This window comes from Pristis pectinata, chromosome 43 (genome assembly GCF_009764475.1).
Source record: "Pristis pectinata isolate sPriPec2 chromosome 43, sPriPec2.1.pri, whole genome shotgun sequence".
Taxonomy (NCBI): Eukaryota; Metazoa; Chordata; class Chondrichthyes; order Rhinopristiformes; family Pristidae; genus Pristis; species Pristis pectinata.
The window spans coordinates 2,891,404-3,016,583 of NC_067446.1; the positions used below are offsets into that span (position 1 = coordinate 2,891,404).

Below are 125,180 nucleotides of genomic sequence, written 5' to 3' on the forward strand. Positions count from 1 at the left end.
GAAAACAGGGCTCGGCCTCAAGGTGGCTACTCTCATTCCTCAAGAATTGGGCAGGGCGTTCTAGCTCATCGAAATGCTGATGAGGCTGTACCTGGAATATTGTGTAGAGTTTTTGGTCACCCTGTTATTGGGAGGACGTCATCAAGCTGGAAGGAGCGCAAAGATGATTTACGAGAATGTTGCCAGGAATCGAGGGCTTGAGTTTATAGGGTCGGGCAGGCTAGGACTTTATTCAGAGTGTAGGAGAATGAGGAGTGACCTTATAGAGATGTATGGAATCACAAGGGGCATAGACAGGGTGAACGCGCACCGTCTCCTCTCCCCCTCCCCCCAAAGAAAAAGGGAAACAAAAACAAAGGGCGCAGGTTTAAGGTGAGAGGGGAAAGATTAAGACCTGAGTGGCAACTTAAGATAGGATGGACTCTGACCTCACGATCTACCTTGTTGTGAGCTTGCACCTTATTGCACTGCATTTTCTCTGTAGCTGTGACACTTTACTCTGTACTGTTATTGTACCTGTACTACATCAATGCACTCTGTACTAACCCAATGTAACTGCACTGTGTAATGAATCGACCTGTACGATCGGTATGCAAGACAAGTTTTTCACTGTACCTCAGTACAAGTGACAATAATAAACCAATACCTTTATTAGTCACATGTACATTGAAACACAGTGAAATGCATCTTTTGCGTGGAGTGTTCTGAGGGCAGCCTGCAAGTGTTGCCACACTTTGGCGCCAACATAGCATGCCCAGAACTTCCTAGCCTGTACGTCGTTGGAATGTGGGAGGAAACTGGAGCACCCGGAGGAAACCCACGCAGACACAGGGAGAACGTACAAAGTCCTCACAGACAGCGGCCAGAATTGAACCCAGGTCGCTGGCGCTGTGATAGTCTTCTTCACAGAGAGTAGTGCATATATGGAACGAGCTGCCAGAGGAAGTGGTTGAGACAGGTACAAGGACAATTGGACAGGTGCATGGATAGGAAAGGTTTAGCGGGACATGGGCCAAGTGGGACTGGCTTAGTTGGGCGCCTCGGTCAGCAATGGACAAGTTGGGCTGTTGGACCTGTTTTCGTGCTGTATGACTATCATACACCCAAGATTCAGCTGGGTGGGGCAGGCACAGTACTGTGGCAGTTAGTGGCCAGATTTGAACCTGTTTGAACCTGGGTCGCTGGCGGTGTAAAGCGTTACACTGTAAGGAGTTTGTATGTTTCCCCTCCCTGCCGCCCCCCCCCCCCCCCCCCGTGTGTCTGTTTGAGTTTCCTCCGGGTGCTCCGGTTTCCTCCCACATTCCAAAGACATACGGGTTAGGAAGTTGTGGGCGTGCTATGTTGGCACCAGAAGTGTGGCGACATTTGCGGGCTGCCCCCAGAATACTCGACACAAAAAGATGCATTTCACTGTGTTTCAATGTACGTGTGACTAATAAAGATATCTATCTATATGCAGGAAGGGCTCTTTAAACCACAACTTCGCCTAACAGCTCGTGGGAGCCAGAGGGGAGACGTCTGGGTGATCCTGTTGGGAGGATGACGAGAGTTTAGCGAGTTCAGCCAGATGTGTCCCACTCTGTAGCCTCAGCTTCTACTGGGCTGCGGGGGGGGGGGGGGGGGGGGGGGGGGGGGGGCACCACAACTCTGATGACCCAGGTTCGATCCAAACCCTGACCCTGTCTGTGTGGTGTTGGCGCGTTCTCCCCATGGGTTCCCCCCAACCCCTGCAGGTGCCCCGGTTTCTTCCCACGTCCCAAAGAGGGTTAACGGGACGCTGCAAGTTGCTTCTGGTGCGGGAGGAACGGTGGGATATCGACGGGTACGTGGCAGGGGAGAAGAGAGATCGGGACCGCTGGAGAGCCAGCCTCCCACGCCAGTGAGAAAGACCAAGATCTGGACGGGCACTCACAAACTTCAGTTTCTTGGCCATTTTGACCTGAGTGACGATTCCACCACGGATGTAGTCGGAGAATCCGGTGGTGTCGCAGATGCTGAACGTGTAGGGTCCTGCAGGGAGAGATGGGAAGAGGTGAAGTTACCCCAGAGGACTGAGAGCGTGCGCAGAGCGAGCTATGGGGGAAGGCACAACCTCGAGTCCAGTGTGTGCACCCCTCGCAGTGAATGCACCACATGGGCTGTGAAGTATCCTGCAGACGTGTTAGGGCAAGAGCTGGGAAGGAGTTGTCAAATCTGGGGGCAGGTTTGACTCCCCTGTGTGAAGTTAGAGGCAACGTGGCCGGGGAAAGTGGAATGTGATGGCACAAGGCACTTGACAACTAGCTCGACGCCTTGGCTCTGTCTTGGTCTTAATCCCAACGCCTGGACTAGTATCACAGTACAGTAAAACTCCCGATAACTCAGCAGCCTCACCACCCCTGGGACTGGCAGATCTTCCAGACCATTGGATTTAAACATCAGGCGCCGATAATCCGGCACCCGATGGTTGGGAAGTCCTGCATCTGGCTCGCTCGGTCAGGAGTGCGAGTGAGGGGTACCAGAGCCATGGAGCAGCTGAAGCCAGGGTTGGGGTCTGGAGCGACGGTGTTTCCTACTGCCGTTTAACCTCACCGGGAGCACTGGAAAACTTATTACGCTGCAGCATAATGTGCAAGTAAAATAAAATTACATTCGGATATTAATAGGAGTTTAATAGCGAGGCAGGTCACACCTCACAAACTTGATCGAGTTTTTTTTTGAGGTGAGGGTAAGGCAGTGGACGTTATCCACACGGACTTTAGTAAAGCATTTGATAAGGTCCCTCATGGTGGGTCGATTCAGCAGATAAAGATGCCTGGGATCCAGTGCGGGTTGCAAGTTTGGATTCGGAACTAGCTTGCCCACAGAAGACAGAAGAGGGGTGGGGGGGGGCTGTTATCCTGGCTGGAGGTCTGTGACCAGTGGTGTTCCGCAAGGATCGGTGCCAGGACCTCTTGTTTGTGATACCTGTCAATGATTCAGACGAAAATGTAAATGGGTGGATTAGCAAGTTTGCAGGTGACACCAAGATTGGAGGAGTTGTGGGCAGTGTGGAGAATACAGCGGGATACAAATCACTTATGAATATGGGCAGAGAAGTGGCAGATGGAGTTTAACCCAACTGTGAGGTGTTGCACTTTGGGAGGTCGAATGAAAGCAGGAAGTGTATAGTTAATGGTAGGCTCCTCAATAGCATTGAAGTACAGGGGGATCTTGGGTTCACTGAAAGTGGCTACACGTGGATAAGGTGGTAAAGAAGGGATACGGCATACTTGCATGTGGAGAGGCTACAGAGGGGGTTCACCAGGATGCTGCCTGGATTAGAGGGCATGAGCTACAAAACTGAACAAACTTGGGTTGTTCTCCCTGGGGAGACCTGATAGAGGCTTTTTTTTAAATTATGAGATGCGTAGATAGGGCAGACAGCAGAATCTCCTCCGCACCCCTCCCCACCCCCCCGAGCAGAAATTTTACCCACCAGAGGATATGTTTTTAAGTTGGGGGGGGAAGACATTGTTGTTTAAAGGCATCGTGAGGGGCAAATTTCTTTTTAATTAATGCCTGGAATGGGTTACCGGGGTAGAGGTGGAAGCAGGTAGTTTGGAGTTTAAGCGGCTTTTAGACAGACACGTGAATGTGCAGGGAACGGAGGGATACGGATGATACACAGGAGGAGGACATTTAGCATAAATTGGCATCAAGATCAGCACAACATCGTAGGCCGAATGGCCTGTCTAGTGCTGTACCGTTCTTTATTCTATGAATAATGTTCACTGCTGGGCATCAAATAGTTGGAATTTTATTGTAATAACCCAACACCATTTTAATTCACTTTTACCTTTTGAAAAATGTTATACAATACTCCATTTATCAGTAGGGGAAAGCAGTGGAAGCAGAGACCCCGACAACTCCAGAGGGTGGGAAATGGGGGCTGAGGGATCAGGATGTCCAAATGATCGGGACAGTGGATTATGACTTTTGTCGGTCCCTACGGTGCAGGGGTAGGAAGCCATCGGGCGGGCACTGACCTAGGACTTTGATCTCCACCGGGTCGCACTGGTTGAGCTGCTGCATGCCTTGGATCTCGGTGAAGGTGACGAAGTCGCCGGTCTCGAACCCGTGCCGGGCCTCGTCCAGGCAGGTCACCACGCCAGGGTTATCCTGAAACACAGGGCAGGGGCGTCAGTGAGGGAGGGGAAGGGAGGGCAGGGAGGGGAACTTACAGGCAGGAGGGCTCGGCGCCTACCTTGGTGATCATCGAGATCATGGCGCTCAGAGGCTGCTCTCCATTGGTGTCCAACACTATCATCTCCTCGCCGAAGTCACAGAACAGTTGCCTGGGGAGTCCAGACACAAGGGTTTGGGATTAGTAACGGAGCAACGGCTGGCTTATGCCACAGCTAGGCAGCGGACGGTCAGGTAGAGCCACACGTCGCACAGAGAAATCAGTCCTACAGCACATAAACAGGCCCTTTGGCCCACCATGTTCCCGCTGATCTGCCGTACTTAAGATCTTTATTAGTCACGGGTACATCGAAACACACAGTGAAATGCATCTTTTTGTGTAGAGTGTTCTGGGGGCAGCCCGCAAGTGTCGCCAACGTAGCACACCCGCAACTTCCTAACCCGTACGTCTTTGGAATGTGGGACAAAACCCACGCAGATACGGGGAGAGTACAAACTCCTCACAGACAACAGCCAGAATTGAACCCGGGTCGCTGGCTCTGTAATAGCGTTACGCTAACCGCTACACTACTGCGCCAGCCCAGAATAAGGACTTGAACCCTGGACCCTCAGATTAAAAATCTGCTGCTCTACCGACTTGCCCATATAAGTGTCTAAACACCTCTTAAACGTGGCGATCGTATCCAATTTACTCCAAGCAACAGCTCATCCTACTCCCAATTCAGCTACAGGATGCTTTGTGAAGGCAGCTAGCCAGGGAATGGGCCGCCTGCACGTGCTCCTGCTTCTGCGCACCCTCTCCGTCACGTCCCTCTCCACCGGCACGGTTTTCCAGTGCCCGGGAGTCCGGAAAATAAGCGAAGCCACTCCCGGTCTGCTCACTGCCCTGGGGGGATGGGGAACGATTCTAACACAGTGGGTTACCTCAGTACCCGTTCCCACAGTCTATGGGCCAGAGGGCGCAGGGTAACGAGGTGGTTCTTGGACCCACAGGCTCACTTTGCCACAGGAGTCAATGTGGTATTATGCATCAAAACAGGAGGTCCACTGCGATGCAAGGGGGGGTTAACAGGCAGAGGGATGGATACTAATAACAGGCAGTTCACAGGGACATCTACAAGAGGCGACGTCCATCATCAGGGACCCCCACCATCCAGGCCCTGCCCTCTTGTCTATGCCATCATCAGGCAGGAGGTACAGGAGCCCGAAGACCCCACACCTCAAGTTTCAACAACAGCTTCTTCCCCACTGCCGTCAGGTTCTTGAACCCACCTGAAAAACCCCAACGCTACCTCGGACTGTTTTCTCTCTCAATCTTACATAAGTGTCACTTATTTTGCACACATGCATGTTAATTTAAATTTGTTAACTTGTGTTTGTCCTCGTCTTGTGAAGTACTGAGCTGCTGCTGCAAAAAGCTCAGTTTCATGGCATTTATACCTGTATACATATGCCTACGACTTTGATAAACCAACTTTTATTCCCGAGAACTGTACACAAGTCGATCTCTCTGCAAGTCAGGAGTGTCCGTTTCCCACAGCGACTCATGTCATATAGCTCAACACTTGTGACAAGTTGTTAAACTAATTGTTAAAACTAATGGGATGTATACTGTCTCCAGCCGTTAATGAACACCTTGAAATATTTATGACCAGCTTGAAAAATGCTTTCAAAATGTAGGGGAAAAACTTGCTTAAGGTGGGATCTCCACAAGTTATTTGTAACCTGGGGAGACCCTGTACAGAAGTGGAAAAAAGGTGCGTTGGGGGAAAAGACGACGTAATTTACCCACGTGGATTTTAAATGAGTGTAGTCGATAAGGTTGGTGAGCTAAAAGCACAAAAGAGTACGTGGGACTGTAATGTAGTGGCAATAACAAAAAAGGGAATAAACCTGCAGAGAAGTGCAGGAACGAGAGAGTGGTTGCAGGATATGTTGTGGTAAAACTATCAAAACATTGGTCAGGCCACAGTTGGACTGATGCGTGCAGTTCTGGTCACCACACGAAAGGAAGGAAGTGATTGGGCTGGAGAGGGTGCAGAGCAGATTCACCAGGATGTTGCAAGTGATACAGGGCAAGACTGGATCTGTTTTCCCTGGAGCAGAGGAGGGCAAGGGGAGACCTGATAGGTTTGCTACTTTCTCCATAGCAGAGGTGCCTAAAACCAGAAGGCATAGGTTAACTGGTAGGAGGTTTAGAGGGGATCTGAGGGGGGAATCTGCCCCCCATTTGGAATCTAGAATGTACTGCCTGAGGGGGTGGTGGAGGCAGAGAATCTCGCAACATTGCAGCGTCCAAACAAGCACTTGAATGGCTGAGGCAGAGAAGGGGACAAACCAGGAGTATCGACGGGTTGGCGTGGACCATCATGGGTACGAGTCCCCACTTCTGCAGCGAACCGCTGGAGGAACTAAGCAGGTGGAGCAGCCTCGGCAGAGGACAGGAACGATGCCTCGGGTTGAGATCCCACGTCAGGACCGAGAGTGGGGAGGGAAGATAGCTGGTAATAACGAGGGGGGGGGGCAACAGTGAGACAAGGGGCCAGGAGGTGATAGGTTGACCGAGGAGGGGAGAAGAACGACGGGCAGATGGAGCCAGGTGGGAGGGGTAGAGTTGGAAGAGGTAGGGGGGAAGCAGACAGAGGGAGATGGGAGTCACGTGGGGGGCAGGACAAAGGTAGAGAGACGAGGCTGGAGGGTGATGAGCCAGGACACAAACACTACTGGAATCGGACAACTAAGGAAGGTGATAATGGGAACCGGTAAGGGAGAGGTGAAGGACAGATGGAGAGGGATTTAGTTTTACAGTCACACAGCATGAAACAGGCCCTTCAGCCCAACCAGTCCATGCCGACCAAGATTCCCATCTAAGCCGGTCCAATTTGCCGACGTTTGGCCCCTATACCACTAAACCTTTCCTATTCATGGACCCGTCCAAGTACCTTTTAAATGTTGTCAATGTACCTGCCTCACCCATTGCTTCATTCCACATACTGACCACCCTCTGGATGAAAAAGTTGCCCCTCAGGTTCCTCCTGAATCCCTCCCTTCACCTTAAACCTGTGCCCTCTAGTTCTTGATTCCCCAACCCTGGGAAAAAGACTGCATTCACCCTGTCTATGCCCTTCATTTTTACACCTCTATATGATCACCCCTCATTCTCCTACACTGCAATGAAAAATGTTCCAACGTGCCCAACCTCTCTCCTTAACTGAGTCCCTCAAGTCCCAGCAACATCCTCACAAATCTCCTCTGCACTCTTTCCAGCTTAATGGCATCTTTCCTACAGCAGGGTGACCAAAACTGAATATTCCAAATGCAGTCTCACCGACGTCCTGTACAACTGCAACATAACATCCCAACTCCTGCACTCAGTGCCCTGACTGATGAAGGCCAGCGTGCCAAACGCCTTCTTCACCACCCTGTCTACCTGCGACACCACTTTCAGGGAACCATGTACTTGTACTCCAAGCTCCCTCTGTTCTACAGCACTCCCCAGGGCCCTGCCATTCACTGTGGAAGTCCTACCCTGGTTTCACTTACCAAAATACAACACTTCTGGTGGGTGAAATGTATAGGTAGTAGTGGAAGACATGCCTGTGCCCTAAGACTCGAGGACAGGGTCCTACAGTTGGAACGTTAAACCATAGCTCCAGTTGTTCCCTCCAGGAGACACTAAAGGACCCCAGAGTGCGGTGAGTCCTCCTACTTGTGTCCGCCAACAGTAACAAACGTTCACCGGCCGTCGAGATCCGCGATTCGAGAAGGCCCGGCAGATGCAAGGACAGTGCATTGCGCGGGAGGTACTCCCTCCGAGCAGCCCTCGGGGACCCCGACCCCCCCCGCTCTCGCTCACCCGCAGAGACCCCTGGTGTCCGCCACGATGAACTTGATCCCTTTGCAATGGCAGAACTCCCCGATCCGCAGCTGCTCATCCAGGGTGGAGTTGGTGAGGACGACCACCTGCCAGGGAGGACAGACAAGGTGAAGGACCCGAAGCCGGAACACGGTTTCTCTCCCCATGGATGCCGACTGATCCGTGTTTTGTGGCACTTTTTTTTTTAAGGCTCAGATCTGCACGTTTTTTGGGACTTAATTATTACTTGCAATTGGTTTATTATTGACACACACACCAAGATACAGTGAAAATCTATTGTGTGCCATCCAGACAGATCCTTCCATACATGTGCAAAAGGACATAAGAGAATGCAGAATAGAGCGTCATAGTTACAGAGAAAGTGCTGTAGAGGAAGGCAAGTGCAAGGGCTACAACGAGGCAGATCGAGAGATCTAGAGTTCATTTTTAATTGGGCAAGAGGTCTGTCTGAGAGTCTGGTAACAGGATTGGAAGCTGTCCTTGAGCCTGTTCAAGCTCTTGCATAAGAAAGCCTATGGAATGTTAGCTTTCATAAGTTGTGGGATCGAGTTTAAGAGCCATGGAGATAATGATGCAGATCTACAAAACTCTGGTTAGACCACACTTGGAGTACTCTGTCCAGTTCTGGTCGCCTCATTATAGGAAGGATGTGGAAGCGTTGGAAAGGGTGTAGATTTACCAGGATGCTGCCTGGTTTAGAGAGCATGGACTAAGAGGAGAGACTAAGGGAGCTCGGGCTTTACTCTTTGGAGAGGAGGAGGATGAGAGGAGACATGATAGAGGTGTACAAAATATTAAGAGGAATAGATAGAGTGGACAGCCAGCACCTCTTTCCCAGGGCACCAATGCTCAATATAAGAGGGCATGGCTTTAAAGTAATGGGTGGGAAGTTCAAGGGAGATATCAGAGGGAGGTTTTTTACCCAGAGAGTGGTTGGGGCGTTCAATGCACTGCCTGGGGCAGTGGTGGAGGCAGGTACATTGGTCAAATTCAAGAGATTGTTAGATAAGCATATGGAGGAATTTAAAATAGGGGGATATGTGGGAGGAAGGGGTTAGATAGTCTTAGGCGAGGTTTAAAGGTCGGCACAACATTGTGGGCTGAAGGGCCTGTATTGTGCTGTATTGTTCTATTTATATCTATTTATATTTTCTGCCCAACGGGAGAGGGAAGAAGAGGGAATGACCGGGGTCTTTGATTAGTTGGCATATTCGAGGAGATGGATGGATTTCTAGATACTAAATGTCTCTGTATACAAGATACAGCCTCAGTGACCGGGGCTTCAACCCCCACCTGGTTCGACTGTGGATAACCAGAGGGTACGCACTCGTCAGGCTGACAAAAGAAGTGGCAAGGAAGAACTTTTATTGCGTGACAAGACGCGACCCAGAATGGGTGAAAACAGCAGCAGATATGGATTCAGTAGGAAGTCGTGAAAGGGAAGAGGAGCTGAACATTTGCAGGGCTGCAGAGCCTTTGAAAACAGCAGTAGCACCTGTACTTTTGAAAGAAGTGAGGGTGGGGGGAGTAGGGTTCCCTTTACAAATGCCCCCAAAGCACTCAGGGTCCTGGGTGACGAGCAAGCTGGGTGTTGACATCGCTCAAAGAGCAGCAGCAACTCCCGCCCCAGAAGGGAGATCGCTGATGCATTAGGTAATGGCGGAGGGGAAGCCAGGGAAGAAGAGGCACACCTCTTGCCACCGTGTGAGACTCGACAGACGCCTCTGGGTGCTGTCTGCTCGTGCGAGTGCAGGGCTTGCTCATTCTCCCCGTGACCACATGGGCTCCCCCACCCTCAAGGTGCTACAGCTTCCTTCCACGTCCCAAGGGGTCAATGGGTTAATTAATTGGCCAGTGGGGGATAGAATCTGGGGGAGGGGGTGTAGGGGCATGATAGGATGAGCATAAACGGGTGCTTCAGGGTCAGAGACACCACTCACACACAAGCAACAAACAAGGCGCTAGAGGAACTCAGCGGGCCGGGTGGCATCTGTGAAGTTAATGCGGGGTCTCGACCCAAAACATTGACCATCCCTTTCCCTCCACAGATGCTGCCTGACCCGCTGAGTTCCTTCAGCTTCTTATTTGGCTCTGGATTCCAGTATCCGCAGTCTCTCGTGCCTTCAACCCTCTCACATGTGCAGGAGGAGAGTAGAGCGCGGGACGTCCAGATGCCTGTACTTATCCGTCAATAATAATACAGTGCTCGTTGCTTTGCCGCTTGAGGGAGGCTTTTGCTGCTGCCTCTTATGAAAGTGACCCCATTTCACAGCGGGTCCTTCGAGGGACTAAAAGGAGAGCTATAAATGACAAGACTGGGATGGGAGGGGCAACACTTGCCCACCGCTTTGAAAGACCCGCCCCTTGGCCCCGTGACCCTGCAAGGCCATGTACCTGGAACTGCTCTAGGTAGGCGTCCGTCAGCTCCCCGGTGTAGGCCGTCACTGGCACGTAGGTGTTGAGCTCTGCCAGCTTGGGCTGGGAAACCTCAGCCCTGTTCTTCGAGAGGTCGGCCTCAGTCAGGTAGAACTGGGTGGGGTGGGGGGGTGGGGGAGAGAGAGAGAGAAAGGCAGGGGGCAAGAGAACAAGAGTTAGTCACAACGGCTGCAATTCAAAACAGCGACGGCTTCATCTAATGCGCCAAATCCTCCCCAGCATCTCAGATCGTACAACTGTACAGTGTAGGGACAGGACCTTCAACCCATCGCGTCTGTGATAAGATTTCTTTATTAGTCACAGGTACATCGAAACGCACAGTGAAATGCATCTTTTTGCATAGAGTGTTCTGGGGGGGGGGCGGGCAGCCCGCAAGTATCACCACACGTCTGGCACCAACATAGCATGCCCGCAACTTCCTAACCCATATGTCTTTGGATTGTGGGAGGAAACCGCAGCACCCGGAGGAAACCCACGCAGACACACAGGGAGAACGTACAAACTCCTTACAGACAGCGGCCAGATTTGAACCCGGGTTGCTGGCGCTGTAAAGTATTACGCTAACCGCGACACTACCGTGCCTGCCCTCCGACCATGATGCTGTTTTAAACTGCAGACCTGTCTGCATATGGTCTATATCCCTCCATTCTCTCATTGCCTCTTAAACATTGCCATTGTATCTGCTTCCACCACTTCCCCTGGCAGCCTGTTCCAGGCACCCACCACTCTCTGTTAAAAAGAATTAACTTGCCTCGTAAATCTCCTCTAAGCTTTTCCCCCTCTTACTGCAAAGCTACACCCTCTAGTATCAGACATTTCCACCCTGGGGAAAAAAGATTCTGACTGCCCCCCCCCCATAAATTTCTATCAAGTCACCCCTCAGTATACAACACTCCAGAGAAAACGATCAGAGTTTGTTCTAACTTCTCCTTGTCCACTGTGCTCAGTGATAGGATGCCCGAGGGGACAGAGAAAGATCCCACGGCCATTTGGAGGAAGAGCAAGGGCTGGCTGAGGTTACACTGGCGCCCTGGAACCCACCCCTTCATCGCCAACACTGGCCACTTCCACGACACAAGCAAACTGCTGGGGGAGGGGGAAACCCAGCGGGTCGAGCAGCATCTGTGGGAGGGAAAGGAATTGAATCAGGGTTTCGACTGGAAACGTTGACAATTCCTTTCCCTCCCCAAGGATGCTGCCCGACCCACGGAGCTCCCCCAGCAGCTTGTTTGTTGCTCCAGATTCCGGCATCTGCAGTCTCTTGCATCTCCTGGTCGCGTTCAAGGCCTGCCCGCAGAATCTTGCTGTGCATCCACCCCCCTCCCTCCCCCCGACTCGTGGATGGGACAGGCAGTATAGAAGTGCAAGCCCACTCTCTGGAACCATCACTCTCTCCTGGAAGGGCGCGTTTGTTAACGGTTTCTTCCAGCATGTGAACTTCTCACTGCTAGTGGCTCAGGGGTTCTCTGTGGTAGCTGGAACGTGGGGGGGGGGGGGGGGCTCTCACCTGGGAGGACAGGTCCACCCACTGCGCCACCCCCTGGTCATGGATGGTCACGGTCTTCACTCCCCCCAGGATCACATTCTTAGCGATCTCCAGGCCCAGGCCTCGCATGCCCGAGATCAGAATGTTGGCGTTCTGCATCCGCTTCATCGCCTCGTAGCCGAGGACGTACCTGCAAAGTGAGCACAGCCGTTAAGGGAATTCTGGAAAGGGGTGGGGGAGAGAGAGGGGTTTAAAGGTCTGCTAGGTAACACAAAGACCTTCAAGCATCCCTCCTTGAAGCTCCGCGAGGGAGCCAGGAAAGAGAGAGGGGCGGCTTAAGCGTCTGCTCGACAACATTAAGTGTCCCTCACCCTGTCGTCCCCTCCACGGAAGTTTGGCACAACCGGCTGGATACGACGGGATATTCACGTTCACTCTCTGTGGGGGTGGGAGGGTGTTTGAGTAACCCAGTGCAGAGTGGACCATCGTGAGGCTGTGCTGCACAGCAGGTAGAGCCGCTGCCTCGGAGCTCCAGTGAACTGGGTTCGATCCCCAGTTCCGGTGTCCTGGAACCCACCCCTTAATCTGCCAACACTGGTCACTATTTCGTCCCCTCCACTTTCCCCCGAACTACTTCCGGGTTCTATCCCCGCCCTGCCCACATGCGCCAGGGCAAAGGCTTAAATCAGATCGGGAAAAGTATCCAGTGAGGAACGTTTAAGGGGTGACGCAGTAGAGGACCCAGATTCGGTGAGAAGGTGCAAAAAGGGAACAGGAGGAGCTGTCGAGGGAACAAGTGCTGTGGGGCCTTTGGAAGCAGCAGCTGTACAGCTGAATGAAGTGACTGGGTCCTTCCCCAAAGAAGGCAGCGTCGAGGGTCAGGGACCCAAGTGACAGACGACAAACTGGGTGTTAACGTCGCTCCAACAGCAGCAGCTGCCTGCCCCAGAACAGATCGCTGATGCATTGAGTGTTGGGGGAGGGAGGGAAAGAGCAGTGCGTATCTTGACATCGGGGAGAGGTCCCATCGGCAAGCAATGCTTCAGGATGGTGGAGGGCAAATATTGGGTTTGCTATGGCACAGTTGAATAGCTGCCAGGATCCACACCAGTCCAGCATAGGATCGTGCGAGACCTCACTTACAGCTGCCGGGAGTACAGTCCCTCGTCAATCTCCGCATCATTTCCATTCTTCGCCATACCCTGAAAGTAAAGAGCTCAGCGTCAGCACGGGGTAAGACTTCCCTCAGAGCACGGGCGGGGCGAGTGAAGCTCCCTCTACACTGTCCCATCACACACTCCCGGGGTCAGACACAGAGTGAAGCTCCCTCCACACTGTCCCATCACACACTACCTGGGAGGTGATAACTAACAGTGCAAAGTCCCAGGACTTGTAGCTAAAGGCCACCAATACATAAAGTGCTGTTACTCTGTCTCCCAAACAGTGGTCCTCCTGAAGCAAACACTGCACTCTGCATACACCCACCCCCGCGCCAATCCTCCTCAAAGCTATAACGCAGTCCCATCTGACTAGACCCCAAGGACTTGTACCACGCACAAGAGAGACACCCCCTCCCCCACCACCGCACCCTTAGCTGAACCACAGGCACCCGGTCCTAGGAAGCGGTCGACCTACAACACAGCAAGGTGAGGAACCTCGGCTGCTACCATTTGCTTCCTGCTTACTGAGTAATGCATAATTTAGCAGCTGTAATGGTAGATGACTCATAATCCCAAATTGAGTCACTTACGCCAAATAAGGGCAAAGATTAAATAACCGGCCGGCTCCTGAGATTGCACTTTGCTTCCCTTCCTCCCAAAGGCGCCAAGTCACTCTGCAAGGAACAATGCCTCACAGAGAGGCCACCACATGCTTACGAGCAGCTCTCCTGGGAGGGGAGGCGATCGCCCGGTATATGTACTGGGGGCAGAGGTGAACTGGGACGAGAGGGAACTACTGCGTTCTTTGTGCTCAGGGAGAATTGGGGGGGGGGGTGGGACTCTAACTGCAGGGTGCCAAGATGGATGGTGAAATGGGAGGGGACGGCGGCTCTAGCTAAATTGCTTGCGCAAAGAGCTGGCATGGATTCAGATGGCCTTGATCCACAGTGCGCTGACTGCAGTCTCTTCCATCCCCAGCTGGAGAGGACTCACAGGTCTGAGGATCCGGGCTGGATCCCGACCCCTGGCGCTGCCTGTCCCCGCATGTGGGGAGTTTGCGCGTCCTCCCGGCAACCAGGTGGGCTTCTCCCCCTGCTGCCAACACCTCCCCCCCCGCCCCCGCCCCCCCCCCCCCCCCGTCCCGACGACATGCGGGTGCTGGTGGGTTAACCGGCCGCTGGGAATCGCCCCCTCGTGTGTGTGGGCGAGGGGCAGAATGGGGGGGGGGGGGGGGGAGTGGAGAAGAGAGTAGGCAAAAGTAGTGGCTGGGGGCTGCTCCTCTGAGATCTGGCATAGATTTGACGGGCTAAATGGCTTCCTGTACTATAAAGCATTCTGAACAATTGATCACCTGTGCTGTTGCAAAGAGTTAGGGAATCTGGCTGGCTCTCAGGATAAATGGATAGGACACTCAGAAGAATTTTCTTTGCTGAAAGGGTGCATCTTTGGAATTTCATATTAATATAGGAGGCCATTCAGCCCACTCAGTTAATGTTAGCATACAGTGACAATTCCATTCCCCCTGCTCTCTCCACAATCCCATCAACTTTCCCCATTCAGCAGCGCACCAGCGGCTGGGGGGGGGGGGAGGGGGGAGGGATTCAGAGACCAATGAACCCGCTGACTTGCACATCATCGGGACACGACCACCCACCTCCACCACCCCCTCCCCCCCCCCCACCAGCATCCCCGGGGGGAAGAAGGCTGGGGTGGATCCCAGAGCGCAGGAGCGACAAGACAGCAACCTTACTGCGCTGCGGATGCTGACTGGGTTCAAGGTGAGGGAGTGCACCCAGTCAAACAAAGCCCTGCCTCTATCATCCACCACCTATACACAGCAGAGCCCCCCGCCTGCAGCCCACCGCCCCCCCCCCCCCCACCCCCAACAACCTGCTTGGAGGTCCATGCCAACCTTCACCACCCCCACCCTCAAGCTAGGGACTACCAGCATCCAAACTCAGGCTGGTGAGGATCCCACGGACACACATCACTCGCGCACCCCCCCCCCCCCCCAACTGTCCCGGAAGGCACTCACGTTGGCAGGGGTTGCCGGCGATTCGGTCCGCAAGGAGTTGACAGAGGAGCAGTTGGAAGCGGCCTTCGGTTCTGCAGCAGACACGGACACACGGCGCTTCTTGGAAAGCGGAGAACTGGACATCTGTGTGGGGGAAGCAGACCGGGGGGGGGGGGGGGGGGGGGGGTGGGGGGGTGGTGAGTGGATGGAGGGCAGACAGCCAGAGTGGGTGGTCAGATCGCATGACCCACTAGTTTCAAATCAGCACACCACAGCCCTTGCTCCCAGTTAGTCCAGTTAACAGAAGTGCTATGGAATGAGTCCCTACTATTCAACGATAATCCACGATGCAACATAGAATCATAGAACAGTACAGCACAATACAGGCTCTTCAGCCCACAATGTTGTGCCGATCTTTAAACCTTGCCTAAGACTATCTAACCCCTTCCTCCCACATATCCCTCTATTTTAAATTCCTCCATATGCTTATCTAGTAATCTCTTGAATTTGACCAATGTACCCGCCTCCACCACCGCCCCAGGCAGTGCATTCCACGCCCCAACCACTCTCTGGGTAAAAAACCTTCCTTGAACTTCCCACCCATTACTTTAAAGCCATGCCCTCTTGTATTGAGCATTGGTGCCCTGGGAAAGAGGTGCTGGCTGTCCACTCTATCTATTCGTCTTAATATTTTGTACACCTCTATCATGTCTCCTCTCATCCTCCTTCTATCCAAAGAGTAAAGCCCTAGCTCCCTTAGTCTCACTACTGCATAGTCTCTAAACCAGGCAGCATCCTGGTAAATCATCCTCCACCTAAGCTATTTAAGAACACAAGAAAATACACTGAATGGAGAACACACCAACAGTACAGGGTACGGCCCAGGAGAGTACGGTAGAACAGAGAGACCTAGTGGAACAAGTACACGGTCCCCCAAAGGCAGCAACACCAGTAGACAGGGTGAAGAAGTTGTATGGCACGCTTGCCTCCATCAGTGGGGCACTGAGAACAGGAGTTGGGACATGACGCTACAGTTGGCGAGACCACACTTGGCAGCACATCACGGACACCAGCCTCCCCTCCTTGGACTCTGTCTTTACCTCCCGCTGTCTTGGTGAAGCAGCCAGCATAATCAAAGACCCCACCCACCAGGGACATTCTCCTCTTCCATCAGGTGGAAGATACAGGAGCCTGAGGGCATGTACCACCAGGCTCAAGGACAGCTTCTACCCCAGTGTGATAAGACTATTGATCGGTTCCCTTACATGATAAGATGGACTCTGACCTCACAAGCCACCTTGTTGTGACCTTGCACGTTATTGTACTGCACTTTCTCTGTAGCTGTGACACTTTACTCTGTACTGTTATTGTTTTTACCTGTAGTACATCAATGCACTCTGTACTAACTCAATGTAACTGCACTGTGTAATGAATTGACCTGTACGATTGGTATGCAAGACAAGTTTTTCCCACTGTACCTCGGTACAAGTGACAATAATAAACCAATACCATGCACTGCACTATAGGCAGGGTGTGATTAAGCTACATGGGGAGCAGAGAAAAGAGCTTGCCTAGAACAGTAGGCATCTAAGGTTGGGTCTGTTCTCCCTGGAGCGGAGCAAATGAGCGGGAGGTGACATGCTAAGAGGTTTATAAAATCACGAGGCATAGATCGGGTAGAGAGTCTGTTTCCCCCGTGGGGGAGGGGGTTCTGGCTAAAACCAGAAGGCATAGATTTCAGGTGAGAGGGAGGTTATCCAAGGGTATTTGGCATCTGGAATGAGCTGCCAGAGGTGGTGGTGGAGGCGGCAGGAACGGTAACAACATTTAAGAGGCATCCGAATGATGGAATTAATGCAGCCATGGGATTAGTATAGATCGGTATGATGGGCAGCAGATATGCAATGGGTTGGAGGGCCCGTTTCTATGCTGTACAAGTCAAAAAATGATAGTACCCACAAGCCTGCCCTGTTACCCACTATGATTGTGGCTGATCTGCCCCAAGGTTCCCCACTAGTCTCAATTCCCTGATCCTTCAAACATCTACTTCTTTTAAACACCCGCAATAGTCCAGCCTCCACAATGCTCTGGGGAAAAGATCTGAAATTCACCGTGCTCTGCAACAAGTTCCTACACACCTCAAGTTTTCGATGACCACCACCTCCCCCCCCACCACCACACCCCCCAGTCTTTTGTCAGCACTGCCCCTCGTTCGAGACTCTACCACGAGAGAAAACATCACATCTCGTCGTGCTCCCTCAAGGTCGTCTCTCATTCTTATAAAAACTCCGAAGAATACAGAGCCAGCTGTCTGCGATAGGACAACCGCCTCATACCAGGGATTACCCCGGTGGATTTCTTCTAGACTAGGATAGCAATACATTTTAAAAATAAGGAGATCAACTGTGCACAATACCCCCCGGTGAAGCCTCACCAACACTCCACAATTGTAACAATACTTCCCCATTTCTGAACTCCAACCCTCTTGCAACAGAGGCCAATACACCACCTGCCTTTGCTTGCCACACCTGTTTGCTACCTATGCATGATTCAGTGAAGACCAAGGAAGCTGAAGGAACCTCACAAGTGAATCACACGACAGCTTGGGCTTTAGAAGTCCAGTATCCCACAGCCAAGATCCTTACATAGGAAAGGGCAGCCAGGTGATGTACAAGCAGTCTCCGGGGCAGAATGCCGTCGTAATCTTTGGGTTAAGACGGGGTTCCGCCCCAGAGAACTGCTCATAACCCGGCCGGAAACGGACAAACGGCATGCCGGAGAGGATGACAGGAACGGCCTGACAGGAGAACGGGAAGGCACCGGAACAGCAGCCGCCAGCCGCCCTCACCGACTCAGCTCCTCAACCCAGCCCCTGGTCGCTGCAGCTCGGAGGGGGAAGGTGGGGAGTGGAGGCCCGTTCCCGCCCAGCAGAAGATGCCTGCAGCAGCCAGCAAATCTGCCCCCATCTCCCAAACTCTCATTCATTTGAACGGGACGTCCATAAGTCAGGTGCTCATAACACGGGGAGGCCCTGTTATGTTCAGTTCCGAGCACAAAATTTAGAGAAGGACGCAAAAGGATTTTGCTTATTTCTTACAACACAGCATTTGAGATCCATGACAGCTAACTCCCACTTTACTCCATGGGTTATTTCCTTCTAACTCATTTTCTCATAAGGCCACCACCACCACCCACCCCCTGGATTCTACCCCTCACCCACACACTGGGGGGCAGTTTACAGCAGCCGATTAACCCACTGACCTGCACGCCTTTGGGAATGTGGGAGCACCCGGAAGACACCCACGCGGTCACGGGGAGGACGCGCTAACTCCCAGCACGGAGGCAGATCAAGTTACCTCCTTCTGTGACACAAGAAGCCAAAGAGAGCGGCACAGCGAGCAGAGGTGCAGCCTCCCAGCTCCAGAGAACCGGGTTTGATCCCAACCTCCGGCGCTGTTGAAGCGCGGAGCTTGCACGCTCTCCCTGCGACCGCATGACATTCCCACCCCCCCGGCTCCCATGTCCCTGCGACGTGCGGGGTCGGTGGGTCCATCAGCCGCTGTAAGTTGCCCCCCAGTGTGTGTGGGTGAGGGGTAGATTTGGGGGGGGGGGGGGTGGGAGAACAGAAGAGAGAAGGAAACGGGATTAGTAGACACAGGTGGACGATTCTCCATGATTGAAGCTGACTGGAGAAACAACGGACTGCGGATGCTGGAATCTGGATGAAAAACACGATGATGCTGGAGGAACTCAGCAGGCCAGGCAGCATCCATGGAGAAAAGCAGGCAGTCAACGTTTCGGGTCAGGGACCCTTCAGGACTGAAGATAGGAAAAGGGCGAAGCCCGATATATAGAAGGGAAAAGCAGAGCAGTGACAGGTGGACAAAAGAGGGGAGGCGGGGTGGGCACAGGGTGGTGATAGGTAGATGCAGGTAAAAGATACTGATGGGCAGGTGCAGGGGGGAGGAGGGGAGAGCAGATCCACCTGAGGATGGGGCAAAGTTAAGGAGAGGAAAAAAGTAGAAAAAAAAAGGCTAGGAAAGGGAAGAGAAGGTCGGTGGGGGGGGGGGGGGGTGAGAATTACCTAAAGTGGGAGAGTTCAATTCAATGTTCATGCCGTCAGGCTGCAAGGTTCCAAGACCGAAAATGAGGTGCTGTTCCTCCAGTTTGCGCTTGGAATTCTCCTGGCAGTGGAGGAGGCCGAGGACTGACATGTCTGTGATAGTGTGGGAGAGGGAGTTGACTGGCAACGGGGAGACACAGGTGGCGGTTACGGACAGAACGCAGGCGTGCTGCCAGATGGTCACCTAGTCTGCGTTTGGTCTCGCCAATGAGACTGACTGGGTTGCTCTGTGGAGCCCATACAGGCCTAAATGAGCCAAAAGGCCTCCCTGCACTTGTCTAGACCAGGAGATACCAGGTGGAGAGGAAGAGAGAAGTGTTTAAACATATTAAAACAGGAAGAGGAATAAAATTAGGGAACAGTCCCAGTAACCAGACCCACCACTTGCGCTCAGTAACTCGTGATAGCCTCAGAGGGATCAAACGTTCAAAAGTACGAAGAGAGCGGGGAATAAGCTCTGGGGGCTCAACCTCGGGACGACCCGAAGCAGTTCAGAAGCGATAAAGTACACGCAGACTGAAGCTGGCTTTTGCAAAGTAAAAAGCAAACACCGCAGCCGGCTAAACTCAAAGCTGAACACAGCAGCCATTTTAGCAATACGGGCAACCCCCAGGTTACAAGCACCTGACTAATGGGACACCCCAGACAAGAACAAGCTCCCATAATATTAAAAGTCTAACATACATTAATTTCAATGAAAGGCAGAACTAGCTTCCCGTCTCTCTCTCTCTCTCTCTATTCATTACAGTGAAGGTATGGTTACCATAGTCACTTGTATTTTCTGACTTACGGACATCTGTAAAAACAGAACCCATTACCAAAAGACGACCCCTGCTGGTTTTGGGATAAATACCACCCTAAGGATTTGGGGCAGTCACACTGCCCTTCCACCGATGGCAATCTCCACCTCCAGCCAAAGGTCTTGGTTCAAAGTTCCCAGAGATTAAGGCACTACACTGCCCCAACAGCACTCCCTTCAGTGACACCACACTCCCACTCCTTCCCCACCAAAGACACGACCAGCACTAGGATCACCGGTGGTGCTGTTGTTAAGCTTGGAGAGGGTCCAGTTTGTCAGAAGACAGTGCTACTACTGCTGAGGCACCTCCAACTCCTCACCGAGTCACAGAAAGGTCTTGTCGCGTGCTCAACCGACAGGCAATACAGGCCTCTGGGCCGGGAAACTCAACCAGGTTCCCCACAGACACAAAAGAAAAATAAGCACCAATCAGAACACTGACAGATGCCGTCAGCTCAACCTATGGCTCCTCCACAGGCAGGCCTGAACCCGTCTGCACTGCAGTTCCATGACACAGCAGACTGCTGCCTGAGCCTCACTGCCCCGGACCTCTCAGCACCAGCCAGCTCACAGGAGAGGGCAGGGCAATCGATCCCAACCAGCTGAGCTTGCATCTGCTGAATGCCTTGCCCAGCTGCTACCTCTGTGCTCGATTAATCCAGCCTTCAGCCCACCGAGTTTGCAACAACCATCAGGTATATTTTATACTAACCCTACCCTAGCACATTTTATCCTCCCTGTTCCACCACTCACCCACACTCTAGGGGAAATTTATAGTGGCCAATTAACTCTGGCAACCCACACGTCGTCGGGGCGTGGGAGGACGCAGGAGCAACCAGGGAAAACCACGCGGTCACAGGGAGAACTCGCAAGTTCCGCACACGGAGCGCCGGAGGTCGGGGTTAAACCCTGCAAGGCAGCAGCTCTGCTACCGGCACCACTGGGCTGACCCGGTTTCAATTCGATGCCCTCTCATTCCTCGAGATCGCGGGAGTACACACCTAATCCATCTCTGTGCCTGCGGTACCACCGTCCCAAGCGTCAAGGGCAACAGTAAAAGGGCAATAAACACAAGCCCTGGCAGCGGCAACTGCAGCCCAGAAATAAATTCAAAGGACAAGCAGCAACTACCAACACTGCATGGCAAATCATTAACTCCACTTACTGCCAGCAATTGAGGTAGTTAAATACAGCTCCACTGCATAGCTACCAGGTGAGAACGATCTTCAAACGAAGCAATTGGAAACAAAAATGTTTTCTCTATGGTGGAACATCTCCCCAGAGAAATGGGTTCAAAAGCTGCTTTAATCCATTATAAAGCTAGTAATTTGCTATCCAAATGTTTGGAAATGCCCAAACATTCACATCAGGGTGATGTCCCCCCCCACCGCCACACTTACATCTGACCCACCAGGGCTCCCTTCAGACTGAATCATAGACCTACAGAGCACGGAAACAGGCCCTTCGGCCCCACTTGTCCATGCTGACCAAGTTTCCTAACCGAGCTAGTCCCATTTGCCCACATTTGGCCCACACCTCTCTGGACTTTTCCACATACCTGCCTTCCAGTTGTACCTGCCTCTACCACTTCCACTGGTAGCTCTTTCCACAGACCCACCACCCTCTGTGAAAAAGCTGCTCCTCAGGGACCCCTCCCCCACCCCACTTTAAAGCTCTCCCCTCTTACTTTCAACCTATGCCTTCTAGTTTTGGACTACACTGGGGGAAAGACTGTGGCCGTTCACCTTATTTATGTACCTAGTGAATTTATTAACCTCTCCAAGGTCACCTCTCATCCTCGAGCACTTCAGAGGAGAAAAACCCCAGCCAATCCAGCCTCTCCTTATAACCCAAGTTCTCCAGTCCTGGTAACATCCTCACAAACCTTATTTGCACCATTTCTACTTTAGTGACATCTTACTGTAGTACAATTAACTGTTTCGCTAGAAAAGTTACATTACTGCGTAGCATCTAGAAAAGTGAATTGAGGACATTAATAGGAGTAACAAACAATAGTCAGAAAAAGCTGCCTACCCGACACCAGAATCCCAAGAATGCCGGATAGTCGGGAGTTTTATTGTAATTAAAATAGGGAATCTTTGTGCCGAAGACATGGACAGAGAAACTACTGAAAAATCCATCTACTTCACTAACACCCAGCTGCTCCTAACCAGCTTATGTGCAACTCCAGACCCATCAATGTGGTCAACTCAGTCCGAGGGAACAAGGGATGGTTAATAAATGCTGGCATTCCCATCCCTATGAGTAATACAGCACAAAAGCAGGCCCTTCAGCCCAAAACATCCATGCTAACCCTTCTGACTATAGAACCACAGAACACTACAGCACAGAAAACAGGCCATTTGGCCCTTCTAGTCTGTGCCGAAGCTTTATTCTGCTAGTCCCATTAACCTGCACTCGGTCCATAACCCTCCAGACCTCTCCCGTCCATGTATCTATCCAATTTATTCTTAAAAGTTAAGAGTGAGCCCGCATTTACTGCGTCAGATGGCAGCCCGTTCCACATTCCCACCACTCTGAGTGAAGTTCCCACTAACGTTCCCCATAAACCTTTCCCCTTTCACCCTAAAGCAGAGTCCTCTCGTACTTATCTCTCCTAATCTCGGTGGAAAGAGCCTGCTTGCATTTGCTCTGTCTGTACCCCTCACAATTTTGTAAAGCTCTATCAAATCTCCCCTCATTCTTCTGCACTCCAAGGGATGAAGTTCTAACCTGTTCAATCTTTCCCTCTAACTCAACTCCTGAAGACCCTAATTTTTCTTCTTAAAGAATTCCACTTGCATACTATTTTGCCTCTGCGTCATCTCCAAGGGATGTAACTTAGAACATGTGGGAATAGGCTATTTGAACCTTCCTCACTGTCCCAGGCCTCATCTCTTATGCCAATTCCCCACTGCCCTCAATTTTCCACAATAATTTATCTGCTTTTTTAAAAAAAGAAAACACCTGCAATGATTCAACTTGTTCCTCAGATGCAAAAGAAAAGCTTCAGGAATAAAATGGGCTGAGCCAAGAGGCTTCCAGGCAAACTAACCACCATATATCACAAACCATACACCCCGACAAAGAAACATCACATCTCCCCCCACAGGTGCTGCCTGATCTGCAGCGTGTCTTATTGCTTTTATCCAACATCTGCAGTATTTAAAAAAAGTATTTTCCTTTGCCATTAAAATCATACAACACTGACTCATTGTTTTAAGATTCTGGACGACGCAAATACAAAAAGGTTGCATCAGGGTATCAGGGCATTTCGCTCTTAAATGCAGAGGTGCCCTGAAAGGGGGTCTGTCACATTACAAAAGGTTTTCAATAGTTGACACATCTGCACTTGCAGAAAGCACACAAAACTTTTAACTAGTTGGGTCTTTTCGGCTCCAAAAAATAAATTAATGCTTTCACTTACTACAGACCACCTCTGACCCATTGACTTTTCCAGCATTTTCTCATTTCAACACACAGTCACACTGCCACCCACGGCCCCCCCCACCCCAACCCAAATCAAACACCAAACACTGAAGGAAACTTTCTCCCTCTTGGAGAGCAGCAAGAGTTGCCCCCCGGAAGCAGTTGAAGGAACTTGGATAGACACAGGAAGAAAGAATGGAAGGGCTCAGCAACTAGGGAGGCGGGATGGGAGAGGGGTAAATAACAAAAAGAGGCTTGCGTGAAGCCGAAGGGGCAGAAGAGCTGAAGGCAGACGTTGGATGCTGTACACTTGTGCAGCATTTTCGGAGGGAGCATTCCTATCAGGACCGTATTCTGATTTTTAAACCCTGGAGGAAGTGTCAACTGTATAGGACCCTGGTCAGACCCACTTGGAGTACTGTGCTCAGTTCTGGTCGCCTCACTACAGGAAGGATGTGAAAGCCATAGAGAGGGTGCAGAGAAGATTTACAAGGATGCTGCCTGGATTGGAGAGCGTGCCTTAAGAAAAAAGGTTGAGCAAACTCGCTCTTTTCTCCTTGGAGTGAGAGGATGAGGGGGGACCTGATAAAGGTGTAGAAGATGATGAGAGGCATTGATCGTGTGGATAGTCAGAGGCTTTTTCCTCAGGGCTGAAATGGTGGCCACAAGAGGATACAGGTTTAAGGTGCTGGGGAGTAGGTACAGAGGAGATGTCAGGGGTAAGTTTTTTTACTCAGAGAGTGGTGAGTGCGTGGAATGGGCTGCCGGCAACGGTGGTGGATCTTTTAAGAGACTTTTGAATAAGTATATGGAGCTGAAGAAAATAGAGGGCTATGGGTAAGCCTAGTAATTTCTGAGGTAGGGACGTGCTCAGCACAGCTTTATGGGCCAAAGGGCCTGAATTGTGCTGTAGATTTTCTATGTTCTTTCTTCCCAGATCCCGTGGTTGTGTCCACTTTGAGTTAGATGGTCTTTGCGATGCCTCGTACAGGCTCTTCCACGGTGACACCTATCAATACTTGGGTGCCCACCTTGCTGACCACGTGGAGTTTACACATTACCTCCCACCCACCCCAGTTGCTCCAGTCTCCCCCACATCCCGAAGTTATCTATCCAGCATCTCCAATGTACAATCAGCTCAATGAAGCACGGATAATGGCACGACCATTCTCTTTCCTTGCAACAACCCGGAATCCATGCCCGCTCACACTCAATCCCATCCCCCCACTCATTTCTGAACTATTCCCCCTCCCATCCCCAAATCAATCGCCCACTGATTCACCGGCACCAGGAGGAATTTACAGCAATCCCCTGGTCCGAGGCCACCCACTTCCCCTCCCCTCACACTCCCACTCAGCAGAGCATTCATTTTACTCCTCCCCACCGCACTCACTCAGCATGGCTGGGCTCTGGCACCCCCCGCTCCCCTCCCACAATCACCTCCCTCAGTACTGCAGAGCTCCGACCACCACACTCCCCCTGCACCCACCCACTCAGTTCCGCTGGGCTCCGGGACCCACATGCCCCTCTCTCACACAGTCAGTACCACTGGGCTCTGACGCCCTCTCTCTCTCTCTCTGCCCCCCACCCCAGTCACAGTACCACTAGGCTCTGGCACCACCTGCCCGCCGTTCCATCTGGCCTTCCCCTCACCTCACCACCCCACACCACCCCTCCAACCCACAGGACACTGGGCTCCAACTCCCACGACTCTCCCGTTCCCTCCGCCCTCACACAACGCCCCCTCACCCCACGGTATAGCCCCTTACTCACTCAATACAACTGGATTCCACTGCTCCCCCAATCAAACCTCTCACTCACTACCGCTGAGCTCACCCCCCTTCACTCAGTTGGTAACGCTGGGCCCCCACCTACACTTCCCCCTCCAACCCACCCCCTCACCCACTTCTCCATCCCTCTCTCCCCACCATACCCTCCTCCAACTCCCCCCCAACCTCACCGCCCAACCTCCCTCACTCCCCCAACCTGCTCAAACTCCTCCCCATGCCTCAATCTCCCCCCACCGTTCCTCCCCATTCCCCGACCGCTCCTCTCCCCTCCCTCAACCCTCACACTCCTCCTCCCTCAAACCCCCACCGGCCTACCACTTCTCCCCCTCCCCAATCTCCCACCTCCCCCAACCCCCTCACTCACCTCACCCTCCCTCAAGCCCCCACCACTCCTCCCACCTCAAAACCCCACCTCCCCACCACTTCTGCCCCTCCACAAGCTCCCACTACCCCAAACCCCCCACCACTCCTCCCTCCCCCTCAAACCCCAACTGCTCCCCCCTCACCCGCCCCCTCAAACCCCCCCAACCGCTGCTCCCCCTCAACACCCCCCACTGCTCCTCCCCCTCAAACCCCCCCACTGCCCCTCCCCCTCAAACCCCCCCACTGCCCCCTCCCCTCCTACCGCTCTCCCCACCAACATCCCCAACCGCGTCTCCCTCCCTCTCAAACACCCCCACCGCCCCTCTCCCAACCCCCCCTCGCTCAACCCCCTCACGGCTCCTCCCCTCCCTCAACCACCCCACCGCTCCACCCCCTCCCCCAATCTTGCCACTCCCTCAAAACCCCACCTCACCCAACCCCCACTCACGTCCTCCTCCAAACAACGCACTCACCTCCCCCCCCACTCAACCCCCACCCCTCCCCTTCTCCCCCTCAAACAAACCACTCCCCTCCCTCAAAACCCCCACCCCTCCTCCCCCTCAACTGCCCCCACTCTCCCCCATCCCTCTGCCCACTCCTTTCCCTCCCCCTCACTCCCCACCCCATCAACCCTCCCCCCACTCCTCTCCACTCACCACTCCCTCAACCCTTCCCCAACTCTCCCTCCCCACCCGCCTCACGCCCCACCCCCTCAACCCTCCCCACACTCCTCTCCCTCACCCAACCCCCCCACTTGCCCCACCCCCTCCCCCAACCCCCACCCTTGACCCCACTCCCCCCAACATTCCCAACTCCCCACCCCACTCAACCCCCCCACTCCCCTCAACCCTCACCCCACTCAACCCCCCCAACACCCCACCCCCTCAACCCTCCCCCCTCACTCCCCACCCCCTCTCAACCCTCCCCCTCACTCCCCACCCCTCACCCTCAACCCTCCCCCACTCCCCCATCGTCCACCAGCCCCTCAATCCTCCCCCTACTCCCCTCAACCATCCCCCTCACCCCTCCCCGACACTCCCCACCCCCCTCAACCCTCCCCCCACACCCCTCAACCCTCCCCCCACTCACCACCCCCCTCAACCCTCCGCCCCACTCCACACCCCCCTCAACCCTCCGCCCCAACCCTCCACCGAACCCCGACACTCCACTCCGCCTCAATGCTCCCCCAACACTCCCCTCCGCCTCAACCCTCCCCACACTCCCCCTTGTTCACCACCCCTTCAACCCTCCCCCCACACCCCCCCTTAACCCTCCCCCTCACTCTCCACCCCTCACTCCCCCCTCAACACTCCCCACCCCCGTCAACCCTCCCCCACTCCCCCCTTGTTCAACACCCCCTCAACCCTCCCCCTACCCCCTCATCCCTCCCCATGCCCCTCAACCCTCCCCCCTCACTCCCCAGCCCCCTCAACCCTCCCCCTCACTCCCCACCCCCCTCAACCCTCCCACCTCGTTCACTGCCTCAACCCTCCCCCAACACTCCCCTCCCCCTCAACCCTCCCCCAACGCTCCCCCTCACTCCCCACCCCCCTCAACCCTCCCCCCACACTCCCCACCCCCCTCAACCCTCCCCGCACACTCCCCACCCCCCTCAACCCTCCCCAACCCCCTTAAACCTCCCCCTCACTCCCCACCCCCCTCAACCCTCCCCAACCCCCTTAAACCTCCCCCTCACTCCACACCCCCCTCAACCCTGCCCCCTCACTCCCCACCCCCCTCAACCCTGCCCCCTCACTCCCCACCCCCCTCAACCCTCCCCCCTCACTCACCAGCACCCCTCACTCCCCACCCCCCCAACCCTCCCCCCTCACTCCCCACCCCCCAACCCTTCCCCCTCACTCCCCACCCCCCTCACTCCCCACCCCCCTCACTCCCCACCCTCCCCAACACTCCCCACCCCCTCAACCCTCCCCCCTCACTCCCCCTCAACCCTCCCCCCTCACTCCCCAGCCCCCCCAACCCTCCCCCCTCACTCCCCAGCCCCCCTCACCCCTCCCAAACACTCCCCAGCCCCCCAACCCTCCCCACCTGACTCCCCAGCCCCCCCAACCCTCCCCACCCCCCTCACTCCCCACCCCCCTCAACCCTGCCCCCTCACTCCCCACCCCCCTCAACCCTCCCCCCCTCACTCACCAGCACCCCTCACTCCCCACCCCCCAACCCTCCCCCCTCACTCCCCACCCCCCCCAACCCTCCCCCCTCACTCCCCACCCCCCAACCCTCCCCCCTCACTCCCCACCCCCCAACCCTCCCCCCTCACTCCCCACCCCCCTCACCCTCAACCCTCCCCAACACTCCCCACCCCCTCAACCCTCCCCCCTCACTCCCCCTCAACCCTCCCCCCTCACTCCCCACCCCCCTCAACCCTCCCCCCTCACTCCCCAGCCCCCCCAGCCCCCCCCCCTCACTCCCCAGCCCCCCTCACCCTCAACCCTCCCAAACACTCCCCACCCCCCTCAACCCTCCCCCCTCACTCCCCAGCCCCCCAACCCTCCCCACCTCACTCCCCAGCCCCTCAAACTTCCCCCCACACTCCCCACCCCCCTCAACCCTCCCCCCACACTCCCCACCCCCCTCAACCCTCCCCCCACACTCCCCAGCCCCCCCAACCCTCCCCCCACACTCCCCAGCCCCCCCAACCCTCCCCCCTCACTCCCCAGCCCCCCCAACCCTCCCCCCTCACTCCCCAGCCCCCCCAACCCTCCCCAGCCCCCTCAACCCTCCCCCCTCACTCCCAACCCCCCTCACCCTCAAACCTCCCCAACACTCCCCAGCCCCCCCCCAACCCCCCTCAACCCCCAGCCCCCCAACGCTCCCCACCTCACTCCCCACCCCTCACTCCCCCCTCAACACTCCCCACCCCCGTCAACCCTCCCCCACTCCCCCCTTGTTCAACACCCCCTCAACCCTCCCCCTACCCCCTCATCCCTCCCCATGCCCCTCAACCCTCCCCCCTCACTCCCCAGCCCCCCAACCCTCCCCCTCACTCCCCACCCCCCTCAACCCTCCCCCTCACTCCCCACCCCCTCAACCCTCCCACCTCGTTCACTTCCTCAACCCTCCCCCAACACTCCCCTCCCCCTCAACCCTCCCCCAACGCTCCCCCTCACTCCCCACCCCCCTCAACCCTCCCCCCACACTCCCCACCCCCTTCAACCCTCCCCACACACTCCCCACCCCCCTCAACCCTCCCCAACCCCCTTAAACCTCCCCCTCACTCCACACCCCCCTCAACCCTGCCCCCTCACTCCCCACCCCCCTCAACCCTGCCCCCTCACTCCCCACCCCCCCAACCCTCCCCCCTCACTCCCCACCCCCCAACCCTCCCCCCTCACTCCCCACCCCCCAACCCTCCCCCCTCACTCCCCACCCCCCTCACTCCCCACCCCCTCACCCTCACTCCCCACCCCAACACTCCCCACCCCAACACTCCCCAGCCCCCCCCACACTCCCCACCCCCTCAACCCTCCCCCCTCACTCCCCCTCAACCCTCCCCCCTCACTCCCCAGCCCCCCCAACCCTCCCCCCTCACTCCCCAGCCCCCCCAACCCTCCCCCCTCACTCCCCAGCCCCCCTCACCCTCAACCCTCCCAAACACTCCCCAGCCCCCCAACCCTCCCCACCTGACTCCCCAGCCCCCCCAACCCTCCCCCCTCACTCCCCAGCCCCCTCAACCCTCCCCAGCCCCCTCAACCCTCCCCCTCACTCCCAACCCCCCTCACCAACCCTCCCCAACACTCCCCAGCCCTCCCAACCCTCCCCACCTCACTCCCCAGCCCCCCCAACCCTCCCCCCTCACTCCCCAGCCCCCCAACCCTCCCCCCTCACTCCCCAGCCCCCCAACGCTCCCCACCTCACTCCCCAGCCCCAACTCTCCCCACCTCACTCCCCAGCCCCCTCAACCTTCCCCCCACTCCCCACCCCCCTCAGCCTTCCCCCACACTCCCCTCCCCCCTCAACCCTCCCCCCCACACTCCCCTCCCCCCTCAACCCTCCCCCCCACACTCCCCTCCCCCCTCAACCCTCCCCCCCACACTCCCCACCCCCCTCAACCCTCCCCCCCACACTCCCCACCCCCCTCAACCCTCCCCCCCACACTCCCCACCCCCCTCAACCCTCCCCCCCACACTCCCCACCCCCCTCAACCCTCCCCCCCACACTCCCCACCCCCCTCAACCCTCCCCCCCACACTCCCCTCCCCCCTCAACCCTCCCCTCCCCCCTCAACCCTCCCCCCCACACTCCCCTCCCCCCTCAACCCTCCCCCCCACACTCCCCAGCACCCTTAACCCTCCACCCCTCACCTCTCCCTCCTCTCTCACTCACCGACTCACCACTCCCTCCCTCCTCCCCTCCATTTACACCCCATCCACCCCCCCCCCTCACTCACTCGGCACGGCTGGGCTCCGCCGCCCCCTCCCCTCCTCTCTCCCTCCGCCCGGCTCCTGACTCGACAAAACCAAAATGGCGCCGGTCGGGCGCCCGCCCGCCGACCCGGAAGCAGACGCCGCGGCCGCCCGACCCGCCCCCTCAACCCCCTCCGCCCGCCACAGATGGGACGGAGGGTAGGGGGCAAAACAGACCATAAAACACCCCCCTGCTCCCTCCCGCCCGTTATTTACCCACCCCCGGGAGGGGGGGGTGGGGTTTGAGTCGACATGTAAGGCCCCGCCCCCCCTCCCTCATCAAGATGGCCGCCCGCCCGCCCGGTTACCTTCCCCGCCGGCCTCTCCCCGTCCCCCGCCGGCGTCTCCCCGCCGTCTCCCAGTCCTCCTCGACCCTCCTACACACACCCCCCCTCCCCGCCCAGGGCGGCCCCGACCGAGCGGAAGAGACGCCGGGGCCCCCGGGGACCGTTAACCCGCCTCCAACCCCCCCCAACACCTACGTCACCAGAGGGGGCTAATCAACCCCGATTTATTTTACACCCCGCACCCCTCTTACCACTTTACACACGATTCGGGGCGGGGTTCGGGCGGTCAGCGGGTGTGAATCCGCCGTTTGATCCGAGGGAAATTAAAAATCTCCGGGCGGAGGCGGGGAGGGAAAAGGGCGGGAAAACGAACAAAATGGCGGCGGCCACCGGTGGGGTGAGGATGGGAGGGCGACGGGTCGGCGGCAGCCGGGCGGAGGGGGAGGCGGAGGCGGAGGCGGGTCTCCCGTGTCTCGGTTCGAAGAGGGAGGGAGGGAGGGAGGTGGCGGCGAGGGGAAAGGGAGGTTCCCCCCTCCCTCCAATCACCGGTCATTACCGCAAGATGGCGGCGGTGCGGGTCGGGCGGGCGCGACACACGCCGGAGCGGAGGCCGGTTAAATCTTGTGGTTCTCCGGCCGCGCCGACTGGCTGAGGGGAAGCGGGCGGGCGCCACAGAGGACGGATCTCGGCGGTTAAAGCTGACGGTTTCCCAGCCGCGCCGACTGGCTGAGATGAAGCGGGCGGGCGCGACACACGTCCGAGCGGAGGGCGGCTAAATCTTGTGGTTCTCCGGCCGCGCCGACTGGCTGAGGGGAAGCGGGCGGGCGCGACTGACGTCGGAGAGGAGGGCGGATCTTGGCGGTTAAATCTTATGGTTTTCCAGCCGCACCGACTGGCTGAGATGAAGCGGGCGGGCGCGACACACGTCCGAGCGGAGGGCGGTTAAATCTTGTGGTTCTCCGGCCGCGCTGACTGGCTGAGGTGAAGCGGGCGGGCGCGAATGACGTCGGAGCGGAGGGCGGATAAATCTTGTGGTTCTCCAGCCGCGCTGACTGGCTGAGGGGAAGCGGGCGGGCGGCGTTTTGTTTTCATATAAACCAGGTACAAGCTCCATCCAGAATAGGAACAAGTATCCAGGTTTATAATCACTGACTTAATTGATGTGAAATTTCTTGTTTTGCGGCAGGAGACATCAAGTTACTATAAAATATTAAAACAAATAGTGAAAAATAAATTGTGCCCAATCACTTAGCCTAATTTTAAGATATAGGAGAGTTATTTATTAGTTAAATGTTCATTGGTATTGGTTTATTGTACTGAGGTCCAGTGAAAAACTTGTTTTGCAAATCGATGGTACAGGTCAGTTCATTACACAGTGCAGTTACATTGGGTTAGTACAAAGTGCATTGATGCAGTACAGGTAAAAACAATAACAGTACAGAGTAAAGTGTCACAGCTACAGAGAAAGTGCAGTGCAGTAAGGTGCAAGGTCACAACAAGGTAGATCGTGAGGTCAGAGTCCATCTCATCGTATAAGGGAACTGTTCAATAGTCTTATCACAGTGGGGTAAAAGCTTGAGCCTGGTGGTACGTGCCCTCAGGCTCCTGTATCTTCTGCCCGATGGGAGAGGGGAGAAGAGAGAATGACCTGGGTGGGTGGGGTCTTTGATTATGCCGGCTGCTTCGCCAAGACAGCGAGAGGTAAAGACAGAGTCCAAAGAGGGGAGGCTGGTGTCCGTGATGCGCTGGGCTGTGTCCACAACTCTGCGGTTTCTTGCGGTCCTGGGCAGAGCAGTTGCCGTCCCAAGCCGTGATGCCTCCCTGCTCTTATATTGTATTCCTCTAGAAGGAGCTGCCAGAGGAAGTGGTTGAGGTGTGTACATTAACGACACTTAGGTATGTGGACAGGAAAGGTTGAGAGGGATATGGGCCAAACGCTGGCTAAAATGGGAGCAGGTCAGGTGGGGATCTTGGTCGACATGGACCAGTTGGGCTGAAGGGCCTATTTCCGGGCTGTATGATTCTTAAGTCAAATTCTGGTAGGACGTATCGAGTAAATGGAACGTTGTACAGAGAGGCCTTGGGGTACAAGTCCACAGGTCCCCGACAGCGGTGACACAGTGTATAGTGGAGGGTAGTGGCTGTCACGTGACAGCACTGCCCCCTACCTGGTCGAAAGACACACCGCTGTCAATCAAGGCTTGGCTCCACCCCACCCATCAGTGCACACCTGACCATTGGCCTCTTTAAGCACCTGTGTCCTTGGCCTTGGGCCATTGGCCTGTTGGAACTACCTGGGGACCACTTCAGCACTATAAAGAGTGCCGCATGGGCTTGGTTCTCTCTTTTGTCTCGGAGGAATGCCTTTTTGGTAAGCAGTGCACTGTTTTAGAGAGATTAGAGTCCCTATTAGCATAGAGCTGTGCCTACACTGTGTCAACAGGTGACAGGTATCGTATTGTTTTTCCTTGATTGTATGTACCCAGTTCGTTGCGTGTGTGTGTGTGTGTGTGTGTGTGTTATTCCCGTTACCTTCCTTGCCAGACTATGTTCAGAGTCCTTTACTTTTGAGATCCTTCGAATGTTTCCTTTGCTCATAACACACGGGCGGTGCAGAAGGCGTTTGGCGCGCTCGCCCTCGTGAGCCGAGGCAACCGTGGACGAGATTCGGGCCGTCACCCTGCAGTTGGCTCCAGCGCCCTTGGAGTACTGCGTCTGGTTCTGGTCTCCGCACTACACGGAGAGGAAGGGGAGGGGGTAGCGACAGAGAGAGCACAGAAGAGATTCACCCGGGACATTGCCTGGAATGGAGGGCTTTAGTTCTGGGGAGAGATTGGAAGAGGCTGGGTTTATTCCCACTGGAGACCTTATCGAGGTTTATAAACTCGTGAGGGGTGTAAATGGAGCATCCCCCCACCCCCGAGGTAAGGAGTCTAGAACTAGAAGGCACAGGTTTGAGGGAAACGAGGTTTAAAACAAAAGGGGGACCTGAGCAGCAAGTTTTTCCACACAAGAGGGTGGTGTAGAAACAATGCACCAGGATCTTACCGGGGCTAGAGGACTCGGGTTACGAGGGGAGGTCATTCTGCCTCAGGAGTGTAGGAGCCTGAGGGGGTACACTCAGGAGGGGCAGAGGTATGGTCATCAGTCACAGTCTTTTAGCCCCAGGGTCTGGGAGTCTGAGATTAGAGGGCACGGGTTTAAGGTGAGAGGGGAAAGATTTAAAGGGGATTTGAGGGACAAGTCTTCCCACACAGAGGAACAAACAGCCAGAAGAGGTCACAGTCAAGTTTACTGTCAGACGCACATGTGCACGGGTGCAATGAGGAACTTGCTTGCAACAGTATCACAGACACAGAGCATCAGATAAGCAGCATTCACAAGAAATTATACATAGAAATAACACACAATCTTTGCAAGAAAACAATGAGAACAAAAAAAGTCCATTTTATTGCAAAGTGATCAGAGTGTTGCCAAACTGTAGTGATCAGGGTTGTGCCGGTCGGTTCAAGGACCGAATGGTTGAAGGGAAGTAGCTGTCCCTGAACCTGGTGGTGTGGGGACTTCAGGCTTCTGTACCTCCTGCCCGACGGGAGCTGCGCGAAGACGGCACGGCCCGGATGGTGGGGGGATCTTTGACGATGGATGTTGCCTTCTTGAGGAAGCACCTCCTGTAGATACTCCCGATGGTGGGGGAGGGGGGGGGGGGGAGAAACGTGCCCGTGATGTACTGGGGCTGAGTCCATGGCTCTCTGCAGCTTCTTGCATTCCTGCGCATTCGAATTGCCGTCCCAGATCCTGACGCTACCGGTCAAGATACTTTCAACAGCACATCTGCAGAAGTACATCGATGCAATCACGAAGAAGGCACGCCAGCAGCTCGACTTCGGTAGGAGTCTGAGGACGTTCGTTCCGTCACCAAGGACCCTTACGAATTTCTACAGATGTACGGCGGAGGGCGTTCTGACTGGTTGCATCACCGCCTGGTACGGAGGCTCCAACACGCAGGAGGCCGCGGAGGGTTGTGGACTCAGCCAGCTCCGTCACGGGCACAACCCTCCCCGCCGTCGAGGACGTCTTCAAGAGGCGGCGCCTCCAGCAGGCGGCATCCATCACTGAGGACCCTCACCACCCAGGACATGCCCTCTTCTCGTTACTACCATCGGGGAGGAGGTACAGGAGCCTGAAGACCCACACTCAATGATTCAGGAACAGCTTCTTCCCCTCCGCCGTCAGATTTCTGAACAGTTCATGAACCCTACCTCTTTTTTTTGGCACTATTTATTTACTTTTGTGATTTATTAGTAACTTGGACAGTACCACTGCCACAAAACAACACATTTCACATCACTACCGGCAGGCAGCGGTTAGCGTAACGCCTTACAGCGCCAGCGACCTGGGTCTTGTGGGGAAAAGGTTCTTCCGGGTCTCAAAAGTAGAGGGATCCGGACACAGTCTTCGGATTTTAAAAAGAATTTATTTACAAAGACAAACGCGGGAACAGAATGACGGGAACGGATGCACGCACGCACGCACCCGGGTCATCGCGAAACGTGAGGGGAGTCGCAACGGGGGTGAAGTGTACACAAACGGTCAGGGAAAAAAAAATGCAATACGGTGCCTGAACCCCCTCCCTGCCTCTGGGACAAGCAACGGCGCTACGCTACTGGGAATCTACTTAAAAACGCCCCGAACCCCGTGTGGACGCGCACACCCTTACCAGTGGTCCCTCGCGGTGGTCTCGACCCCGGCAGCAATCAAAGAGAGGAAGGGCCGCGCACATGTGGCATCCTTTATTGTGCTGGAGAGCTGGGTGGAGCGAGCTCAGGTAATTCAACAGGTCCAGTGGGTTGTGGCCAGGTATGAGAGGTGTGCACAGGGACCAATGGTCAGAGTGTGCTGCTGAATGGCCGAGTGCGGCTTGACCCTGATTGAAAGTGGCGTCACATAACAGCCAATTCCTTTCGCATTGCACCGGCTTCAATTCCGGCCGCTGTCTGTCAGGAGTCTGTACGTTCTCTCCCTGTGTGTCTGCGTGGGTTTCCTCCGGGTGCTCTGGTTTCCTCCCACATTCCAACGACGTTGGGGTTAGGAAGTTGTGGGCGTGCTATGTTGGCACCGGAAGCGTGGCGACACTTGCGGGCTGCCCCCAGAACACTACGCAAAAGATGCATTTCACTGTGTGTTTCTATGTACATGTGACTAATAAAGATCTTATCTATCCAAGTGCTGCTTAAACGATACTGTTGTACCTGCCTCAACCACTTCCTCTGGCAGCTCGTTCCGTCTACTGAAGAAAATGCCCCTCCGAATCCTTTTAAATCTTTCCCCTCTCACCCTAACCCTATGCACCCCACCCACCCCCCCCCCCCCCCCCCCCCCCCAGTTTTGGACTCCCTTACCCTGGGGAAAAGACTGTTACTGTCCACGTTATACTTTTAAACATCTCTACAAGGTGTTCAGTTCTGGTCGCCTCATTATAGGAAGGATGTGGGAGCTTTAGAGAGGGTGCAGAGGAGATTGACCAGGATGCTGCCTGGATTGGAGAGCATGTCTTATGAGGATAGGTTGAGCGAGCTAGGGCTTTTCTCTTTGGAGAGGAGGAGGATGAGATGAGACTTGATAGAGGTGTAGAAGAGGCACAGATCGAGTGGACAGTCAGAGACTTTTTCCCAGGGTGAAAATGGGGCATAATTTTAAGGTGATTGGAGGAAGGTATAAGGGGGATGTCAGGGGTAAGTTTTTTTACACAGAGAGCGGTGGGTGTGTGGAACGCACTGCCGGCAGAGGTGGTGGGGGCAGATACATTAGGGACTTTAAGAGACTCTTGGACACATGAATGATAGAGAAATGGGGGGCTATGTGGGAGGGAAGGGTTAGATAGATCTTAGAGTAGGATTAAATGTCAGCACAACATTGTGGGCCAAAGGGCCTGCACTGTGCTGCAGCGTTCCATGTTCTAAGATTGCCCCTCATTCTCCTGCATCCCAAGGAATAAAGACCTAGCCTGGCCAGCCTCACCAACTTTTACCGATGCACCATAGAAAGCATCCTATCTGGATGCATCACGGCTTGGTACAGCAACTGCTCTGCCCAGGACCACAAGAAACCGCAGAGTTGTGGACACATCCCAGCGCATCACGGACACCAGCCTCCCCTCCTTGTCCTTACCTCTCGCTGTCTTGGTGAAGCAGCCGACATAATCAAAGACCCCTCCCACCCAGGGCATTCTCTCTTGTCTTCCATCGGGTAGGAGCCTGAGGGAACGTACCACCGGGCTCAAGGACAGCTTCTACCCCACTGTGATAAGACTATTGAACGGTTCCCTTATACAATGAGATGGACTCTGACCTCACGATCTACCTTGTTGTGACCTTGCACCTTATTGCACTGCACTTTCTCTGTAGCTGTGACACTTTACTCTGTACTGTTATTGTTTTTACCTGTACTACATCAATGCACTCTGTACTAACCCAATGTAACTGCACTGTGTAATGAATTGACCTGTACGATCGGTGTGCAAGACAAGTTTTCCACTGGACCTTGGTACAAGTGACAATAATAAACCAATACCAATAACTCAAGCCCTCTGGTCCTGGCAACATCCTCGTAAATTTTCTCTGCATTTGTTCTAGTTGAATCACATCTTTCCTGTAACAGGGCGACCAAGACTGTGCACGGTACTCCAAGTGCGGCCTCACCGACGACTTGTACGAGACGGCAGCGTAATGTCCTGACTCCTGTACTCACTGCCCCGACCGATGAAGGCCAGCGTGCCGAACGCCTTCTTCACCGCACTGTCGACCTGCGATGCTGCTTTCAACGGACTCTGCCCTTGTGCTCCTGGGTCCCTCCGTTCTATGACACCCCCCTAGTGCCCGACCATTCACAGGGACACTGAGCACAAAGGGCAGAGACTTCAAGGGTTAAACTTGGAGGTCCATATCCACAGATCCCTGAAAGTTGCCTCACAGGTGGATAGGGTAGTTAAGAAAGTTTATGGGATGTTAGCTTTCATAAGTCGTGGGATCGAGCTTAAGAGCCGAGAGGTAATGATGCAGCTCTAGAAAACTCTGGTCAGACCACACTTGGAGTACTGCGTCCAGTTCTGGTCGCCTCATTATAGGAAGGATGTGGAGGCATTGGAAAGGGTGCAGAGGAGATTTACCAGGATACTGCCTGGTTTAGAGAGTGTGCATTATGAGGAGAGACTAGGGGAGCTCGGGCTTTACTCTTTGGAGAGGAGGAGGATGAGAGGAGACATGATAGAGGTGTACAAAATATTAAGAGGAATAGATAGAGTGGACAGCCAGCGCCTCTTTCCCAGGGTACCAATGCTCAATACAAGAGGGCACGGCTTTAAAGTAATGGGTGGGAAGTTCAAGGGAGATATCAGAGGAAGGTTTTTTACCCAGAGAGTGGTTGGGGCGTGGAATGCGCTGCCAGGGGCGGTGGTGGAGGCAGGTACATCGGTCAAATTCAAGAGATTGTTAGATAAGCACATGGAGGAATTTAAAATAGGGGGATAAGTAGGAGGAAGGGGTTAGATAGTCTCAGGCGAGGTTTAAAGGTCAGCACAACACTGTGGGCCGAAGGGCCTGTATTGTTCTATGATTCGATGAAAACATTGCATTCATGGAGACCAAGTGTGTGACTGCAGAACTCTCCCACTCGGTGTTTCGAGTCGCTTTTTATTGCCGCCAAGGGCAGTTCATGTAAAAATAGTCGTTAAATTTGTACAGTGAAGGTACCACACGGGTCGACACGTGAAAGCTGTTGGGAACACTAAGGAAAATCCCAGGTTCCGGGTTTGACCTGGCTGTTCCCGTTGGAAGGGCGGAAAATCGAGGGGAGGGGGAGGGGGAGGGGGGAGTCGGACAAAGGCTCAGCAACTCGCCCAATGGCGGGGAAGGGGTGTCCCAGCCCGGTCCTGTGGCGTTACGGCATGGCCGGCAGCCCTCCTGAGGGGGCATCTTGATCTCCCTACGCTCCCCACCCACCACAACCCCACCCCCCCACCATCAGTTCCATCCACAGCCTCGCTCCCCTCCTCCCCCCCAGCCCCATCCCCTTCCTCCATTGCCGGCTCCCCCCCCCCCCCAACCCTCCCCTGCCCCTTCCCACTCCCCTAGACTCCCCTCTGTTCCTTCCCCACGCCCCCCCCTTCCGAAACCCAAATCTGCCTCCGTCCCTCCCTCTGTGTCTCCCCCCACTCTCTTCCTGTACCCCCTCACCCCCCCACACCCTCCACCCTCTAAACGTTCCCCGCCCTTCCCTCCCGCTCCCCCTCCCCACCCTCTTTCTGCCCTCAACTCTCTCTCCTCCCCCACTGGCTCCCCTCCCCCCAATCTCTCCCCTTCCCCCAAGCTCTCTCCCCTCCCCACCCTCTATCCCCCCCACCCCCCTCATTCTCTTCCCCCCCCACTCTCTCTCCTCGTCACTTCACCCCCACTCTCCCCTCCCCACTCTCCCGCCTCTCTCTCCCCCACAACCCGCTCCTCCCTACTCTCCCCCCTCCCCCCCCCCCCCCCCCCCAATGCTCCCCTATTCCCTACGGCCGCTCAGTTCTTTTGCCGTGCTCCCTGCCGGAGTCTCCGCCCTCCCCGTGACCCAGCCCTGCGGGATCTCCCTGCTCCCCCGGCAGGGGGAGGGGTGAGGGAGGGTCCCTCGTCGTCCCGATAATCCCCGCCGGCGTTCCATCCATCTTCTCTGGGACCTGGGGGGTGGGGTCCGCTCTGTGGGGTGAACTCTGGTCCAGGGACCGGAGGCGGCACATCATCGTGGTCGCATGGATCGCCTTCTGTAGGGGAGACAGACACAGGGTGAAGCTCCCTCCGCACCGTCCCGTCACACACTCCCGGGGTCAGACACAGGGTGAAGCTCCCTCCGCACCGTCCCGTCACACACTCCTGGGGTCAGACACAGGGTGAAGCTCCCTCCGCACCGTCCCGTCACACACTCCTGGGGTCAGACACAGGGTGAAGCTCCCTCCGCACCGTCCCGTCACACACTCCCGGGGTCAGACACCGGGTGAAGCTCCCTCTGCACCGTCCCGCTACACCCGGGGTCAGACACCGGGTGAAGCTCCCTCCGCACCGTCCCGTCACACACTCCCGGGGTCAGACACAGGGTGAAGCTCCCTCCGCACTGTCCCGTCACACACTCCCGGGGCCAGACACAGGGTGAAGCTCCCTCCGCACCGTCCCGTCACACACTCCCGGGGTCAGACGCAGGGGGAGGGGGTTTGGAAGACTGTCAGTGGGCGAGGCAGGCGTCCTCGAGACACAAGGCTGCCGACGCCTGCAAACTCAGAGAAACGCACGAAAGGCGCTGCGTGGGGGGGACGGACACCATCTGTGGAGGGAGTGGAACCAGGGGACGGAGCCTCGAGATCAGGGGAATGTAGATTTAGGACAGAGATGAGGAGGCACTGCTTCTCCCAGAGGGTAGTAAACCTGTGGAATTCTCTGCCCGGGGAAGCGGTAGAGGCTACCTCATTAAATATATTTAAGACGCAGTTAGATAGTTAGGCCAAGTAGATGCCACGGCCAAGGAAACTCACCAGCATCTCTACTTCCTCAGGAGGCTAAAGAAATTCGGTTTGTCCCCTTTGACCCTCACCAACTTTTACCGATGCACCACAGAAAGCATCCTATCCGGATGCATCACGGCTCGGTACGGCAACTGCTCTGCCCAGGACCGCAAGAAACTGCAGAGAGTTGTGGACACAGCCCAGCGCGTCACGGACACCAGCCTCCCCTCCGCGGACTCTGTCTTTGCCTCTCGCTGCCTTGGCGAAGCAGCCGACATAATCAAAGACCCCACCCACCCGGGACATTCTCTCTTCTTCCATCGGGCAGAAGATACAGGAGCCTGAGGGTACGTACCACCAGACTCAAGGACAGCTTCTACCCCACTGTGATAAGACTATTGAACGATGACTCTTGACCTCACAATCTACCTTGTTATGTCCTTGCACATTATTGTCTGCCTGCAATGCACTCCCCTGTATTGGAATTGGTTTATTATTGTCACTTGTACCGAGGTCCAGTGAAAAACTTGTCTTGCAAACCGATGGTACAGGTCAATTCATTACACAGTGCAGTTACATTGGGTTAGTACAGAGTGCATTGAGGTAGTACAGGTAAAAACAATAACAGTACAGAGTAAAGTGTCACAGCTACAGAGAAAGTGCAGTGCAATAAGGTGCAAGGTCACAACAAGGTAGATCGTGAGGTCAGAGTCCATCTCATTGTATAAGGGAACCGTTCAATAGTCTTATCACAGTGGGGTAGAAGCTGTCTTTGAGCCTGGTGGTACGTGCCCTCAGGCTCCTGTATCTTCTGCCTGATGGGAGAGGAGAGGAGAGAGAATGACCCGGGTGGGTGGGGTCTTTGATTGTGCCGGCTGCTACACCAAGGCAGCGAGAGGTAAAGACAGAGTCCAAGGAGGGGAGGCTGGTTTCCGTGACGCGCTGGGCTGTGTCCACAACTCTCTGCAGTTTCTTGCGGTCCTGGGCAGAGCAGTTGCCGTACCGAGCCGGGATGCATCCGGATAGGATGCTTTCTATGGTGCATCAGTAAAAGTTGGTGAGGGTCAAAGGGGACATACTGAATTTCTTTAGCCTCCTGAGGAAGTAGAGGCGCTGGTGAGCTTTCTTGGCTGTGGCGTCTACGTGATTTGACCAGGACAGGCTGTTGGTGATGTTCACTCCCAGGTACTTGAAGCTCTCAACCCTCTCGACCTCAGCACCGTTGATGTAGACAGGTGCATGTACACCCCCCCCCCCCCCCCCCCTTTCCTGAAGTCAGTGACCAGCTCTTTTGCCGGCATTGAAGGAAAGGTTGTTGTCATGACACCATGTCACTAAGCTCTCTATCTCCTTCCTGTACTCCAACTCATCGCTGTTTGAGATACGGCCGACAACGGTGGGATCATCTGCAAACTTGTAGATGGAGTCAGAGCTGAATCTGGCCACGCAGTCTTGTGACACTTTACTCTGTACTGTTATTGTTTTTACCTGTACTACCTCAACGCACTCTGTACTAACTCAATGTAACTGCACTGTGTAATGAATTGACCTGTATGATCGGTTTGCAAGACAAGTTTTTCACTGGACCTCGGTACAAGTGACAATAATAAACCAATGGATTATTGCATATTACAGGTGATGGGGAAAGAGCAGGGAGGTGGATCTGAGTCCACGGGCAGATCAGCCATGGTCTTACTGAACAGCGGATCAGCTCGACGGGTCAGCTGGCCGACTCCTGCTCCTATTTCTTACGTCCGATCCAAGTGTAGTTCGACCGATTTAATGCCAGTCAGTCGAAACAATCAATGAAATGAGCTCTGTAAACCCCTCTCCGCACCTCACCTCCGGCCTCTTGAAAGAGAGCACGGGCTGGCAATTCAACTACGCGAGGCATCGCAATTCACTCCCGGGCAACCGTGATACCGCTGTGGGGGCATTAAGTGGGTGATTTAAGGAGGATATACCAGGCCGGTCCTAACCTTCCACTTGGCCTTGACGAAGTTTTTCTCCATCTGGGTACAGACCCCGAGCTTCAGGTTCCTCTCCAGGGCGGCGTTCCCGGAGATCCTGGGAACGGCAAGGCAAGGATCACACTGGTGTACGGCGGCAGCAGACAGGAGACGGGCGGGGGGGGGGGATAGAGAGAGGTGGGGGAGAGGGAGGCAGAGAGACGGTGTGGGAGGGGGAGGGAGAAGGAGAGGGAGAGAGGTGGGGAAGGGGGAGGAGAGAGGGGGGAGAGAGGGAAGGGAAGGGAGGGGAAAGGGAGGGGGGAAGGAGGGGAGGGGGGAAGGAGGGGAGGGGGGAAGGAGGGGAGGGGGGAAGGAGGGGAGGGAGAGAGGGAGGGGAGGGAGAGAGGGAGGGGAGGGAGAGAGGGAGGGGGGAGAGAGGGAGGGGGGAGAGAGGGAGGGGGGAGAGAGGGAGGGGGGAGAGAGGGAGGGGGAGAGAGGGAGGGGGAGAGTGGGAGGAGGGGGAGAGAGGGAGGAGGGGGAGAGAGGGAGGGGGAGAGGGAGGAGGGGAGTGAGGGGGGAGAGGGAGGGGGGGAGGGAGGGGGAGAGAGGGAGGGGGGAAGAGGGAGGGGGAAAGGGAGGGAGGGGGAGAGAGGGAGGGGGGAAGAGGGAGGGGGAAAGGGAGGATGGGAGGGGGAGAGGGAGGAGGGGGGAGAGAGGGAGGGGGAGAGAGGGAGGGGGAGAGAGGGAGGGGGAGAGAGGGAGGGGGAGAGAGGGAGGGGGAGAGAGGGAGGGGGAGAGAGGGAGGGGAGGGGGGAGAGGGGGGGAGAGGGGGGAGAGGGGAGGGGGAGGGGGAGGGGGAGAGGGGGAGAGGGGGAGGGGGAGGGAGAGGGGGAAGGGGAGGGGGAGGGAGAGGGGGAAGGGGAGGGGGAGAGGGGGAAGGGGAGGGGGAGAGGGGGAGGGAGGGGAGAGGGGAGGGGGAGGGGGGAGGGGGGGGGAGGGCGAGGGCGAGGGCGAGGGCGAGAATGAGGCACACAGAGAGAACCAGGGAGACAGCGGGAGAGAGAGAAAGAGAGACAGCCACACACGTAGAGAGAGCGCAGCAGAAGGGGAGAGCTGCACGGGTAGCCGGACGGAGGGCCGTGCAGCCCCCCGGCACTCACTCACCAGGTGTGGGCCAGGGCCTGTGGGGCCGTGATCCTGTCCTCCTGCCCCACCTCCAGCAGCCGGCACACCAGCTCCTTGGCTGAGAGACCAATCACAGGCGCGGTTAACGGGGCGACACGGAGGGCCATCCCCCCCCCTCCATCCCTCCCCTTCTCCCACTCCCCTCCGCTCCTGACCCCCCAGCAGAGCGAGAGGGGCGGTGAGTTTCAGCGACTGTCACATTCGAACCAGCCCCTTTAATGGAACCAGCCCCTTTAAAGACTGGCTCCACCCGAGGCTGTGTGTGTGGAGGGGATGTCCTTCAGTTGAGGGTACAGGGGGACAGTGATACCCCCAGCTCACCCCCTTTCCTCAGACCCTCCTCCTCTACCCCCCCCCCCCAGCCAACAGCGGCCTCTCCCTCTGGTCTAGACCGCCCCTTTTCTCTTGGCCCCTCCCCCTTTTCTCTTGGCCCCTCCCCCTTTTCTCCTGGCCCCTCCCCTTTTCTCTTGGCCCCTCCCCCTTCCTACGCTGGCTTCTTCCCAGGAACGGGATCTTTCCCTGCTCCTTAGGCCCGCCCCCCTCTTGTCTAGCTCCTCCCCCTACTAAGTTGGCCGCTCCCACTGCGCCGGCCCCTCCCTCGGTACTAGGCCCCGCCTCCTGCGCCAGTCCTAGCCTCCCCCCCCCCCATTGGCCGACTGCACATTGACCCCGCCCCCTTCACTGGCCCTGCCTCCTACACAGACCACACCCCCAATGAGGCCACGCCTATGGATATAGGCTCCACCCCTCTCCTGGCCGCACCCACCTGTGTAGGCCCCTCCTGCTTTGCCGGCCACACCCCCTGGCACAGGCCCCACCCCTTGCTCTGGCCGCGCCCACCCGTCTGGACCCGCCTCCCCACGATGTCACCACCGGCGAGCCCACGCGAGGTCAGCCACAGGGTCCTCCTGCCCCTCCCTCTCACCTGACGTCGAGATGTCCTCCCAGTGTGGCGAGTCCAACTCAAAGTCTCCGGCCAGGATCTTGCGGAATATCGCCCGGTCGTGGCTCTCGTTCTCCTCCTCATCCGTATCGTCGTAAAAGGGAGGGTTCCCGGACAGTCTGGAACCGTGTTGGGGGGAGGGGGTGGGGTGGGGTGGTGGGGGAGGGAGTCACAGTGCTTCCAGATTAAGCCCCTGTCCCACAGACCCTCAACAGTGAGGGCGGTGCGGTGAGAAGGGAGGGGCAGCAAGGAGGGGGCATCGCAGGAGGGGCAGTGAGGAGGGGGCATCGCAGGAGGGGCGGCGAGGAGGGAGTGCCGCGGGAGGGGCGGCGAGGAGGGAGCGCTGCAGGAGGGGCGGCGAGGAGGGAGTGCCGCGGGAGGGGCGGCGAGAAGGGAGCGCTGCAGGAGGGGCGGTGAGGAGGGAGTGCCGCGGGAGGGGTGGCGAGGAGGGAGCGCTGCAGGAGGGGTGGCGAGGAGGGAGTGCCGCGGGAGGGGCGGCGAGGAGGGAGCATCATGCCGCGGGAGGGCAGGTGAGGAGGGAACACCACTGGAGGGGTGGTGTGTAGTGCATGGACTAACTCCACCCAGGCAAGTGGGGAGGACTTTGGGTGTTGGTGGGGGGGGGGGGGGTCACTGGACCGTGTGTCTGGTCCAGTGGAGATGCTGGGGGAAGCACCCGGAGGCTGCCCCTGCTTGTGGGATCTTGCTGTGCGTGTGCGGAAAGGCTGCAGTGGAACCCGACGGGGAGAGCTCCAGCTCCTGTGCAACGCCCCATGCAGTCAAATAGTGGGGGTTGGGAGGGGGTGGGAAGGTTTGGGGGCGGAGGGATCGCTCGCCAGGGGCAACGTACTTACAGGATGTACATGATGACTCCAATGGCCCAGAGGTCGACGGGACGTCCGTACCGATGGCGGGCCACCACCTCTGGAGCTGTGGGGGAGGGGGGGTGGGGAGGTTAGGGTGCGTTGGGCAGCGGGGCGGGCAGTTCACGCTCGCTGGGGGCCGGCCCACCCTCCCAGTCCTGGTGGGAGGTCGCTGGGACGTTGTCCTACCCCGAGGGGAGACCCACCGGCCAGTGGTGGGGAGGAGATACGTCCTCCCGACGCTCGTGGGTGTAACCCCCCCCCCCCACCTGCCCCCACCCCCCCCACACGCAGGGGGAACACAGAGCCCCAGCAAGGGGCAGTGGTGGGGTCTCCACACCTGTCACAGCCCTTCCTGCTGTGTGTGTGTATGTGTGTGTGTGTGTGTGTGTGTGTGTGTGTGAGAGAGAGAGAGAGAGAGAGAGGGGTGTGTGTCTGTCCGCAGGTCCGTCTGTATGTGTGTCCGTGTGTGTGTGTGTGTGTGTGTGTGTGTGTGTGTGTGTACATAGCCGGGTGATGTGCCGGACCCCTCTCCCGGACACCGCCCACCTACCCAGGTACTCCGGCGTTCCGCAGGGATCGGTCAGCGGGCCGGTCTCAAAGCGTGACAGGTGGAAGTCTCCGATCACCACCTTGGATGGGTTCTTCTCGCCGTGGTACATCACATTCTCCAGCTGTAACCGAGAGAGAGGGTTATCGACGCACAGACACGGCTGGGCTCTGTCGGTGAACAGACATCCCCCCGAGACAGAGGGACTGAGGGACACAGGTCAGTGTACAGATCTCCTCCTGAGGGACACCGGTCAGTGTACAGATCTCCCCGAGGGACTGAGAGACACCGTTCAGCGTACAGATACCGGGTGAGTGAGTGTCTAACCTTGATGTTCCGATGCACGATCCGTAGGGAATGGAGGTAGGACACAGTCTCCAGGAGCTGCCTGATGACATTGCTGGCGTGTCTCTCCGTGTACGAGCCTTGTTCCAGGATCCAGTCGAAGAGGTCACCTCCGGTAGCTCTGCAGGGAGATCAAACTTTGAGGGGGCGTGTGGTAGTTGAGGGAGTTATTCAGCCCTGGGGAGTGTTGCAGAACAGAGGGATCCAGGGGTACAGGTACACGGCTCCCCGAAAGTGGCGTCGCAGGTAGACAGGGGCGGTGAAGAAGGCGTCCGGCACGCTGGCCTTCATCACAGGGGCACTGAGTCCAGGAGTCGGGACGTCCCGTTATAGCTGTACAGGAGACCGCACTCGGAGTGCTGCGTGCAGTTCCGGTCGCCCGGCCCTCTGGCATTGGATCGCTCAATAAAGGGCGAAAGATGTTGCTTGTCCACCCTATCTGTGCCCCTCATAATTTTAAACACGTCCAACAGATCACCCCTCAGCCTCTGCCGCTCCAGAGAAAAAAGCCCGAGTTTGTCCGGCCTCTCCTGACAGCACGTGCCCTCTAATCCAGGCAGCGTCCTAGTAAACCTCCTCTGCAGCCTCTCTAAAGCCTCGACATCCCTCCTGTAGTGAGGTGACCAGAATTGCACACATGCGGCCTAACCAGAGTTCTGTAGAGGTGCATCATAACCTCTCGACTCCTGTACTCAGTACCTCGATTCATGAAAGCAAGCCTTCTGAACCACCCTATCTACCTGCGTAGCTACTTTCAATGAACCATGGACTTGCACCCCAGAGTCTCTCTGCTCTTCAACACTGTGAAGGGTCTTGCCCTTTAGAGTGTACTGCCTCTTGACATTCGTCCTACCAAAGTGCAACACCTCACAGTTATCCGGGTTAAACTCCATCTGCCACTTCTCTGCCCACATCTGCAACGGATCGATATCCCGCTGTATCCCTCGCCCGTCTCCTACACTACTCACAACTCTGCCAACCTTGGTATCGTCTGCAGACTTACTGACACATCCATCAACATACTCATCCGGTACATCACAAGCAGCAGAGGTCCCAGCACAGATCCCTGCAGATCACCAAATCACGTGGACGCCACGGCCAAGAAAGCTCACCAGCGCCTCTGCTTCCTCAGGAGGCTAAAGAAATTCAGTTTGTCCCCTTTGACTCTCACCAACTTTTACCTATGCACCGCAGAAAGCATCCTATCTGGATGTATCCCAGCTTGGGACGGCAACTGCTCTGCCCGGGACCGCAAGAAACTGCAGAGTTGTGGACACAGCCCAGCGCGTCACGGACACCAGCCTCCCCTCCTTGGACTCTGCCTTTACCTCTCGCTGCCTTGGTGAAGCAGCCGGCATAATCAAAGACCCCACCCACCCGGGTCGTTCTCTCTTCTCTCCTCTCCCATCAGGCAGAAGATACAGGAGCCTGAGGGCACGTACCACCAGGCTCAAGGACAGCTTCTACCCCACTGTGATAAGACTATTGAACGGTTCCCTTATACAATGAGATGGACTCTGACCTCACGATCTACCTTGTTGTGACCTTGCACCTTATTGCACTGCACTTTCTCTGTAGCTGTGACACTTTACTCTGTACTGTTATTGTTTTTACCTGTACTACCTCAATGCACTCTGTACTAACCCAATGTAACTGCACTGTGTAATGAATTGACCTGTACGATCAGTTTGCAAGACAAGTTTGTCACTGTACCTTGGTACGTGACAATAATAAACCAATACCAATACTCACAGGCCTGCAGCCCGAATAAGCCCCTTCAAAGGTGAGAGGGGAAAGATTTACAGGGGACCTGAGGAGCAAGTTTTTCACCCAGAGGGTGGTGGGTGTGTGGAATGAGCTGCCAGAGCAATATTTTGGACAGGTAAGTGTATAGGGAAGGTTGAGAGGGATGTTGGACTAGCTTAGATGGGAATCTTGGTCAGCATGGAGCAGTTGGGCCGAAGGGTCTCTCGAACTACAGCAGAAGTCCCGCAGCTTCTGGTCCAGAGTCGAACAGTTGGCCCTGGGGCAAGGCTCAACTGCATGAGGAATCGCACACTGGCTGGAGGGGACGGGAGTCGGGAGTCGGGCGTCGTAGACAGCTCCCAGTGTCCAGGGCGGCTTTAGCCCCACCAGCTGTGGCCCCCGTCTGCCGTGGGGATTCACCCTGTTACTGATAATCTGGTAGAAAGTGGGGCCTCAGGGATTCGAGAGACCCTTGCCCGCTGGGGCAGGGGCGGTTGATCCAAACTCACAGTTCCTGGATGATGAAATACTCCTCCCGAGTCTCAAAGGTGTCGATGAGTTGCAGGATATTAGGGTGGTTCACCCTGGAAGGAAGGAACAACCAGGGGTTAATGGTTGCCGTCCCGTCACACGCTCCCGGGGTCAGACACAGGGTGAAGCTCCCTCCGCACCGTCCCGTCACACACTCCCGGGGTCAGACACAGGGTGAGGCTCCCTCCGCACCGTCCCGTCACACACTCCCGGGGTCAGACACAGGGTGAAGCTCCCTCCGCACCGTCCCGTCACACACTCCCGGGGTCAGACACAGAGTGAAGCTCCCTCCGCACCGTCCCGTCACACACTCCCGGGACAGGGGTTCAGGATTTCCCTTCACACTCACATCTTCAGGATGACGATCTCGTTCTTCGCCGCCCGCCGCACCTTGCGCCCGTCTTTCTTCTGGAACTTCTTGCAGATGAAGAGCCTGTCGGAGACCCGCTCCCTGGCGAGGCAGATCTCACAGAACTCCTTCCTGCAGGGGAGAGTGGGGAACAGTGATGGGGATGGGGCAACACACACACACACACACACACACACACACACACACACACACACACGGACACGTGCACACACAAACAGAGAGACAGACACACACACACATGCACACACACCCACACACAGGGACACTCATGGACATACACACAGGGACATGCGCACACACACACACACTGCACACACACACATATACACACACACACACACTCATGGACACACACACGGACACACGCACACACACACTGCACACACAAACAGAGGGACACAGACACACACATGCACGCACACACACAGACACACACACACAGAGATGTGCACACACACACGGACACAGGCACACACACTGCACACACACACACAGAGGGACACAGACACACACATGTGTGCGCACACACACAGGGACACACACTGACACGCACACACATGGACTCATATACATGGACACATGAGACACACAGGGATGGACACACACACACACACAGAACTGTTGACACACACACACAGAACTGTTGACACACACACAGACGCGTCGACACACATGCGCGCACACAAGCAGACAAAACACGGAGATATACTTTACACGCACAGATACACACGGTTTGTGCTCACAGGGACGCTCGGACACGTGCACAGACACACACACACACACTCACTGAGATGTAGAGACGTGTGCACCCACACACACAGGTGCGCACATACATGGACGTGTGTCCTCACACATACACACTGTGCAACACCGACACAGGGTTACAACGGGGGGGGGGGGGGGGGGGGGATTGTGTGGGGAGGCAGAGGGCGGACACAATGGGTGAGGGGTGACGGACTATGAGGTGAGGGGTCAGGGTGAGACATGAGGGGTCAGGCTGAGAGGTGAGGGGTTGTGGGGCAGGGTGAGGGGTCAGGCTGAGAGGTGAGGGGTTGTGGGGCAGGGTGAGGGGTCAGGCTGAGAGGTGAGGGGTTGTGGGGCAGGGTGAGGGGTGAGGGGTTGTGGGGCAGGGTGAGGGGTCAGGCTGAGAGGTGAGGGGTTGTGGGGCAGGGTGAGGGGTTGTGGGGCAGGGTGAGGGGTGAGGGGTTGTGGGGCAGGGTGAGGGGTTGTGGGGCAGGGTGAGGGGTCAGGCTGAGAGGTGAGGGGTTGTGGGGCAGGGTGAGGGGTCAGGCTGAGAGGTGAGGGGTTGTGGGGCAGGGTGAGGGGTCAGGCTGAGAGGTGAGGGGTTGTGGGGCAGGGTGAGGGGTCGTGGGGCAGGGTGAGGGGTCAGGCTGAGAGGTGAGGGGTTGTGGGGCAGGGTGAGGGGTCAGGCTGAGAGGTGAGGGGTTGTGGGGCAGGGTGAGGGGTCAGGCTGAGAGGTGAGGGGTTGTGGGGCAGGGTGAGGGATCGGGGAGAGGTGCGGGGTGAGGTGTCAGGGGAGAGGTGAGGGGGCGTGGTATGAGGTGAGGGGTTGGGGTAGAGGCGAGGGGTCAAGGGTGAAGGATCATGGGTTGGTGTGAGGGGTCGTGGAGAGGGGTCAGGGGTCACACTCACGCCTTCAGCTGCTGCCCGATGCTGTACTTGTCGGTGATGTCACTCAGGGAGTTGTAGGAGCGGCCGGTGGGTCGTGTCAGGCAGCTGAAGGTCATGGTCGGCCTGTCCGGGGGGGGAGGGGGGAGAGGGGGGAGAGGTGGGAGAGGGAGGGGGAGGGGGAGGGGGAGGGAGGGGAGGGGGAGTGAGGGGCAGGGGCAGGGGCAGGGGGGAGGGGCAGGGGAGTGAGGGGAGGGAGGGGAGGGGAAGGGGGAGGGGAGTGGGGGGAGGGGAAGAGGGGAGTGAGGGGGAGGGGGGAGTGGAGGGGAGGGGGGAGGGGGGAGTGGAGGGGAGGGGGGAGGGGGGGAGGGAGAGAGAGAGGGAGGGAGAAGGGAGGGAGGGAGGGGGAGGAGGGAGAAGGGAGGGAGGGAGGGGGAGGAGGGAGAAGGGAGGGAGGGAGGGGGAGGGAGAAGGGAGGGAGGGAGGGGGAGGGAGAGGGAGGGAGAGGGGGAGGGGAGAGGGGGGAGGGGAGAGGGGGGAGGGGAGAGGGGAGTGAGGGGGAGGGGGGAGTGGAGGGGAGGGGGGAGGGGGGGAGGGAGAGAGAGAGGGAGAGAGAGAGGGAGGGAGGGAGGGGGAGGAGGGAGAAGGGAGGGAGGGAGGGGGAGGAGGGAGAAGGGAGGGAGGGAGGGGGAGGAGGGAGAAGGGAGGGAGGGAGGGGGAGGAGGGAGAGGGAGGGAGAGGGAGGGAGAGGGGGAGGGGAGAGGGAGGGAGAGGGGGAGGGGAGAGGGGGGAGGGGAGAGGGGGGAGGGGAGAGGGGAGTGAGGGGGAGGGGGGAGTGGAGGGGAGGGGGGGAGGGGGGGAGGGAGAGAGAGAGGGAGAGAGAGGGAGAGAGAGGGGAGAGAGAGAGGGAGGGAGAAGGGAGGGAGGGAGGGGGAGGAGGGAGAAGGGAGGGAGGGAGGGGGAGGAGGGAGAAGGGAGGGAGGGAGGGGGAGGAGGGAGAGGGAGGGAGAGGGGGAGGGGAGAGGGAGGGAGAGGGGGAGGGGAGAGGGGGGAGGGGAGAGGGGGGAGGGGAGAGGGGGGAGGGGAGAGGGGAGAGGGGAGAGGGGAGTGAGGGGGAGGGGGGAGTGGAGGGGAGAAGGGAGGGGGGGAGGGAGAGAGAGAGGGAGAGAGAGGGAGAGAGAGAGGGAGGGAGAAGGGAGGGAGGGAGGGGGAGGAGGGAGAGGGGGAGGGGAGAGGGGGAGGGGAGAGGGGGAGGGGAGAGGGGGAGGGGGAGGGGGGAGGGGGAGGGGGGAGGGGGAGGGGGGAGGGGGGGGGAGTGGGGGGGAGGGGGGAGGGGGAGGGGAGAGGGGAGGAGAGTGGAGAGGGGGAGGGGAGAGGGGGAGGGGAGAGGGGGAGGGGAGAGGGGGAGGGGAGAGGGGGAGGGGAGAGGGGGAGGGGGAGGGGAGAGGGGGAGGGGAGAGGGGGAGGGGAGAGGGGGAGGGGAGAGGGGGAGGGAGGGAGTGGGGGGGAGGAGGGGGGGAGGGTGGGTGGGGGGAGGAGGGAGGGGAGGAGAGGGAGGGAGGGGAGGAGAGGGAGGGAGGGGAGGAGAGGGAGGGAGTGGGGGGAGGCATCAGTAGTCAGCAACTTGCACACCCCTCCCCTCTCTCCCCATCCCCCGTTTCCCCGTCTCCCTCTTTGCTCCCCTCCCTGTCCCCACATTACCCCCCCTTCCCACCCACTACCCCCCAGCTTTATCACCCCCACTCCCTCCCCCTCCCACCTCCTTCAGCCCCTCCCCACCCCTTCTCTCCCCTTCACCCCCTCCCCCACTCCTCCACCCCATCACCCCCCCTCACCCCACCCCCCCTCCCCTCTCTCCCCCCCTTCCCCTCCCCCTCTTCCACTCCCCGTCCCCTCTCTCCCCTTCCCCCTCCACTATCCTCCTTTGCCCCGCCTCTCCCCCCTCCCTCTCTCCCATCCCCTCCCCTCCCCTCACAGGAGACCCACACCCCCCCAGCACGGTTCCCACCTGTACCCCAGGGGAGGACAGGACGTGAGACCGGCCGGGTGAAGTTCCACAGTAGCCTTCCTTCTCTGAGACCCCCTCCACACACCCCCTGCCCGAGGGGGCGAGGCTGGGGAGGGAATAACTGATAACCCCTCGCCCACACTCCCGAGTCCCGGAGCTAAGAGCCCGGAGGAAGCTCACATAATCCCACAGAGACGCAGCCAGCATCACCGGAAAGCATGCACCGTTTTCAGAAGAGCAAGGAATTTTTTTTTTTGCCCGTCTTCCAGTGACCTGGAAAAAAATTCCGAAAGGGTTTGGGAAGGGACAGTTTCAGCGAGGGGTTAAACCGATCCTGGCTTGGGAATTGGTGGGTTTAATTGCCCCCGACCCCCCCCCCCCCCCCCCCCCCCCCCCCGCCCGCCCTACACTCACACACATCGACACACACCCGCGGTCCGCTGAGTACCTGATTTCAAAGTGAGATTATCCGGAACTCTGCAGGAATCTGGGGCAGGGGAGGCTCGGTGTGGTTTCAAACAGCCAACCTGCTGAAGGAACAAGCACATGCTGGTGGTAGCTGTGATGTGTTAGTGGTTGGAGGGGAGAGAGGGAGGGAGAGGGAGGGAGGAGGGAGAGGGAGGGAGGAGGGAGAGGGGGGAGGGAGAAGGGGGAGGGAGAAGGGGGAGGGAGAAGGGGGAGGGAGAAGGGGGAGGGAGAAGGGGGAGGGAGAAGGGGGAGGGGGGGAGGGAGAGGGGGAGGGAGAAGGGGGAGGGAGAGGGGGGAGGGAGGGGGGAGGGAGAGGGGGAGGGAGAGGGGGGAGGGAGAGGGAGGAGGGAGTGTGTCAGGGGGAGAAAGGGGGATTGTGTCGGGGAGAGAGAGGGTGTGTCAGGGAGAGAGAGAGGGAGTGTGTCAGAGGTTGGGAGAGAGACAGTGTGTGACAGGACGGTGTGGAGGGAGCTTCACCCTGTGTCCGACCCCGGGAGTGTGTGACGGGACGGTGCGGAGGGACCTTCACCCTGTGTCTGACCCCGGGAGTGTGTGACGGGACGGTGCGGAGGGACCTTCCCCCTGTGTCTGACCCCGGGAGTGTGTGACGGGACGGTGCGGAGGGAGCTTCACCCTTTGTCCGACCCCGGGAGTGTGTGACGGGACGGTGCGGAGGGAGCTTCACCCTGTGTCCGACCCCGGGAGTGTGTGACGGGACGGTGCGGAGGGAGCTTCACCCTGTGTCTGACCCCGGGAGTGTGTGACGGGACGGTGCGGAGGGACCTTCCCCGTGTCTGACCCCGGGAGTGTGTGACGGGACGGTGCGGAGGGAGCCTCACTCCGTATCTGACCCTGGTGAGATTTGTTACCAAATTGAGCAGAATTAGGACATCACATCACTCTGGGGAAAAAATAAAGCCTCTTTGCAGTGACAGATGCGCGGTTCCTGTTGACAGATGGAGGCTTATCCGCTTCACGCAACTTCTGTGTTTCTCCAAACCCTTTCCTCTCCCTGGGAATGCTGACCTGCTGCAGTCAGGGAACAGTGTGCACGCACACACTTCATCTCCCTTGCACACTCATGCACATCCTCTTGCATGCTTAGCCTCTCTCGCACATTCTCCTGCACACTCACACACGGTCTCCCTCAGTCACATACAATCCCTTGCACTCACAGTCTCCTGCACACTCAAGCTCTCTCGCAGTCCTGCGCACACTCTCGCACACCCGATCTCTCTCGCACAGCCATTTATATACTGCCACTCTCTCACACACACACACACACAGTCAGGTGGTAATTGTTGCAGAACAGCGTGAGCCTCACCGAGATTGGCTCACAGTTACTTGCAGACTCACACGGTGATGTACACGCTCACTGACAGTCACACGATGCAGCCACACACACTCACCGAATCAGACACAATCACACACACAGTTTGTGGTTCACACGCCAACAGACATACAGTCAGACGTACGACGTCTCGCATACACCTTCACGATCACAGTCAGACACCAACAGTCACAGGCAGACCAGCAGCCAAGTCACACGCACATTTGGACTCTCACACACAAACAGTCACACCGTCACAGACAGGTACAGTGTCAGTAACCCTGTAATCCAGATTCACCGACACACAATCTCACACACTAACACATGCACACACAGCTGATGCTCTCTCACACATGAATACAGCCACACACACACACACACACACACACACACACACACACACACAGAGTCTGACAGTCCTGTCAGACACAGAAAGATCACACACACTCTCTCTGTGTGGTGAGGCTGCACTTGGGAGTATAGCGTGTTCTGGTCGCCCCGTTACAGGAAGGGTGTGGGGGGGGCTTTGGAGAAGGTGAGAGAGAGGTTCACCAGGATGCTGCCTGGATTAGAGAGCACGAGCTGTAAGGAGAGGTCGGACAGACTTGGAGTGTTTTCTCCAGAGCGGTGGAGGCTGAGGGGAGACCTGATAGAGGTTCATAAAATTATGAGAGGCAGAGACAGGGCAGACAGTCGGTCTTTTCTCCCAGGGTTGAACTGTCAAATACTGGAGGGTGCACTGGATCTGAGAGGGGGGAAAGTTTAAAGATGTGCAGGGGCAAGTTTTTTTTTACACAGAGAGCGGTGGGTGCCTGGAATGTGCTGCCAGGGGTGGGGGTGGAGGCAGATATGACAGAGGCGTTTAAGAGGCTGTTAGACGGACACATGAACGGGAGACGGATCGTGTGCAGGCAGAAAGGATGTAGTTTAATTCGGCACCGTGTTCAGCACAGACATTGCGGGCTGAAGGGCCTGTTCCTGTGCTGTTGTACGTACTGACACAGATTCTCAAACTCAGTTGACACACACACACACACCGCGACCCCGCAACAAGGTGCGCCAACGAACACAGACACAGTTATCACACGCACACATCTTGTCACGCACCAAAGTCTCGGACACACTCACCCCCAAAAGTACGCATTCACAAGTACAGTTTTACACTCACACGAGTACACACTGAAACACGCTTATTGACACAGTTAGACTTTCTTACACATTCCGAGTACATCTCGGACACAATCACACAAATGTGCTCACTAACACTGTATTGTGGAGGGTCGTGGCTGTCACGTGACAGCACTGTCCCCTACCTGGTCGGAAGACACACCGCTGCCAATCAAGGTTTGGCCCCGCCCCACCCATCAGCGCACACCTGACCATTGGCCTTAGTAAATTACCTGGGCTGGACCCCCCCCAAGCCCTATAAAGAGTGCCACATGTGCTCGGCTGTCTCTCTCTTGTCTCCGAGGGATTTACCCTGCTTCGCTCCAGGCTGAGCGCTGTGAAACGGCCCTGGGGAGATCGCTGGTGAGGTGGGCACGGTTTAAATAAGGGTGGGAGCGTTTTAGTTAGTACCCCTTGTAGCATAGAGCCATGCCTGCACTGTGTCAAGGGGTGGCGGCTATTGTGTTGCCTTTTCCTTGATTGTATGTACCTAGTTCGGGGGGGTGTGTGTGTGTTTTACCCCTGTTGTGATTTTCCCACGCTCACTACAGACTGTGCGTGTGTGTGTTGTTCCTGTTACTCTTTCCGTGTTTGTCTTTTGTAAATAAATCATTGATCTCTAAGACTGTGTTCAGAGTCCTCGTCCTCTGAGACCTCGAATCTGTTTCACAACAGAGACACAGATTAATACACAGGCACCAATACTTATTTACACCTAGACCCCGAAGGACACAATCACTCACACACACACTTTCTCACACCCTAGCGGGACATCACGTACACCCTCCACACCCGTGTTCAGACACACAGACACGTGTGCAAGCGAACTCTTCGTTACTTAATCACGTTACAACGGACAGAAACGAACGATCGAACACTCTCTCACACACACACGGGTCTCCACGACGTTCCGTCCCACACAAGACGGAACACGCTCGCGGGCACGCACCGCCGCACCCACCTCCCCCACCCCGCCAACAGTCGGGCGGGTGTGCGTGCGCGCGCCCCTGCGCCAGCCCCCCGCTGTCTCGTCCGCCAAGATGGAGACGCGCGCGACCACCCCAAATCCCGCCCCCGCCCCCCAAGTTTTCCCGACCCCAAAGTGTCCGCCACCCGTCCCTCTCACACCCAAGTCCCTCGCCCCCATCCCACCCCTCGTCCCTCCCCCTGTAACCCCCCCAAGTCACACCCCACCCCCAAATAACCCCCTTGCCCTCCACCCGTCACTACCCCCCGTACGCCCCCGTCCCCCTCCCCCCGGTCTCTCCCGCCCCCTCCCCCCCCACCACCAAGCCGCGGTGACACAGGGCGAAAGGTGAGATAATTGAACACTTTATTGTCAACAGTTTCACACAGGTGAGTCGGATCCGTAAGCCCGTGGTGATCAAGGGTGGGGGTGCTGGGGGTGGTGAGCTGGCCCCTCATTCCTCGCCCTCGGGAGGGAGGGTTATCCTGTCCGGGTTGAAGTAGTTCACGCCGATCGCCGGGAGCCCCTCGGCCTCCCTCTGCTTCAGCTGGCGCTCTGCCTCCCTCCTCGCCCACTGCCGCATCCTGAGGGAGGGAGAGAGAGAGAGAGAGAGGGAATCCTTTAATCCTGGGACCATGGGATGGGGGGGGGGGGGGGAGAGGATAAGGCATGCTGGTCACGGTTCAAACACTTGGAGGGGTGGAGGGTGCGGGAAACAGCAGCGGGGGAGGCTCAAGTGGGGGTTGCACCCGATCGACCGTACTGAGGGACCGGAAGGAGTGCAGGCAAATGCGTCCGATCCGCTCCCCCCAAAGCATCCGGGCTGGGTGGGGAGGGAGATCCTCATCCCGGGATCCTTGAGCCCACCCCGTGGTGTATCTGGGGGTTGGGGGGGAACGTCTCCGAGGGTGAGGGTTGTGGTGGGGGACACATCTCTGGGGTATGAGGGAGGGGCAGCGAGGAGGGGGCGCAGTGCCGAAGGAGGGGGTGCGAGGCTGCACAGGGAAAGGAGAGGTGCAGAGACACATCACAGCAAAATCAGGTTACAGAAATACCTCAGGAATCTATTTCAGGAAGCAGAATAAATTAGCAGGAGACTTGTAATCAGGATAACACACAGACCCGACGTCTCCCTGGGACTGTGCCCACAGCTCCTGTCGGAACGGGGAGGGATACCGGGAAAAGGTGCAGCGGAGAGAGTTCCAGCCCCAACAACCCTCCCCGTCTCTGTGACCCCATCCGGCTCCTACACCCCTCCCCGTCTCTGTGACCCCCCCCTGCGGCCCCTGCACCCCTCTCCGTCTCTGTGACCCCCCTCCGGCTCCTACACCCCTCCCCGTCTCTGTGACCCCCCCTGCGGCCCCTGCACCCCTCCCCGTCTCTGTGACCCCCTCAAACAAAATAGCTCACTTAACATCAGTAGGGATACAGTCAGTGTCACAGGGCGCTGAGGGAGAGGGGTCACTGAGGGACGGTGTGAGGGAGGGGGATTAACGTCGGTGGGGATACAGTCAGTGACACGGGGCGCTGGGGGAGAGGGGTCACTGAGGGACGGTGTGAGGGAGGGGGATTAACGTCAGTGGGGATACAGTCAGTGACAGGGCGCTGGGGGAGAGGGGTCACTGAGGGACGGTGTGAAGTGTCTCACTCCGAGTCTGTTGCCCATCTCCAGCACTGGGTGGGGGGGGGGGGGGGGGCTGCATCTATTTTCATTTCCCTCGTGTCCCGGGGAGAAGCTGTGCTCTGCCCTAGGGACCCTGCTCTCAAGGACGGCTCATTAATCACCCACGATGCAGCCATATCTGCCTGTGCAGCATTTCCGAGTTTGCAGAATTAACCCCGTCCTGGGACAAGGGGAGGCAGGGAGTCGTGTCCCGCACACACACCGGGGGTGGGGGTGGGGTGGGGGGAGTGGGAGAGGAGAGGTTGCACGCTCTCCCTGTGACCCTGTGGGATTCCCCTGGGTGCTCCCAATGGGTTCAGTGGCCCTTGGTGTGTGGGTGTGGGGTTGAGAATCTGGGGGGAGCTGATGTGAAGGTGTGTTGCAGGGTTGCCGGGGGTGATGGGGAGAGGCGGAAGGGTGGGGTCGCTCACCTGGGGGGCCAGCATGGAGTCGTTGGGCCGAACAGACTCCGTGCGCTAAGTGAGATTCAAGGCAAGGTTCGTCCGCCTTTAAAGTTTGTGTCTTCTACCTGTGGACGGTGGCGCTCCTCTGCACCTCGGCGGGAGAGGGAGGTGCAGCCCCCGGGACGAAGGACCGCAGTGCGTTCTGTAGACGGCGCGGCCACTGTGGTAGAGCGAGGGAGCGTTTCAGGGGGGTGGGTGGGGGGGCCGATCGAGCGGCTGCTCTGTCCCGGACGGCATCGAGCTTCTCGAGAGTCGTTGGGAGCCGCACTCGCCCCCAGGCAAGTGGGGAGTGTCCCGTCACACTCCTGACCTGTAGATGGGCGGAAAGGTAATGCGGCGGATGTGGAGTGCATGGACTAACTCCACCCAGGCAAGTGGGGAGAGTCCCGTCACACTCCTGACCTGTAGATGGGCGGAAAGGTAATGCGGCGGATGTGGTGTCCATGGACTAACTCCAGCCAGGCAAGTGGGGAGTGTCCCATCACACTCCTGACTTGCAGATGGGGAGGGGAAAAGTCCTTGGGGTGTCAGGAGGAGGGTTACTGAGCAAGTAAATTAGGACAGTAACAGAATGATGCTTTCAACACAGGACACTCCGGCTTTGCACAAGTACACATCATCTGGTATATTGTTGATGCAAAGGCAGATCTGGGGCACTTTCTAGGCCAGAGACAACACACGTGAACATCCAAATTACTCACGGCTCAGGAGACTAACTACACCGGTGCTCAAATGGGGAACGGGTTCGGAGAGCAGGAAACTGGATCCTGAATAATATCACCGTACCCCAGTGTTATACAGTGTCGGACCAGTCCCAACTGGTACTATACCCCGGTGTTATACAGTGACGGACCCGTCCCCACTGGTACTGTACCCCGGTGTTATACAGTGACAGACCGGTACTGTACCCCGGTGTTACACAGTGTCAGACCCATCCCCACCGGTACTGTACCCCGGTGTTATACAGCGACGGACCCGTCCCCACCAGTACTGTGCCCCAATGTTATACAGTGTTGGACCCATCCCCACCGGTACTGTACCCAGTGTTATACAGCGACAGACCTGTCCCCACTGGTACTGCACTTCGGTGTTATACAGTAACAGACCCGTCCCCACCGGTACTGTACCCTGGTGTTATACAGTAACAGACCCGTCCCCACCGGTACTGTACCCCGGTGTTATACAGCGACAGACCCATCCCCACCGGTACTGTACCCCGGTGTTATACAGCGACGGACCCGTCCCCACCGGTACCGTACCCCAGTGTTATACAGCGACGGACCCGTCCCCACTGGTACTGTACCCCGGTGTTACACAGGGGACAAAGGGGCTTCGTTGGTGAGACAGCCGGTGTACAGAACAGTTCTGGGTAACAGCTTTGCAGCTGCCAACCCCACAGGATCCAACACACCTGGTGACCTGTTGCAGGAGCTGCTTTATTTGGGAGGGACAGATTGAGTTCATTTCTATTTTAAGGTCCGTGACTAAACAGGACTACACAGTGTTTCGCAAAAAACACACACACACACACACACACACACACGTTCCAACTGCAGCTGAGACTGTTGCCTCCAGGAATCAACAGGCGGAGCCCTGTGGTGAGCTGTTTTTGGGCTCCAGCACCCCTCCCCCCCCCCCCCCCCCCCCCCCCCCCCCCCCCCCCCCCCCCAGATACAGGCGATTGAAGAACGTAGGCTGTGTTGGAGGGGAGGGGCGGTGAGGAGGGGAGCGCTGCGCTGTGGGAGGGGCGGCGAGGCGGAGGGACAGGCTGCCCCTGCACACCTTTCACGCCCTCGCCCTCGTCTGCCGGCCGGACACGCCGCAGCGGTCCGTCTTGCCGTCGGGCGGTGAGGGGGGAGGTGTCTCTACGCGGAAGTCCTCCCCTTTTACATCGGGGACCTGTGGGGGTGGGGGGGTGCCGCGCAACCGGTTCCCCGACAACCCCTGGCCGCCGGTCACTTCCACAGCTGGGAGGAGATAGCACACCGCGCACGTACGTGGAGTGCGCGAGGTTGCGGCCCTGGGTTCTGGCTGGGCCGCCCGCCTGCCTGCCCTGTTTTCCGGGCTCACGTCCGCGCGTGGGTGCCCTTGGAGAGGGAGCGCGTGGGCACCCTGGTTGAGTTCCGCGATCGGTGCGCCCCCTCAGGGGATCATGCGTGTGTCGTGGACGGTGTGAACGAGATTCTCATCTGAAGTGCTGCGGGTGCGTTTAGCGGGTGTTCATTAGTGTTATTGCTGTAGTTGTGTAGTTTTTCTTCTACGTTGTTGTATAACTCCGAGACCTGGGACTCCACGCCTCCCTCTGCAACAGGATCCTTGACTTTCTGACCAACAGACCGCAATCAGTGAGGACAGGCAGCAAGACCTCCGGCACGATTATTCTCAACACTGGTGCCCCACAAGGCTGCGTCCTCAGCCCTCTACTCTGCTCCCTATACACTCATGACTGTGTGGCCAGATTCTGCTCTAACTCCATCTACAAGTTTGCAGATGATCCCACCGTTGTAGGCCGTATCTCAAACAGCGATGAGTCGGACTACAGGAAGGAGATAGAGAGCTTAGTGTCATGGTGTCATGACAACAACCTGTCCCTCAATGTCGACAAACTAAAGAGCTGGTCATTGACTTCAGGAAAGGGGGCGGTGTACATACACCTGTCTACATCAATGGTGCTGAGGTCGAGAAGATTGAGAGCTTCAAGTTCCTGGGAGCGAACATCACCAACAGCCTGTCCTGGTCAAATCACGTAGACGCCACGGCCAAGAAAGCTCACCAGCTCCTCTGCTTCCTCAGGAGGCTAAAGAAATTCGGTTTGTCCCCTTTGACACTCACCAACTTTTACCGACACAGAAAGCATCCTAGCTGGATGTATCACGGCTTGGTACGGCAACTGCTCTGCCCAGGACCGCAAGAAACCGCAGAGAGTTGTGGACACAGCCCAGTGCGTCACGGACACCAGCCGCCCCTCCTTGGACTCTGTGTTTACCTCTCGCTGCCTTGGTGTAGCAGCCGGCATAATCAAAGACCCCACCCACCCGGGACATTCTCTCTTCTCCCATCGGGTAGAAGATACAGGAGCCTGAGGGCACGTACCACCAGGCTCAAGGACAGCTTCTATCCCACTGTGATGACCATTGAACGGTTCCCTTATACAATGAGATGGACTCTGACCTCACGATCTACCTTGTTGTGACCTTGCACCTTATTGCACTGCACTTTCTCTGTAGCTGTGACACTTTACTCTGTACTGTTATTGTTTTTACCTGTACTAACTCAATGCACTCTGTACTAACTCAATGTAACTGCACTGTGTAATGAATTGACCTGTACCATCGGTTTGCAAGACAAGTTTTTCACTGTACCTCGGTACAAGTGACAATAATAAACCAATACCAATATTAGTTGTTGTGGTTTTGACACAGGATGGCCTTTTGTGGTGCTTTTAGCGAATAAACGTTTGTAAAATAAAAATAAAAGTGGTGAGGAGGGAGCACCTCGCTGTGGGGAGGGGTGGAGAGGAGGGAGGGGCTGTAGGGACGAGGAACGGGTGTCACCTACCCTCGGTCCGGCAGGTAGTACACGAAGACCGAGCCCACCACGATGGCCAGGGATATGCCACAGAAGAACGCCAGCCTCATGTTCCACACGTCCACCACCGGGTCTGCGCTGAAGCCATGGTATTCCGGGTTCTGCGACGGGAAGGAACGTCGGACCGTCATTCAGCGGGGGGGAGGGCGCTGCGCCACGGGAGGGGTACCGTGGCCTCAAACCGCTCCCCCCCACCCCTCCTCCAACCCGCACACAGCAAGATCCCACAAGCAGCAGCTGGATTTTCAAGGAAGGGACACCGTGGCTGAAAAAAAATGGGATTGGGATCCTCCGAGGAAGGAACAAAGGAGGGTCGATCGAGGGGGGCCGGTAGAGGTAGTATATTGGAGAAACAAAGGACTGCAGATGTTGGGAAGGGAGTTACCTAAAGTGGGAGAATTCAATATTCCGATCCTTGATGGCGGTGAGGAAGGGAAACAATCGTCCATTGATAGCACCCCACTTTTGAATTCTCCCGCTTTAGGTAATCCCTGCCACCATGCTGCTTCCCTTCCTGCCTTTCCCAGCCTTTTATCCCTCTCCGTACCTTTTACCCACCCCCTGGTGGATCTGCTCTCCCTTCCTCCTCCCCCACACCTGCCCATCACTATCTCTTACCTGCGTCTACCTATCACCACCCTGTGCCCACCCCGCCTCCCCTCTTCTGTCCGCCTATCACGGCTCTTCTTTTCCCTCCTATATATCCGGCTTCCCCCTTTCCCTGTCTCCAGTCCTGACCCGAAGTGTCGGCTGCCTGCTTTTCTCCACGGATGTTGCCCGGCCTGCTGAGTTCCTCATGTGTTTTTTATCGAGGTGGTATATTGGGTGGATCAAGTAGGGGTGGGCAGTAGATGGAATGTATTTGGATGTCGGGAAAGCTGTTAACTGGCAGGGAGGTGATCTCATTGCCTTTCTGAGACCCGGACTACCTGCAGGAGAGATCCCACCAACTCTGCCTCACTGAAGTCCTCCGGGTTGGCTGGAGGGTAGCCAATCCCGCTTCCAGGCCGACAACCCATGCACAGAGACTCCTGAAACGGGCACTCCCATCCCAAGCTCCGTTGCGGGAGAGATTCCCGGGAGGACAACTTGGGGGCACTTGAGGACACCACTGTCTTCGGCGACTCATGGAAGGCTAGTCTGGGTAGGTTAGATCGGGACGGGATCTCGGGGGGAGATAGCGGGTGGGCTAATTGGCTCGGCAGTAGGAAGCAGAGGGTGACGGTCAAGAGTTGCTTCTCAGATTGGACCCCCAACCAGGAAGGCCGGGTAGTTTGTGAGCGTGGGTGGGCATTCCTTCCACCATCTACACGGGGGGCTTTGGTGCACTCTCAATACATGACATTGAGGTCCCCGATCCCACCCCGAACGCTCCTCGTCCACTTCGAGCGGGGGCGGGTGGGGGCAGCACAGTGATTCCCGGGAGTTATACAGCAGGGAATCAGGCCCTTTAGCCCAACTTGTCCATGCCGACCGTGTTGCCCCAGCAAGCTGGTCCCATCTGCCCGCGTTGGCCCATAGCCCTCTAAACCTCTCCCATCCATGGACTTATCTAGACGGCTTGGAAACGTTGCTAATGTGCCCGCCTCAACCACTGTCTCTGGCAGCTCATTCCAAATACGCACCACCCTTTGCGTGAAGAAGCTGCCCCTGATGTCCCTTTTAAATCTCTCGCCCCGATCTTAAACCTATGCCCTCTTGTTTTTAGCCCCCACCCCCTCCCTGGGAAAAAGACTACATGCTTTCACCCTGTCTATGTCCCCCTTATACACCTCGATCAGGTCACCTCTCAATCTCCTATGCTCCAGGGAATAAAGTCCTAATCCACACAACCTCCCCTTGCAACACAGGCTCCCAAGTCCGGGTAAGATCCTGCTAAATTTTTCTCGCACTCTTTCTAGTTTAAGAACATCTTTCCTATAACAGGGTGACCAAACTGTGCACAATACTCCAAGTGCGGCCTCACCAACGTCTTGGAAAACTGCAACATCCCAATTCCGATACTCACTGCCCAGACTGACTCTTCACCGTCCTGTCTCCCTGTAACGTCGTTTTCAAATAACTGTGTTTGCACTCCTCGGTCCCTCTGTTCCACAACATTCCCCAGAGCAATTCCATCCTGGTCCAAGCAGGTTGACCCATGGCCAAGAAAGCACACCAGCTTCCTCAGGAGGCTAAAGAAAGTCGGCATGTCCCCTCTGACCCTCACCAATTTTTACAGATGCCCCACAGAAAGCAACCTATCTGGATGCACCACGGCTTGGTACGGCAACTGCTCTGCCCCGGACCGCAAGAAACCGCAGAGAGTTGCGGACACAGCCCAGCGCGTCATGGACACCAGCCTCCCCTCCGCGGACTCTGTCTACACTTCCCGCTGCCTCGGGAAAGCAGCCGACTTAACCAAAGACCCTCACCCGCCCCGGACATTCTCTCTTCTCCCCTCTCCCATCAGGCAGAAGATACAAAAGCCTGAAAGCACGTCCCACCAGGCTCAAGGACAGCTTCTACCCAGCTGTTATAAGACTTTTGAATGGACCTCTTGTACAAAAAATCTCTTGATCTCCCAAACTACCTCGTCGTGGCCCTTGCACCTTATTGTCTGCCTGCACTGCACTTTCTCTGTAACTGTGACACTTTATTCTGCATTCTGTTATTGTTTTCCCTTGTACTACCTCGATGCACTGACATAATGAAATGATCGGTATGGACGACCTGCAAAACAAAGATTTTCACTGTACCTCGGCACATGTGTCAATAATAAACCAATTTGCTCCCACATGTCTCGACATCATCCCTTCACACACTCCCGGGGTCAGACGCAGGGTGAAGCTCCCTCCACACCGTCCAGTCACACACTCCCGGGGTCAGACACAGGGGGAAGCTCCCTCCGCACCGTCCCGTCACACACTCCCGGGGTCGGACACAGGGTGAGGCTCCCCCCGCACCGTCCCGTCACACACTCCCGGGGTCAGACGCAGGGTGAAGCTCCCTCCACACCGTCCAGTCACACACTCCCGGGGTCAGACACAGGGGGAACCCTCCCCACCCACCATCCCGCCCCGGGACGTCCCGCCGGCGCCGCCTCACCTTGTCGAACAGGTTGACCTCGGGGTGCGGGGCGTCCCCGTGTCCGACGCCGAGGCCGAGGCCGGGCTCCTGGGTCAGGGCGGTGGCCGCCGCCGCTGCAGCCCCGTCACGGGGGGAGTGTCCCAGGTCCCGGCGGGGGACCAGGACCCGGAGCCCGGCCCCGGAGCCGCCGCACCAGCCGCCCAGCCGCCGCACCAGCGCTACGCTCCGCGCCGCCATCTTCCGCAGCTGGCCCGCCTCTGGTCCCGCCCTCCCGGCCTGACGGACAGCCCGGCTCTCCAATCACAGCCGCGGCCTCCCCTGCTGGCTCTGCCCTCCTCTCTGACAGACACGCACGTCGTCCAGTCCTTCACTCCAGAATATTGACAGACAGACAGGCTCTCCAATCGCCGCAGCGGCGTCTCCTCCTGGTTCGTCCCTCTTCTCTGACGGACAGGGCCACTGCCCAGTCAACGACGCGTCCTGTGCCGCCCCACCACCGTTTCCGCCCTCTTCTCTGACAGACAGCCCCGCTGTCCAATCACCGCCGCGACGTCTCCTCCTGGCTCGGCCCTATTCTCTGACAGACAAGCACATTCTCCAGTCCTCCGACCCTGTGCTCTGACAGACAGCCCCGCTCTCCAATCGTCGCCGCGGCGTCTTCTCCTGGCTCTGCCCTCTTCTCTGACAGTTATGCACGTTCTCCAATCCGCGCGCCAAGACTCTGACAGACAGTCCCAGTCTCCAATCACCACCGCGGCTTTCCACCTGGTGCTGCCTTCTACCCTGAGAGACAGCGCCACTGTCCAATCGTCTCTGCGTTCCGTCGCAGCTCCGCCTCAGGTTCCGCCCTCTTTGACAGACAACCCCTCTCTCCAATCACCGCCGCGGCGTCTCCTCCTGGCTCGGCCCTCTTCTCTGACAGATAGACCATTCTCCAATCCCCGCCGCGGAAACTCCTCCAAGCCCGCCTCAGCCTCTAACAGACAGTAGCGTTGTCCAATCGGCGCCGCGGCCTCTCCCCAAGGCGCTGCCCCTTTCTCTGACAGACAGCCCCGCTCTCCATTCGCCGCCGGGGCAACGCCTCCGACCCGGCTCTAACCTATGAAAGGCAGCCTTGTACTCCAGTCACCGCCGAGGTCCCGATTCTGTCCCCGCCCTTCATTTGATTGACATGCCGGTTCTCCAATCCTCACAGCACTCCAGGCTGTCATGGACCAGTCCCTCACTGAAGGACAGCCCTGTTCTCCAATCGCCGGTGCGGCAGCCAATCACCCCCCGCCTATCTCTGACAGACAGCTTCATTGTCCTATCGTGGTAGAGAACCGCGGAAGGTACCGCCTCCGGCCTCCCCTTATTCAAGGACAGACAGCCGTTCCATCCAATGGGTGCCGCGATCCTCGGCCACCAAACAATGGCCCCGCCCCCTCCCCCTCTGACAGACAGGCCCGCGCTCCAATCGCGGTCGGGCAACCCCCTTAAAGGGGCACGCCCGTGGCAGCGAGCGCCTGCGTTTGGCCGACACAAAATAAAAGCTTGATGGACAGGGGAAGGCATCGCAAGATTGCAGATATTCCACCCTGCGGGGCCTCACAGGAAGCCCAGGGACCAGCAGGTGGTTGACAGTGGTGTTGACATTGGTGGTGGTGTGGACGGTTATATAAGATGCCGAAGGACACAGCGGGATGTAGATCAGCACAGATCTGGGCAGAGAAGGGGCAGATGCAGTTTAATCCGGGCAAGTGTGAGGGGTTGCACCTTGGGAGGGAAAATGTAAGGGGAAAGTGTATAGTTAATGGCAGGACCTTCATTGCATTGAGGTACAGAGGGGTCCTGGGGTCCAAGTCTAGCCCCTACTGACGGCTCACACTCTCTAATCCAGGCAGCCTCCTGGTGAACCTCTCCCGCACCCTCTCCAAAGCCTCCCCGCCGTCCCGTCACACACACACTCTCGGGGACAGACAGGGTGAAGCTCCCTCCGCACCGTCCCGTCACACACACTCCCGGGGTCAGACACTCAGGGTGAAGCTCCCTCCGAACCGTCCCGTCACACACTCCCGGGGGCGACCAGAACTGCACACAGCACCCCAAGTGCGCGCCTGGCCAAGGTTTTTACACAGCTGCAACGTGACCTCCCGACTACTGTACTCAATGCCCGAACCGACGAAGGCAAGTGCACCATGCGCCTTCTTCACCGCCCTATCTAATTGTGTGGCCACTTTCAGGGAGCTGTGGACTTGGGCCCCAAGATCCCTCTGTACGTCACTGCACCTCAGGGCCCTGTCATCCACTGGATACATTCCTCTGACATTTGACCTCCCAAAGTGTAACACCTCACACTTGTCTGGATTAAACTGCATCTGCCACGTCTCTGCCCAGATCTGTAACTGATCTACATCCTGCTGTATCCTGTGACAGCCTTCTACACCGTCCACAACCCCACCAATCTCTGTGTCATCTGTGAACTGACTAACCCACCCAGCTACATTTTCATCCAAGTCATTTATACACATCACCGACAACAGAGGTCCCAGCACCGATCCCTGCAGAACACCGCAGGTCACAGAATAGTACCCCTCCACCATGACCCTCTGTCTTCTATGGGCAAGTAGTTCTGAATCCAAACTTCCAAGTCTTATAAAGTTGTATGTAGTTTTAAACACACACACAGACACATGCACACCACACCACACCCAGACACACACACAGATTCCAAACTACCAAGTCTTATAGAGTTTTATAACGTTGGACCAGAACCTCCCTGCTCTTATATTCTGTGTCCCGGCTGATGAAGGCAAGTGTCCCGTACGCCTTCTCACCACCTTATCCACCTGTGCTGCCTCCTTCAGGGATCCTTGGACTTGTACACCGAGGTCCCTCTGTCCCTCAACACTCCCCGCCATTCACGGTGAGGGTCCTACCTTTGTTCGCCCTCCAAGAATGCTTCACCTTACACTTAGGGGGATTGAACTCCATCTGCATTTAATTTACGTTTAACATCCAGGAAAAGTCTCCACAGGTTACTGGAGTAGGTTTCCAAACCTCTAGATGAAGGAATTTCTGCTGTCTCTGTGCTGAATGGCAGAGCCCTGTTTCTGAGACCGGGACGGCTGTTCTTCGTCTGAGCTGGGGTGGGCAATAGCTAGTCTATTGTATTGACTCGTCAGGTTCCCTGTGATTGGAGTACTTTATTACCACTGAAAGATTTCATAAAATATTGAATTTTTATTAAATGACTATTTTCTTTAAGCTCTAAAGACCAACCATCTGGATGCCTCCCTGGGACACTCAGACATTCTCGGCCTGTATTCGATTCTTTCTTCCAGTCCTAGAGGAAAGAGAAAATATGTTGTGGATCTTAGATTTTCACAGCTCCCGAAACTCCCTCCGCACCGTCCCGTCACACACTCCTGGGGCCAGACACAGGGGGAGGCTCCCTCCGCACTGTCCCATCACACACTCCCGGGGTCAGACACAGGGTGAGGCTCCCTCCACACCGTCCTGTCACACACTCCCGGGGTCAGACACAGGGAGAGGCTCCCTCCGCACCATCCCGTCACACACTCCCGGGGTCGGACACAGGGTGAGGCTCCCTCCGCACCGTCCCGTCACACACTCCCGGGGTCAGACACAGGGTGAGGCTCCCTCCACACCGTCCCGTCACACACTCCCGGGGTCAGACACAGGGAGAGGCTCCCTCCGCACCATCCCGTCACACACTCCCGGGGTCGGACACAGGGTGAGGCTCCCTCCGCACCGTCCCGTCACACACTCCCGGGGTCGGACACAGGGTGAGTCTCCCTCCGCACCGTCCCGTCACACACTCCCAGGGCCAGACACAGGGTGAAGCTCCCTCTGCACCGTCCCACTGCCTACTCACAGGAAGCAGGATCCAACGCCAATCGCCATGGCGAAGATCACCACGAGGAAGTGGAGAATGAGCCAGAGGATGGCTGTCTTGGACGAAACAGGCATCATTTTCTGCCTCTCTGTGGGCACAGAAGACAGGGTCGGGCATCAGTCCCTGATCGTCCATCCCAGCCCTCCGACTCCCCCCGAGGGCTCCTCTACCGAAAATCCCAGCGCACCGCGTCGGAGACGGGGATCGAACCGGGGGTTGTTGAGGCAGCCGCTCTTCCCGCCCCGCCGACCTGGGCCCCCGCCAGCCCTGGATTCGTCAGGGGAGGCAGGGAGTCTGGTTGATCTCCCCTGGGGAGGGAGTGCCCTGCGTGTGGCCGGGGACAGTTACCAGGATCTTCCTCCCCTGCGTTTGGTGCTCCTCCAGTGGGGACACCCGGAGATGGGGGTGTAGGGGGTGGGGGCTCCCAGTCCCCATGTCGGGGACACCCACCGCCTCTGTGCCCCACCCAATGCAGAGTGACTACAGATACACTGAGCAGATACAAACACACACACACACACTCCACACGCCCCAACACACCGCCGCCCAGTGCAGCACTTACCCTTGACCAGGTGAATGGGCCCCGAGCTGACCTCCTCGTCCTGCCCGGAGACGCCGGCCGTGCACCGATACTCCCCGGGGTCGTCGGGGTGCAGGGCGCGGAGGCGGAGCTGGGTGTTGGGCCCGCGGGAGCTCACGGCGAGGCGCTCGCTGTAGGAGGGGTGCAGGCGGGGGGGCTCCGGGCTGGCCTGGTCCTGCTGGGCCAGGGTCAGGACACCCCCCGGCCCCAGTGCCTCCCAGCGCAGCCGGTACCGCGTGCCGGGGCCCGCGTGCAGGGCGCGCACCCGGCAGTGCAGGGAGACCGCGGAGCCCAGCGGAGCGCGCACCACGGCCGAGGTGTCAAGGGCCACGATGTGGGGCTGGTGGGCGGGGCCGGGGTACTGAGGGGCAGAGCCCGGGAGGGAGGGGGAGGAGCCCGGAGGTGGTGAGGGGGCGGAGCCTGGGAGGGAGGGGGTGGAGCCTGGTGAGAGCTGGGGGGCGGAGTCTTGGAGGGAGGAGGGGGCGGAGCCTGGGGGGAGCTGGGGTTCGGAGACCAGGGGGAGCTGGGGGGCGGAGCCCAGTGGGAGAGGGGAGGCGGAGCCCAGGGGGAGCTGGGGGGCGGAGCCTGGGGGGAGAGAGGGGGCGGAGCCTGGTGGGAGCTGGGGGGCAGATCTTGGGGGGCTCACTGGCACTGCTGGAGACACATCTGAGTGGGGGGGGAGAGAGAGGATTGGGGGACAGGAGTCACTGCAGGTGTACTGGGTCCTCCTCCCCTCCCTCAGTCCTCCAACCCCTCTCCCTCCTCCCCCAAACCTACCCCCCCTCCATCCCCCTTCCCCCCTCATCCCCCTCCCTCCCACCCCTCATCCCCTTCCTCCCCCCTCTCCGTCTTCCTCCCACACCTCTCCCCGCCCCTCACTGCATCTCCTTCCACCACCGATCCACCCTCCCTCCATCCCCCCCCCCCCCCCACCGGTGTCCTTTCCCGTCCCTCCATGACTTCCCCTCAGCCCTCTTTCTCTGTCCATTCACCTCTCCACCTCCTGAGGAAAAGGGAGGGAGGGACGAGGAAGTTAACTGGGGAATGGGGCCAAGGAGCGGCAGATGCAGTTTAACTCGGTCACGTGTGAGGTGGTGCATTTTCGGGAAGTTAAACCAGGGCAGGACTTGCACAGTGAATGACATTACCCCAGGGAGTGTTGTGGAACAGAGGGACCCAGGGGTACAGGTACACGGTCCCCTGAAAGTGGCGCCGCAGGTAGACAGGGCGGTGAAGAAGGCATTCGGCACGCTGGCCTTCATCGGTCGGGGCACCAAGTCCAGGAGTCGGGACGTCCCGTTACAGCTGCACAGGAGACCGCACTCGGAGTGTTGGGCGTAGTTCCGGTTGCCCAGCTACAGGGAGGACGTCACTGAACCGGAGAGGGTGCGGGAAAGATTCACCAGGATGTTCCTGGGACTGGAGAGCTCGAGTTATAAGGAGAGGCCGGGCGGGCCGGGACTGTTTTCACTGGAGCGGAGGAGGCTGAGGGGTGACCTGATGGAGGTTTATAACATCACGAGGGGCGTGTATAAGGTGGGCGGTCCCCGTCTATATCTCCCCAGGGTCAGTGAGTCTAAAACTAGAGGGCACAGGTTGAAGGTGAGAGGGGAAAGGTTTAAAGGGGCACATTTTTCACCCAGGGGGGGGGGTGGGTGTGTGGGACGAGCTGCCAGAGGAAGTTGGGGGGGGGGGGAAACATTTACAGCACTGGGACAGGTCCGTGGATGGCAAAGGTTCAGAGGGATACGGGCCCAACGCGGGGAAATGGGACTGGGTCAGGAAGGCAGCTTGTACAGTATGGACAATTTGGGCTGAAGGGCCTGTTTCTGCGCTGTGATAGGATGGAGGGGTGGGGTGGTGGGAGGGAAAGGAGGAGGGGGCAGGAGGGTGGGATGATGGGGAAAGGGGGGGGGAGTTAGAAAGGGGAAGTGGGAGGGTTGGGAAGGGGGAAGGAGTCAGTTCACCCCTCCCCCTCCAATTGCCCCTCCCCTTCGCCCCCCCTCCAGCCCCCCCTCTCCCCCCTCACCTTCAGCCAGCAGGGAGATGGAGGAGAATAACTGCCCCCCGTGCCCGGCGATCTCCCCCCGGCAGGTATACTCCCCGAAGTCGCCAGGGTCCACCCTGCTGAAGTGGAGGTGGTTCTCGGGACCCTGGGAGAGCAGGCTGACCCGGTCCCGGTACCGGGGGTGGACCCAGGGTCCTCGCGCCCGCCTCTGGTCCACCCGGGCCACGGTGACCTCGCCGAGCGGGCCGGTGACCCACCGCACCCGGTACCTGGGGTCGGGCCCGTCGCCCACCAGCAGGACGCGGCAGTACAGGGTGACGGGGTCCCCGGCCCGTGCCAGCACGATGCCCGAGGCATTGAGGAACAGGATCTCCGGGCGCGGAGGGGAGCTGCCGTCCTCGGACGCGATCAGGATGTCGAAGACCTGGACAAAGTCTGCTGGGGGGGAGGGGAAGGGTGAAGGGGAGAGAGGGAGGGGAGGGGAGGCAGGGGCAGAGGGGACCGAAAGGGAAGGGAGGGGGAGAGAGAGGGGTGAAGGGGAGAGACGGGGTAGAGAGGGGGGAGGGAGGGAAAGGGTGCAGTGGTTAGAGGAGGGGGAGAGTGGGAATGAGGGAGGGAGGGAAGTGAGGAGGGAGGGAGGGAGGGGAGAGACAGGGTGGAGACCGGAGGGGGAGAGACGGGAGGGGGAGAGAGGGGAGGGGGAGAGAGGTAGGGAGAAGGGAGGGGGGAGACGGAGGTGGAGTAAGAGAGGGAGGGAGGGAGCAGGGGGAGAGGGGGGGACAGAGGGCAGGGGGATGGGGGTGGAGGGGAGAAGGGAAGGGGAGAGTGAGAGAGGGAGCGGGATGGAGAAATGGAGGGAGGATCAAGGGGGATCGCCAAGGCTCCCACCCCTCCCGTCCCATCCCAGGACACTCCCTCCCCTCCCCACCCCTCCCCTCCCGGGACACTCGCTCCCCTCCCCAGGCGCTCCCTCCCCTCCCCTCCCCAGGCGCTCCCTCCCCTCCCCTCCACTGGTGCTCCCTCCCCTCCCAGGACGCTCCCTCCCCACCTTGCCCCTCCCAGGACACTCCCTGCCCCTCACAGCCCCTCCCGAAACACTACCTCTCCTCCGCTCCCCTCCCTCTCTGGGCACCGTACACCCGGCAGTGTGTGGGACCCGAGTCCCCTGCGGCGAACCCCCTCCCCCCTCCCCGGAGGGCACCTACCGAGTTCAGCCGCCGAGGCCCAGAGGAGCGCGAGGGTGAGGCAGATCCACCGGAACATGGCGGGACTGCGCGGTGGCTCCGAACGCCTCCGTCCTGAAATATCGCCCTCCCTCCACCCCCTCAGCACACCGGCGTCCCACACTGAGGCACAGGGCAGGTGGATTGGGGGGGGGGCGGTTCCTCACTCGAGGTTTCTTGGGGGGGTGGGGTGGGGTGGGGTGGGGGGGGGGTCTCTGTTGCCGACGACACTGCCGGCTTCCTCTGTGAACTCACAGTGGGCGCTGAGGTCACAGAGACTGGGGCCTGGTGTTGGTTGTGGGCTCGACCCCAGAACCCGCCCCCTCCCCCACTTCTGTCTCCCTCCCTGTCTCTGCGACCCGCCCCCCCAACTCTGTGCCCCCCCCTCCAGCCCCTGAACCCCTCCCCATCTCTGTGACACCCTCCGGCCCCTACACCTCTCCCCGTCTCCATGACCCCCTCCCTCCCTCCCCTACACCCCTCCCCGTCTCTGTGACACCCTCCGGCCCCTACACCCCTCCCCGTCTCCATGACCCCCTCCCTCCCTCCCCTACACCCCTCCCCGTCTCTGTGACACCCACCGGCCCCTGAACCCCTCCCAGTCTCCGTGATACCCTCTGGCCCCTACACCCCTCCCCGTCTCTGTGACACCCTCCGGCCCCTACACCGCTCCCCATCTCCATGACCCCCTCCCTCCCTCCCCTACACCCCTCCCTGTCTCCGTAACCCCCTGGGGCCCCTGAACCGCTCCCCATTTCTGTGACCCCCTCTGGCCCCTGAACCCCTCCCCATCTCCGTGACCCCCTCTAACCCCAAATCCCTCCCCATCTCTGTGACCCCCTTCTGGTCCCTGCAACCCTCCCTGTCTCCGTGACCCCCTCCAACCCCTACACCCCTCCCTCCATAACCCCCTCCTTCCCTCCCCTACACCCCTCCCCATCTCCGTAACCCCCTCCGGCCCCTGAACCCCTCCCCATCTCTGTGACCCCCCTCCGGCCCCTACGCCCCTCCCCGTCTCCGTGACCCCCCTAACCCCTACACTCCTCCCCATCTCTGTGACCCCCCTCCGGCCCCTACGCCCCTCCCCATCTCTATGACCCCCTCTAAGCCCTGCAACGCTCCCCGTCTCCGTGACCCCCTCTGCCATCGAGGGAGTGCCACAGTAGTTCCCCAACTGATCCCTCGGATGCCAGGCTCTCTCTGTGAGGAGAGATTGAGTCAACCCGTCCTGTCAGCAATTACATTAAGAGGCAGAAACGAGCAAGAAAAGTTCGGAAGTACAAACTTCTAACATATTGGATTCGGGGATGATAATTCCCCTGACCGCAGGTATCGAGAACTAGGGTTAATGTCCCGGGACAGACCAAGATACCTAGGATGGAACTTCCTGAAAGTGGGGACACAGGTAGACGGGGCAGTGAAGAAGGCGTTCGGCATGCTGGCCCTCATCGGTCAGGGGCACTTGAGTCCAGGAGTCGGGACGTCCCGTTATAGCCATAAAGGAGACCGCACTCGGAGTGTTGTGCGCAGTTCCGGTCGCCCAGCTACAGGGAGGATGTCACTGAGCCGGAGAAGGTGCGGGAAAGATTCACCGGGACGTTCCCAGGACTGGAGGGCTCGAGTTACAAGGAGAGGCCGGACAGGCCGGGACTCTTTTCCCTGGAGCGGAGGAGGCTGAGGGGTGACCTGATGGAGGTTTATAACATCACGAGGCAGGTAGATAGGGTAGATAGTTTTATCCCCAGGGTCGGGGAGTCGAAAACTCGAGGGGTAGGTTTAAGGTGAGAGGGGAAAGATTTAAAGGGAACCTTTTTCACACAGAGGATGGTGCGTGTATAGAACAAGCTGTCAGGGGAAGCAGTAGAGGCAGGTCCGATAATGTTTAAAGGACATTTGGACAGGCACATGGTTAGGAAAGGTTTAGAGGGATACGGGCCAAACGCTGGTGTCAAGTCAAGTTTACAGTGAGATGCACAAGTCCACGTGTGCACGGGTGCAATGCAAAACTTCCTTGCGGCAGCATCACAGGTACAGAGCATCAGATAAGCAGCATTCACAAGAAAAACACAAATTAGACACAATTTTTACAAGAACGAACACAACTAGAACAAAAGAAAGTCCATTTTGATGCAAAGTGATCAAAGTGGTCATAGCCATTGCTAATCTGTAGTGATTAGGGTTGTGCCGGTTGGTTCAAGAACCAAATGGTTGAAAAGAAGTCGCCGTTCCTGAACCTGGTGGTGTGGGGACTTCAGGCTTCCGTACCTCCTGCCCGACGGGAGCTGCGAGAAGACGGCGCGGCCCGGATGGTGGGGGGGAGCTTTGACGACGGACGTCGCCTTCTTGAGGCGGCGCCTCCTGTAGATGCACCCGACGGCGGGGAGGGACGTGCCCCTGATGTTTTGGCACCAGGAGCGATGTGAGAAGCTGGGGGGGGGGGGGAAGCTGACAGGTGGAAGAGGCGAAGGGCTGACGAAGAGGGAATCGGATTGGATAGGACGGCGGATCATGGAATAAAGGGAAGGATGCGGGGAAGCAGAGGGATAAGGGAGAACAAGGGGGTGGGGACCGGACTATTTGGCGACGTGCCGGCTCCCCCATGCAATATGATCACGGTTGATTCCCTACATTAAGTGACCACACTTGGAGCACTGCGTCCAGTTCTGGTCGCCTCATTATAGGAAGGATGTGGAGGCGTTGGAGAGGGTGCAGAGGAGATTTATCAGGATGCTGCCTGGTTTGGAGAGTGTGCATTATGAGGAGAGACTCAGGGAGCTCGGGCTTTACTCTTTGGAGAGGAGGAGGATGAGAGGAGACATGATAGAGGTGTACAAAATATTAAGAGGAATAGATAGAGTGGACAGCCAGCGCCTCTTTCCCAGGGCACCAATGCTCAATACAAGAGGGCATGGCTTTAAAGTAATGGGTGGGGAGTTCAAGGGAGATATCAGAGGAAGGTTTTTTACCCCGAGAGTGGTTGGGGTGTGGAATGCGCTGCCTGGGGTGGTGCTGGAGGCAGGTACATTGGTCAAGTTCAAGAGATTGCTAGATAAGCATATGGAGGAATTTAAAATAGAGGGATATGGGGGAGGAAGGGGTTAGATGGTCTTAGGTGAGGTTTAAAGGTCGGCACAACATTGTGGGCCGAAGGGCCTGTATTGTGCTGCACTGTTCCATGTTCTGTATTAAGGCAGCGTTTGACTGCATGAGGCCTTCAGGGAACCTGGCGTCGAGGGGAATGCGCGCCAGTGGCTGGAGTCAGACCCCGCGCGGGGGCTGTGGGCGTCGGAGGTCAGTCCTACCAGCCCGAGGGTGGTGTCCTGGCTCAGGGTGGCGTCCTGGGTCAGCCATCTCCATCAGTGGTTCATCAGTGGCCTTCCGTCCCCACAACGAGGTCAGAAGGGGCGCCCGCTGACGCTCGAATGGAGTTTAATCCGTCCGCAACGCCTCGGCCGATGAGGTATCACGTGCGGCGAGGCTCGGACAACATTCAGGTACAGGCTGATGTGGCAAATGTTCGCCCACAGAAGGTCCAGGGAGGGAGCACCTCTTAAGGTTAACTTGCAGGTTGAGTCAGTGGTAAGGAAGGCAAACACAATGTTAGCATCCGTTTCGTGAGGGCTAGAATGTAAAAGCAAGGGTGTAACGCTGAGTGTTTATAAGGCGTTGGTCCGCTCACACTTGGAGGATTGTGAGCAGTTCTGGGTCCCGTATCTAAGGAAGGATGTGCTGGCATTGGAGACGGTCCAGAGGAGGTTCACAGGAAATGAAAAGGTTAACATACGATGAGCGTTTGACGTCTCTGGACCTGTACTTGATGGGAGTTTAGAAGGATGAGGGGAGGGGATCTCACTGAAACCTCCCGGACACTGAGAGACCCGGATAGAGAGACGCGGGGAGGGTGTCTCCGTCAGCGGGAGAGTCCGGGATCTGAGGGCGCAGCCTCAGAATGAAGGGACGTCCCTTTAGAACTGGGATGAGGAGGAATTTCTTCAGCCGGAGGGTGGTGAATCAGTGGGATCTGTTACCACAGAGGGCAAGTCACTGGGTGTATTTAAGGAGAGATTCTTGATCGGTAAGGGGGGGGGGTTAAGGGTCACGGGGAGAAAGCAGGAGAATGGGGCTGAAAAGAAAATCAGCCACGATCAAATGGCAGAGCAGACTCGATGGGCCAAATGGCCAGATTCTGCTCCTATGTCTTATGGTCATATCTTCAATGAGAGAGGGTGTCTAACCAACTCCCTTTTATGTTCAACTTTACTTCCACCTCTCAGTCCCCCGCCGTTAGCATCCTGAAGGGTTACAACTGACCAGAAGCTCAACCGGACCAGCCACGCACACACATCGCGGCTGCAGGGAGCAGGTCAGGGGGTGGGGATCCTGAGGTGAGTGATTCACCTCCTGACACCCCAAGGCCTTTCCCCCCATCTACAAGTCAGGAGTGTGACGGGATGCTCCCCACTTGCCTGGGGGCGAGGGCAGCTCCAACGACTCTCGAGAAGCTTGACACCGTCCGGGACAGAGCAGCCTGCTCGATAGGCGCCCCACTCCCCCCCCCAGAACACTCCCGCCCTCCCTCCGCCACAGTGGCCATGCCGTCTACAGGACGCATCGCCGTCCCTCACCCCTGGGGCTGCACCTCCCAAACCCGGCACCTCTCCCGCAGGGGAGCACCACCGCCCGCAGGTTACCCTCCCCCCCCCTCCGCCAGTCCCGACTTGGAAACCTATCGACGCCCTTTGCCGGGTCTAAGTCCCTGAAATCACCCCCCCCACCCGGGAGCCCCGTCCCCACACGGACAGCGGCGGTTCGAGGGGATCCCTCACCCCCACCTTCTTTGAGGGGGCAGTTAGGGATGGGCGGTAAACGCTGACGAGGCCCCGATTCTGGAAAAATAGAGAAAAAAACAGAACAAATGAATTTATTAATGAACATATTTTATTAATATATGCATAATTAGCTTGTTAATATGCACATATTAATAACACTATATGAATATTTATGAGCGCCTTGGAGGTGCCTGACCCTGGGACAAACCACGTGTCCCCTGAAGGGCAATTAATAAAAAACTTTTTTTAACCACACTAACACAAATCAATGCACACTCTTTCTTATCTGCACACTGAGCACTGCTAATACAGGACCTCGGCTGAGCGTGGATCGCAGGGATTCCCTTTTGAAAGAGAATTATTTCAATTTAAATCAGGTGGGGCGATCACCCCCCCCCCCCCCGCCTTGAGGGAATGGGAAAACCCGGCGCGCAGGCGCATTTGCGAGAGAGGGAGTGGGGGTGACGGCCGCGCAGGCGCGCTTGCGGGAGCGGGAGAGGGGGCGACGGCCGCGCAGGCGCAGTTGCAGAGCAGCAGGCGCAGACGGAGGTGTGGCCCCACCCCCCCCCCGGAGGGCGGCGCAGGCGCAGTTGATGGACAGCGGGCCCCGGCGGGACGGCGGCGCAGGCGCAGACGGAGGAGGTGTGGCCCCACCCCCCGCTCCCCGGAGGGCGGCGCAGGCGCAGTGGGCGGCGGCCGTTGGGAGTCGGAGCGGGAAGGGGAACCGGGCCGGGAGAAGATGGCGGCGGCGGCGGCCTTCCAGCGCTCCTTCGACCCCGAGGACCACGAACTGGACAAGGGCTTTCGGCTGACGGCGCTCTCCGACCTGAAGGGATGAGGCTGCAAAGTCCCGCAGGAGGTGCTGCTCAAACTCCTGCAGGGACTCGGGCCGGAGTCGCAGCCCGACGCCGGGGCTGGCGGCGACGACGACAGCAGCCAGTTCCTGGGCGCCGTCATGCCGCGGATCGGTGAGCTTTTCCTCGCAGAAGCCGGTCGGGCCTCGGACCCGCCTCCCGGCCAATCGGGTGTCGCGCCGCGCGATGGACGGGCGGCCCGTCCAATGGGGAGGGAGGCTCTGCTTGATTGACGGCGGGGCGAGCCAATCGGCGGCTGACTCGTGGCGGCCGCCCTCAGTCAGCCAGGGGGAGGGGCGGGCGATTCTTGTTTGATTGACGGCGGGGCGAGCCAATCGGCGGCTGACTCGGCGGCCGCGCTGTCAGCCGGGGGCGGGAGGGCGGGCGATTCTCGTTTGATTGACGGTGGGGCGAGCCAATCGGCGGCTGACTGGCGGCGGCCGCGTCAGTCAGCGGGAGAGGGGCGGGTGAATCTCGTTTGATTGACGCGCGGTGCCGCCAATCGTGGGTGGTGAGGCTGCATTGGGCGACTGTGGTTGGTCCTGTACCCTGAGGCGGGTGTGGAGGCGCAGATGATTGACGGGGGGGCGGGGCATGTACAGCCCCCCCCCCACCCTTGCACCAGCTGGAATGCATGGAGGATATTGGACCGGGTGTGGCATCACCTAAGTCCGCCAGCCCTTGGACTGCAAATGCCTGTGGCAGCATGGCACCTCTCTCCATTTTTGGAAGGTGGCAGACGATTCCCCAGCTTACAGGACAGGAGCCCTGTGGGATGCACAGCAAGATCCCACGAAAGCAGCCAAATCGATGCAGCTAAGGCTCTGCCTCTGTTTTTCCCCGGGGGGGGGGGGTTTGGGTGGAATCTACCCCTCAGCAGGGCAGAGGTTGGGCATCCTTCCCTCCGCCTTCGAAGTGGCTGCCTGGCAGATGCCCATCCTCCCTCACCTGCATTCAAGGCGTACAGCCTACTCCTGCCCCTTGTCCGTCAGTGCAGGGGCTGCCCTGCCCTGTCTCCTTTCTGTGTGACTCTTTGGTCAGTTCTGCACACGGCAGCCCACTCTGCACCTTCCTCCCCCTATGCATTTCATCTTCCAGAGGATTGTGCTCAAAAGTCCCAGCAAGCTTGCCAATCCCCGACCAGGGAATGCAATAGGACAGTACCGACTGCATTCCGCGCCTCATTGGCACCGCTGAAGTGGTTCTCCCACATTTTTTATCCTGAAAGCTCCTCAGGCATTATGTCAGTCTCTCCTCATCTGCCTCTGCCTGCAGCCATTATTAACTCTTAACAGTTCACTGAACAGTTGCAAATGTTGACTGAAGTTGGGGGGGGGAAGGTAAATCAGGTGCATGGCCAACCTCTACCCCTTTAAAAATGTCTGTCGTGGAGGGGTGGGGTCGCTCTCTTCAAAATGTCTGCTGGCAGTCGGCATTAAACTGCCTCTCTCACCCCCCTCCCCACACCAATTGGTGTGTTGAGTGGCCGATTCCCGAGGCTTGAGCTGACGTCGAGCTGCCCGTCTGTTGCAGGGATCGGGATGGATTCCTGCGTGATCCCGCTGCGGCATGGAGGCCTCTCCCTCGTACAGACGACTGACTTCTTCTACCCTCTGGTCGACGACCCTTACATGATGGTAGGTCGTAAATATACCCCTATCCTCTTCGCTTTGGCTGGCTGGGTGGGTGGGTGGCGGTCAGTTCACCTTGTTGTACCCAGCTATTGGACCAGACCCCACCCACCTAAAGCAGTTCTGGGCACATTGCCATTGACAGGATACACTTAGAGTGTACTATAGATGTCCAGGATGAGAGAGAGAGAAAAATCAGTGCCTAAATTACTACAGCAAATCATTCTCCACAGTTTCAAAATAGAATTTATTGTCTGATGCACATTTGCAACGAAAAACTTCCTTGTGGCAGCATCACAGGCGCATTGCATCAGATAAGCAGCGTCCACAAGAAAAGCATGAATTGAACATAAAATGGATCTCGTTTCAGCTGCCTTTGAGATTCCACCACCAGACGCAGCTTCCCCTCGTGGCATTTTTGCAGGGGGCTGACCCATTCCTGACTCCCTGGCCTGTTCTCCCATTCCCACTTGCAGCACTCCCCCATTGCAGCCACGCCCGTCCTTTTACCTCTTCCCTTCCCGCCATCCAGCAAAGCAGGAATTTGCCCACCTTTCCAATCCAGTGTAAAGAGAACAGGTACAAACAGCAGCATCTGTGGAGACAAAGGGGTGGGGGATATTTCGGGTTGAGACCCTGCACCAGGACTGAGGGGAGATGGGCTGTATCAGGAGGGTGAGAATCGGGCTGGCAGTGGAACAGAGTCAGTGGGGGAGAAATATCATGCAGATTTTGGAGGCTAGAATAACAGAGGCCCAGATGAGATAGGGACAGTGGGCACATGGAGCCAGGTGGGGGAGGGTGATGTATGGGGAACGAGGCATGCAAAAGGTGAACAGAGAGGGAGAGAAACTGTGCGCACTGGTGGGTGTGGGTTTACCCGAAACTGGAAAATGTAATGCTCATACCACTGGGTTCTAGCCTCCCTGAGCAGAATATCTGATGTTCTTCTAGTCTCACCCCAATTAGTACCCGGTGGGGACAGGTCCGTCACTGTATAACACCGGGGTACAGTACCGGTGGGGACGGGTCCGTCACTGTATAACACCGGGGTACAGTACCGGTGGGGACGGGTCCGTCACTGTATAACACCGGGGTACAGTACCGGTGGGGACGGGTCCGTCACTGTATAACACTGGGGTACAGTACCGGTGGGGACGGGTCCGTCACTGTATAACACCGGGGTACAGTACCGGTGGGGACGGGTCCGTCATGTCGTGCATTCCCTCGGGGCGGAATGGGTGCTGCCCCTCACCAGCCAGGAGACCCAGTCGAATCAGGTCAGTGTCCTGTCTGAGCCATGCTACTTCTCCCTTACTCCAGGGCCGGATTGCCTGCGCCAACGTCCTGAGCGACCTCTACGCCATGGGCATCACGGAGTGCGACAACATGCTGATGCTGCTGAGCGTGAGCCAGAAAATGACCGAGAAGGTAAGGGAGCTGAGGAGAAAGTGCTCGGCCACCCCGGAGCGGCATGGAGTGTCCTCTGCTCACGGGGCACCCTACCTGTTGTATACCATACCCTGAGGGCATCCTCGAACTAGACCTCGAGCCACAGAAGGACTCGGTCAAAGATACAAAGGTGACCGCACAGATGCGCCACAGAAAGCATCCTACCCGGATGCATCCCGGCTCGGTACGGCAACTGCTCTGTCTATGTCCGCAAGAAACTGCAGGGGGTTGTGGACACAGCCCAGCGCGTCACAGAAACCAGCCTCCCCTCCATTGACTCCATTTACACTTCTCGCTGCCTCGGGAAAGCAGCCAACGTAATCAAAGCCCCCACCCACCCTGGGCATTCTCTCTTCTTCCCCCCTCCCATCGGGCAGGAGATACAAAAGCCTGAAAGCACGTACCACCAGGCTCAAGGACAGCTTCTATCCTGCTGTTATAAGACTATTGAACAGTCCCCTAATACGAAAAGATGGACTCTTAGAACCGTAGAACACTACAGCACAGAAAACAGGCCATTCAGCCCTTCTAATCTGTGCCGAAACGTTATTCTGCTAGTCCCATTGACCTGCACCCAGTCCATAACGCTCCAGACCTCTCCCGTCCATGTATCTATCTAGTTTATTCTTAAAACTTAAGAGTGAGCCCGCATTTACCATGTCAGATGGCAGCCTGTTCCACACTCCCACCACTGAGTGTAGAATTTCCCCTTAAACTTTCCCCCTTTCACCCTAAAGCCCTCTCCTACTTATCTCCTAATCTCGGTGGAAAGAGCCTACTTGCATTAACTCTGTCTATACCCCTCAATTTTGTAAACTATCAAATCTCCCCTCATTCTTCTACGCTCCAAGGAATAAAGTCCTAACCTGTTCAGTCTTACCCTGTAACTCAACTCCTGAAGACCCAGCAACATTCTAGTAAATCTTCTCTGCACTCTTTCAATCTTACTGATATCCTTCCTATAGTTAGGTGACCAGAACTGCACACAATACTCCAAATTTGGCCTCACCAATGTCTTATACAACCTCACCAAAACATCCCAGCTCCTATGCTCAATACTTTGATTTGAATGCCAGGATGCCAAAAGCCTTCTTTACAACCCTGTCTACCTGTGACGGCACTTTCAGGGGATTATGTATCTGAATTCCCAGATCCCTTTGTTCCTCCGCACTCCTCAGTGCCCTACCATTTACTGTGTATGTTCTACCTTGATTTGTCCTTCCAAAATGCAACACCTCACACTTGTCTGCATTCAATTCCATCTGCCATTTTCTGGTCCAATTTTCCAATTGGTCCAGATCCCTCTGCAAGCTTTGAAAGCCTTCCTCACTGTCCACGATGCCTCCAATCTTAGTTTCATCAGCAAACTTGCTGATCCAGTTTACCACATCATCATCTAGATCATTGATATAGATGACAAAACAATGGCCCCAGCACAGATCCCTGAGGCACACCACTAGTCACAGGCCTCCAGTCTGAGAAACAATCATCCACTGCCACTGTCTTCTCCCACACAGAATTTTGAATCCAGTTTACAACCTCTCCATGGATACCTAGTGTCTGAACCTTCTGAACTAACCTCCCATGTAGACAATATCCACAGCCTTGTCTTCATCTACTTTCTCGGTAACCTCCTCAAAAAACTCTACAAGATTCATTAAACACAATCAACCACACACAAAGCCATGCTGACTATCCTTAATCAACCCTTGGCTGTCCAAATACTTGTATATCCGATCTCTCAGAACATCTTCCAATAATTTACCTACTGATGTCAGGCTCACCGGCCTGTTACTTTTAGAGCCTTTAAGGAATGGAACTACATGAGCGACCCTCCAGTCCTCTGCCACCGCACCGGTGGCTAAGGACATTTTAAATATATCTGCCAGGGCCCCTGCAATTTCTACACTAGTCTCTCTCAAGGTCCAAGGAAGTACGTCAGGCCCAGGGGATTTATCTACCTTTATTTGCTGTAAGGCAGCAAGCACCTCCTCCTGTTTAATCTCTATATGTTCCATGACACTACTGCTTGTTTCCCTTCCTTCCACATCCATGATGCCAGTTGCCTGAGTAAATACTGATGCAAAACAAAACTGTTTAAGATCTCCCCCATCTCCTGAGGCTCCACACATGGACGACCACTCCGATCTTCTAGGGGACCAATTTTGTCCCTTACTATCCTTTTAATATACTTGTAGAAACCCTTCGGGTTTACCTTCACATTATCTGCCAAAGCAGCCTCGTGTCTTTTTGCCTTTATTTCCTTTTTTAGGATTTTCTTACATTTTCTATATTCTTCATGTGCCTCGTTTGTTCCTAGTTGCCTATACCTGCTATACACCTCTTTTTCATAACCAGATTGCTGATATCCCTTGAAAACCAAGGTTCCCCATGCCTGTCAGCTTTGCCTTTAATCCTGGCAGGACCATGCAAACTCTGCACTCTCAAAATTGCCTTTGAAGGCTTCCACTTACTGGGCACATCCTTGCCAGAAAACAACTTATCCCAATCCACTCTTCCTAGATACTTTCTCATTTCCACAAAATTGACCTTTCTCCAATTTAGAACCTCAACTCGAGGACCAGACCTGTCCTTATCCATAAGGAACTTGAAACTAATGACATTATGGTCACTGGACCCAAAATGCTCACCTACACATACTTCTGTCACTTGAAGTGTCTGGTTCCCTAATAGGAGATTAAGTATTTCATTCTCTCTCGTTGGTACCTCTATATATTTATCTAGAAAACTTTCCTGAACACGTTTGACATACTCCAAGCCATCCAGCCCTTTCACAGTGTGGGAGGGCCAGTCAATATGTGGAAAGTTAAAATCCCCTACTACTACAGCTTTCTGTTTCTTACATTGGTCTGCTATTTCTATAGATTTGCTCCTCCAATTCTTTGGCTATTGGGCAGTCTATAATACAACAGTATTAGTGCGGCCACACCTTTCCTGTTACTCAGCTCCACCCAGATGGCCTCAGTAGACGAGCCCTCCAGGCTGTCCTGTCTCCGCACAGCTGTGATATTTTCCCTGACTAGTAACGCCACTCCTCCCCCTTTTATCCCTCCTCTATCACCTATGAAACAATGGAACCCCGGAACATTAAGCTGGCAGTCCTGCCCCTCTTGCAACAGAGTCTCACTAATGGCAATAGTCATAATCCCATGTGCCAATCCACACCCTAAACTCATCTGCCTTACCGACAATACTCCTTGTGTTGAAATAGATGCACCTGAGAACATTTCCATCACGTACAAACCTTTGATTTCTGTCGATACCTGCAGTCCTCACATGACCTTTTCCCTCCTCCACTTCACTATCTGCTCTAACACACCAGTTCCCCTCCCCCTGCAAATCTATTTTAAACTCCCTGGAGCAGCACTAGCAAACCTACCTGCAAGTATGTTAGTGCAAACCATCCCGTCAGAACAGGTCCCACCTTCCCTGGAAGGAAGCCCAATTGTCCAGAAACATGAAGCCCTCCCTCCTGCACCATCTCCTTAGCCACATTTAGCTGCATGATCCTCCCATTTCTAGCCTCACTAGCACATGTAGCAATCCAGAGATTGCAACCTTGGAGGTCCTGTCCTTCAGCTTTGCACCTAACTCTCTATACTCTTTGCAGGACCTCCTCCTCCCAATCCACATCATTGGTCCCTCCGTGGACCACGACATCTGGCTGCTCACCCTCCCTCCTGAGAATATCGAGAACTTGATCCGAGATATCGCAGACCCTGGCACCAGACTATCTGGGATTCTTGATCTCTCCCATAGAACCTCCTATCTGTCCCCCTAACTATCAAATCCCCTATCACTACTGCTCTCCTTTTCTTTCTGAGCTGAGGGTCCGGTCTCGCTGCCAGAGATGCAACCACTACAACTTGTCCCTGGTAGGTCGTCCCCACCAGCAGTATCCAAAGCGGTATACTTATTGTTGGTGGGAATGGCCACAGGGGTGTTCTGCTCTTTCTTTCTATACCCCTTCTCTGTCTTGACATTCACCCAGCTACCTGCATCATGACCTTTAGGGTTGACTATCTTCCCAAAACTCCTGTCTATTTCTGCCTAACAAATGCTCCAAAGTTCATCCAGCTCCAGTTCCCCAACTTGGTTTGTCAGGAGCTGCAGCTGGATGCACCTTTTACAGGTGTAGTCATCGGGGACAAGTGTGTTGTCCCTGACTTCCCACATACTGCATATGGAGCACTCGACTGCCCTAATTGCTGCCTTCATTACCTACTCCTACGTTAATTAACTTAATTAAAGGAACTTACCCGGCCTTACCTCTCTGGGAGCAAGCTCGTCCTCAGCCTCTGCTCACTGAAGCCTCTTGAGTCAAAGCTCCACTCCTACCCTGAGCCACTCACACACTGGCCACTCCTCTTCAGTTACCCCTCCTTATATTTGTCCCTGCCAATTATCTCAAGTACTCGCTCCCTCTAATCAACCACTCAACGCTCTGTTTAACCCTTCAGTTGCCCTCCACATTAAGCTTTTTAAATACCTCACCGGACCTGAAAGGGACCTGCTGCTTCAACGGTTCCGGGGCGGATTCTGTAAATCAGCCTCACTCTCCCTCGTCGTGGCCCTTGCACCTTATTGTCTGCCTGCACTGCACTCTCTCTGTAACTGGAACACTTTATTCTTCATTGTCTTCCTTTTAATGATCTGTTCTGACGGCACGCAAACAAAAGCTTTTCTCTGTTATCTCAGGACACGTGACAATAATAACAACGTTGGCCCCTGGGGCTGGTAGTTATGGAGTTGGAGATGAGTCGGTGTGAAGGGGAGGGTAAAACATTAAGGTGGGATTGGTGGGAGGGGGGCGGTGGGGTGGGGAGCGACCCTGGGTGAGCAGGGCCGCAGCTAACGACCTCCCCTGCCTGCGCCCGCAGGAACGGGATAAGGTGGTGCCTCTGATGATCCGGGGTTTCAAGGACGCGGCGGAGGAGGGCGGCACCTCGGTGACCGGCGGGCAGACGGTGGTGAACCCATGGATCATCATTGGGGGTGTGGCGACCGTGGTCTGCCAGCCCAACGAGTTCATCATGTGAGTTGGGCGAGAAGTATTTGTGTGTGTCTCTCTCATGCGCGCTCCATGTCCCTCTCTCTCTCGTGCGCCCTCCCTCTCACACACCCTCCCTCTCTCTCTTGTACCCTCCCGCCCTCTCGCACACGCTCTTGCTCTCTCTCTCTCTCGCGCTTCCTCTCTCGCTGTCTCTCACGCTCGTCCCCGCTCCCTCTTGCGCGCCCTCTCCACGTCCCATTAACCCTCTCCTCTCCCTCCTGCGTCCCCAGGCCCGACAACGCAGTTCCAGGTGATGTACTGGTGCTGACGAAGCCGCTGGGGACCCAGGTCGCCGTGAACAGTCACCAGTGGCTGGAGAATGTGAGTCCCGGGGACGAAAGCCCGACGTGCGATGCTGAGGATGGGGGGGGGGGGGGGGGGTGGTGGAGGCGGGTATGCGTGGGGGAAGCGCTCTGTCCGGTTCCCACCTCGGAGCGGCCCCTCCGTTGACCGAGCCGGGGATGAGCGTTGGGTACAATCTCGTCTTCGACCAGTGGGAGTGCGAGCGGTGGGGGGGATTCCCAATGCCGTTCCCAGGGCGTTCCAGCCTCAGATCTCCATGCTTCTCCGATTCCGGCCTCTCTCAGCTTTCAAAGTCGAGTTACTGTCGGATGCACAAGTCCGTGTGTGCACGGGTGCAATGAAAAACTTCCCTGCAGCAGCACCACAGGCACAGAGCATCAGATACACAACATTCACAAGAAAAGCATAAATTATACTCAATTTTCATCAAGAACAAACATAAATTAGAACAAAAAAAACGTCCATTTTAGTGCAAAGTGATTGCTAGTGTTGCTAAACTCAGAAACATTTCAAATGTTGAAAGGACTGGACAGAGTAGATGTGGCCAAGCTGTTTCCCTTGGTGAGTGAGTCCAGGACCAGAGGGCACAATTTTAGAATTAGAGGGTACAGGTTTAAAACAGAGTTGAGAAATTTCTTTAGCCAGAGGGTAGTGAATTTATGGAATTCTTTGCCACGTACAGCAGTGGAGGCCCGATCATTGGAGGCATTTAAGGGGGAGATAGATAGTTATCTAGTTAGTCAAGGTATCAATGGATATGGGGATAAAGCCGGAAATTGGGGCTAGAAAGGAATAGTTTTTTCTCTCTCTCATGGACATTCCCCCATTTCTCATTTCTTTTTCCCTTTCTTTTCTTTAGAGCAGACTCGATGGGCTGAATGGCCTACTTCTGCTCCCTTGTCTTGTGATCTAGTGTTGTGCTGGTCGGTTCAAGAACCGAATGGTTGAAGGGAAGTAGCTGTTCCTGAACCTGGCGGTGCGGGACCTTCGAAGTTCCCTCTGTCCCGTTATATCGTTGCTGAGGGATTTACCGCCCTCGCCCGGTCCCCTGCAGGACTTGATTCCTCCTCCCTCAGCCAGGGGCTCCTCTGCCTGGGGGTGACGATCGAAGTGTGTGGCGGGGTGGGTGAGCGGATGTTTTATCGGCACTGCCTTCAGACCCTAATCCCACGCAGCCCCCCCCCCCGCCCCTGTGATGAAAATATATTAAAATGTTGTTCAAGTTACTTTCTTGTTATTCCCCCAAATGCTATAAAAACACACGGAGGAACGAAATGTCGTTTCCCCCAGACTCATACAACAGAGGATGTACAATAAACGCAGACAAAAAAACTTCTGCAAGTACAATAGTGCAAAAGACGGTATATACAGAATACAAAATTAGTGTAAAACCGAGTTGGACGAAGAAAATACAGAACTCAGTGTGTTGCACTAAATGCATAAACATGTTCAGCAGCAGCCAAGGTTCTTATAAGCCGTTGTGCACGCCAGGGCTTTTGAGGCGGCATTTGTCCAAAACTTGTCTCCAGGGTATTCAGGAGCCTGACAGCCTAGGGGGAAAAGAACTGTTGTACAGTCTAGTAGTTCTGGCCCGGATGCTCCAGTACCGCTTGCCAGCCGGCAGTGGAACAAATAGGTTGTGGGAGGGATGAGAGGGGTCGTCTGTGATTCTGCAGACCTTGCGTGTGTGTCGTGTGCTGTAGATGTCCAGGATGGAGGGAAGAGGTACTCCGATGATCTTTCCAGCTGCGCTCGCAATTCTCTGCAGAGTCTCACGGTCCGAGATGTTACAGTTACCGTACCAGGCAGAGATGCAGCTGGTCAGGACACTCTCAATGGTGCCCCTGTAGAATGTGGTGAGGGTGGGCGAGGGCAGGTTTGCTCTCCTCAGCCGCCGTAAGAAGTGGAGACACTGATGTGCCTTTTTGGCGAGGTGAGATATGGGTTGACTTGTTCTTTCCTGATTCAGCAGCAAGAGGTATTGGCAAATTAGAGAAGTTTTAGCGTTATATAAAGAATAAAATACAAAAAAAAGAATACAATAAAATTCAGAAGGAAGCAAAATACCACTTATCGATAAATGATCTACAAAATGCTAAAGGGAACCTCAGGTGTCCGACAGCCTTCTCTCTGTCTCTGTGCCGGTGGCGACGCAGTCTGGGGCAGGGTTCCGGTCTGCACAAAGAAGGCACGGTAGTGTAGCAGTCAGCGTAACACTTTACAGCGCCGGTGACCCGGGTTCAATTCCGGCTGCTGTCTGTAAGGAGTCTGTACGTTCTCTCCCCATGTGTCTGCGTGGGTTTCCTCTGGGTGCTCCGGTTTCCTCCCACATTCCAAAGACGTACGGGTGAGGAAGTTGCGGGCATGCTATGTTGGCACCGGAAGCGTGGCGACACTTGCGGGCTGCCCCCAGAACACTCTACGCAAAAGATGCATTTCACTGTGTGTTCGGATGTACATGTGACTAATAAATCATCATGACCCCTTTTTATACCCTTCAAAACCCGGCGTAATTCCTACCCCAGTGTTCTTCCATTCACTCACAGGACCAGTCTTTACCCCTTTATCCCTCGTGACCCTGGGCCAAGGTGCGCGCCTCAAAGGCAGAGGTGGCGCGTTTGAAGAAAGATGCGTCGGTCGTCATTATCCGCTCTCGGGGGCTGCGCGTCTGTACTTCCCTGTGTTCTCAGGACGCTCCCACATTTGCAGCCTGGTCGTACAGCCACCATTTTGTGTTTGCCCACTTTTAAGGAAGGCTTCTGTAAACTCTCTCCTTGCACCCTTCTCCACCCCCCCACCTGTATTGTGGAGGGTCATGGCTGTCACGTGACAGCACTGCCCAGTACCTGTTTGAAAGACGCACCACTGCCAGTCAAGGCCTGGCTCCACCCCACCCATCAGTGCACACCTGACCATTTGTCCCTTTAAGCACTTTTGTACCTGGCCTCGGGCCACTGGCCTTCACTGATTGATTAGTCCTTGCTGGCACTGGGCCATTGGCCCTTTTGAACTACCTGGGCTGGACCCCCCCCCCCCCCCCCCCCCCCCCCCAGCCCTCCAGCACTATAAAGAGTGCCACAGGTGCTGGGTCTGGTCTCTTTGTTTGACCGGAGGAACTGTGAAACGATGCTGGAGAGACCACTGGTAAGCTGTGCACTTCAACAGGGTTAGAAGCGTCTTAAGTTACTATTCCCGGTGGCGTAGAGCCGTGCCTGTACTGAGTCAAGGGGTGGTGGGCAGCGTATTGCTTTTCCTTGATTGTTTGCACCCAGTTCGTTCTGTGTGTATTAAGATACCTTTATTAGTCACATGTACATCGAAACACACAGTGAAATGCGTCTTTTTGCGTAGAGTGTTCTGGGGGCAGCCCGCAAGTGTCGCCACGCTTCCGGTGCCAACATAGCGTGCCCACAACTTCCTAACCTATACGTCGTTGGAATGTGGGAGGAAACCGGAACACCCGGAGGAAACCCACGCAGACACGGGGAGAACGTACAAACTCCTTACAGACAGCGGCCGGAATTGAACCTGGGTCGCTGGTGCCGTAATAGCGTTACGCTTGCGATTTTGCCATACTCGCTATCACCGGTGTGTGGATGTGTGTGTGTGTTGCCCCCCTCCCCCATTACCTTTTCCCCGCGTTTGCCTTTGTAAATAAATCATTTAGCTCTAAGGCTGTGTTCAGAGTCCTTGCCCTTCGAGACCTCGAACTTGTTTCACGACACCACCCGAGCACTAACTCCCCTTTCCCCTGCCTCCCTGCAGCCCGAGAAGTGGAACAAGATAAAGCTGGTGGTCTCCCAGGAGGACGTGGAGCTCGCCTATCAGGAGGCCATGTTCAACATGGCCCGGCTTAACAGGACAGGTAACCCCTACCGCCACGTCCTCGCGAGCTGGACTCTCTCTCTCTCCCTCACGCTCTCTCTCTCTGTAGGATCACAGCATCGTACAGCACAGAAGCAGGCCCTTCGGCCCAACACGTCCATACCGACCTTTTTGCCCATCTCCACCAATCCCATTTGCCTGCATTAGGATCGTATCCTTCTACACCTTGTCTATTCAAGGGTCTGTCTAAATGCCCCTTAAACATAGTCACTGCATCTGATTCCAACCCCTCCTCTGGCAGCACCTTCCTGATATCAACCACTCCCTGTGTAAGAAAATTTACCCCTCAGATCCCCTTTAAACCTCCTCCCTCCTGAAACCTGTACCCTCTTGTTTTTGACACACATTGGGGGGGGGGGGGGGAGTGTAGGGGAAGATTCTAACCATCTCCTGTATCTGTGCCTCTTAAATCGTCTCACCCCTTTGGGCTCCTCTGCCCAAGCCTGTCCAATCTCTCCCTATAACTCCTCCAATCCAGGCAACACCCTTGTGCATTGTTCAAAGAGGCGCCTTGTGAGCTCTGTACATAGAATAGATTAACTCGATAACACTGTAAATAGAGACCTGTACAGTTTGTATTTAGAACGTGCATAGACAAGCCCTTTGGTCCACAATGTCTGCGCCAAACACAACGCCGAATTAATTTAAATCCCTTCTGCCTGCACGTGGTCCATATCCCTCCACATCTGTTCAACAGCCTCTTAAACAGATCGTATCTGCTTCCACCCCCACGCCTGGTAGCCCGTTCCAGGCACCCACCACTCTGTGTAGAGAAAAAAAATTCTGATTCCAAGGAGAACACAAGCAGTGACTACCTCCAGCAGGAGGCGAGATTTCCCGCTGCTTGGTAGTCTAGGCTGTACAATCACTAAATCCCTCATTATTGTCTCCTGGAGGACGTTACCATAATAGGTTCAATCTCACAAACACTGTGGCGTTGATCAGGTCAGAGACTGGTGATCCTGTGGCAAGTGACACCTCAAGGTCTTCTTCCCCCCGCGCACCCTCCCCCCCCCCCCCCCCCCCACCAAAATCAACAAGGCACAAGTCAGGAGTGTGACGGGACGCTCCCCACTTTCCTGGGTGGAGTTAGTGCATGCGCTCCACATCCGCCGCATTACCTCTCCCCCCATCTACAGGTCAGGAGTGTGACAGGACGCTCCCCACTCAGCTGGGTGGAGTTAGTCCATATACTCCGCATCCACCACATTACCTTCCCCCCCATCTACAGGTCAGGAGAGTGATGGGACGCTCCCCACTTTCCTGGGTGGAGTTAGTCCATGCACTCCACATCTGCCACATTACCCCTCCCCCCATCTACAGGTCAAGAGAGTGACGGGACACTCCCCACTTGGTTGGGTGGAGTTAGTCCATGCACTCCACATCCGCCACATTACCTTCCCTCCATCAACAAGGCACACTGCACTTTCCCTGTAACTGTAACACTATATTGCTTTACCGGGACGTACTCACGGTTTGAACCGATCTGTACAGAAACAAAAGCATTCCACTGTATCCCGGTCCGTGTGACAATAACAAACCGATCTCTTCCCCCCACCTCCGCAGCCGCCGGACTGATGCACACCTTCAACGCCCACGCGGCCACGGACATCACCGGCTTCGGCATCCTGGGCCACGCCCAGAACCTGGCCAAGCAGCAGCGAAACGAGGTCTCCTTCGTCATCCACAACCTGCCCATCGTCGCCAAGATGGCCGCCATCAGCAAGGCCTGCGGCAACATGTTCGGGCTGCTCCACGGCACTTCGGCCGAGACCTCGGGTGAGCGGGCGGCGGCGATGCTTCCTGCATTCGAATTCCCCCCCCCCTTCAGGCACTTGGAGGGGGTTTATGGCTCACCAGAGGGCACTAACTCCCTCTGGGAGCAAGAGGAGGGACATGAGGCAGGAGAAACGGACCCTTCGTCCCACCGACGTTGGGAAATTCCCCAAGGGAATTGGGCGCCCGCTGCGGAGGATCGGTTTCTGCTGGCCGGGTGACGTGTGGGGAGAATCGGGGATGGAGTGGGGGGGGGGGTGGGTGAGGGGGCAAAATCTGGATGAGTATCCGAGTGAACAGGGTGAGGAGGGACAGGGAATGGACACAGGCGTGCAGGAAAACTGATAGTTAGCATGGACACGGTGGGCCGAACGGCCTGTTTCTGTGGCGTGCAGGGCGGGTGGGTGGGTTGATCAGCCGCGTAATTTGCCCCCCCCCAGCGTGTGGGTGGGGGGTGGGGTGGGATCTGAGGGGAGGGAGTGTTGGGGGTGGGGGGTGGGGGGAGGTTGAGGGATGAATTTGAAACGGGGTCGAATGAGTCGGCAAGGACTCTGTGGGGACGGGTTGCCCGACTCCGTGAGTGGGAGGGGCGGGTTAGGGTGGACGCACCGCTTCACAAGGCAAGCTGTGTTCTAACGCCTCTCCCCCCTCCCTTCCCCTCCATCTCCCCTCACCACCCTTCCTCCTACCCACCTCCCCGAACCGCCCACCCCCTCCCTCGCTCTCTTCCCTCCCCACCCCAGGCGGCCTGCTGATCTGCCTGCCTCGGGAGCAGGCGGCCCGCTTCTGCGCCGAGATCAAGTCGCCCAAGTACGGCGAGGGCCACCAGGCCTGGATCATCGGCATCGTGGAGAAGGGCAACCGCACGGCTCGCATCATCGACAAGCCCAGGATCATCGAGGTGGCGCCCCGGGGGGCGTCCTCGCCACAGGACAACAACTCGAGCGCCAGCCCCGAGACCCCCTCGTAAGCTGGCTGGTCCGGGGGACGGGGGGGGGAGGGGTGGTGGGTAGTCTGTGTCCGCCCCTCCCTCTCCCTCCCCCTCCTCAGCACACCCACCAACACGGAGCCCCCTGCTCCCCGATTAAATTTGCTCTCCCCCCTTGTGCCCCCCCCCCCACTCTGACGGTATCCGGCGCAAGGTTCTCAGAGGAAGAAAGTATTTGGGGGGGGGGTTGGGGGGCAGAATTCGGGGCTTGTGACCACATTTGCCAACTGTTAAATGTTTGTGAAACGTCTCCCTGCACTCTCTCTCCCCCACCCCCACCCCTTCGTGTGTTCTGGGCAGCAGACTCCCCACCCCCCTGCGTTAGCATTGTGCCGGGGTCGATCCGAGCTGCCCCCTCCTCACCCGCGGACATCCGCTTCTCTTCTTCCCCTTCCCCTCCTTCTCCCCCTCCCCACTTTTCTCCAAGTCTCCCGCAGAGGGGCGGCTTGTCTCTCTTGGCAAGACCTAGGGCGGCCCCCCCCACCCCCCACCCCCAGCAGCCCCGCCGACGAGGTCCAGGGTCGTGGGTGCGAAAGACGAAACAGTCCAACACCCCTTTTCGGATTCTCCACCCCCTCCCCAACCCTCCCTACCCCCCGGAACCAAGTGTCCGATCTGTGCCGTGGTATCCCGTTCCACCGCCCAACCGTGATTTAGCCGTAGAGTGTAGCATTGATTACCCATGGGTGTGAATCAGGGTTTCCCGACTCTCTGTACAGGGTTCTGCTGTTTGAATTGAAAACCCCACCGTCCTGTTCCCCCCCCCACCCCTCCATTGCCTTCCGCTGCGCAGTCCCCCACCCCTCGCTGCCACCCCTCGTGCCCTGCCCTTGATTGAGCAGCAGGGGCAGGGCCCAAGGCTGGGGGGGGGCGGGGAAGTGAGGGGTAGGAATAAAGTGCATGAGGGGGGCCCGCGGGGCACCTGACCGGTCCTGCCGTTGGCCCACGCTCCTATCGGATACCCGCCCCGCCCTCTGCAAATGAAGCCTCCCCCCGCAAAGCCCCGCCCGTGACGGGGCTGGGAGTGTGGCCGATCTGGCGAGACGAGAGGGTGGGCCGTATCCAGGGCTGCAGGTCAACGGGCTGGATCCTTATCCACCCCCCACCAACCCCAACTCCCACCCCCCCCCCAGCTGTGGATCCACGTCATGGACCAATAAATGATTTTTATAAAACTCTCCGCGTCTCCTCTGTTCCTCACTGCTGACCTCCTCGCTGCCGAGGAAAGGTACTTCTGTTTGCCGTGACAGTGTGTACAACTGATTCCCTGTCAAGTGTACAGATCTCCCCCTGAGTGGGACTGAGAGACCCTGGTCAGTGTACAGATCTGCCCCTGAGAGAGAGGGACTGAAAGACACCGGTCAGTGTACAGATCTACCCCAGAGAGAAAAAGGGACTGAGAGATACCGGTCAGTGTACAGATCTCCCCCTGAGAGAGAGGGACTGAGAGACACCGGTCAGTGTACAGATCTCCCCCAGAGAGGGACTGAGAGACACCGGTCAGTGTACAGATCTCCCCCAGAGAGGGACTGAGAGACACCGGTCAGTGTACAGATCTCCCCCAGAGAGGGACTGAGAGACACCGGTCAGTGGACAGATCGCCCCCTGAGGGACTGAGAGACACCGGTCAGTGTACAGATCTCCCCCAGAGAGGGACTGAGAGACACCAGTCAGTGGACATATCGCCCCCTGAGGGACTGAGAGACACTGGTCAGTGTACAGATCTCCCCGAGAGGGACTGAGAGACACTGGTCAGTGTATAGATCTCCCCCTGAGAGAGAGGGACTGAGGGACACTGCTCAGTGTACCGATCTCCCCCTAAGTGGGACTGAGAGACATTGGTCAGTGTACAGATCTCCCCCTGAGAGACACTGGTCAGTGTACAGATCTCTCCCTGAGAGAGAGGGACTGAGACACACCGGTCAGTGTACAGATCTCCCCCTGACAGAGAGAGAGAGACTGAGGGACACTGGTCAGTGTACAGATCTCCCCCTGAGAGAGGGACACCAGTCATTGCAGACAGCACAAGGAACATTGCATATCTTTTATTAAAAGAATGTGTACACATTATTCATTCGAGCTATAGACGTATAACGCGTGGAGAGAGATTAATTCAATCGATATCTTCCGTCCACAATGAGGGCTGTTGTTCAGTGTGGAGCAGGTCAAGGACCCCCCCCCCCCCCCCCCCGACGTACAGTGAACATTCACCCCTACAGGTGTAGACGGGGAGGAGGCTACTCTGGCCCCATTAGCCAACGTCCCTCCCCGAACCGGTGCACAGCAATCCAAAGCATCCCACGTCCGCCACACTCCCTCCAAGGGACGTGGAGGGACCCCCGGAGTCTTGCCTCTGCTCAGAGTTCGAGGAAGTCGACACGTTCCACACAGGGATATCGGTTTGGCCGTGGTGGCGCAGCGGGTTAAGCCCCGTCTCCCAGCGCCGGAGACCCGGGTTCGATCCTGACCGCCATTCAGCCACTCGGCCCAGCGGATCTATACCAGCCCCCTCTCCGTCTCAAACACAGCCCCACCATTCCCCCCCCGCACCAACCAAGGGGGTAATTCCCTGCAGCTGATTTGCCCGCCTTTGGAATGCTGGGGGGAGGGAGGGGGATGAAAACCCCGGGAACCGACCCCCACCTCTGCACGGAGATTCCCCAGTTTGGGGGGTGTTGGGGAGGATTTAAGGCATCAATGGGTAAAAGGGGGGCGGAGAGGGGTGCGGGTGAGGAAGGGGGAAGAGGTTGGGATCAAAGGCGAGGGGGGGATAGGGATGAGCCCCTAGCATGGAACGGGAGGGGCCAGGTCGGTCTACGAGATAGTATATACCCGACGCAGCAAATGGTCTGTGCTCTTGGAAGGGGACGGGTCATGTGATTTCCCACCACTCCCCCCCACCTGAAAAATAAGGACAAGATCTCTTCCCGGGACACTTAACCCCACCCTCTCTCTCTCACACACACCCCCACTAAATGTTCTACTTTTGCCTCCTCCCTACATCCTAGGACACTGAGCGCAGACACCTTGGGTGGGGTGGGGAACGGGTGCGGGACAGCGGGAGGCGCGGCGGTGGGCAAAATCCGCGAAGAAATTGACCGCCCCGGGGGGGGGGGGGGGGGGGGGGGGGTGCCACACACGCCCCCACCCGTCCTGCCTCACTCTACCCCACCCCCCAAAAGTCGTCACTCCCGGCCGCAAAGTTTACGGAGACGTCCCGCGCGCTCTCTCTGTCCGGGGGTGGGGAAGGGTGGGGGCACATCACCCACCCCACCCCCCCCCCCCCCCCCCCCACTGTGAGGGGCGGGTCTCACTGTATGCAGTCCATGACGTGTATCTGCAGGGTGTCCATGTCCGGCGCCTGGTACTGACACTTGGGGCACCGGTAGTCCGGCTGCTCGTCGGGAAAGGCATGCCGGTGGGGTGGCTCGGCGGGCACGTGGAACGGGACGGTGCTGCCGTTCTGGAAGTAGTTACCTTGGGGAGGGAGGGAGGGAGGGAATGAGACAGAAACCGTCACTCAATCGATTCCATCTACCGCACCCCCCCCCCACCCCCACGCCACGGATGAGATGGATCCGTCACTCAATCGATTCCATCTACCGTGCCCCCCACCACCTGCGCCGTCCCTCCTGGCAGCTCACCTTGGCCGCCTACGGGCGTGCGGAGACTGTCGCTGTGCCGTCGCTGCAGCTCCTCGATGTGTGCCCTGGGGTGGGGTGGGGGGGTGCGGGGGGAAGGAAGCAGCAGATTAGTTTGTCCCGCCAAAGAGACATCAGGTTTTATCCCCACGGTCCCCACAGTGGGATCCAACGCCTCGACGGACCCCCACCCCTCCAACAACGAAAACATTCGTAGCTTGGCGGCACAGCACCCAAGGGTGCTCTGGAAGTTGTCGCTGTGAGTCCAAAGGCGAGGGGTGTGTGTGTGTGTGTGTGTGTGTGTGTGTGAGAGTCACACAGCATGGAAACAGGTCGGCCCAGCTGGTCCGTGCCGACCAAGATTCCCGTCCAAGCCGGTCCCGTTTGGCCCGTTTCCCTCTAAACCTTTCCCATCCACAGACCTGTCCCAGTGTCGTTAATGTCCCTGCCTCACCCACTCCCTCTGGCAGCTCGCTCCACGTACGGACCACCCTCTGGGTGAAGAAGTTGCCCCTCAGGTTCCTATTAAATCTCTTTCCCCTCTCGCCTTAAACCTGTGCCCTCTAGTTCTTGATTCCCCAACCCTTGGGGGAAAACTGCGCGCGTTCACTGTATCTCTGCCCCTCGTGGTTTTATACACTTTAATAAGGTAAGTGTAATAAATAAGATCCCTCAGTCTCCTACAAGGAAGAAAGTTGTGTGTGTGTGTGTGACCAGTCTCACCCCTCCATGCTAACACTGCAGGTTAACAACTCTCCTCCGGTGACGTGGCAATCCCTCCCCACCACACGGCCCTCCCTCCTCATCGCCCCTCCTCCTCCTCCACAGCCCAGCGCTCCCTCCCCTCCTCGCTGCGCACCCCCCCCCCGCCACTCCTCACCTCATGGCCACCTCGTGCTCGGCCCGCAGCTTGTCGAATTCCACCTGCAGGGCCTTGATCCTCTCCTGCTGCAGCTCCTTGTGCTGGTGCAGCTGCTCGCGGGCTGCGCGCTCCGCCAGGAAGTCCGCCTTGAACACCTCCGCCTGCCGGCGCGGGGAGGAGAACCAATCAGGGCGCGAGGATCCAGGGGGCGGAGACCCAGGCGGTCACAGGGGACGGCGTGTGGACTCCAGGCGCCCAGACAGCGCCGGGAGCTCGGGATCGAACCGCAGGTCTCCAGGGCGGCGATAGGTCTCCAAGTTGGGGGAACCTGCGGGCGGTGGCGCTCCCCTGACCTCAGCGGGAGAGGGAGGTGCAGCCCCTGGAGCGAGGGACCGTGGTGTGTTCTGTAGACGGCGCGGCCACTGTGGCGGAGGGAGGGAGGGACGGAGTGTTCCGGAGGGTGGGTGGGGTGTCGATCGAGTGGGCTGCTCTGTTCCAGACGGTGTCGAGCTTCTCGAGAGTCATTGAAGCCGCACTCGCCCCCAGGCAAGTGGGGAGTGTCCTGTCACACTCCTGACTTATAGACGTGGGAAAGGTAATGCGGCGGATGTGGAGTGCATGGACTAACTGCACTGAGGCAAGTGGGGAGTGTCCCGTCACACTCCTGACTTATAGACGGGGGAAAGGTAATGCGGCGGATGTGGAGTGCATGGACTAACTGCACTGAGGCAAGTGGGGAGTGTCCCGTCACACTCCTGACTTATAGACGGGGGAAAGTTAATGTGGCGGATGTGGAGTGCATGGACTAAACTGCACCCAGGCAAGTGGGAGTGTCCTGTCACACTCCTGACGTAGATGAGGGGGGGGGGGGGGGGGGGGGGGGGGGGGGGGGGGGGGGGGGGGGGGGGGGGGCCGGGGGGAGGTAATGCGGCAGATGTGGAGTGCATGGATGAACTCCACCCAGACGAGGGGGAGGGCTCCAGGAGGCTGCTGGCGCTGGGACCTGAGCAACAAACCATCTGCCGGAAGGAGTCAGTGGGTCGGGCAGCGTCCGTGGATCCATACCTGGGCTTTGAGGACGGGGACGGTCTCCAGCTCGGCCTTCATGGTCTCAGCCTCCTCCTTCAGCTTGTCGATCAGCTCCTGCTTCATGGCCAGCGCTAGGCCTCGGCCTCCCTCAGCTGCTCCCCAATGTCGTCTGCCTGGCCCTGCGGACACACGGCAAGGTCAGGGGGGCCGGGGGGGTGGGGGGGGAAGGGGAGTGGGGGACGGACATGGCAGGGTCGGGGGGGTGGGGAAGGGAGGAAGTGACAGGGAAGGGGGGGGTTTGAGGAAGGGGGTGAGGAGGTGAGGAGAGGAAGAGGGGGGAGGATGGGGGGATGAGGAGGGGGGTGGGGGGGAGAGGGGAGGTGGGTTGGGGGCGTGGGGAGGGGAGGGGGGAGTGGGCTGAGGGGGGGTGGTGGGGTGAGGAGAGGGGGGTGGGGGGGGTGAGAAGGTGGGGTAAGGAGGGGGGTGTGGAGGTGGGGGGGGAGGAGAGGGGGAGAGAGGAGGTGATGGGCTGATGAGGGGGGAGGAGAAGGGGGAGGAGAGGAGGGAGATGAGGGGGGGGGGGAAATCGGCCATCAGCGGTCAAATTCAAGAGCCGGTTCCCTTACCCGGTTTCTCTTGCCGTCCTTGACAGTGAGATCGTATTCTGCAAACAACTGATGGTACGCCGCCTGTAGCTGTGCCAGCTTCCGCCTGTCCAACAGTCAGAGAAAACAGTCAGTATTACAACCCAAGACACCCCCGCGAAATCCCGAAGCAATTTCCTAGGGAGTGGGTTACAGGCTGGGATCGGATCCAGGGGTTCGGGGGGTTTATATATAGAATAACAGACCCCCCGGGAGTGGGTTACAGGCTGGGGTCTTGATCCAGGGGTTCGGGGGGTTTTATATATAGAATAACAGACCCCCGGGAGTGGGTTACAGGCTGGGATCTGATCCAGGGGTTGGGGGGTTTATATATAGAATAACAGGTGCCCGGGAGTGGGTTACAGGCTGGGGTCTGATCCGGGGTCCCAGATTCGACACTGACTTGTCCTCGGACGCGTTCTGTCGCTCCGTCTTCAGGGCAGACTCGGAGTTGTGGGCCACGATGCGCAGTTGGTCGATGGTGACACTTGACTGCTTCTTCTGTGCCTCTGCTTCCTTCTCCTGAGCTCTCCAGGGCGGCTTCTTCCAACACCTGGCACCTGTCGGTCCCAGGGAGCAAGACAAGAGCTGGCAGCTGCTCTTCTTCCCCCTCCTACCCCTACACCCCTCCCGGTCTCCGTGACCCCTCGCCCTCCCCTGCCACCCCTCCCGTCTCCGTGACCCCCTCCCCTCCCCTGCCCCCTCCCTACCCCTCCCCTCCCCTCCCTCCCTGTGTCCGTGACCCCCTCCCTCCCCTGCACCCCTCCCTCTCTGTGACCCCCTCCCTCCCCTGCACCCCTCCCGTCTCCGTGACCCCCTCCCTCCCCTGCACCCTCCCCGTCTCCGTGACCCCCTCCCTCCCCTGCACCCCTCCCCGTCTCCGTGACCCCCTCCCTCCCCTGCACCCCTCCCCGTCTCCGTGACCCCCTCCCTCCCCTGCACCCCTCCCCGTCTCCGTCCCCCCCTCCCTCCCCTGCACCCCTCCCCGTCTCCGTCCCCCCCCTGCCCCTACACCCCTCCCTGTCTCTGTGCCCCCCTTCCCTCCCCTGCACCCCTCCCCATCTCCCTGACCCCTCCCCCACACCCCTCCCCGTCTCCGTGACCCCCTCCGACCTTTACACCCCTCCGTCTCCGTGACCCCCTCCGACCTTTACACCCCTCCCCGTCTCTGTGACCCCCTCCCCTACACCCCTCCCCGTCTCCGTGACCCCCTCCCCTACACCCCTCCCTGTCTCTGTGACCCCCTCCCCTACAACCCTCCCCGTCTCCGTGACCCCCTCCCCTACAACCCTCCCCGTCTCCGTGACCCCCTCGAGCACTCACTTGTCCTCCAGCACAGTGCTGTGTTTCCTCATGGTTTCCACTGTGGACTGGCTCTCCACCAGCTCAGCCAGCAGCGAGGTGACCTGCGCTTTCAGTGATGTGCGGTCGTCGGACAGTTGCTGTAACACACGCGCGAGCACGCAAACGCAGGACACGTTAGTGCACCGGGGTCAGGGACACAGGCTCCCCACGCGCAGAGCAGAGGCGCACATTGTCCGATATACGTCCCCCAGACACAGCCCAAGATACCGATACACACTGCAGACACAGTCCGATACACCCCCCACACACACTGTAAACACAGTCCGATACAGCAGAAACACACACACTGCAGACACAGTCTGATACACCCCAAATACATACTGTAAACAGTCTGATACACCAGAAACACACACACTGTAAAAACAGTCCGATACACCCCAAACACACACACTGTAAACAGTCCGATACACCAGAAACACACACACTGTAAACACAGTCCGATACACCCCAAACACACACAGACTGTAAACACAGTCCGATATACCAGAAACACACACACTGTAAACAGTCCGATACACCCCAAACACACACACACTGTAAACACAGTCCGATACACCCCAAACACACACACACTGTAAACACAGTCCGATACACCCCAAACACACACACACTGTAAACACAGTCCGATACACCCCAAACTCACACACACTGTAAACACAGTCCGATACACCCCAAACACACACACACTGTAAACAAAGTCCGATACACCCCCAACACACACACACTGTAAACACAGTCCGATACACCCCAAACACACACACACTGTAAACACAGTCCGATACACCCCAAACACACACACACTGTAAACACAGTCCGATACACCCCAAACACACACACACTGTAAACACAGTCCGATACACCCCAAACACACACACACAGTAAACACAGTCCGATCTGATACATCCCAAACATACACACTGTAAACACGGTCCAACGTACATCCCCCCCCCCCCCCCCCCCACCACAACGCAGTCCAACGTACGGACCTCCCCCACGACCCCTCACCTCGACCTGCCGGGTCAGACCCTGAACTTTGGCCTCGAAGTCTGCCTCCTGCTGCTTCAGCCGGTTCTCCAGCTGGTCCAGATGTTCGCCTGCCCCGGGCAGTCGGTCCTGGGGATCCGGCCTCCTGCGGGGGACAGGGCGCACCTTCCCGTGAGAGGGGCCCGCGGGGGGGGGGGGGGGAGGGGGGCGGGTCCCGGACCCTTGGGGTAATGGACACGGGGAGGGGTGTAGGGGCCGGAGGGGGTCACGGAGACTGGGACGGGTGTAGGGGAGGGAGGGGGTCATGGGGAGGGGGTGTAGGGGAGGGAGGGGGGTCACAGAGACGGGGAGGGGTGTAGGGGAGGAAGGTGGTTACGGACATGGGGAGGGGTGTAGGGGACAGTGGGGGTCACAGAGACGAGGAGGGGTGTAGGGGAGGGAGGGGGTCACAGAGACGGGGAGGGGGTCACAGAGACGGGGAGGGGTGTAGGGGAGGGAGGGGGTCACAGAGACGGGGAGGGGGTCACAGAGACGGGGAGGGGTGTAGGGGCCGGAGGGGGTCACAGACGGGGAGGGGTGTAGGGGAGGGAGGGGGTCACAGAGACAGGGAGGGGTGTAGGGGGGAGGGGGTCACATAGACGGGGAGGGGTGTAGGGGGTCACAGAGACGGGGAGGGGTGTGGTGGAGGAGGTCACAGAGACGGGGAGAAGGTGTCGGGACCGGAGGGGGTCACGGAGACGGGGAGGTGGCGTTGGGACCGGAGAGGGTCACGGAGACGGCGGGGTGGGGGGTGGACGCAGGGAGGGGACGCACCGACGTACCGCACCTGACTGGCGACTGGCCCGTAGTTTCTTCACTGTTTCTGTCAGCCCCTCTCTCCTGGAAGACACATGCACCGTCTCAGTGTCTGCACGCCCCCGCCAAGGGGAAGGGGCGGCGAGGAGGGAGGGAGCGCCGCGGGAGGGGCGGCGAGGAGGGAGGGAGCGCCGCGGGATGAGAACCGGACTAGACAGCACGCGCCCACGCCCGCTCTCCCCCACCCCCACCCACCCCCCCACCCCTGCCCGCAGCCCACCTGCGCCAGCTGTTGCTGTAGCAGCCGGTTCTCCAGCCTCAGTGCCTGCAGGTCCCCCTCGAGTTCCTCCTTCCGTGACTTCAGGAGGCGCACGAATTCCGAGCTCTCCGCCTGAGCACAGCGCAGAGAGGCAGGAGTGACTCACACCGCCGCCTCCTCCCCACCACCCCTCCGTGACGCTGCCCCCTCGAACATCCCCCCCGCTGACGTCAGCCGCACTTGAGTGACGCTCCCTTGCGTGACGCTCCCTAACTCTGTTGAACTCCCTCTCTAGCCCTGGTAACCATCAGTTGTGCGCAATTTACTAAATAATTGTACGTTAATTTGGAACGGGTGCAGAGGAGATTTACCGGGATGCTGCCTGGTTTGGAGAGTGTGCATTATGAGGAGAGACTAGGGGAGCTCGGGCTTTACTCTTTGGAGAGGAGGAGGATGAGAGGAGATACGATAGAGGTGTACAAAATATTGAGAGGAATAGATAGAGTGGACAGCCAGCGCCTCCTTCCCAGGGCACCAATGCTCAATACAAGAGGACATGGCTTTAAAGTAATGGGTGGGAAGTTCAAGGGAGATATCAGAGGGAGGTTTTTTACCCAGAGAGTGGTTGGGGCGGGGAATGCGCTGCCAGGGGCGGTGGTGGAGGCAGGTACATTGGTCAAATTCAAGAGATTGCCAGATAAGCATATGGAGGAATTTAAAATAGAGGGATATGTGGGAGGAAGGGGTTAGATAGTCTCAGGCGAGGGTTAAAGGCCGGCACAACATTGTGGGCTGAAGGGCCTGTATTGTGCTGCACTGTTCTATGTTCTCTGTAAGCAAAGTTCCCGTGCTTTTCCCGTCTGAGGAATGAAGTCCACGTCGGGTTTACTGTCAGATGCACCGAGTGTACGGGGTGCGAGGACAAAATGACGTGTTACGGATTAAGTTACTGTTGGTGAATGTCCCTTTAAGACATAGTACAGTAGCGCGCGTGTGTGTGTGTGTGTGTGTGTGTGGCGTGGTTACGACAACAGGAGTTTTTGGAGCAGTCAGAGAGAGAGAGAGAGAGCGAGAGAGCGTCCACTTTGTCATTAACCTGTAGAAGGAAGCAGGTATTTGTGTGGACGGCCATGCCTCGGATGCCCTTCGGGGTGGCAGATACTTCGGAACAAAGGAATGGAGATCAGCAGTGACTGAGGTGTCGTACGAGTTCCATCGTGGGACAGGTGGATTTCGTAATTACTCCCCGTTCTCTCTACATCTCCTCTTCAGTCAACGGCGGCTTTACAGAAGCCTTTGCTCACGTTTCACCTGACGGCTTGCTGAACCGAACCTTGAGAACTATTCCCAGACTTGGGAGTTTGCCGCACACACACACACTTCGAGTTTAGTTTTTGGGGTTGATGTTTAAGATCTAACATTTTTACTTCTAACAGTGGAACAATTTTACTTTTGTTTTATTATCATAAGTAGTTATTAATAAAATAGTTTCTTACACTTAATACGTGACTCGGTGTGTTTCTTTTGTGGCTGATACGTAACAAGCGCCTGAGACTTAATCAGTGCGTAAGTGGGGTAAATGTGTGCGCGAGACTCTCATCTATCGGCGTGTCTTACCGAGGGTGTGGTCGCGGGATCCGAGTCCGCGAATCTGCGCAGGGAAGGCAGAGGAACGGGCCCTTCGGCCCGCAGTGTCTGTGCCGAGCGCGAGGCTGATTTGCCTACGCCCCCCCACCGCCGCGGGGACCGTCCGCGTTTCAACCCGGTCGCCTCTCGGTCTTCCGAGGCCCCCGGCACGCGCCGGAACAGAATCGGGCCGCTCGGCCCATCCCGTCCGCCCCGCCGTGGCCAATTATTCCTTATCCCCCGAACCCGTTCTCCCCATAACGCCCCACACCCCACCCCCCTCCCTCACCGGTCAAGAACCTCTCTGCCTTAACGATGCCCAAGGACTTGCCCTCAGTGGCAACGGATTCCATAGATTCGCCGCCCTCCGGCTGACGAAATTCCTCCTCGTCCCAGTTCTGAAGGGACGTCCCTTCATTCTGAGGCCGTGCCCTCGGATCCCGGACTCTCCCGCCGACGGAGACACCCTCCCCGCGTCCGCTCTATCCCGACCTCTCCACGTCCGGGAGGTTTCAATCAGGTCCCGCCCCCCCCCCCCCCTAATCCTTCAGGGACATCCAACGCCCCTCGCGCGTTAACCCTCTCGTTCCCGGGGTTGCTCTCGAGACCCTCTCCGGGGCTCCCCACCAGACCGCCCACCCCTGCCAAGTATCGTCAGCGTGGACCTTCTCCGAACCGCTCCCTGCGCACGGACCGTCCTCCCGGGAATAAAGGGAAGTAAATTTCTCAGCGTGGGTCCCTCAGCCTCAGAAGCACGGAAAATTAAATTGGAATGTGTAGTGATGGCAATGATAGAACATAGAACAGTACAGCACAATACAGGCCCTTCGGCCCACAATGTTGTGCCGACCTTTAAACCTCGCCTGACTATCTAATCTCTTCCTCCCACAGATCATGTCTCCTCTCATCCTCCTCCTCTCCAAAGAGTAAAGCCCGAGCTCCCTTAGTCTCTCCTCATAATGCACACTCTCTAAACCAGGCAGCATCCTGGTAAATCTCCTCTGAACCCTTTCCAACACCTCCACATCCTTCCTATAATGAGGCGACCAGAACTGGACGCTGTACTCCAAGTGTGGTCTGACCAGAGTTTTGTAGAGCGGCATCGATCCAGTTGATCAATCCAGTAAACTCCGAACTGCACCCAAACGCACAGACGTCCCACCGTACACAAGAACAACGATAGTCTGCGGAAGTCTGGACGTGGCTCACTACTCCGTAGAGCGTAACCTCCCTTAGTTTTGCATTCATTTGTCCTCAGTTTGTTAATCGCTTGCAGGCCCCGAATACTAGCCTCTTGCGAATCCTGTGCAAGGCTTGACGAGTTGGACGAGGGGGCGGAAGGCTGGGTTGGCAAGTTTGCAGATGACACAAAGGTCGGTGGTGTTGTGGATAGTGTGGAGGGCTGTCGGAGATTGCAGAGGGATATTGATAGGATGCAGAGCTGGGCTGACAAGTGGCAGATGGCGTTCAATCCGGAGAAGTGTGAGGTGGTACACTTTGGAAGGACAAACTCTAAGGTGGAGTACAAGGTTAATGGCAGGATTCTGGGTAGTGTGAAGGAGCAGAGGGATCTGGGGGTTCATATCCACAGATCACTGAAAGTTGCCTCACAGGGGGATAGGGTAGTTAAGAAAGCTTATGGGATGTTAGCTTTCATAAGTCGTGGGATCGAGTTTAAGAGCCACGAGGTAATGATGCAGCTCTACAAAACTCTGGTCAGACCACACTTGAGAACTGTGTCCAGTTCTCGCCGCCTCATTATAGGAAGGATGTGGGAGAGTTGGAAAGGGTGCAGAGGAGATTTACCAGGATGCTGCCTGGTTTAGAGAGTGTGCATTATGAGGAGAGACTGAGGGCTTTACTCTTTGGAGAGGAGGAGGATGAGAGGAGACACGATAGAGGTGTACAAAATATTAAGAGGAATAGATAGAGTGGACAGCCAGCGCCTCTCTCCCAGGGCACCAACGCTCAATACAAGAGGGCACGGCTTTAAAGTAATGGGTGGGAAGTTCAAGGGAGATATCAGAGGAAGGTTTTTTTACCCAGAGAGTGGTTGGGGCGGGGAATGCGCTGCCTGGGGCGGTGGTGGAGGCAGGTACATTGGTCAAATTCAAGGGATTACTAGATAGGCATATGAATTTAAAATAGAGGGATATGTGGGAGGAAGGGGTTAGATAGTCTCAGGCGAGGTTTAAAGGTCGGCACAACATTGTGGGCCGAAGGGCCTGTATTGTGCTGTACCGTTCGGCGTTCTATGGTCAATGCTCTCTAGTCAATGGTCCTATGTTCTTTGCCTCTCAGGCGCTCAAGATCATTGACCCCTCAGCTTCACCCCTCGATCCCGAGATGGGTCAATTGTCCGAGGCGACCCCCCCCCCCCCCCCCCCCCAATCCCTTCGATCCACATCGCCCCCGCAGTGCCGGAAGTCACTCTGGCCACCTCTGACCTGGCCCTGGGGTTCCTCCGCTTGGGGTGCAGTGGGACAGTTGAACATGCTCTGGGTGATGGTGGTGTACGAGGCGAGGGAGCTCTCCGCACTCTCCCCGTTGCAGCGGGCTTGCCCGTCCGCGGCCGGCCCCTGCCGAGGTAAGAGGGGGCACCGGTCAGCGGCGTGACAGCTACGCGCCTCTCCTTCCCCCCCCCCCCCCCCACGGACAGAGCTTTGGGGTGGCGGGTGGGGGTGAGATGGCAGCGAAGACTCCGCAAGCAGATCAGCTGTGGGTGGGGAATGGGGGGGGGGGGAGACGGAGGGAGGGAGGGAGGGAGCGGAGGGGGAAGCAGTGTGGGGGGTGTGGAGGGAGTGGGGGAGGGAAGAGGGGGGAGGGGAGACGGGGAGGGGGGATGAGGAGGGAGGGAGAGGGGGGGTACGGAGAGGGTGGGAATGGGGAGGGAGAGATGGGGACGGCGAGGGAGAGGGGGAACGGGGAGGGAGAGGGGGGAATGGGGAGGTGGAACGGTAAGGAGGGGGGCGGTGACGACACGACTGGCATTTTACCTTGAGCTCGGGGCCCGTCTCCCCTGCCCTGCGCTGCAGCTCGCAGTTGGCAACCCTCAGCTGCTCCACCAGCCTCCTGGCCTCCCGGAACCGGGTCAGCACAAATTCCTTCTCACTCTTGTTCCGCGCCTGGAACTCCTGCAGCTCCTTGCAGCGTTCCCGCAGCGCCTCGTTGCTCAGTCGGATCGCCTCTGGGTCGGCGGACGCCAGGGGGTGGGGTTTTGTGGGGGGGGGGGAACAAGAAGAGGTCAGCAACGCAGAACGAGGCTAAACCCGACCCACGTTCCGTTAAGTTTTCCCCCCCAGAGAGGGGGTGATACCGAAAACCGATGCCGCCCTCCGCCAAGGCATGCCAGCGGCTCTACTCCGTCAGGAATTTGAGGGAACTTGGTCTGTCACCGAAGACCCTCACTAATTTCTACAGATGTACGGCGGAGAGCGTTCTCGCTGGTTGCATCACCGCCTGGTACGGAGGATCCAATACACAGGAGGCCGCGGAGGGTTGTAGACTCAGCCAGCTCCATCACCGGCACAACCCTCCCCAACATCGAGGACATCGGTGCCTCAAGAAGGCAGCATCCATCACTGAGGACCCTCACCACCCGGGACCTGCCCTCTTCTCGTTACTACCATCGGGGAGGAGGTACAGGAGCCTGAAGATCCACACTCAACGATTCAGGAGCAGCTTCTTCCCCTCCGCCGTAAGATTCCTGAACCCATGAACCTCCTCGTTCTTCCTTTCTTTTGTGCACCATTTCTTTTTGTAATTTATAGTAATTTTACGTCTTTGCACTGTACTGCCGCCACAAAACCACACATTTCACGTCATGCGTTAGTGATAATAAAGCCTGATTCCTTTTTGTGTTTTCTCGCCCAAAGAAGGAGGTGTCATCGAATCTTCCTCTGCTGAGATCAAGAGGCCCGGGTTTTTAATTCGGTCGTTTTCCCAACCAGAGAGGGGGTGATACCGTCACTTGAGGAATTCAACGCTGAGATTTCATAGAATCATAGAACAGTACAGCACAATACAGGCCCTTCGGCCCGCAATGTTGTGCCGACCTTTAACCCTCGCCTAAGACTATCTAACCCCTTCCTCCCACATATCCCCCTATTTTAAATTCCTCCATATGCTTATCTAGCAATCTCTTGTGTTTGACCAATGTACCTGCCTCCACCACCGCCCCAGGCAGCGCATTCCCCGCCCCAACCACTCTCTGGGTGGAAAACCTTCCTCTGATATCTCCCTTGAACTTCCCACCCATAACTTTAAAGCCATGCCCTCTTGTATTGAGCATTGGTGCCCTGGGAAGGAGGCGCTGGCTGTCTACTCTATCTATTCCTCTTAATATTTTGTACACCTCTCTCATGTCTCCCCTCATTCTCCTTCTCACCTTTGCTTCATAGTTTTCTTTCCCAGAAAGGGGGTGATACATATAGCCGCAGAAGATAAGAACATAGAAAACCTACAGCACAATTCAGGCCCTTCGGTCCACAAAGCTGTGCCGAACATGTCCCTGCCTTAGAAATTACTAGGCTTACCCATAGCCCTCTATTTTTCTCAATTCATGTACCTATCCAACAGTCTCTTCAAAGACCCTATCGTATCCGCCTCCACCACCGTTGCCGGCAGCCCATTCCCCGCACTCACCACTCTCTGAGTAAAAAACTTACCCCTGACATCTCCTCTGTACCTGCTCCCCAGCACCTTAAACCTGTGTCCTCTTGTGGCCACCATTTCAGCCCTGGGGAAAAGCCTCTGACTATCCACACGATCAATGCCTCTCATCATCTTATACACCTCTATCAGGTCCCCCCTCATCCTCTGTCGCTCCAAGGAGAAAAGGCCGAGTTCCCTCAACCTGCTTTCATAAGGCATGCTCCCCAATCCAGGCAGCATCCTTGTAAATCTCCTCTGCACCCTTTCTATGGCTTCCACATCCTTCCTGTAGTGAGGTGACCAGAACTGAGCACAGTACTCCAAGTGGGGTCCAACCAGGGTCCTATACAGCTGCAACGTTACCTCTCGGCTCCTAAACTCAATTCCCCGACTGATGAAGGACAATACACCGTATGCCTTCTTAACCACAGAGTCAACCTGTGCAGCCGCTTTGAGCGTCCTATGGACTCGGACCCCAAGATCCCTCTGATCCTCCACACTGCCAAGAGTCCTACAATTAATACTAAATTCTGCCATCATATTTGACCTACCAAAATGAACCACTTCACACTTATCTGGGTTGAACTGCATCTGCCACTTCTCAGCCCAGTTTAGCATCCTATCTATGTCCCTCTGTAACCTCTGACAGCCCTCCAAACTATCCACAACACCCCCAACTTACTAACTTACTAACCCACTAACCCACCCCTCCACATCCAGGTTGTTTATAAAAATCACAAAGAGCAAGGGTCCCTGAGGTACACCACTGATCACCAACCTCCATGCAGAATATGACCCATCAGGTCAGGGGGAAACCTTTCCCAAGTGTGGACGGTGACAGGGATTGAGGTAAAACTGGTAACAGAAGTGGGGCGAGGAGGTCTTTTTTTTTGCCCCAGTCTTGTGCTCTTGGCTTTGGAGTGACCACCGATGAGGTACCACCCCCTCTCTGGGAGAGAAAAAACAACAACAACTTGATAAAGGAGAAATAAAGGACCGCAGATGCCAGAATCCAGAGGTAAAACACGACGATGCTGGAGGAACTCAGCATCCGCGGAGAAAAGCGGGCGGTCGACGTTCCGGGTCAGGGACTGGAGATAGGAAAAGGGGGAAGCCCGATAGGTAGGAGGGAAAAGCAGAGCAGTCGAGAGGTGGACAAAAGAGGGGAGGCGGGGTGGGCACAGGGTGGTGATGGGTAGATACAGGTGAGAGATGGTGATGGGCAGGTGTGGGGGGGGGGGGGAACAGGGGAGAGCAGATCCACCACGGGATGTCCAAGGTAAGAAAAAAAGAGTCTGGGAAAGGGAAGGGGGGGGGGTGTTTCAGGAAGTGGGGGGGGGGGGGGCCGGGGATACCTAGTGGGAGAATTCAACGTTCATGCCATTAGGCTGTGAGGTTCCAAGACGGAAAATGAGGTGCCGTTCCTCCAGTTTGCGCTTGGAATTCTCCTGGCAGTGGAGGAGGCCGAGGACTGACATGTCTGTGATGGGGTGGGAGGGGGAATTGAAGTGACCAGCAACGGGGAGACGCAGGTCACAGTTATGTACGGAGCGCGGGTGTTCCGCAAAACGGCCAGCCAGTCTGCGTTTGGTCTCGCCAATGTAGAGGAGGCCACACTGGGAGTACCGAATGCAGTAGATGATATTCAGGGAGGTGCAGGTGAATCTCTGTTTCACCTGAAATCACAACACTGAACATCCTCATTGACCAATTTATCCTCATTTATCCTTGGCACAGAAAAAAAATCACAAGCTATTTGATAGTAATCTTCCATGTTTTTACTTAAGTAGGCGGTCGTTGACAGTGAAGGTTTTTATTGGGATTCACAGAGGGATCTGGATCAGCTGGGTCACTGGGCCGAGGAATGGCAAATGCAGTTTAATTTGGATAAGTGTGAGGTGTTTCATCTTGGGAAGAGAAACCAGGGTCGGACTCTCATGGTGAACGGTGGGGTCCTGGGGAGCGTTGTAGAATAGAGGGACCCAGGGGTACAGGTACATGGTCCCCTGAAAGTGGCGTCACAGGTAGACAGGGCGGGGAAGAAGGCCTTCGGCACACTGCCCTTCATCGGTCAGGGCACAGAGTACAGGAGCCGGGAGGTAATGTCGCAGTTGTACAGGACGTTGGTGAGCCCGTATTTGGAATATTACGTTCAGTGTTGGTCACCCTGCCAGAGGAAAGATGCCATTAAGCCGGAAAGAGCGCAGAGGGAGATTTACGAGGATGTTGCTGGGACTCGAGGGACTGAGTTATGGAGAGAGAGGTTGGGCAGGTTGGGACTTTTGTCTTTGGAGTGTAGGAGAATGAGGGGTGACAGAAAACCACGAGGGGTATCGATAGGGTGAATGCGCACAGTCTTTTCCCCACGGGGTTGGGGAATCAGGAATTAGAGGGCACAGGTTTCAGGTGAGAGATTTAATAGGAACCTGAGGGGCAATTTTCTCACCTAGAGGGTGGTCCGTACGTGGAACGAGCTGCCAGAGGAATTGGGTGAGGCAGGTACATGAACGACACTCGGACAGGTCCGTGGATGGGAAAGGTTTAAGAGGGGTATGGGCAAAATGGGATTGGCTTGGATGGGAATCTTGGTCAGCATGGGCTGTTTCCGTGCCGTGTGACTGGGTATCAACACCTCTCTGGCAGGGAAAACGATCTCAACAGGAAGGACCCTCCCTATCCCCACTCCCAGCAACTGGAAGGTCCCAAGGGTCCTGAGGTCAACTGACGGACCATTTAACCTCCACTCCTGCCCAGGGACGGGTGCCAACATCGGGCCGCCCCAGAGAGGTCGAAGGTCGAGGGTCAAGGGGCCGACAGACACCGCACACCCCCCACCTCACCTCGTAGGCTGACGTTCTCCCGGTGCAGCTGCCGGTTGCACTGCACCAGGGTCTCCACGGTGCAGAGGTCGGCCGTGGTCACTGGCCCCACCCCCCCGCCGGGCGGGGGTCAGCGGGCCCTCCCGGCGACCATCTCCTGGTCGCCGTCCACCAGGGCGCTGGGCTGTACCATGGCTGTGATGGGGGAGCCTGTCCCCGAGACATCAGCAGGGGGGGGGGGGAGAAGACACCTGAGGGGAAGGAAAGAGAGAACGTTAGTGAAGAGGGGGAGAGGGGGTGGAGGGAGAGGGGGGAGAAGGGGGAGAGGGGGGAGAGATGGAGGGGGAGAGGGGGAGAGATGGAGGGGAGAGGAGGGAGGGAGGGGGAGGAGAGGGAGGAGAGGGGGAGGGGGAAAGGGGTCAATAAGGAGGGGGATGACACGATCAGCGTTACGTGAGATCCGCTCGAGGGGGGGGGAGGGGAGGGGAGGGGAGGATTGGGGGGAGGGGAAAGGGGGAACAGGGAAGAGAGTAAAGGGGTGAGAGGAAAGCGATACAAAAAGACGTAATCAAACCGCCCCCCCCACCCCGTTAACCCCTGAGCCGAGTCTAAAGGAGCGCAGAATCATGCGACCACTGCAGGCCCCGTGAACTTTTGCACCCGTAAGGCCAAAATATGCGGAGACTTCACAACACAACGTGGCGTGCGACGGTCAATCGGCGCCTGGTTCCAAGTTCTCCCACCGCCTTCGGGTGTGCATTGCAGAGAGTGCGACGTTCTGGCCCCCTCCCACCCCTCTCCTCTCTCTCTGTGCCTGCAAACAACAGAGACGGAACTACGCACCTTCCGATCCACTGCGATCACCTCCGCCGTTGTGATATGTTCCCCTTCACCTCCCCCCCCCCCAACTCTCTCTCTCTCTCTCTCGCCCTTTCTTCAGCCTTGGAAAGAATCAGGGTTGAAGCCACGGATAATAAAAAAAAATCCGGGGCAAAACAACAACGCAAGCACAGAACAGAATGCAAGAGGCCTTCGGAGGAAAACAGCGCCCGGAGGAGGCTGGAGAACCCGGAAGGAGCAGAGAGAGAGAGAGAGAGAGAGAGATGATCTGGGTCGTTGCAAAGGGTTGCAATTGACTTTAGATGGAACGCTCCTTGGGTTGGTGGCATGGAACGTTGCCCGGGAGGAATCGAACGTTGCCCGGGCGGAATGGAACGCGGCCCGGGAGGAGTGGAACGTTGCCCGGGAGGAATCGAACGTTGCCCGGGCGGAATGGAACGCGGCCCGGGAGGAATCGAACGTTGCCCGGGCGGAATGGAACGCTCCCCGGGTGGAATGGAACGCGGAATGTAAACATCTGTGATACAATGTGTCAGTTACACGTTACAACGTGTCAATTACATGTTACAAAGTGTCAATTTCACGCTACAATGTATCAATGTCTGGGTGCCGCCGCGTCAGCTGGAACCTAAAATGCGCGCTTGCAATCAATAACTTTGCTTTTAACCTGTCAGTACTCTCGGCCGAGCTCTTCGTTGGAAGGGTTTCCCCGAGGGGCCGCCTCTGTCTCCGTCTCCGTCTCGGTCCCGGGTCCTGCTCGGCGCCCGCCCGAACTTCCTGTCGATTCTGCAAAAAGGGCCGAGAGGATCCGCCTGCCGACGAGCCAGTCGTACCGAGGGCGGGAGACTTTCGGTTTCGGTTTCGCTGAGGCAGGGAGCGCGGCGCAATCCGGCACCCTCGCGAACTGGGGGTCGTGCTGGATCAGTAGATATTCCGGGCGAACGTGGTGTTACAGTAAGCCCGGCTACTGCCACCCTCCCGGGGTGACCGTCTAAATACTGACATACTCCCCGGGGACCCCCTGCAAATACCGACACACTCCCCTGGACCCCCTGTGAAAACACCGACACACTCCCGGGGACCCCTGCAAATACCGACACACTCCCCGGAGATCCCCTGCAAATACAGACACACTCCCCGGGGATCTCCTGTTAATACTGACACACTACCCGTGATCCCCTGTTAGTACTGAAACACCTCCCGGGACCCCCTGTACATACCGATGCACTCCCCGGGACCCCCTGTAAATACTGACTGACACACTCCCTGGGGACCCCCTGTAAATACTGACACACTCACCAGGACCACTGCGGAGAGTTGTGGACACAGCCCAGCGCGTCACGGACGCCAGCCTCCCCTCTGCAGACGCTGTCTATACCCCTCGCTGCCTTGGTGAAGCAGCCAGCACAATCAAAGACCCCACCCACCCAGGTCATTCTCTCCTCTCCCATCAGGCAGAAGATACAGGAGCCTGAGGGCACGTACCACCAGGCTCAAGGACAGGTTCTACCCCACGGTGATAAGACTATTGAATGGTTCCCTTATACTATGAGATGGACTCTGAGCTCACGATCTACCTTGTTGTGGCCTTGCACCTTATTGCACTGCACTTTCTCTGTAGCTGTGACACTTTACTCTGTACTGTTATTGTTTTTACCTGTACTACATCAATGCGCTCTGTACTAACTCAAAGTAACTGCACTGTGTAATGAATTGACCCGTATGAACGGTATGCAAGACATGTTTTTCACTGGACCTCAGTGCAAGTGACAATAATAAACCAATACCAACACATGTAAATACTAAAATACTCCCCCCGGGACCCCCTGTAAATAGTGACACACTCCTCGGGATCCCCTGTCAATACTGACACACTCCCAGGGATCCTCTGTAAATACTGACACACTCCCCAGGACCCCCTGTAATTACCGACACGCTCCCCGGGACCCCCCGTAAATACCGACACGCTCCCCGGGACCCCCTGTTAATACTGACACACACCCCAGGACCCCCTCTTAATACTGACACACTCCCCAGGACCCCCTGTAAATACTGACACACTCCCCGGGATCCCCTGTAACTGACACAATTGCAGGGATATGGACATGTCAGTATTTACAGCTAGTCCCAGGAGTCCGACAGATCTGCCGGTGGTTCCTCGTACTGGGAGGGGTGCAGAGTCTGGCAGGGGTTATGGAGACAGAACAGAGGACAGTATGGCACAGGAACAGGCCCTTCAGCCCACAATGTCTGTGCTGAACATGATGCCAAATGAATTGCCCAACACATCTCCTTTCACCTCTCCCCCTCTCACCTTAAATGCATATCCTCTGGTATTTGGCATATCTACCCTGGGGCAAAAGATTACCCTATAATTTTGTAAACCTCTATCAGGTCTCCCCTCAGCCTCCACTGCTCCAGAGAAAACAAAGTTTGTCCGACCTCTCCTTGTAGCTCATGCTCTCTAATCCAGGCAGCACCCTCTCCGAAGCCCCCACACCCTTCCTGTAACAGGGCGACCAGAACTGCACACAACACAAAACTTTGGCCTAACCAAAGTTTTACACAGCTGTAATGGGACGTCCCGACTCTTGCACTCAGTGCCCCGACCAGTGAAGGCAAATGTGCCGTGCACCTTCTTCACCGCTCTGTTTAATTGTGGGGACACTTTCAGGGAGCTGTGGATTTGGACCCCAGGATCCCCCTGTACATCAGTGCTGTTAAGGGCCTGCCATTAACTGTACACTTTCCCCGTACATTTGACCTCCCAAACTGCAACCCCTCACACTTGCCCGGATTAAACTGCATCTGCCATTTCTCTGCCCAGATCTGTAACTGATTGATATCCTGCTGTATCCTGTGACAGCCTTCTACACCGTCCACAACCCCACCAATCTCTGTGTCGTCTGTGAACTGACTAACCCACCCACCCACATTTTCATCCAAGTCATTTATACACATCACCGACAACAGAGGTCCCAGCACCGATCCCTGCAGAACACCACAGGTCACAGTATAACACCCTCCACCATGACCCTCTGTCTTCTATGGGCAAGTAATTCTGAATGCAAACTCCCAAATCACTGCGGATCCCGGGCACCTTCATCTCCCGGATCAGCCGACCATGACGGATCTTGTCAGATGCCTTACCAAAGATGTAGGGGCCCAAGGTGGGGGGGGGGGGGTTACAGAAATGGGGAGGGGGTAGGGACTGGAGGGGATCTCAGAGACAGGGAGGGGTGTTGGGGCTGGAGGGGGTCACAGATATGGGGAGGGGGTAGGGGCTGGAGGGGGGGATAGAGACGGAGAGGGGTGTAGGATCCGGAGGGGGTCACAGAAATGGGGCGGGGGTAGGGGCTGGAGGGGGGGTCACAGAGACAGGGAGGGGTGTAGGGGACCGGAGGGGGTCACAGAGACGGGGAGGGGCGTAGGGGAGGGGTCACAGAGACAGGGAGGGGTATAGGGGCCGGAGGGGGTAATAGAGAAGGGGAGGGGTGTGTGGACCGGGGAGGGGTGTAGGGGAGGGAGGGAGGGGGGTCATGGAGAAGGCGAGAGGTGTAGGGGCCAGAGGGGGTCACAGAGACGGCGAGAGGTGTAGGGGCCCCCTCACACCCCTTCCACACACCAGCCCTGCCTCCTTGGCTGTGTGTTTGGCACAGGCAGGGTTAAGGAGGCAGGGTTAAGGAGGCCGGTCCCCGTGGCATCAGCTCACCCGATGGGCCTGTGCTGATTCACGGTGAGACTGCTGTCTTAATCCCACCCACTCTCCATTGTGTCTTTGACAATGTAGGGACACATCGCGCTGCCAGTTCTCACAGAGCAGCCGTGGGACTGTCTGCCTGAAGCAAGTTCTCCCGCCTCCCAGCTCTGGGTAAGATGAGCCCCAGGATATGGACCCAACACCGTCCAGTGTGGGAGGGGCGGTGAGGGATCTCTGCACTGTGGGAGTGGGTAGTGAGGGATCTCCGCACCACAGGAATGTCAGTGAGGGATCTCTGCACTGTGGGAGGGGCGGTGAGGGAGCCCCGCGCAGCGTGAGGGATCGCCTGAATGTGTTGGGGGGATGGTGAGGGAGCCCCGCGCAGCGTGAGGGATCGCCTGAATGTGCGGGAGGGGCGGTGAGGGAGCCCCGCGCAGCGTGAGGGATCGTCTGAATGTGCGGGGTGGTGGTGGGGGAGGGGCGGTGAGGGAGCCCCGCGCAGCGTGAGGGATCGCCTGAATGTGTTGGGGGGATGGTGAGGGAGCCCCGCGCAGCGTGAGGGATCTCCTCACCGAAGGCGGAGCGGCGAGGGAGAGTCTCAGTGAGGGGAGGGGCGTCGACCGAGACCGGCAACGGACCGTTTGTTGGTGGGGAGGGAGGGCCTCACCGCGGGAGGGGTGGGGAGGGAGCGCCTCACCGTGATGGGGTAGCGGGGGGGGGGTGCAGTGAGGGATCCTCCCTCCGCCCGGAGGGACTAGGGAGCGGGCGCCCTCCCGGCCGCTAGGGGGCACGGCGACTGGATGGCTGGGAAGGGGAGGGGGCGGGCTCCGGGCGCCCCGCTGCTGCCAGCTGATTGGCCGAGGCCGGCAGGGGGATACACCGTCGCCAGGGCGACGGGGCGATGTATCCCTTTTGTTGCCGCGTGACGTCAGGGGAGCGGGGCAGAGGCGGAAATGGGGATCCCCCTCAGCAGCGGTGAGTGTGGATGGTGGGGACGCTCACTGAGGCGCCCCTCCGGCCGGCTCCAAGCTGGCGGCCGGGCAGAGGACACGGAGCTCGCTCCTCGCCCTCTTCTGCCTTGCATTCTTGCTGCTGCTCTCTCTCTTCGCCCTCCAGCTCCTCTTTATCTTCTTCCTCTTCCTGTAAGACAAAGAAACCCATTTTTGTAAAACATCTTCTGACTCTCCCTCCTCTCTCTCTCTGTTTCTAAAACACTATTAATCCTCTACCTCCTCTCTCTCTGTTTCTAAAACACTATTAATCCTCTAACTCTCCCTCCTCTCTCTCTATAACTCTCCCTCCTCTCTCTCTGTTTCTAAAACACTATTAATCCTCTACCTCCTCTCTCTCTGTTTCTAAAACACTATTAATCCTCTACCTCCTCTCTCTCTCTCTCTTTCTAAAACGTTATTAATTCTCTAACTCTCCCTCCTCTCTCTCCCTCTCTCTTTCTAAAACACTATTAATCCTCTAACTCTCCCCTCTCTCTGTTTCTAAAACACTATTAATCCTCTAACTCTCCCTCCCCTCTCTCTTTTTCTAAAACACTATTAATCCTCTCCCTCCTCTCTCTCTTTCTAAAATACTATTAATCCTCTAAACACTATTAATCCTCTAACTCTCCCTCCTCTCTCTCTGTTTCTAAAACACTATTAATCCTCTAACTCTCCCTCCCCTCTCTCTCTTTTTCTAAAACACTATTAATCCTCTAACTCTCCCTCCCCTCTCTCTCTTTTTCTAAAACACTATTAATCCTCTCCCTCCTCTCTCTCCCTCTCTCTTTCTAAAACACTATTAATCCTCTAACTCTCCCCTCTCTCTGTTTCTAAAACACTATTAATCCTCTAACTCTCCTTCTCTCTCTCTCTGTTTCTAAAACACTATTAATCCTCTAACTCTCCCTCCTCTCTCTCTCTCTCTGTTTCTGAAACATTTTTAATCCTCTAACTCTCCGTCCCCTCTTTCTCTTCATAAAACATTAGTCCTCTAAATCCTCTCTCTTTATTCTAAAACATTATTAATCCTCTAACTCTCCCTCCTCTCTCTCTCTCTTTCTCTCTCTGCACGGCGGCAGTCCGCAAGATGAGTTTCCCGGGCCACAAGCAGTCGCCTCTCAGCCAGTTGGACATCGTCGATATTTACCGACACGACCTGATTGAAGATAAACGATTCAGCCAGTCCGACCCCCATGTCTTCGTGGTGTTGGGTGCCTCGGTGAGTTTTTCCTGGGGTGGGGTTCTGCAGTGTGCGTTGCATTTAAGTTAGTGCTGTATCTTTGCATTGCATCTAATCTAGTGCCTCTGTCTTCTCTTTGGAATCCAATTAATTAATCTGATTTTATTTTAGAATTTACAAACACGGGAAGTGAAACGCTGACAGTCATGGCTGGTAGTTTTAGTTGTTGTTTAAATCCCAGGATCAGAAGGTATTATTGGAGATTGAAACGAACTTGCAAGGTCAACCCGATCCCAGTATCTTAGAGGGGGGTGATGGGCCGAATGGCTTTACCATTCAGGCTTGTGACAGCTCGTTGGAAGAGGTGGGGGCAAGGAGCCCCCCCCACCCCCCCCCAACGGCTGTCTGTCCAACCTTCCGCCTCTCTGCCTGTCTCTCCGCCTGTCACACAGTACCAGACTTTGCCCTTGAACCCCAGTTGCATCCTACAAATCCTGCATGCACCCCTGGTCCAGATGGGGCCTGGAGGATGTGCCTTCATGTTGCTGCTTATCTGAGTCATGGATGTTGCAAATCAGCTCTTGCTTGAGGTTGTGTAACTGTCCGCACTGGGGAAGTGAGAAGGATTTCAACAGCAGAAAAGGAACCACTCCCAGAGCTTGTGGTTCAACTCTCCCAGGGTACAGCATAGGACACAGAGTGAAGCTCCCTCCGCACCGTCCCGTCACACAACCCCAGGCTCAGACACAGGGTGAAGCTCCCTCTGCACCGTCCCGTCACACAGTCCCGGGGTCAGACACAGGGTGAAGCTCCCTCCGCACCGCACCATCCCGGGGTCAGATACAGGGTGAAGCTCCCTCCGCAGTCCCGTCACACACTCCGGGGGTCAGACACAGGGTGAAGCTCCCTCCGCACCGTCCCGGGGTCAGATACAGGGTGAAGCTCCCTCCGCACTGTCCCGTCACACACTCCCAGGGTCAGACACAGGGTGAAGCTCCCTCCGCACCGTCCCATCACACACGCAAATCAAAACAACCTTTTGTTTTGATAGATGAATCCTGTTTGGACAAGTTTGCCAGAGTCCCTTGAGGTTTGAAAGAGGCAGTGTTAATGGAGGGGAACCTGTATTTGCATTTTCAGAAGGTGTAATGGCGTTGTGCTAACCGCTACACTACCGTGCCTGCCACAATTGCAGAAGACAATTCGTATTGGTTTATTATTGTCACTTGTACCGAGGTCCAGTAAAAAACTTGTCTTGCAAACTGATCGTAAAAGTCAATTCATTACACAGTGCAGTTACATTGGGTTAGTACAGAGTGCATTGAGGTAGTACAGGTAAAAACAATAACAGTACAGAGTAAAGTGTCACAGCTACAGAGAAAGTGCAGTGCAATAAAGTGCAAGGTCACAACAAGGTAGATGGTGAGGTCAGAGTCCATCTCATCGTATAAGGGAACCGTTCAATAGTCTTATCACAGTGGGGTAGAAGCTGGTGGTACGTGCCCTCAGGCTCCTGTATCTTCTACCCGATGGAAGAGGAGAGAAGAGAGAATGACCCGGGTGGGTGGGGTCTTTGATTATGCCGGCTGCTTCACCAAGGCAACGAGAGGTAAAGACAGAGTCCAAGGAGGGGAGGCTGGTGTCTGTGATGCACTGGGCTGTGTCCACAACTCTCTGCAGCTTCTTGCGGTTCTGGCAGAGCAGTTTGCCGCCCCAAGCTGGGATGCATCCAGATAGATGCTTTCTATGGTGCATTGGTAAAAGTTGGTGAGAGTCAAAGGGGACAAACCGAATTTCTTTAGCTTCCTGAGAAGTAGGGGTGCTGCTGAGCTTTCTTGACTGTGGCATCTACGTGATTTCAAAGGTATGCAAGACAAGTTTTTCACTGTACCTTGGTACAAGCGACACTAATAAACCAATACCACTTCCAATCAAGGTCGTAGAACAATAACAGAATGCAGAATAAAGTGTTACAGTCACAGAGAAAGTGCAGTGCAGGTAGACAATAAGGTGCAAGGACCACGACGAGGTCGATTGTCTGCCTTATCGTACAAGGGGTCCGTTCTTATAACAGCAGGATAGAAGCTGGTCTTGACTTACATAAGTACATGTAAGTGCGTTTGACATTGGCTTTGATGTTGGAGGGAAGATTGTAGTAGGGATGATTGTATTCATGAAAAGATAAGAGGGGGTAAATTGGCAAATGGAATTTAGCAAGGGTCGGTATTTGGCAATAAGGAATGAAAGGCAGACTGCTAAGTGGAGAGAGACAGCAAACGAGTGGTGCACAGAGGGATCCAGGTGCGCGAGTCATAAGACCTCAGGAGGCAGCTCCTGCAAGTCAAGTTGATTTTATAGCTGTGTGTGCTCACATACAGTGAGGTACAGGAACAATGCAAACCTTGCTTGTAGGTACACACAACACACGGAATATAAATGATGCATAACATTACACCATGCAGTTGTAGGGGAAGATAAAGGCTGCACTTTCTCTGTAACTGCAACACTATGTTCTGTCTGATTTTCTTTTTCCTAGATTGAATTGGTTTATTATTGTCACATGTACCAAGATACAGTGAAAAACTGTTTTGCATGCTGTCCGGACAGATCATTTCATCGCAACAGTGCATCGAGGTCACACAAGGGAAAAGCAATACAGAGTGCAGAATCTACCTTGTTGTGACCTTGCACTTTATTGCACTGCACTTTCTCTGTAGCTGTGACACTTTACTCTGTACTGTTATTGTTTTTACCTGTAGTACATCAATGCACCCTGTACTAACTCAATGTAACTGCACTGTGTAATGAATTGACCTGTACCATCGGTTTGCAAGACAAGTTTTTCACTGGACCTCGGTACAAGTGACAATAATATACCAATACTAGCCGCTCCTGATAGCACATGCCCTCTAATCCAGGCAACATCCTGGTAATCCTCCTCTGCACCCTCTCTAAACCCTCGACATCCTTCCTATAGTGAGGTGACCAGAATTGCATGCGATACTCTGAATGCGGCCCGACCAGAGTTCTGTCGAGGTGCATCATAACTTCTCGACTCCTGTACTCAATACCTCGATTCATGAAAGCCAGGTGGAACTTTTCATCGCACCCGCGCACACGTGGACCTGTGCGTCCGACAATAACTCCACTTTGACCAGACCACGATGCAGGACGATGCCTGGACACATACCACACATTTCTGCCATCGGCTAGGAGATACAAAAGCCTGAGGGCACGTACCACCAGGCTCAAGGACAGCTTCTACCCCACTGTGATAAGACTATTGAACGGTCCCCTTATACGATGAGATGGACTCTGACCTCACGATCTACCTTGTTGTGGCCTTGCACCTTATTGCACTGCACTTTCTCTGTAGCTGTGACACTTTACTCTGTACTGTTATTGTTTTTACCTGTACTACCTCAATGCACTCTGTACTAACCCAATGTAACTGCACTGTGTAATGAATTGACCTGCACGATCGGTTTGCAAGACAAGTTTTTCACTGGACCTCGGTACAAGTGACAATAATAAACCAATTCCAATAAGGTGTCACAATTACAGAGAAAGTGCAGTGCAGGCAGACAATAAGGTGCAAGGGCCACGACGAGGTAGATTGTGAGGTCAAGAGTCCATGTTATTGTACTAAGGGGTGGTTCGCTAGTCTTATAACAGCGGGGTAGAAGCTGGTGTCATCTCGACGTACGGAATGATCTGTCTGGATGGCACGGAAACAGAAGCTTTTCACTACAGACAACACACAGAATATAAATGAGATGTAAATTGTAAACAGTGAAAGGAACGAGGCAAAAAGGCTGTGGTAAAACCAGACCTTAGTGCAACAAACAAAGACACAACCAGAGGCAAGTCCACGGCAGTGCAGGAGGTGGTCTGTAGTGTCCTGTTGCTGAGGTAGGGTTAGGGGTGTGCAGGTCGGTTCAAGAACCGAATGGTTGAAGGGAAGTAGCTTTTTCCTGAGCCTGGTGGTGTGGGGACTTCAGGCTTCTGTACCTCCTGCCCGATGGGAGCTGCGAGGAGACGGCGCGGCCCGGATGGTGGGGGGGGGGGATCTTTGATGACGGACGTTGCCTTCTCGATGCTGTCAGCGGTGAGGAGGGCTGTGCTCGTGATGTACTGGGGCTGAGTCCACTGCTCTCTGCAGCTCCTGTGTGTTGGAATTCCAACCGGTCAGGAGAGGGAGGCGATGGTATTTCGCTGTGTATTGCGAGAGCGTCGGAGTTGTGAAATGGGGAAGTTTTGTTCCAACTATACAGGGTGTACTGAGACCACACCTTGAAAACTGTAGGCACTTCAGCAAAAGTATGCCGCTCTTGGAGAAACTCTAGGAGGGTTTTTAAACAAAAAAGTAAATTCCTGTGGTCTGTCAAAGCTAAAGGTGTTGGGTCTGTACTCTGTAGAGCTTTGCAGAACGAAGGGTGATCTTATTGAGACATTCAGATCCTGATGGGGTCAGACACATGTTGAATTCGGTTGGAGAGAAGCCTCAAAAGACCACTGTTCTCGTTCAATCTCTTTATTACTTGATCCGAGGAGAGAGCACCAAGCCAGGCACCTACGTCCCGGACCGGACGGTCTCTGAGATACATTGATCTGCATACATTCTTATACTTTTTCAGAGGTGCAAACAGTTACCATACAGGGAATGTTCAGGCATTAGTCAGGCAGCAATGCACTTATTTTCTACATCGTGATTGGTTACAGACAAAGGAATTTACCTAAAAAAAAGTTACTAAAGCTATAGTTCCTTAATCTTTTCAGACCATCTTGTTCCACTGGTTATCTTTGTACACATAAAGTTTCTCATGGTGGGCTCAGGGTCAGTTTAGTGGAGCAAGAGTCAAGTGTGCAGACTTGCTGAGACAGGAACTGATTGTACTGTACAATCATATCACAAGACTGAAGAAAACTAGCTGAAGCAAGCAAAATCTCTGAAGCAAGGCACTACAAAGTGAAGCACAGCTATTTCAAGCAGTCTATTACAGCCATAGTGATGTACCCTTAAATTCTCTTTTCAGGGCTCACCATCTTTTACTGTCCTAACCTTTCATTATACCTTGTACACATTCTCACACAGGGTGAAGCTCCCTCTACACAGTCCCATCACACACTCCTGGGGTTAGACACCGAGTGAAGCTCCCTCTGCACCGTCCCATCACACACTCCCGGGGTCAGAAGCAGAATGAGGCTCCCTCCGCACTGTCCCGTCGCACACTCCCGGAGTCAGACACAGGGTGAAGCTCCCTCCGCACCGTCCCGTCACACACTCCTGGGGTCAGACACAGGGTGAAGCTCCCTCCGCACCGTCCCGTCACACACTCCCGGGGTCAGACACAGGGTGAAGCTCCCTCCGCACCGTCCCGTCACACACTCCCGGGGTCAGACACAGGGTGAAGCTCCCTCCGCACCGTCCAGTCACACACTCCCGGGGTCAGACACAGGGTGAAGCTCCCTCCACACTGTCCCATCACACACCCAACTCAAATTAGCATTTTTTTCTGATGGGTAGATCTTGCTTGATAAGTTTACCAGATTTCCCTGAGGGTGCTGGGAGCAGTGTTGATGGAGGCGAGGCTTTAGATGTGGTACATTTACAGAATGTGTTTGATATGGAGCCTCGCAAAAAGGCTGGTGCATTTGACAAGAGCCTGCTTCGGGAGAAGTGTGTTAGCATGGCGTGGAAATTGTTTGTCACAGAGCAGACAGTCTGGTAGGGTAGATGCAGATCTGTTCCCACTAGTGGGAGAGTCTTGAACAAGCAGAGTCATGAGATAAGGGCCCTGCCATTTAAAACTATGCACAGGAATTTCTTGCAGAGGGTAAATTTGTTTATTGGTGTCACATGTACCAAGGTACAGTGAAAAGCTTTGGATGCTGTTCATACAGATCAACGTAAAGTCCTAACTCCTGTACTTCGTACCCTGACTGCTGAAGGCCAGAACTCTCTGCGGTTTCTTGCAGTCCCGGGCAGAGCAGTTGCTGTACCAAGCCAGGATACGTCCGAATTAGATGCTTTCTGCGATACACCGATTAAAAATCGGAGAGGGTCATCGGGGACTTGCTGAATTTCCTTAGATGGATTAATGGGGGGGGAATAAAAGGAGGGAGGGATTGGGGTACTCTCACAGTACAGAAGATGAGACCCTGGGGTAGATTGTATTGGATGGCGGGGCAGCATTTGGGGGGGGGGGGGTGGGGGCTTCCAACTCTGGTTCAAGAGCCGAATAGTTGAAGGGAAGTCACTGTCCCTGAACCTGGCGGTGTTGGGGACTTCAGGCTTCTGTACCTCCTGCCCGACGGGAGCTGCGAGAAGACGGCACGGCCCGGATGGTGGGGGGATCTTTGACGATGGATGTCGCCTTCTTGAGGCAGCGTCTCACGTAGATACTACTGATAGTGATGTATTGGACTGAGTCCATGCGCTTGGTAGTTCCAGTGAGTTCATCTTGCTTGGGTTGTGTTCGATTCCAAGTCTCCCTGTGATTCTTCAGGGCACTTGGAGTATTGTGGAGAGAAGTCCAGTCTCCCTATTCAAGGGATATCGGTGC

The 125,180-nt window shown here is 56.6% G+C and overlaps 6 protein-coding genes and 1 long non-coding RNA gene across 17 annotated transcripts in view; 2 read left to right on the forward strand and 5 right to left on the reverse strand.

Annotated features, from left to right (window-relative positions):
• uba1 (ubiquitin-like modifier activating enzyme 1) overlaps positions 1-35,630 on the reverse strand; it is a 64,399-nt gene extending 28,769 nt beyond the window's left edge. Inside the window, exons 1-9 of one of the 8 annotated variants that reach the window (XM_052009049.1) lie at positions 35,075-35,630; positions 15,159-15,281; positions 13,107-13,165; positions 11,985-12,153; positions 10,436-10,570; positions 8,021-8,127; positions 4,226-4,316; positions 4,008-4,140; positions 1,913-2,010 (exon numbers count right to left, since the gene is read on the reverse strand). In XM_052009049.1, the coding sequence (XP_051865009.1) occupies positions 1,913-2,010; positions 4,008-4,140; positions 4,226-4,316; positions 8,021-8,127; positions 10,436-10,570; positions 11,985-12,153; positions 13,107-13,165; positions 15,159-15,281; positions 35,075-35,137 (978 nt within the window). In that variant the 5' untranslated portion in view covers positions 35,138-35,630. Of the gene's footprint in view, positions 1-1,912; positions 2,011-4,007; positions 4,141-4,225; positions 4,317-8,020; positions 8,128-10,435; positions 10,571-11,984; positions 12,154-13,106; positions 13,166-15,158; positions 15,282-20,379; positions 20,628-21,060; positions 21,214-30,051; positions 30,253-30,375; positions 30,423-30,605; positions 30,822-30,910; positions 31,269-35,074 lie in introns of those variants that run through there. The other 7 variants (XM_052009055.1, XM_052009054.1, XM_052009052.1 and 4 more) reach the window with 7 other exon arrangements.
• A 3,264-nt stretch (positions 35,631-38,894) lies between these two features.
• On the reverse strand, positions 38,895-53,936 carry LOC127566605 (caM kinase-like vesicle-associated protein). Of its 2 annotated transcripts, none has more exons than XM_052009097.1 (12): positions 53,500-53,936; positions 52,454-52,535; positions 50,022-50,123; positions 48,348-48,479; positions 47,977-48,051; positions 45,704-45,842; positions 45,380-45,500; positions 44,818-44,893; positions 43,946-44,082; positions 43,000-43,078; positions 41,866-41,953; positions 38,895-39,154 (listed from the first exon to the last, which is right to left on the reverse strand). In XM_052009097.1, exons 3-12 carry the CDS (start codon positions 50,114-50,116, stop codon positions 38,906-38,908), a joined length of 1,191 nt encoding a protein of 396 aa, XP_051865057.1. In that variant the 5' UTR covers positions 50,117-50,123; positions 52,454-52,535; positions 53,500-53,936; the 3' UTR covers positions 38,895-38,905. The 2 variants fall into 2 exon arrangements, with proteins under 2 accessions (XP_051865057.1, XP_051865056.1); XM_052009096.1 differs by having other exon boundaries at positions 53,343-53,936.
• A 2,350-nt stretch (positions 53,937-56,286) lies between these two features.
• Positions 56,287-64,989, reverse strand: ndufb11 (NADH:ubiquinone oxidoreductase subunit B11). Its single transcript, XM_052009138.1, has 3 exons — positions 64,740-64,989; positions 61,623-61,753; positions 56,287-56,521 (listed from the first exon to the last, which is right to left on the reverse strand). The coding sequence occupies exons 1-3, from the start codon at positions 64,956-64,958 to the stop codon at positions 56,392-56,394; spliced, it is 480 nt and encodes a 159-aa protein (XP_051865098.1). The 5' UTR covers positions 64,959-64,989; the 3' UTR covers positions 56,287-56,391.
• A 2,878-nt stretch (positions 64,990-67,867) lies between these two features.
• Positions 67,868-72,773, reverse strand: LOC127566601 (uncharacterized protein C6orf132 homolog). 2 transcript variants are annotated; one of them, XM_052009093.1, is made up of 5 exons: positions 72,413-72,773; positions 71,229-71,642; positions 69,182-69,865; positions 68,599-68,707; positions 67,868-68,046 (listed from the first exon to the last, which is right to left on the reverse strand). In XM_052009093.1, exons 1-5 carry the CDS (start codon positions 72,468-72,470, stop codon positions 68,007-68,009), a joined length of 1,305 nt encoding a protein of 434 aa, XP_051865053.1. In that variant the 5' UTR covers positions 72,471-72,773; the 3' UTR covers positions 67,868-68,006. The 2 variants fall into 2 exon arrangements, 1 of the variants encoding a protein (XP_051865053.1); XR_007955741.1 differs by having other exon boundaries at positions 68,008-68,046; positions 68,599-69,865.
• Positions 72,774-77,923: 5,150 nt separating this feature from the next.
• LOC127566604 (selenide, water dikinase 1-like) lies at positions 77,924-94,400 on the forward strand. The gene is made up of 8 exons (XM_052009095.1): positions 77,924-78,227; positions 79,647-79,750; positions 81,068-81,175; positions 86,098-86,252; positions 86,501-86,591; positions 90,339-90,438; positions 92,025-92,237; positions 92,978-94,400. The coding sequence occupies exons 1-8, from the start codon at positions 78,215-78,217 to the stop codon at positions 93,202-93,204; spliced, it is 1,011 nt and encodes a 336-aa protein (XP_051865055.1). The 5' UTR covers positions 77,924-78,214; the 3' UTR covers positions 93,205-94,400.
• An 852-nt stretch (positions 94,401-95,252) lies between these two features.
• LOC127566555 (NF-kappa-B essential modulator-like) lies at positions 95,253-108,856 on the reverse strand. Its single transcript, XM_052008970.1, is given in 15 exon segments — positions 95,253-96,699; positions 96,867-96,931; positions 97,744-97,886; positions 98,791-98,886; positions 98,889-98,933; positions 99,381-99,465; positions 99,802-99,939; positions 99,941-99,958; positions 100,722-100,840; positions 101,769-101,892; positions 102,574-102,626; positions 102,823-102,933; positions 106,875-107,006; positions 107,424-107,612; positions 108,815-108,856. Coding segments are annotated over 15 exon segments (1,527 nt in total). The 3' UTR covers positions 95,253-96,532.
• Positions 108,857-113,555: 4,699 nt separating this feature from the next.
• On the forward strand, positions 113,556-121,611 carry LOC127566636 (uncharacterized). 2 transcript variants are annotated; one of them, XR_007955758.1, is made up of 4 exons: positions 113,556-113,693; positions 116,530-116,610; positions 118,514-118,653; positions 121,592-121,611. It is a non-coding gene; the product is annotated as an uncharacterized LOC127566636 (long non-coding RNA). The 2 variants fall into 2 exon arrangements; XR_007955757.1 differs by lacking the exon at positions 113,556-113,693 and having other exon boundaries at positions 116,448-116,610.
• The last annotated feature ends 3,569 nt before the right edge of the window (positions 121,612-125,180 follow it).

What these genes read in the sequence shown, in the direction of transcription:
- LOC127566604 (XM_052009095.1), top strand. An exon ending in GCCAGAAAATGACCGAGAAG is followed by an intron (nt 81,176 to 86,097) that starts GTAAGGGAGCTG and finishes CTGCGCCCGCAG; the next exon opens with GAACGGGATAAGGTGGTGCC. An exon ending in CAGCCCAACGAGTTCATCAT is followed by an intron (nt 86,253 to 86,500) that starts GTGAGTTGGGCG and finishes CTGCGTCCCCAG; the next exon opens with GCCCGACAACGCAGTTCCAG.
- ndufb11 (XM_052009138.1), bottom strand. Translation starts at nt 64,958, where the DNA reads ATGGCGGCGCGGAGCGTAGCGCTGGTGCGGCGGCTGGGCGGCTGGTGC. An exon ending in AGGTCAACCTGTTCGACAAG is followed by an intron (nt 61,754 to 64,739) that starts GTGAGGCGGCGC and finishes TTCCCGTCGCAG; the next exon opens with AACCCGGAATACCATGGCTT. An exon ending in TACTACCTGCCGGACCGAGG is followed by an intron (nt 56,522 to 61,622) that starts GTAGGTGACACC and finishes TCCCTCCCTCAG; the next exon opens with GATGCGGCAGTGGGCGAGGA.
- LOC127566601 (XM_052009093.1), bottom strand. Translation starts at nt 72,470, where the DNA reads ATGTTCCGGTGGATCTGCCTCACCCTCGCGCTCCTCTGGGCCTCGGCG. An exon ending in GGCCTCGGCGGCTGAACTCG is followed by an intron (nt 71,643 to 72,412) that starts GTAGGTGCCCTC and finishes CCCCCCCAGCAG; the next exon opens with ACTTTGTCCAGGTCTTCGAC. An exon ending in GCCCATTCACCTGGTCAAGG is followed by an intron (nt 68,708 to 69,181) that starts GTAAGTGCTGCA and finishes CTGTGCCCACAG; the next exon opens with AGAGGCAGAAAATGATGCCT.
- LOC127566605 (XM_052009097.1), bottom strand. Translation starts at nt 50,116, where the DNA reads ATGACCTTCAGCTGCCTGACACGACCCACCGGCCGCTCCTACAACTCC. An exon ending in CGGAACGCCGGAGTACCTGG is followed by an intron (nt 44,894 to 45,379) that starts GTAGGTGGGCGG and finishes CCTCCCCCACAG; the next exon opens with CTCCAGAGGTGGTGGCCCGC. An exon ending in TCGTCAAGGCCAAGTGGAAG is followed by an intron (nt 39,155 to 41,865) that starts GTTAGGACCGGC and finishes TCTCCCCTACAG; the next exon opens with AAGGCGATCCATGCGACCAC.